At 42.9% G+C, this 105,790-nt stretch overlaps 1 protein-coding gene across 1 annotated transcript; it reads right to left on the bottom strand.

Annotated features, from left to right (window-relative positions):
* Positions 1–6,433: 6,433 nt before the first annotated feature.
* Positions 6,434–83,489, bottom strand: LOC308309957 (matrix metalloproteinase-17-like). Its single transcript, XM_080755963.1, has 11 exons — positions 83,191–83,489; positions 82,841–83,049; positions 43,172–43,304; positions 42,084–42,219; positions 28,765–29,051; positions 21,447–21,623; positions 16,448–16,553; positions 14,897–14,979; positions 12,952–13,104; positions 11,975–12,232; positions 6,434–8,768 (listed from the first exon to the last, which is right to left on the bottom strand). The coding sequence occupies exons 2-11, from the start codon at positions 83,003–83,005 to the stop codon at positions 8,440–8,442; spliced, it is 1,827 nt and encodes a 608-aa protein (XP_080612089.1). The 5' UTR covers positions 83,006–83,049; positions 83,191–83,489; the 3' UTR covers positions 6,434–8,439.
* Positions 83,490–105,790: the final 22,301 nt, after the last annotated feature.

Genomic DNA, 105,790 nt, shown 5'->3' with positions numbered 1-105,790 from the left:
GTATGCCGTACGGTAGGGGCTATAGCCCATGTTCAAAAATGATGAAAAATGAGGATAACATTTTTTTCAAAAATTAAAAAAACGATGGGCTATAACCCATGTTTTTTTTAATTTTGAATTTTCTTCAAATCCTCAAAAATGATGAAAAACGGCGTGCTATAGTATGCCGTACGGTAGGAGCTATAGCCCATGTTCAAAAATGATGAAAAATGAGGATAACATTTTTTTCAAAAATTCAAAGAACGATGGGCTATAACCCATGTTTTTTTAAATTTTGAATTTTCTTCAAATCCTCAAAAATGATGAAAAACGGCGTGCTATAGTATGCCGTACAGTAGGGGCTATAGCCCATGTTCAAAAATGATGAAAAATGAGGATAACATTTTTTTCAAAAATTAAAAAAACGATGGGCTATAACCCATGTTTTTTGAAATTTTGAAATTTCTTCAAATCCTCAAAAATGATGAAAAACGGCGTGCTGTAGTATGCCGTACGGTAGGGGCTATAGCCCATGTTCAAAAATGATGAAAAATGAGGATAACATTTTTTTAAAAAAATTAAAAAACGATGGGCTATAACCCATGTTTTTTGAAATTTTGAATTTTCTTCAAATCCTCAAAAATGATGAAAAACGGCGTGCTATAGTATGCCGTACGGTAGGGGCTATAGCCCATGTTCAAAAATGATGAAAAATGAGGATAACATTTTTTTCAAAAATTCAAAAAACGATGGGCTATAACCCATGTTTTTTGAAATTTTGAAATTTCTTCAAATCCTCAAAAATGATGAAAAACGGCGTGCTATAGTATGCCGTATGGTAGGGGCTATAGCCCATGTTCAAAAATGATGAAAAATGAGGATAACATTTTTTTCAAAAATTCAAAAAACAATGGGCTATAACCCATGTTTTTTGAAATTTTGAATTTTCTTCAAATCCTCAAAAATGATGAAAAACGGCGTGCTATAGTATGCCGTACGGTAGGGGCTATAGCCCATGTTCAAAAATGATGAAAAATGAGGATAACATTTTTTTCAAAAATTCAAAAAACGATGGGCTATAACCCATGTTTTTTGAAATTTTGAAATTTCTTCAAATCCTCAAAAATGATGAAAAACGGCGTGCTGTAGTATGCCGTACGGTAGGGGCTATAGCCCATGTTCAAAAATGATGAAAAATGAGGATAACATTTTTTTTAAAAATTAAAAAAACGATGGGCTATAACCCATGTTTTTTGAAATTTTGAAATTTCTTCAAATCCTCAAAAATGATGAAAAACGGCGTGCTGTAGTATGCCGTACGGTAGGGGCTATAGCCCATGTTCAAAAATGATGAAAAATGAGGATAACATTTTTTTCAAAAATTAAAAAAACGATGGGCTATAACCCATGTTTTTTGAAATTTTGAATTTTCTTCAAATCCTCAAAAATGATGAAAAACGGCGTGCTATAGTATGCCGTACGGTAGGGGCTATAGCCCATGTTCAAAAATGATGAAAAATGAGGATAACATTTTTTTCAAAAATTCAAAAAACGATGGGCTATAACCCATGTTTTTTGAAATTTTGAAATTTCTTCAAATCCTCAAAAATGATGAAAAACGGCGTGCTATAGTATGCCGTACGGTAGGGGCTATAGCCCATGTTCAAAAATGATGAAAAATGAGGATAACATTTTTTTCAAAAATTAAAAAAACGATGGGCTATAACCCATGTTTTTTTTTATTTTGAATTTTCTTCAAATCCTCAAAAATGATGAAAAACGGCGTGCTATAGTATGCCGTACGGTAGGAGCTATAGCCCATGTTCAAAAATGATGAAAAATGAGGATAACATTTTTTTCAAAAATTCAAAGAACGATGGGCTATAACCCATGTTTTTTTAAATTTTGAATTTTCTTCAAATCCTCAAAAATGATGAAAAACGGCGTGCTATAGTATGCCGTACAGTAGGGGCTATAGCCCATGTTCAAAAATGATGAAAAATGAGGATAACATTTTTTTCAAAAATTAAAAAAACGATGGGCTATAACCCATGTTTTTTGAAATTTTGAAATTTCTTCAAATCCTCAAAAATGATGAAAAACGGCGTGCTGTAGTATGCCGTACGGTAGGGGCTATAGCCCATGTTCAAAAATGATGAAAAATGAGGATAACATTTTTTTAAAAAAATTAAAAAACGATGGGCTATAACCCATGTTTTTTGAAATTTTGAATTTTCTTCAAATCCTCAAAAATGATGAAAAACGGCGTGCTATAGTATGCCGTACGGTAGGGGCTATAGCCCATGTTCAAAAATGATGAAAAATGAGGATAACATTTTTTTCAAAAATTCAAAAAACGATGGGCTATAACCCATGTTTTTTGAAATTTTGAAATTTCTTCAAATCCTCAAAAATGATGAAAAACGGCGTGCTATAGTATGCCGTACGGTAGGGGCTATAGCCCATGTTCAAAAATGATGAAAAATGAGGATAACATTTTTTTCAAAAATTAAAAAAACGATGGGCTATAACCCATGTTTTTTGAAATTTTGAATTTTCTTCAAATCCTCAAAAATGATGAAAAACGGCGTGCTATAGTATGCCGTACAGTAGGGGCTATAGCCCATGTTCAAAAATGATGAAAAATGAGGATAACATTTTTTTCAAAAATTCAAAAAACGATGGGCTATAACCCATGTTTTTTGAAATTTTAATTTTCTTCAAATCCTCAAAAATGATGAAAAACGGCGTGCTATAGTATGCCGTACGGTAGGGGCTTTAGCCCATGTTCAAAAATGATGAAAAATGAGGATAACATTTTTTTCAAAAATTCAAAAAACGATGGGCTATAACCCATGTTTTTTGAAATTTTGAAATTTCTTCAAATCCTCAAAAATGATGAAAAACGGCGTGCTATAGTATGCCGTACGGTAGGAGCTATAGCCCATGTTCAAAAATGATGAAAAATGAGGATAACATTTTTTTCAAAAAACGATGGGCTATAACCCATGTTTTTTGAAATTTTGAAATTTCTTCAAATCCTCAAAAATGATGAAAAACGGCGTGCTATAGTATGCCGTACGGTAGGGGCTATAGCCCATGTTCAAAAATGATGAAAAATGAGGATAACACTTTTTTTCAAAAATTCAAAAAACGATGGGCTATAACCCATGTTTTTTGAAATTTTGAATTTTCTTCAAATCCTCAAAAATGATGAAAAACGGCGTGCTATAGTATGCCGTACGGTAGGGGCTATAGCCCATGTTCAAAAATGATGAAAAATGAGGATAACATTTTTTTCAAAAATTCAAAAAACGATGGGCTATAACCCATGTTTTTTCTTATAAACGTTGTTGACCAGGTCCCACAGGGATAAAGAATTGCCAATCTACAAGGCTTATAATTTGGCTGAAGGTCACAACGTGTCAACAACAATCCACATCGCTTTCTAGTCTGGGTCTATAGTGGATTTGTTTGGAGGGTTTTTCTGGCCATGCTGTGAAAACAGTACACATCTTTTTATTTTATTTTGTGTTTACATGGCAGAGGTCAGTATATCATAGTTATTCTATACTTATTTACTGTGAGTCTGTGAAAAAAAGTTATCCTCGTTTCTCATCATTTTGGACATTATGTACTGCTTCTCCACGGCTCTGTCAGTGACTCCACTCGTATTGTGATCACTGCTGTGCCCTGTCTTTGATTTACTTTTTCTTAATACCGGTACTTATTATGATTCCTTCCATATCAGATTCGTTTCAGGTAAAAGTCAATCTAACAGGAAGATTTGGAGAAACCCCGACTAAATACTGTAGCCTATTTACCTTGTTATGTCATCAAATAATTGATTTACTTTGATCTGCTTGATTGTTGTTTAGGATGATGGTGGCTGGACGGCTGTGATGTGGGCTACAGAATACAAGCACCTGGACCAGGTGAAGCTGCTTCTGTCTAAAGAGGCTGACATCAGCATCAGGGACAAGGTGAGCGTGAGAGTCTATTATGAAATCATGGTGTCACGCCTTACATACACAGTACAATCCACAGTGTTACTTTAACTCCAAAGAAGTACAAATGTCATCAATACATTAAAGTCAATGCAAGCCGAGTGGTCAAGCTTATGAAACTAATACATTTTTAAATAATTGGTTCAGGAAAATAAAATAAGTCATTCTTATATCACACGTTGTTTTCTTATCCGTTTGTGAGGGGCACTAGCCCCTCCAACTTTGTGTTCCCTGGCTTTGTGTGTGATCCCCCCCCCCCCCCAACTTTTTACTATGACGTAGTGGGTGCCCCCCAAAGGCACCCCTCACTTCACACAAGTTCATGTGGTTATTATGTGGGATTGTTCTTGTCGCATCTTCAGGAGAACATTTGCCTTCACTGGGCAGCGTTCAGTGGCAGTGTTGACATCGCACAGTTGCTCCTGGATGCACATTGTGACCTTCTAGCTGTCAACGTCCACGGTGACTCCCCTCTTCACATCGCTGCACGTGAGAATAGGACGGAATGTGTCTTGTGAGTACTGGATATGGATATGGACACGCACGCATGCACACTCACACTCAACCAGACGGTGGTCCTTGTGGTTAGAGTGTCCGCCCTGAAACTGGGAGGTCGGGGTTCGATCCCCGGCCGGGTCATACCAAAGACTGTAAAAATGATGCTGCTTGGCACTCAGCATCAATGGGTTGGATTGGGGGGGTCAAATCTACTAATCAAATGATTCCCGAGCGCGGCATGGCTGCAGCTCACCGCTCCAAGAGATGGGTCAAATGCGGAGAACAAATTTCACTGCGGTAACGTGTGTGACTTTCACGCACTCGCACTCTCACGCATGCGTACACTATACAATGTGAGTGTTTTTACTGTGTACATCCAAATTATGTACTTAATAATGTTGAGCATTACGTAATGGCGTTACTATGGCATACTATAGCACGCCGTTTTTCATCATTTTTGACGATTTGACAAAAATGAAAAAAACGATGGGTTATAGCCCATGTTTTTTGAAATTTTGAAAAAAAAGTTATCCTCGTTTCTCATCATTTTGGACCATGGGCCTGTAAATGAACAACACAAAAACTAAGGCACTGGTGTCGGACTTCTGGTTTACCGGAACGGGGTTCAACTCCCTGCAGTGCCCTACTCAATGTGTTGTATTTACCGGAAAGGATGGGAAAAATTAGCAAATTGCGGAGGATGGGAAACATTAGCAAATTGCGGAGTGTTTAAAAAAAACGATGGGTTATAGCCCATGTTTTTTGAAAAATTGCGGAGTATTGCGGAGGAATTGCGGAGTGTTGCGGAAAAATTGCGGAAATTGCGGAGGAATTGCGGAAAAATTGCGGAAATTGCGTAGGAATTGCGGAAAAATTGCGGAAATTGAAAATTGCGGAATATTGCGGAGTATTGCGGAGGAATTGCGGAAAAATTGCGGAAATTGCGGAGTATTGCGGAGGAATTGCGGAAATTGCGGAAAATGTGGAAATTGAAAATTGCGGAAATTGGAAATTGTGGAAATTGCGGAAAGCCGAAATTGGAAATTGTGGAAATTGCGGAAATTGGAAATTGTGGAAATTGCGGAAAGCGGAAATTGTGGAAATTGCAGAAATTGCGGAAAAATTGCGGAAAATACAAAACATTGAGCACGGCACTGCAGGGAGTTGAACCCCGTTCCGGTAAACCAGAAGTACCAGTACCAGTGCCTTAGCTTTTGTGTATTCAACTATTTGGGTAACATGTGAGCTTTATCCTCTAATTCATGGGCCACCGAGTGGCGCGCTACGAGCTTGTAGGTCTGCTATTTTTGAAAGATCGAAGAACGACTGACATTTTTAGAATCTGATCTCAGGTCAGAATGGGTTAATCAGACCAGTGTGTGTCCAGTGGAAACCTCGTATGAATCTGATCTCAGGTCAGAATGGGTTAAGAAGCCATTGTATGCACACCGGGCTCTCACACAGAAACATCCTGTGTTCATTTAATTCTAATCTGCATCTTTACCCTTTATCACTAAACTTTTTTGATAAACATTTTAAAACAGTTCAACTAGCTGATCTATATCGAAACTTTGTGAGCTTGTAGATCGGCTATTTGAACCATTTTAAAATAGTAAAAACTTGCAAAGAAGTTTAGGGAAAAGAGGTAAGGGGTGGCGCAAGATTGTGCAAACAATGGACCGTATTAAGGCGTTTAAGGGACAGGTCCATTTGGGTCTATTGTCAAACAACAAGGATTATGTCTACTTACCTGTGTGTACTGTGAATAATAATACCCTTGTCTCAGCCCCAATAAGTGACTAAGACACATTCTGTCGATTTATTATTTTTGGCAAACAAGAGATTTTGATTCTTTATTCTCTACAAAAATATCTCACAATAGAAAACGTGGTTTGAAATGCTCACAATTCCATTTGCACCCCCCCCCCCCCCCCCCCCCCATAGCCGTAGAGCTTTTCAATTCAAATATATGTCTCTATTGTATGTAAACAAATCTTAACAATACGAATAAATCCATTTGCCAAGTTGTGAGGTCTACAAGCCGTCTAAAGGCCCGTTTATACATTTGTCGCTTTACCCATCATTTTTTGTTTTTCTTGGCTGAGTGAATCAGTTGAAAACACTATCTTCACTTGTTGGTCATGTGACAAAATATAAATGATCCTTATTGTTCTCTGGTATCCTGCTATACAGTATCCGTCCTGGGTCTCCTCTCACCAAAGTACTTGAACGAAGAAAGGAAAGTGTCCAGGTGTGATGAAGAGGGACCCATGGTTATGACGGTGTTGTTGGGGACATTATGAAATAAACAAAATGCCTGGTTCTCCCTCATCCACAGTCATAGACGTTCCATCTGTGCCTCTCAGCAAAAACAATAGTTATCCGTTGCTTCCATAACAGAGAATTAAGTTGATGATTCCATGGAGATACAGGGGCACACTTTCCAGAAAGGTGTTGGAGCCCTTCCGATCTCTCCAACCAACCATTCAATCCAAACATCCATGGGACTATATTCCCATGGTATCGAAGTGTCCCAACTTCCCAAGTGTCCACTCCAACGTTACCCACAGGAACATTCGTCCAGTGGGTAAGACATGCAGACATTACATGACCAAAGCTTTTTTTCAGACGCTGTTCTAAACAAACATGAAGTGACCCCTTGCATGTGTTGTACCGAGAGTATAAGCTAATGCCATCCGGTAGGAGATATAGAACTCCACGGTATGTGTATAATATATTTAAACACTCTTTTGTTCCCCTGTCAATCAAAATGCTCAATCAGAGATTGCCGAATGCACTTTGACTCAATCAGAGATTCAGGGATTGCCGAATGCGCTTTATTGACTAGTTGCACTTTATCAAGGGAATGTGTGCAATATCTCTGTTTTGTACAGTATGTTGGGTGTTTCATGGTGTTTTTCCTTTTCTTATGTTAACATGTCTGTTATTTGTATGCAGCTGTGACTCCCAAGGGAGACAAATGGCAAGTTAACCTTGAACCGTGACTGTGTATTTGTGGGTGGGTGCTTGACCCTGCATGTCAGTTTAACCGCTTAAGCCTGGGCCTCTATACCAAAACTCCCTTTTCCCTTCTACACTAAATCTCTTTTCAAGCTCACAATGCCTCACATTAGTCCCATTTTCAGCAAAGGTTCCCCTCAGAATACTGATGCCATGGTTACGTACTGTAAGTGTTAAGTACTAGTGGATTCTTGGATTCTTAGCACGTTGTCTAAGTGCACAGAAAATGACAACTGGGTTTGTGTAGCAATATTCCTGTCTATTTGCCTATTTACTATTCACGTTTCTGATCTCTACCGTGCTTCATTCTATAGTGCCATTAAACATTCTAGTTCTAGCCACATCTATTCACCTGTTTTCTCTGCCATGTCTCAGCCGTGGTTTCTGTAAACCTGCTCTGTCTGTATGGAGAAAATAATCACGGAGCACCTTTTCATTCATATTTCCTAAAGGGATCATATCGACACGTTTTCAAACCGACGTACAGTAAATGCCTTCTCATGAAAAGGAAACGACCGGAATCCAAAACGATTGATTTCGCTCAGAGAAACTTTGTGAAATGAATATGTGGTCCTACAGTATGTAACAACTCACTGTAGTGTGTACTGTATGACACTGGCACTGTCAAGGTAGCGAGTCTGACTACCAACTCGCGGTAATGCACGCACTCCTCATAAGGCGCTTCGGATGACTGTCCACTAAACGTAGAAATAAATAACAGAGAAATAATAACAAAATGCTACGAATATACTTATAAGTACAAGATCAAATTGGTCCAGTTGTGGTTTGGGTTGAGAGGACAATGACCCTCCATGAAGGAGTCTCTAGGCCATTGCCCGGCGGTGCTCAGCCAACTGGCTGGACGTACAGTACAGTACAGTACAGTACAGTACTTCCTGGTTCAGTTGTTTTGACCTCCCCCTTTCCTTTGACATCATAGCAGTGAGGACAGGAGGAGGGCCAGTGACAGCGTCCAGAGCGGTGTCGGGGTCCAGAGGGGGGAGGGGGAGCGATGGACCCCCAGGGGGGAGGCCGTGTCCGAGGTGCAGGAGCACACCTCGTAGCCGTTCTCGGCGTGGTCCGGGTGGTGCTGCCCGTTGACCCTCGTCACCGTGCCGTTGGACTCCGTGTCCGGGGAGTCCGACTGCATCTCCGTGCACACCAGCCAGTCCTTAGCAATGAGCCGGGGATAGCCCACCTCCACCTCCATGTCGCTGGCCAGCACACGCCAGTACTCCTTCCCCTTGAAGAAGTAGGAGGAGCCTGCAAGAAGATGGAAGGGGTAATGTTAGTGAACGTGTGCGTGTGTGCGTGCGTGCGTGCGTGCGTGTGTGTGTGTGTGTGTGTGCGTGCGTGCGTGCGAGAGAGGGAGGGAGCACCAACAGAACGCATTACATACAGTAGGCTACTTGCACATGTTTATTTTACCTCACTTATTTTACCACTGAGCTAATAGAGCCTGACTACTTGCTCAAGGGATCAATTGAATCTTGACCATCAGGTCAACATTGGTATCAGATCCTTTGTCTCGGGGAGACATGACTTTGATTGTTTGATTGAAATATGTATTAACAGTAAAATGACGAAATGACAAAAACGATGGGTTATAGCCCATGTTTTTTGAAATTTTGAAAAAAAAAGTTAGCCTCGTTTCTCATCATTTTGGACCGTGGGCTATAGCCCATATCGTACGGCATACTATAGCGCGCCGTTTTTCATCATTTTTGAAGATTTGAAAAAAATGACGAAATGACAAAAACGATGGGTTATAGCCCATGTTTTTTGAAATTTTGGAAAAAAAAGTTAGCCTTGTTTCTCATCATTTTGGACCGTGGGCTATAGCCCATTTCGTACGGCATACTATAGCGCGCCGTTTTTCATCATTTTTGAAGATTTGAAAAAATGACGAAATGACAAAAACGATGGGTTATAGCCCATGTTTTTTGAAATTTTGAAAAAAAAAGTTAGCCTCGTTTCTCATCATTTTGGACCGTGGGCTATAGCCCATATCGTACGGAATACTATGGCGCGCCGTTTTTCATCATTTTGGAAGATTTGAAAAAAATGACGAAATGACAAAAACGATGGGTTATAGCCCATGTTTTTTGAAATTTTGAAAAAAAAAGTTAGCCTTGTTTCTCATCATTTTGGACCGTGGGCTATAGCCCATATCGTACGGCATACTATAGCGCGCCGTTTTTCATCATTTTTGAAGATTTGAAAAAAATGACGAAATGACAAAAACGATGGGTTATAGCCCATGTTTTTTGAAATTTTGGAAAAAAAAGTTAGCCTCGTTTCTCATCATTTTGGACCGTGGGCTATAGCCCATATCGTACGGCATACTATAGCGCGCCGTTTTTCATCATTTTTGAAGATTTGAAAAAAATGACGAAATGACAAAAACGATGGGTTATAGCCCATGTTTTTTGAAATTTTGAAAAAAAAAGTTCGCCTCGTTTCTCATCATTTTGGACCGTGGGCTATAGCCCATATCGTACGGCATACTATAGCGCGCCGTTTTTCATCATTTTTGAAGATTTGAAAAAAATGACGAAATGACAAAAACAATGGGTTATAGCCCATGTTTTTTGAAATTTTGAAAAAAAAAGTTAGCCTCGTTTCTCATCATTTTGGACCGTGGGCTATAGCCCATATCGTACGGCATACTATAGCGCGCCGTTTTTCATCATTTTTGAAGATTTGAAAAAAATGACGAAATGACAAAAACGATGGGTTATAGCCCATGTTTTTTGAAATTTTGAAAAAAAAAGTTAGCCTCGTTTCTCATCATTTTGGACCGTGGGCTATAGCCCATATCGTACGGCATACTATAGCGCGCCGTTTTTCATCATTTTTGAAGATTTGAAAAAAATGACGAAATGACAAAAACGATGGGTTATAGCCCATGTTTTTTGAAATTTTGAAAAAAAAAGTTAGCCTCGTTTCTCATCATTTTGGACCGTGGGCTATAGCCCATATCGTACGGCATACTATAGCGCGCAGTTTTTCATCATTTTTGAAGATTTAAAAAAAATGACGAAATGACAAAAACGATGGGTTATAGCCCATGTTTTTTGAAATTTTGAAAAAAAGAAGTTAGCCTCGTTTCTCATCATTTTGGACCGTGGGCTATAGCCCATATCGTACGGCATACTATAGCGCGCAGTTTTTCATCATTTTTGAAGATTTGAAAAAAATGACGAAATGACAAAAACGATGGGTTATAGCCCATGTTTTTTGAAATTTTGAAAAAAAAAGTTAGCCTCGTTTCTCATCATTTTGGACCATGGGCTATAGCCCATATCGTACGGCATACTATAGCGCACCGTTTTTCATCATTTTTGAAGATTTGAAAAAAATGACGAAATGACAAAAACGATGGGTTATAGCCCATGTTTTTTGAAATTTTGAAAAAAAGAAGTTAGCCTCGTTTCTCATCATTTTGGACCGTGGGCTATAGCCCATATCGTACGGCATACTATAGCGCGCAGTTTTTCATCATTTTTGAAGATTTGAAAAAAATGACGAAATGACAAAAACGATGGGTTATAGCCCATGTTTTTTGAAATTTTGGAAAAAAAAGTTAGCCTCGTTTCTCATCATTTTGGACCGTGGGCTATAGCCCATATCGTACGGCATACTATAGAGCGCAGTTTTTCATCATTTTTGAAGATTTGAAAAAAATGACAAAATGACATAAACGATGGGTTATAGCCCATGTTTTTTGAAATTTTGAAAAAAAAAGTTATCCTCGTTTCTCATCATTTTGGACCATGGGCTATAGCCCATATCGTACGGCATACTATAGCGCGCCGTTTTTCATCATTTTTGAAGATTTGAAAAAAATGACGAAATGACAAAAACGATGGGTTATAGCCCATGTTTTTTGAAATTTTGAAAAAAAAAGTTAGCCTCGTTTCTCATCATTTTGGACCGTGGGCTATAGCCCATATCGTACGGCATACTATAGCGCGCAGTTTTTCATCATTTTTGAAGATTTAAAAAAAATGACGAAATGACAAAAACGATGGGTTATAGCCCATGTTTTTTGAAATTTTGAAAAAAAGAAGTTAGCCTCGTTTCTCATCATTTTGGACCGTGGGCTATAGCCCATATCGTACGGCATACTATAGCGCGCAGTTTTTCATCATTTTTGAAGATTTGAAAAAAATGACGAAATCCAAATCTCTAAGGCCCCTTTTTCCACCAAAATAACTTTGGTCCTAGAACTGCAGGTTCCGTTCTAGATTCTTGGAACCATGCATGGTGTTTTCACGGAACCAGCGGAATTTTTTTGGTTCCAGTTCCAAACCAGATGTTAGGGTTCTGAACCAATACATTTCAGTGGAAACACTGAATATTGAACTAGTTCAATATCAGGTGGGAAAAAATAAACGAAACGGTTCAATCCTGGTGGAAAAGGGGCATCTAAGACTACAGGGGTTTAAGTGGTTACGACCGCTCACCATCAGACCACCTCATGGCATCGTCCAGGTGCAGAGGCAGCCCCTTCCACAGCGTGGCGTCTTTGGGGTAGCCCGGGTCCATCCGTCTCAGGTGGTCGTCGTAGCGCCAGTAGTGATTGTCCTTGAAGAAATAGGTCTTTTCGTTGTGCAGCCAAACGAAGGCCGCGTCCACCCCCTCAACGGGTAGGCCGAAGTCGCTGATTGGACGGGGGTATCCCTCCTCCACGTTGTTGTCTTTAAAGACCCAGTATTTTAGACCTGAGTGTCGGTCAAGGGCAGAGAGAGAGAGAGAGAGAGAGAGAGAGCTTAATAACTGATGCTGACTATCTACCAGACATTTTCTAATAATTGATCATTTGAGAGAAAGCACGGAAATGCAGAATGCCCGCAACACCTATCTAAAGGTTTTTTTTTTGTACCATTCACCAGAGACAAATCATTCACAATGAGAACTGAACTGAAGTTTTTGAGGTCGGTCAGGTTATGTTTTCAAACGTGCACATTCCAAACATGTAAATTAGTAATAGAATCAACATATTGGCGTCATGTCACGTCACTTTTTATGCCTCTAGGCCATTATAAGTCCCTGATTGGCTAACCCAACCCTGATTGTCCGAATAACATTTGTGCTGCACAGCAGTATAAATGGAACGGCTTGCATTGTTCCCGAAAGCCATTTAAGAACCAGGAAATCTCTGTTTCAGAGCTTGGAACAGCTTGCTAGCGTGTCTGACACGTATAGGTTGACATAGGTCTAGACTAGGGGACTTTAGGACAATGCTGTGTTTTGCACTTACTAGAGCTGGGAAATCTCTGGATCAGCTTTGCACATCCGTCAATCTTACGTTGTCTTCTTTTCATATAATGTAATAGGACGATTTGCTGTCACCGAGGCGTCAGCTAATGGGGATCCATTTAATAAACAAATAAACGTGGCCTGCGATAAGCCGGCACCCGGAGGGGCGGTCCTATAGTACCTTTAAAGAAAACGATCTTGTGGTCTCCAGGTCTCTCGTATACGGCGTCCACACTGTCCAGGTTGACTGGCAGGCCTCTCCAGAAACGATGGATCTGAACGGGACGCAGAGACACCAAGTGTTTCTCTCTGGTCAGACGCCAGAAATACTTCCCTACGTGACAGAGAAGAATAGGGTGAAGTTAAAGGTGCTTTAAGCCATTATGACATGGGTTCGATTCTACGGGAAAAAAAGTACAAAGACATGCACAATCCAACCCAAACTTGGGCGCAGCCGAGCGAGGAGTAGTATACAAGGATAAGGAATGAAGACGCTCGCACACTAAAATTACCTTACCTTACCTGTGGGCTCTGATGCTAGTGATACGTGCCTTTATTTGCACAAATGAATGACTGTGACGTTTCGAGCACAATGCTCTTCCTCAGGTCTGAGGAGGAGCATTGTGCAAATAAAGCCACGCATCACTAGCATCGGAGCCCACAGTGTGCGAATGAATGGCTTCATTCCTTATCCATGGGTTCGGGTTACTACAAATGCCTTCCAAATCAGTCATACTTTCAAGAAAAAATCACACCCGTGTGAACCGAGTGGTGCAACTCCCCTCTCTCTCTCTCTCTCTCTCTCTCATATTAGCAGGCAACAGTGCAGCACTGTCTCTCTCTCTCTGTTTCTGGCAAACAGCGCCCCTACTGGTACTCATTATACTGGTGCTTATTAATGAACACATAGGTGGGTGAACACATAGGTGAACACACGGACGCACGGACACGGACATTGCTGTTCCTTGGAGTGGTTGTACCACTCAAAAAAAGAAAAGACAAAATGGAGATCTACAAGCTTGCAGCACGGCACAAAGTGACAGACAATTGGAAATACTACTTAATAAATGTACTTAGTTTCCACGGCACACCATTTGGGAACCACAGCTCCGTGGTCCTGTTGGACTGGAGTTTCTCAGTTGCATGACTTGGCTCATTCTAGCTGGATTGGTTGTGACAACTAAGCACAGTTTTACTCAACCACTCAATGTTCTGTTCATCTGGTCTGAGAGAGAGCAAGACCACAGTCTGAATTAATGATCTCTGTGCTCTTGGTAAATGGTTCATTTACAGTATATATATGTATATATATATATACACCGGTAGCACCATTATCCAAAGTGCTTTACAATGTCCATTACATTCACCCATTCACACAGTGACAGCGGAGGCAAGGTAACAGCTTTCTCATAGGGGGCTAAAGGACACCAAACCAGGAGGAGCGTGGGATTGAACCAGGAACTTTCAGGAGTCTGACGTTTTTTTCTTTTCGGTACCACAGCATTTTAATGACGTCACGTGCGGCGCATAGAGCTATGAACCTGCACGTGCACAGCACAGCTATAGTGTATGAGTCAACTCGTGACAAATTAATTAATTCAAACGACCATAAAACAACAGGTAACAAGTAACAACACATTCTATAGCACCATACTGTGTTGATAATCTACTGGTTCCGACGTGTCAACACACGGTAGCCTATGTGCCGATACAGATACAGACTAGCCTACAGTAGATCTATACTATATTCAGCATGCAGCCAAACATAAAATTACTTAGTCTTTTAGTTCTACTAAAATTTTTTAGTGGGATATTGTTTAGTAGTTTGGTAAAAGGTGCCAATTTATTTTCTCACCTCCGTCTTTCAGCAGCCCATTGACTGGGCTTCCCAACAGACGCTACGCTTCTGTTATGAGGATTGGGGACGCGTTCTAGTGTGCACGCACGTGCACCCTCCCGTTCCGTACCTGCGCGTGCACGTAAAATGTTTTGGGGGTACCAGTACACGCCGTGGTACTGTGTTCTACGAGCATGTCACCACTGGTCCTCTCTCATTCTCTGTTCAACGCTCATTTGGTTTCACCTCGCCACCCTCACTCATTTCATCTTTGGGTTTAATTCCGTACCTTTGAAGAAGAAAGCCTCGCCTCGTATCTGGGCCACTGCATCAAAGTGACTGGTGCATCTGTCTGGGGCATCTCGTGCCAGTCTGAGAGGACAAGAGTGGGAGGAGAAGAGATAAGGATGGAGGAAAAGGATTGGCAATAACAAAGTGCTAGATCACAGAAAGTGTAGACACACCATGAAACTAACCCAGGACCTTAAGCGACCTATAAACACTGAACCTTATCGTCCCCAATATAAACTATATGTCTGGAGATCACTCGGGTGAATGGTGCTGTGTGCAGTGCACAGTACATTATGTACACATGGTACAGTGTGCTTGTGTGAGCAGCACTGTGCAACCAAAACCTGCGCTTGGTGGGGTCGTTCTAATGAGGGGCGTGCTTTAATGTATCGGTGCGCGCTCACTGCGCTGCTAGACATAACGGGACCGAGTGTTTAAATAATACAGCATGTATTCTCTTATACTGTATCCCAATCCTGTGTCATGTCATCAGCGGGCCTGGTATAGAGCCCTGAGGGACTCCAGCTGTTCAACATCAAGTATACAGGGTTAGAGTGGTTAAACCTAATTCTAGCTAGCCAAATATCAGAGCATGACATCAGCTCCTCCAGTTCATTGGTCTATATGGGCTGTCTAGTGCTTTAAACCAGTGGCAACATGGCCAGACTGCCAATGATGAGGCCATCGCCACCACAGGGGCTCCCTGTGTGAGCAAGACGCCAGTCAGCCTATCAACAAAGATCTCCATTCAGCAGTGGTGGAAAGTAACTAAGTACTGTACTTAGTTACTTACTTACAATTTTGAGGTATTTTTTACTTGCGCGAGCAGAGCGCAAGTACTGTTTTCGGCTGCGTATGTTGGTGACTCCCTCAGCCAATCAGGGATTGTGTCTTTTGATGGCACGCTCGGCCAATAAGGAACCACCCTTTTTACATAAACATACATAGTTATGTCATCAGCCAATCCCTGACTGACCAAGGGGGCCACCAAAAATACACAATATCTATACATATGTGGATGACGTAACCAATTTGAGTATCAAACGGACCATAACTTGATTGAGGTAAGTTGCGTGCTCTAGTAGGCCATTCATGGCCAACTTGTGTGCAAAGCGCAAGTATTTCCAATTTGAGCACTGTGGATGGAGGTGGAGACTGGCGAGAATCCCACAAAAAATGTTAGGGAGGGACTAGTGGACAAGAGATCCAGTAGAATATAATATAATATGCTGAATATAGTAGATCTACAAGCTCACAACGTGTCGCAGCGCAACATGTTGTGATCTTGTAGATCAGCTATTTTCAGCACGTGACCAGCCATTATGACAACATCAAGGCCCACCAAAATACATTTTAGTGGACTAAATCAACTGCAGATTTAGTCGACTAAACTCTTATGATATTTAGTCGACTAAAACTAGACTAACACCAAAACATTTCAGATGACAAAAAATATGACTAAAACTCAATTAAGTTTAATTCAAAATACTACGATATGAAAATGTGCTGTCAAAATCAACAGTATAGACGTACATGGCGTTGGACTTACAGAACAGTAGACCTGTTTACGGGGAGGTCCAGCAGCACCGGTGGTTCGGCCGTGTGGGAGTGTTGCTGCTGCGTGCCGTTGGTGTGCGACACAGAGTCCCTGACCCCTGGGGAAGGACATGGGGGTCAAAGGTCAGAGCTCTAATGACACAGAGTCCCTGACCCCTGGGGAAGGACATGGGGGTCAAAGGTCAGAGCTCTAATGACACAGAGTCCCTGACCCCTGGGGAAGGACATGGGGGTCAAAGGTCAGAGCTCTAATGACACAGAGTCCCTGACCCCTGGGGAAGGACACGGGGGTCAAAGGTCAGAGCTCTAATGACACAGAGTCCCTGACCCCTGGGGAAGGACATGGGGGTCAAACGTCAGAGCTCTAATGACACAGAGTCCCTGACCCCTGGGGAAGGACATGGGGGTCAAACGTCAGAGCTCTAATGGCCTGACCCCTGACCCCTGGGAAAGGACATGGGGGTCAAACGTCAGAGCTCTAATGGCCTGACCCCTGACCCCTGGGAAAGGACATGGGGGTCAAACGTCAGAGCTCTAATGGCCGCACTTCATAATCCGTCAACGTGCAATGGTGTGGCGCACCGCCGTTCTATAAGTGCACTGAAAATGTAGGGCTGTCACAACTACACATTTAAGTCAATTGTCACGCAAATGATTGCGATTAACGATTTAATTGTGTTTTTTTGCATTGAACATTGGAACGTTACAGTTTGTATTTGCGTTTGCCTTTCAGGCTTTGTAATCATAAATCACACAGGGCAGATATGACAAATAACTTAAATATACAAATAAATCACTGACACATTTAATCATTTTTTATATTTTTTTCTTTCCCAAAAAAGAAACGTACAAAATAGCAAAAATAGTTGATCTACAAGCTTACAACATGTGTTGTAAGCTTCTAGATCTGCTATTTCCGCTTGTAGATCTGCTATTTGATCTGTTTTTTTCCCAAATGTTTGAAAATGTATGGAAAATGTTCAACGTGGAAACAATTGATGATTATGCAAACATAATTATGATTAACTCAAATAATTGCGATTGGGCGATTATGTAATAATTGTGAAATGCACAAAAATAACCAAACCACAAGCTCACAACGTGCTGTGAGTTGTAGATCTACTATTTCCGGCATGCAGCGAAGGTATGTTGACCTTATTCTAGGTCTTTTGACAACGTACTAGTTGTCAAATTGAATCACAGCTGCATTGATTATATCCATCCATGTATAATATGAATAGTACCTCCCAGATTACTTTCTTTTCCTCCGCCTTTCCCTCTCATTCATTAACCTCTAGTTCTCCATCTCCGCATGAAATCAACCCTCTCTCCGCTTAATACTTTATGTAACGTTGCTCTCTCGGAGTCGTCATCTATCATCACTGTGCTGTGCGATGAAAAAAATGTCTTTGCAAGACTTAATGAGAATCAGAATTATAGGAATGTTGCACTACGGTGAACACATTTTCAAACTTCACCAAAAAGTACCCATTTTGACCTGAGATCAGATTCTAAAAAGGTCTTCTACATAGTTCTTCGACGCTATGAGCTTGTATAGATCTGCTATTTTTCAATAGCTAAAGCAGAACATAATGCTAACACCAAAAGCGGTTCCCGCACAAAAAGGACCTTAAACAACTTGAGCCCTAAAATAGCATATGTTGTGAGCTTGTGTAGACTGACCAGTTTAGGGTATAGTAACGTTTTGCCTCCCCTAGAAACTATGAGAGGGTGGGACTGGGGAGGGATGACGAGAGGGAGGGCTGGTTAAATAATTGGGCAGCAAGGGTTTTATTTTTAGTATGTGTGTTTCTTACGCACCAATGGACCGACACGGAAGGATTCTGGCATACTTTGTATCATATGGATGACTGATTCCTCTGGGTCTCAACACCTAACCCCAATGGGAGGGTGTGTTTTTGTTTGGGATGTACAGTACAAAAAAGCAGAAAAGCCAAACAAAGATTTCCGCCGACAACAACATTGTATAATCCCCCAGTGTGCTATGTAATGTAAGTCTTTGAATAAAAAGGAAACAAAAGACAAATTAAATGATGTGGATCTCGGGACCCACGGCGTGTCTCCAGTGTGTGGAACTTGGACTTAATTGGCTACAATGTAAATGTCAGACTTCATGTGACCAGCTTGTGACGTCAGTCGTCTATGACGCATGACTCCAAATGTGGGCTACAGAGCGATCAAAGGCCCATTTACTTCTATGTACTATTATTAATTGAAAAAGCATCTCAGGCGGACACTGGACCCTGTCATAGACGGCTAGCCTCTTGCAGAGACATGCCGTAACAATTACAGTGGTGGAAAGTACTGTACTTATGTACAATTTTGAGGTATTTGTACTGTAAGTATTTTCAATTTCCAATACTTTAATTTCTACTCACATTAACCACTTCAACCCTATATACAATTCGACAATTTGAAAATAGCTGATCTACTGTACAAGCTGTATTGATACTTTTACAATCGAGTGATTTTTCCCACCACTGAACAATGAATCACACACGTCCTCAATAATATATGTAGATACGTGTAAAAGGTGCAAAACTATGGCAGATCAGAGAGAGAAAATATATGCCACAGGGAAGCATATGATTATTAAACTTGCCCTCCAGCCAGTCTCCAGTTGTCTTGCATGCTAAGTAAATCAATAAATACTTTTAATGAGTTGGGTTTCCTGTGAGGGGAGACCTTTGTATGCTCAATTTCACTGGTTCTCAATGTACAATATGGTCCAGGGACCACTAGGGGTCCAAATAGACCCTTATTATAGGTCTGTAACTCTGAGAGTGATTTTACAGGGAAGCAGGGGCGTGCAAAGATACACACCAAGTGGTGCTAAAGCACCTGCCCTTTTGCCCTCTGGACAGCAAAGTGCCCTTTCAAAAGTTAGTTTTTTCTGGATTAATAGCGTCTAATATATTATTTACGCCCCAAAATATTTAAATCTCACACACTATTAAGGCAGCTGGCGGTTCCACGCGCCCACAAGGTGCCCTTTTTCCACTTGAGCACCTGCCCCTCAAAATGTCTGTGCGCACGCCACTGCAGGGAAGATTGGGGTCCAGGAGATTCAAAAGAAAAGTTGTCAAATAGGGGTCCGTGGCCTAATGCATGTCAAACTGTGGGTCCTTGAAATTAAAAAGTTTGACAAGCACTGCTCCTCTCACCCACAGCAGGGATGGGATCCATCAGTGATGGAAAAAGCACTCAAATGTTTTACTTAAGTAAAAATATCAATACTGCAATGTAGAAATACTGTTCGGGAATTAAAAAAAATAAGTATTGGTATAAAAATCTACTTGAATTACCAAAAGTAAAAGTAAAATTATTTAGAAAAAAAACGTTGGAACTCCCCTTCAAATAAATGTACTTTCCACCACTGGGATCCAGCATGCTTGGAGACACTCATCATCACGGGTAATTACACTGCACAGTGAGCAGGGGGAAAGGGCTGTGTGTCTGTCTGTGTGTAATTACACTGCACAGTGAGCAGGGGGAAAGGGCTGTTCTGTCTGTCTGTGTGTCTGTCAGGGGTGTATGAACCACACTGGCAGCATGCCTGCCATTTGAAGGAAAGGAACTGAGAGATGGCCGAAGAAGACGAGGCGAAGGGTGGAAAGTATGAGGAGATGCATGTTGGGGAGGGAGTACAGTATACAGTATGTGGGGAGGGAGTACAGTATATGTGGGGAAGGGAGGAGAACGAGGATGAGTGGAATTAGCCCATTTAGTCTTCTGAAATATTATTTTTTCAAAGATTTGTGCCACATTTTCACGATTTTTCAAAAATAGCAAAATTATAACAATGTTTAAAACACCAAAAGGGGTTCCTGCCCAAAATGGATTAGAGATGCACGATATTGACATTTTTAGACTATATCAGATACCGATATACTGTAGATATGCAACATTATTATTCGTTGCTGTCGGGAGGAAACCACATGACTATATAATAATATATAATCATGTCACAACACCAACTTTGATGAGGCATTGCTTTGGTTTTCTTCATTCCCAGAAAAAAATATTGTTTTTCATTTTCTGAAATATGAACATTTTGGAGTTGTGGTTTCTTCCCGACAGCAGAGATATATTAGATTTATATTTAGCTCATTGCTGATTTTTTAGTTTGTTTTCATTTTCAAACCCATAACAGTCACATTATTATTGTCAATATCAGTGAAATATCGGTCATTATCGGTGAAAAAATGTCGGCCAATATCGGTGAATAAATATCAGAATAATTTTGATATTGGTTCAATAGCGATATTGCATTTTTAATTAAATATCAGATGCTACCAAGATGAACAAGCAGAACTGGTCCAGTATACAGATTGAAAAAATTATCACCTGGTCCTTCAACATTGAATGAGGATATCCAACCAACAAGGACCAGTATAGCCTGGCAAATGTAACTCCAGGCTCCATCAAGGGTCTGAGCTTGTACCACAAAACATGACGCAGCGCAGGTGGAATTCATAACACCACTTTTCCCATCGAAAATAACTTCACATCGGTATCTGGCATTCAAATATAAGAAGTAAAGAACCAATCAAAATGCAGGCATAGTTGTTGAGCGAATACTGAAGTTAATGGGGCGGCAGAGGCTCAGGACGTACACGGTGTCTCTTTGCTGTGTCAATGTGTAAATGATTGTAAAGCATGATTGAAGGCGCTATACAATTCCAGTCCACACTGCAATGATGTACAGAGACGTCATTATGCGTCTCTGTTTCTGTATTCGTATAGAAGACATCTGCCTGTGATTTATGCAGAAAGGCACATTAAATTGAGCAAATGTTGTATTTTGAAACCTAATATTCACCGGCAATGAAATGTGTGTGCTGTCGAAGCATCACTGATTTAATGTGTGTGTGTGTGTGTGTGTGTGTGTGCGCGCGCGCGTGCGTGCGTGCGTGCAGAGAAAGATGAGCTCCAGACTAGAGGTTATCATTGAGGTAGACTCTCCGTACCGTAAAGCTGCCAGACGCGGACCTTGTCTTCATAGGGTAAGTCGTACTTGAGGGGGTCGCCCACGGGCCCCTGGTAGTATGGTCTCATGATGGACTCCATGGCTGACGTGTGGGCCAAGCCAATGGCATGACCGAACTCATGGACAGCAACGGCAAACAGGTCCATCCCATGAGCATCTGAGAGAGAGAGAGAGAGAGAGAGAGAGAGAGAGAGAGAGAGAGAAATTAGCAATTTTAATAGATGAGTAAATTACAATTTATAATTAGAAATTAGGCATTCAGCAGAACCAATTAATTCAAATGTTTTAACTGCAAACTTTTCACTTTAGCGCGTGCTCGTCTCCAGAATCACTTAACGATTGCATTGCAAAGATCGGACCGAACCGTATGGAGTCCAGAATACGTGGTCAAGTAATTAGTGCTGAGAAAACTGTGCGGCACTAATGAAGGAATCTGCTCCTATCTCATCTCCTGCCAGTCAACCTTGCCGTTGCCGCTAGGCTTGTAATGCACTCGGACACAGCAGAGATCTTCACATCATTGCAGAAGTGTAACGGTACATCCACCGCCCACCACCCTCCGGTCTGCATTTAAACTCATCTTTTATGTAGTGGAAGTTAAGAGTCGCGGCAGCAGACAGCTTGGAGGCGCTAAATGCTTTCAGGCACACGGTACTGTGAGATAACTATGGTAATACTACCTGAGCCCCCGGGCTGTCAATCAAAATCTGAGTGTGGAACCACACACCTGAGGAGACACGTGGCTTATAAAAGCACCCCCACTCAGCGTTTACGAAATGAAAAGCCACCAAAACCCCTCTTGTCACGTTCTGCTACTTTCTACCTTTGGTACATTTTGATAGCAATACTTTTGTAGCCTACTTTTACTCAAGTACATTTTGATTTCAAGACATTTACTTCTATTGCAGTATTGATACTTTTACTTAAGTAAAGCATGAGAGTACTTTTTCCACCACTGGTCCAGAAGCGAAACCAAAAAGCTATTAATGTTTAATTTGTCTTGGATGTGTGCAGTGCACAGGTCCGAGTCTAGAGGCAGCATTCCCATTTGGCTTGGCTTTACGTGCTCAGAGAAAGACAAAGAACAATTAGCGAGATGCAGTCATGGTTACAGTACTGCTTGGGATGTTGAGATGTCACACGCTGACAGTTAATCCACAAGAACACGTGGTGAAGAGATAGCAAGAAAGACAAGAGGAGAGAGATTCAATGCAAAGTCAGTAATGTATTATCATATTTAGAGTCCAACCAACACCAGTGGCATGTCCCTCATCTCTGAGGTGACAGGATTGGACTTAGTGTCTCCGAACTAAGTCAGAGCTCAGAGATTTAGGCGTATGAGCCAAGTTCTCTTATAGGGAGACTGTGCTGGTGTAGATAGAGAGAGGGGGGGGGGGGGGGGGGGGGCAAAGAAAGAGGCAGGCAGGCAGCAGGCAGGCAGGCAGGCAGGCAGGCAGGCAGACAGACAGACAGACAGACAGACAGACAGACAGACAGACAGACAGACAGACAGACAGACAGACAGACAGACAGACAGACAGGCAGGCAGGCAGGCAGACAGACAGGCAGGCAGGCAGACAGACAGGCAGGCAGGCAGGCAGGCAGGCAGGCAGGCAGGCAGGCAGGCAGGCAGGCAGGCAGTATTATTTTCCGGTTGAAACAAAATCCCTTTTTGCCCCAAAAGTACCGTTTATATGTGTGGTGCTCCCACTAAGGAAAGTAGGTTTTCTAATGACACAACGCGCCTTTGTTTTGGTGAGTAGCTTTATTCTTATTTACGCTAAAGAGGAGAGGCTGGTCTGAGTTCCATGTGAGAAGCGAGAAAGTAGCATAGCCAATGCAGGGCAGAATCATAGAAGCATTAGGCTATGGACCAGAGCTATATCGCCCCCAGCACCTTCAGGTTAAAATTGAATTGGAATGCTGTGCACTTGTGCATGCACAAGCCCATGCACATATGCACGCACGCACATCAACACAGCAATATTGTGGAAGTCATAAAAAAACACCTGCCTAATGAGGCTTACTGTACGTCACAGTCAATGTTTTCAGTCTGCATTTTCAGAGCACCAGCAGAGAAACAATTAATAAAAGCAATCTGTTGCCTGTCGTAAGAAAGAGCAGCAATCCCAGGCCTTGCTTACCCGACCAAAATACTACCTCTCATGTATCCTAATGGATACCTCAACTACCAATCAACCAGCAGGGAAGCGCTTTATCACTAAAGGGGACATTTAGCATTTCACCAGTCTGCTGCTGTTCTCTAAATGCCCAGTTTCAATTAAGCAATAATTGTGCACATTTAATGATGACATTGGATGAACCTTTCTTGAGGTCCCGCTGAGCACAATGCACCAGGACTCAGGAGATGTTCCTGACCTAGACAGCAGACAAGGAGGGGTGGAGGAACTAAGAGCATTAGCAACATTAATTATTCAGAGACTTGGAAAGGGGAATGGAAGTGGTCATCTGATAAGGTCCACCCCTCTTAAGAAGATTATGCTGTTCCTCAATCTGCTGAAGTCTCAAAACATTCACTTTTTAACTTCAGAGCTGACCTAACAAGTTTGAATCCTCTCAATCCTCTTTGCTGCTGAACAAGCATGAATATGTTGAAGGCCACGGTGCAGTGGTGTGGTAATTCACGCATGTGCTGTTGCAGCTCAACCTGTGCCCTATGTGCCATTTCGGCCGTGCATGTGCCATTCGTCCATGAAATGTCTATTAGTGTTCTGATTTTGGTGCCGTATGCCCAGGGGCGGCCTTAAGGATCGGGAGGCCCCGTTCATGACGTCATCATTTTAATAATTAATCATTATTATTCTTTTCAGTGTCAGTGTGTATTATCGGACTTCAAAGCATGGACAGCATACACAGCCAAGTAGAAAAATACACAAAAGCTTGATTAAACAATTATTTACTTTAAGGTATAACTGGAAGGCAGCATAGGCTATACAATCGCAACTCTCAGCACTGCTAGTGCAGTGAGTGCACACACTGGGAAGTGGGAACAATTACAACCAAACAACACATAGACATGACAGGTCGAGTACCTGCAGTGATTATTAGCTGCTGCCAACTAGGTAAGTGGACGTACCGGATGAGACTGAATAATTGACAAGGCTGATTGGAAGCCTGCGATGCAATGCAATATTACTTCTACTACTACAACCTTACTACTAATACTACTACTATTTATTTTTACAGGGAGGCCCCTGGAGGCTTTCAATTGAAACAATTGAAACATATAAGGCCGCCACTGCGTATGCCTATGGCCATGGGACACTGAGAATAATAACTCAGGGATCTAATACCTACAGGGTAAGCTAAGGGAGGATTTAACCACATGCACCAGCAAACAATAGGAGATCTACAATAGATACACAGCGGCGATCCATTCTTGCCATTAAGTTAATGAAATGCTGGCTCACTTTTTCAATGGAAAATGCCAACATGGCCACTGCCCGCTGGTGATGGTCTATGCAGCGGGTTGTGAGCTTGTACAAAATTGGTGTAAAGATCGATGTTGAACATTTGTAGAGACTCTACTTGGTTTGTAACTTTGTATAGCTTGCTACATAGTAGCCTTGCCGAGCCATGAGCCTATCTCCTGTTTCTGTAGCGTGAGGCAGCTTGATGTACAAGTACACCCCCTGGACATGACGCTAGTATGTCGCAGGGACTTACCCCCAATCCAACCCTTGATGCTGAGTGTCAAGCAGGGAGGCACTGGGTCCCATTCTTACAGTCTTTGGTATGACACGGCCAGGTATTGAACCCCGACCTCCCAGTCACAGGGCGGACCACTGAGCTTGCTACATGGGCATGATATATTAATAATGTTGATAGTGATTGTGATTTCATTCTCACTGTATGGTGAAACCGGTTAAAACTTTCTGCCAACACATAAATTAGTTCTGGAACAAGCCAGTGTTCTACTAAAGTTTAACATTGGTTTAAAGCTTGCCGTTTTACAAGCAAGATTAAGCGTATACAATGTATGAATTAGACACAAGCCAGCAATGCCAGATGTATGCTCATCAATATGGACTCGACAGACTGTGACTCAAATTAAAGGAAGCATTTTTTAATTAAATTGCTTCTCTGTGCCTCAGTGCTTTCCCTCCCTGAACAGATAATGGACAGGCAAAACTGCAATAAACATACACTGCACTCTACTACTCCACCTTCAACCAACACAAACACTTAAATAAGGAACCTTGTGAGGGTTCAATGGAGGATTCTATAAAAGTGCTCTGAAATAATAATGTTTCACCCTCCCAGTGAGTGACTTTTTCTTGACCAAGTGACTGGAAAAATAAATAATTTAACCTCACCCAAAATAATTGGTTTGATTTCAGTCTCAGTTTGTTTGTTTACTTTTTAAGAGACTTTTTTCAGCAGAGAGAGACTGCAGTAATTGTCATTTTTTTAATGGGAAAGAGGGCGCTATTTTATCTTTATTTGCCGTTCTCAGATTGCTCTTCCACTGACTCTGCTCCCTCCTACCCTAAGCCCACGTCTACACAGCTGCTATCTGACGCACACGCACACACACACACACACACACACACACACACAGTCTTTTATTGTTCTGCATGGTTATGGGTTATGACCTGGCAGGAGGTCTAATTAGAACTGAGAATTGCTGTCCAGTAACATATGGTCCACAGTCTTCAAAATGGTAAAAACGGGATTGGGAGGTGAATCCCAGCTGCATCAGCTTAGTGGCCACGCTCCCACAACCTCCATCGTTCACGATTAAGATTCAAGATTTGTATTGTAGAAGAATTCTTGGGTCACCGCTTCTCAACATTGCAATAATAAAAAAGAATCACACCCGTGTGAAGTGAGTCGTGCAACTCAGTGTGGGGGTCCACGGGGGGTCCCCGGAAGTTCCAGACCCACAGGAAAGCACCCAGGGTCCCGTCGCCGGTTCTGGCGAACCACCCCGCGTCCGAAATGGTAGAGAAATGACAGAGTTTGGGGGACCTTAGGGGGTCCCTGTACTGTACTGTACTGTACTGTACTGTACTGTACTGTACTGTACTGTCACACCCGGAATCGTCATACAGTTAATGTGTGTGTGCAGACGCATAACTAGATGCCAGTGGGCCCCGACGCAGGCTGATCAGCAAGTCCCCCCCCCCCCCCCCCCCCCCCTCGCGCCGGCGAAAATATTAAAACGGACTGTTTTTGGCTTAGAAACAGCGCAGCGGGGCAATGTACAGCAGCCTGTAAAAACAAGTCCAAACTGTGTGTGGGTTTATAATCAGCGGGGCACTGTACAGTTGTAGTTGTGATTTGTGCACGTACCTGGCTGTCGGGACTCGAGAATGGGAACGCCCACTGCATGCACACTCGCCACAGACACTTCTGACTTCCTTCACGTTGTTAGCCTACAGCCCTACGCTCTAACAGAGCTGTTGGGGAGGCGGGGCACATTACACGTGTGCCTAATGCAATTATGGTATGGTGGCTTGTGGCTGTGTGTGCTATAGCAGCAGCCACCACCAGGCTCCGCCACACTTTGTTCAACTCAACTGTCATTGCATCTCTGTAGGCCTATGTGTTTATAATTTTATTTTACAGACGGCACGGGTGAGCGGCCGTGTGCCCCCCTTGCCTCTGGGCCCCCACGCAGCCGCGTTGTCTGCGTCACGGTAGTTACGCCGCTGTGTGTGTGTGTGTGTGTGTGTGTGTGTGTGTGTTTGTTTTAGGCTGCTGAAAAACAACCAAGCGAAATTTTCGTGCTCAGACAGACCCAGCCAGGGACGGACACAGCCAGCCACCCACGGCTGTCTGGCCTTGTTGAGGTTGCGGTACCTCTTGCCAGACTAGCAGCTGAAACAGTCCATGATTGGAGTGGCTGGGCAGGGGTCCTTGACCCTCCAGGCGTTAGTGACACATTGTTCGGTATATCCTTGATGGAGGGAAGCTGACATCTACTGATGCTTTGGGCTGTCCGTACTCCGTAGTCCGTACCACCCCCCAGCAGGGTTTTTCCATTGAGAGCCGTATACAGTAGTTCCCATGCCAGGTGATGAAGCATCTATAGTCAGGATGCTCTCAGCGATGCCTCGGTTGAAAGCCCGTAGGATCGATTCTGTTCTTTTAATCTTAACCCAGGGCTAAGTATGTGTCAGAGAGGATCATGTCCATGTGGCAGCCTGCCTGGTGGAACGTCCTCTCGAAGCAGTCGAATGGCTGTTTCGGCAAGAACAATGTGAGCATTGCTGGTGGTACATTCACGCAAGAATTAAACCGAAACAATGCACCCATCTACATATATGAGTATTATAAAATGGTCTAATTATTTTATTATCTTTTCTTAATTAAACTGGCTTTATTTAGAAACCTTAGTAATTCAATCCCAAAATGTGTCTTGTACTGTGAAAGTTGCAATTAGAAGCGCAATGCACCCTACAAATAATTGTATGCGAACGCACAGTGCATATTCAGGTTCTTTAATGTATCGTGTTTTCTGCAGTGAATGTACAGGTATGTAGAGAGCATGTATCACATCAGATTGGGAGTGTGCTGATGCTACAAACAATGACTCTCGCTGCCGGCTTGTATTTATTCTAAGCATGTCGTGCTTCACACTTCACAGTACCAATCTTTCAGCCTTCCGAGGAGTCTGTGAGAAATGTTTCGGTTAAATGTTCCCTCAGATCGTCCTGTGCCCTCGTTTCTCTGTGTGTCCCTTGTCTCCCGTGTCCAACTCTCCTTGCTCTCATTTTTCAATGTAGGGAGGTTGGGATGTCGATGCAGGAACGGAGGAGTATGGCCAAGGAAGCAGGAGGGCAAAGTTTGGTCAGTGATGGATGTGGCCATCTGTGTGATTAGACGGAACAGCTGTGAGACTAGACCTTCAACTGATTTGTTTATTTATTCATTTAGTTGTTGCTTTCTTCTTTGTGCGCTGGCCCAAAGTTTAGAGGAGCACGCTTGTTGCAGGTTCTATTCCCCAGACCACCAGGTCCATGAGCAATGCCTCCCTCAATGACTCCCTCCCAGACTGAGCTGCTCAGTGGCCAAGAGAACAACTGGGCTTGTGTGGGGGCAGCTCCCAGCTGGGCAGCTCACAGGCTGGCTACATAAAGTTACAGATCCACATCGAAGCCACACCATTGCCATGCAGATCCTGAGATTATCTCTGTTCTTCCAGTTCCGTTTTCTTTTTATTCCTTCTCATTTCCAGAGGCTGGTGGAGTGTCTGGGAAGTAACTGGATGTGTGAAACAGAGACATTCACGTATGGACAGGTGTACATACTCAAACATGCCTCGCTCTCACCTGGTGCCCTGAAGGTCCAGGCCTCGTCGTCGTCAAAGTGGGTGTCCCCGGCGGTGAAGCGCTCCCCGGGGAAGAAGGCGTGTGCCACGGTGCCCCCCGGGCCGTCGAAGGGGTACCCGTCGTTGTGGTCCGCCTTGGTGAAGTCTATCTGGATGTCGGCGTCGTTGCCCGCCACCTCGTGGAAGTTGAGCGGCGCGATGTCGCTCCAGACCTTCAGAGCGTAGTACATGAGAGCACGCACCGTGTCTCTCCCCAGCAGAGGTGACTCCTTGGGGAATGTTCTCACTCTGTGGGATGGGAAGAGAGGGAATATAATTAGAAAACACGTGAAGGAGGAGTCGAGACGAGAGGAGAGATAAAGAGAGAGAAAATGAGGAGAGGAACAAATAGGTGAGAAAAGGACAGTACAGCGTGACAAACAAAAGAAAGAGTGACTAAAAAGAACATGATAACAAGTTGAGCTATTAGGCGAGTTGGCTTGATCAGAGCACTTCAGAATTGACAAGCTACGAATGCCAGCTACAAAATGTTGCCCATTGGTAACAGAAAATATAAAAGACACCAGTATGGAGCTCTGAGGTACGTGTGGTTGCCTTGATCGCTAATATAGGCCGCTCCGACTAATTTGCTAGCCAATTACAATGTCACGTCACCCCTGTGACGGATTTATCCCCTAAAAATATATTTTTTGCAACAAACTGTTACTTTTTCACATTTTTGGCACCCTCTATAGATGAAAATTTAATTGATTTTGGCTCTGTGTTGATGCCAGCCGAACGATACGGAGTATCAGAATTCTGCCTGTGGTGTTTTAATCGGATCGGTCCAGAGATCATGTGTACCAATCAATTAAACTATACAACAGTTATCTTAGCAGAAAGCAAGCACACGATTCCAGATGAAGCCGGTCGATGTGACATTATGGCTCAAGTGCGTGGGACCGGCAAATGTACTCTAGAAATAAAGTGTTATAATTACTAATTAACACCACACAGACAATGCTGTGTGCTAATACACCGGATTTAGCAATAATGCAATTTTTTTGTATAGTCCCTATACAGAAAATTTTGCACAAAGGCTCTGCATAGACTGCACCTCAAAATCCCCTCACTTCTCCAACCCCGGCACTTGAATAAACCATAAACCATGGAAAGTTTTATAAACGGCACATGTCTGTTTAAAGAGCTTCCAGTTATCAAAGGTAAACCCCCCCCCCCCCAAAAAAAAAACGATATATTTAATGACAGCTACGGTTCCAGACTGATTTTGCTGTGATTTCATCACATATTTTATTTTATGGCTTTTATGTTGCCCCTGTTCCTCACTCTGACAAACATTTTGCAAGTACACAAGTATAATGTCAGTGTTCATTTACCTCCAGGTTAAACCTAAAGGATTTCACTGTGTACCTTGTGTGTGCATTATGCATTCCTCGGAACTGAACTCTGGCAAGAGATCACAAAAAATGAGCCTCTTCGGCTGTTGCCCCCTGCAGATGCCTTTCTTTTCCTTGATCCTTTCTCTCCATTGTACTACCCCCCCCCCCCCCTCTCTCTCTCTCCATCTCTCTGTCTCTCTGCACTCTCTCCACCTTTTCTGTCTGCCGCACTTTGAATTTTTCTCTCCCCCCGCCTCTCAACGGTTAAGAGGATTTGAATGGAAAGAGGTCCTGTCACGCTTCATGCTCACTCCTTCATCCATGCCTTCCGTCTTTCTGTTCCCAAATCTCTCTGGCTCACTCTTCTGATCACTGTCCACTCTGCTCCCTTCTCCTTCTATTTCTGTTCTCATCTTTTGCACACCACACCTCTCTCTCTCTACCTCTCTACCTCCATAGATTCTCACCTATGCAGAACCAAATGCCATTTGACCACTCCCATTAAAAGTGCTTTATAAGTGCCTTGCGTTCACCAATTCACAATCATGCTCATATTCACACTCCAACGGCGGAGGCAGCCAACCTGCTCGTTAGGAGCAGTTAGGCGTTCAGTGTCTTGCTCAAGGACAGTTCGTTGCCAGGGGGAGGCCAGAGATCAATCTCCTGAGCCACTCCCACTAGTTCTCCAGTCCGCAGAGTCGACCCAAAGGCTCTGTTGTTGAATGAACATGGCCCCTCCTACTCTCACCCGGGGCGGCAGTGGTAGAGTGACCAGATGGAAACCACCCATGGACAGATAAATATGGCAAAAAAAGTGTTTTAGCCCACTGTTTCTCAAACAGCTCAAAAATGTAATTTTCTTTACCCACATTTAAAAGTATATGGTCTTCTTTTTACTTTTGTTTTTTTAATTTAAAACATAAAAAATATAGATTTTTAAAACAAACAAACAAACAAACCAAGCAACACATCTAAGACATTTCATGAATATCTATAGATTTATTTTAACTATAACTAGTAAAATAAGTAGTGAAAATAGCCAATCTACAAACTCGCAACATGACGCGAAGCGACGTGTTGTGCGCTTGAAGGCATCATAAAGGCATCATGAAGCCTATGATCCACCGAGGGAAATGCCACTTCTAAACCCCACTTCTACCCGGTAACATCTGTAAGCACCCGTGGAAGGTAAAAATAAAAAGGCTATATTGCTATCGCTTTTTATCCATTTAATAGATCACTGCCACTATTACTTGTGAGAACGTCAGAAACTCTTAATACTTGTAGGAGTGCAGCAGCCAGCCCAGCCGAATCAGTGGTAGCAACAACAACTACAATGCACAGATATAGCCATGGTCACTAATATGTAGACGCTATCGGTGTCCTATACAGCCGTTGTAGGTATCTGTGGGCATGTAGGAGAGAGACATTAAGCGAAATGCTTATAGACAGAGTAGTGTGTGTGTGTGTGTGTGTGCGTGTGTGTGTGTGTGTGTGTGTGTGTGTGTGTGTGTGTGTGTTTGGTGTGTGGGGGGGGGGGGGGAGGCATCAAGGTCAGTTGGTTCCGCTGTACAAATAAAGTTCCACATGGCTGAGCAGACTGTCCATAATTACATTATTATAGTGAATGATTGCCTGACTATGTCATCAACATTACACACCAGCATTGTTTATCTCGCAAACCTTACGAAAAAGAGATTAACATTCAGATTCAATTTTAGCCCCTTGAGATGCAGCATCAACAGGATACATCAATAGGATATACAGTACAGATAATTGCGACTGTAGGTCACATTTACTATGAAAACCTGCATCTCCAGTCCGTTAGTCACGCCTCCATATATAAATAAATAGAAATAGAAATAAATAGAGAGAGAGAGAGAGAGAGAGAGAGAGAGAGAGAGAGAGAGAGAGAGAGAGAGAGAGAGAGAGAGAGAGAGAGGATGATTTGGTGGGAGGGTGGGTTAGAGAGCAAGTAATAATGGAATAATTTACGATTATACACCACATAATAAGATTTGGAGATTTTCTCATAATGTATTAATTGCCAATTCCCCTCCTTTGTACAGTGGTGTCACTGACCATGAGACATTGATTGAGCCGGTGTTTCATCACCTGGAGCGTAACACAGACCCCTCCCCCCCCTACAGTTCCCCTCCCTGCTGAAGAGGTCCCTATAGAAACCAGCAGGAGTCACTAGTGTCGTGTTGATTTAGGCAGCAAATGTTTTGAGGGGCGCTAGCCCCCGTCTCATTGTAGTCACCCAAAAAATGTTTTAGTGTTTAGTGTGCAGTTTTAGTCCACTAGACTAAAATGCATTTTGGCGGGCCTTGGTGGCATTGTAATGGCTAATTTTACACTTGGTTGCATGCTGAAAATAGCCGATCTACAACCTCACAATGCGTCGCAGCACAAGTTAGGATTACCCATTTGTTCACACAGTGTCAATTATCTAATGTAATGGGCTCTACACTCCCTCTGCCAACATGGGGAGAGCAACGGACTGACCTCATGCTTCCTTCAATGCATGGAGTCCAAGCTGCTTCTTTTCACCTGACGTAGCGCGTGGAAGGAACATGTTATTCCAACCAGTTCCTTTCCCCTCCATCAGGCGCCCCGGCTGGCTAGGGGGAGGCAGTTTAGAGACCAGGATTACTGCATTTTTTGTGAGGGTACCTACCCTAAGGGACACTGGGAGAACATGCATTGCAAACTCCACACAGAAGGGCCCTTTCGCCAAACCCATGGGCACTGATGACGCGGAGGAGAGAACACACCCCAGCGCCCACAGCATCTGGGCAGCTCTGAGGTGACAGCACTGCCAACTATGCCAGCCCCCCCCCCCCCCCCCACCACCACCACCATTGGGACCATTTTATTCTCCTCAAAGATAATGAATCATAGACACAGTGCACGGCTGCACGCACATAATATATTCCTCATCCCACCTCAGCAGTTTGACTTTTAATTTTGTAGACCTGTCATAATCCCTTTCACACACAGGCTCTCAGCCCGATGACTGGGGTGGAGAGAATTAGAGAAGGATGGAGAGAGAGAGAGCGTGAGGTGGGTGAGTGGTGGGGGGAGGAGATTGCAGAGCACTTAGATCAAACTCATTTCCCGTTCAGTCTCTCAGCAGATTTTCACCTCCAGTAGTTTTGCTGTCCCTGACGCGCGTGCACGCACACAGGCACGGGCGTGGACGCACGCACGCACAGTCGCACACACGCACTCACCCTGCACCCATGCATGCTGATGTGTATAGTACTCCCCTCATGCTGGTATGACATTGAGGCAGGGAAATTGCCACACTGAAATTCTAAAGGTCTCATCACTACTACTTACTGTAAGTAATTAAAAGAAAAGCTCAGATTAATTGGGCTGATATGGTGTGATGTAGTATACAGTATTATGTTGAGTTCAGCTGAATGTGCATCCATTCCTCCTGCATGTGTGCTCCTGTGTCTTCACTAACGTGAACACGAGAGAGAGAGAGAGAGAGAGAGAGAGAGAGAGAACCCTTATTCACACACACCACTGGCTACACCTACCATGGCTTGTCAATACTGTAAGTTCAGAGCCATATTAGCAACACACAGAGATACCCATCCGCAATTATAGCTGCAATCCATAAATGTTGTAATTTATACGGCATATCCTCTCCCGAGCGACGAGGTAATCGCAACTGCAACGCCCGCCTAGATTCAAACCCTGGTCTCCCGCGTTGGCGGTAAAGAATCCATCGGTCATGCGAGAGAGAATCCTCCCTTGGCCAGGGGAGGGAGACATTGGGCTCATTAGCACCAGGCGGACCACATTTTCAACCAGTATACTGTATACGTGTCCTACTGGTTTACGCCACTGCATAGTTATACGTTATATACATCATCCACACAATTGGCCATGTTCGCGGCAGAGACAAATTTCTTCCACTGCACCAGTGCAGCCATGGGAAAGTACCTGTCAGTGCTGGGTATTGAACTACGTTGTTCCTCCTCCACACGCGCTGCATTGATGTAACCAACAGCGTTACAAATGCATATGAACACCTAGGATTTCACTGTCTATCAAGATATTCCCTGATCCGTAACAGAACCATAAATCTGTCTCCCTTTGGAAGTAAGCAAACGGCAAATATCAGTGCTCAACAATTCCTCCATACATCCTGAACGTAATTTCCTTAATTATCATACAGTATGATATTATCATTATCATGATGATGATATCATTACATTTTTTTAATTGTACAATTACTTATACATGATGACTATGACTCAAACAAGGGAGAAACTAATGATCTGTAACACTGTACTGCTTTGGGAATAATCAATTTCTTATAGAGAAAAAAGACAGAAAGAAGTGTGTGTGTGTGTGTGTGTGTGTGTGTGTGTGTGTGTGTGTGTGTGTGTGTGTGCGCGCGTGCGTGTGTGCACAATATTGTAGATAAATGAATGCTGTACGAGTATAAATTGAAAGGTTAGAGTTGCCGTGACATTCCCGGCAAAACCACCCGTTCTTAGTTAACGATATGTCTGGTGACGTCTCAATTCAATGTAAGGGGCTACAACACTGGAGAAAATGTCCACTAACAAACTTACTCGTGGCACTTTGAAAACCAGAATACTGTCCCACTATGAAGGACTGCACCCAAGTCTTTGTATTGGTTCTGCAGTCAGGCTACACAAGACTAACAACAACATACAGTTTATTATTACATCCAAATGAAACTGTCTGGCACACTCCACCATATCCCCTTTTGTTATTTCTCAGATTATTTCTTAATTCAATTCCTTCAGTTGGGTCTGTTCCATTGCCTTGTCTCCCTTATTGAAATGAAAAAAGACCTAGGTCTGAGGAAGGGCTGTGGCCCGAAACGTTACCTGATTAAAAGTAAAGAAACTTGGGAGCCTGAATTGGTGTGCTGATTTTTTCATTTCTTATATGACTTCATTTTGATCCAGTGCCCAGCCTAAAGGTATAGATGTGCGTGTCCTTTTTAACTGTTTGTTCAGCCTCCTCTACTATCCCTTATTGTTACTGCCTCTGGGACTGCACTAAATAACTACAGACTTGAGTCTGAAGAAACAGTACACACCAACTTATATCTGAAAAGAAATCTTATTCTACCCCTCCATACGGCTCCTTTCTTGTTGTTGTGTAGGAATGAATAAGTAGGCTTGCCAGGAATACTGTACATGAAGTAGGTTCATGATGCAAGGCTGTGTAATGTTTTGTAAATAGAAGTGTACATCTAATGTACATCTTTTGTACAGGAAGCCAGCAGGAAGAGAGTTAACGCCTGATTTATACTTTGCCACACTTTGTAATTTCGCTCAGCGAAGATGACAAGATGTTGAAAAATATTATTTTCAGCTGAATGACTGCATCAGGAATAAAACAAATCTGTTTATCATCGATGTGTGGCACAGTCGTGTGAGGACGAAGTCGAAGTATGCTGTAAAATCCTGAGCATTAATTTACCCCCGAGAGTGTACAAATGCAACCATATGTAATATGTTTCTGCTGCACTATGTTTGCAGTATTCAGGATTCAGCGTTTTGAATAAATTAAATATTTTACTGTAAAGAATGTCATTGGAGCTGAGTGAAGGAGAGGGAAAAAAATTGTGATATTTTGAGAAATACGCTGTTTTGAATAAAGGGAAGGTTGGACTGAACATGCTGTCCAGACACTGATAGTAGTAGGGCTACGGAGAGAAGGCTGAGTCTGCTGAAGCTAAAAATGAACATTTGCGTCTGCATTGAGGGGAATATTCTGCAGTGCATCTGGCTTTGCCGGGCGCTCCAACAAGTGGGCGAGCTGGGCTGGGAGTGCGACCCTTGTCGCAGCACTAGCGACTTGGGTTTGTGTGTTCCTCCGCATGTGGTACGACTGTGGTGAAAACAATCGACCTTGACGCAGTCGGTATAGTGCTGTCGGCTCACAGCTAGAAGGTCCTGGGTTCGATTCCCGGCAGGGGCGCTGGGGGCGTGTTCTCTCCTCCACGTCATCAGTGCCCATACTTGGGGTTGGCAAAAGGGCCTTTCTGTCTGGAGTTTGCATGTTCTCCCCGTGTTTTGTGAGGTACCCTCACAAAAAAACATGCAGTAATCCTAGTCTCTATACTGCCTCCCCCTGGCCAGAAGTGGTTGGAAAAACGTGTGTGTGTGTGTGTGTGTGTGTGTGTGTGTGTGTGTGCCTTTCCTGTTGTCCTCTGGAAAAAGTAGAAGGACTGTTTATTTTGGAAATAGTCAATGGTAAGCACTAAGCAGTGAGGATTCGTTGTGTATGGTTATGGATTTTGGCAAGCAGCTTTCTTTGTTCCGTTTGACCTGGACTGATTATTGGGACTCACTGTTTGGAGCCGAATAAATATGCCTATTGGCTGCACATTTGAACTGTGCATGTGTCTGTGTGTTGTCCAGATACCTGAGAGAAACTTAAGTATTCATGAAGGTGAAGCTGACCTGTCCGGTTGCACCACCAACAAACACAATTTGTGGCTTCTACGTGATGTGTTCCCACTTCAAGCTCCTTGGAGAGCCTCTCTCTTCTTGGCTCAAGAAACACATTACATTACAAATTGGAACCTCCTGCAAGATGGTGGAGGGCAAATCAATTCACAGCCACGGTTGGAGGGCCGAGGAGGCAAGAAGGTGGAACATTTTATATTGGTATGGAAAGGGGGGATAAAACTAATGCAAGTTTTGAACAATAGTTTGATTGTGTGCTTGGTTCCGACAAATGCAATATTTTAAATGGGAATCACAACATTTTGGTCCGGAGAGAGACTATTCTCAGATTATAGACTAATGATTTCTGGTCAGAGTCCCCAAAAAAATAAATAAACTGTGTGAGAAGAGAAAGAACACACACACACCCTATAGTGTGTGTGTGTGTGTGTGTGTGTGTGTGTGTGTGTGTGTGTGTGTGTGTGTGTGTGTGTGTGTGTGAGTGTTCTGTAAACCCGGGCATTGTACCTCTGCGATGTTGTTAAATATAAGGTGGTTTCTCTGGACTGAGCAGACAGGCTTGTCTGTTTCACAGACAGCCTGTCTGTTTCACAGACAGCGAGGTGAGAGGCGAGAGAAGGAACAGGTATAGCAAGCTGTGTCTGGCATCGGTACACAAGTGAGACAACGACCGAAGAAGAAGAGAGAGGAAGACGCAGAAAGGGAAAATGACCAGGAAAACCAGGATTTACAAATGTGTGGAGGTATTTTTGTCACACACACACACACACACACACACACACACACACACACACACACACACACACACACACACACACACACACACACACACACACACACACACACACACACACACACACACACACACACACACACACACACACACACACACACACACACACACACACACACAATTTGGTGTTTTTACATTGACAGGGCCTAGTAAACCGGGTGAAAAAGCACTTTTGTATTGAAATGCCTCGATATATTTTTGTATTGTATCATGTCATTTCCATGTAATATATGCATGAATTGTAAACCCTGAATAACTTTCAATAAATTATATATAAAACGTGTGACAACTGAAATATAATCATCTATTCTCAACTTTCTTATTTTATTTCAAGGACACAGTTTAATATGCATTAGGCTACTGATCCCAATATATACTGCTAATTTAACTTGTGTACACTCAAGAGTTGCAGGGGACCCCCTGGAAGCCCCTCACAGACCCCTGGGCCCCAGGGGACCCCCTGGAAGCCCCTCACAGACCCCAGGGGACCCCCTGGAAGCCCCTCACAGACCCCTGGGCAGCCCTGGGCCCCAGGGGACCCCCTGGAAGCCCCTCACAGACCCCAGGGGACCCCCTGGAAGCCCCTCACAGACCCCTGGGCAGCCCTGGGCCCCAGGGGACCCCCTGGAAGCCCCTCACAGACCCCAGGGGACCCCCTGGAAGCCCCTCACAGACCCCTGGGCAGCCCTGGGCCCCACGTCCAGAAGGGCTTGTACAGTATTTAGTTTCTGTCTCAATCCCGATCTTTAGCCGCTGAAGACTCCACCGTAGCCCATAGCACTTGCCCTAGCCTTGAAGACCTTACAGGCTTATATGCAAAGGTTAAAATTGTAATTTTATTAAATAGCATGTCATGTACTGTAGAGTCTACAGTACATGACATGCCATTTAATAAAATTACAAATCTGTCTACAGTGTAGACAGATGTCAGGTTAATTTGTTGACCTGGCATCCTATAGTTTGTATAGTTTTATATTACTGTTTATACTGTTGATATGTCTTCGGTTTACCTATTATCCTAGATTATTATTTCTATGCATTTGATGTACAGTATTACCTCATGTTTACCTTGTTTACTGTAAATCACTCTGGATTAAGAGCGTCTGCTAAACGCCTAAATTGTAGACCAATTAGAGTGTCATCTCCCATTCCCTTTAAGAGCTAAATGTGCCTCCACCCAGCACATTGTTATTTAAATGACAGATTCGGTAAGTTGGAGGAGACATGAAAAATGTTCAGCCTAGGAAATGGATCTGCTTGTGCACTCCCATCTACAGAAGCACCATTAATAATGTTATATAATGAGGAGACAGGTGCAACAACAGCTCTCTGCTCACCTCCCAAATGGAGACGAGAGGTGGACCGCCCATAGAGGCTGTGTGGCTGCTGGCAGGCAGCTCAGAATGACTCTTCCTCCTGCAATGTCTCCTCATTTATGTCCAAGAGACATCTGTGATATATTGCCATATCAACGTAATAAATCACACGCTCATTCTCAGTTAGGTTCTGGATTTAAACCATCCGCATCAGAGCTCTGAAATGGATACTGGTGTAAGGTTAAAACTGTACGTTTAGCAGAGACAGATAAAGAAAGTCGTGAGGCTATGGGTTCACCACATGCTTACCCTGTGAGTGGTATCTGAACGTATCTTCTCAAAAATCAAATAGAAAGTATAGGCTACTCATTGAAATAAATCCCTCTCTTTTGCTCTCTTGCTCTCCCTCCTCAACGTTCCAAAGTCTGCACACACCAAAAAAACATTTTTTTGTTTCTCTTATCATGGCAAATTGGCTGGTGATAATGCAATAATATTGGATCAGCACAGCACCAGACAATTTGCCATGCTAGACATGACATGGTAGATGTCCATATATGGATATCTAATCTACCATGCTGAAGGTGTGTTGTGTTGCATTCAGATGAATGATCTAAGCAGTTTGCGCATGTTCCAAACCAATATACTCGCTCTAATAGAAGGGAAATACTGCGCTGGGGGAATGTGCTAAGCATTAGACCAGTTAGAACTTGTTTAAGGTGCAATCGACTTCTGATTTTTCTCACTCCACCGAGGATAGCAATGCACTACAATTGTGCCTATACCCACACCTCTTTTTAAGACCACCACACACCCATAGGCAGCGCACAGATAGGTTCACATCAATACACTTGCACAACGGGAGTGCTGGGTGTGAAAACGACAACTGCATCAGTTGTAAACCAGCAGTGACAATTGCGCTGCCCTCCACCAATTTGTGCGGGATGCAAGATAGGGCTCTTAAAGCCATTACACACTGACACGTGTCATCAAACGCACCCATTGTTCGTAACAAATGCACACGACAAATCCTTTTTGAAGCATTGATACTCGGCACAGATCACCAAAAGACAATGATAGGCTAGCCTGTTACAACAGGTTCAAGTTCAATAACGCAGTCGAAGTGCATGTGGAATGGAGAAAGAGAAGATGGCCCAAAACTTGTATTTATTTATATAATAACTACAGGTGCCACTGCCAATACTCACAGGCCCCTTTTCCACCGGCTGGGAACCGGTTCAGTTCTTTTTGGTTCTTAGTCCATGAGCCAGCTCCAAAATTGGAACGTTAATTGTAAATTGAGTGCGCAAAACCATACCATTAAAATACATATTAAATTGTTATCACCATGAAACTTCCCCAGTTGATTACTTACACAAAGACAATGTTACATATGCAAATATGCAAAAAACCGCCATGCGTTGCATTCACCAACGGCAACAATCACACTCCCAAGTCCAACTAATCAGTCTTCAGACACGAGACCAGAGTTACTAACGCTCATGTTAGTCTTATGTTTTATTATGCATTATTATGCTAAGTTACTAGGCATTATGGTCTATGTAAAACCACCTGTGTGCATGGTAAAGCTATTATCTTGATGATTCCCCTTTCTCGTCCACATATGTAAACGTAACAAACACTGACACACATGGACACACATTCACATTGGCCCAATACAATAGTGTCCTCCACCAGCAGCTCCCACTCCTCCTCACTCTCCTGTCTGCTGTGAAGTAGCCGGTTCAGGCCCATAATGTGTGTAAATCAGCATGGAGACCAGCATCTGTAAGCATCTCTAACCCTATCCTGGGGCTTACCTCTCTGTGACAGATGTTCCACGCTGCTGGGTTGATATGGACACATTAAAGACCAGCTGGCGAATCATTTCCCCTTCAGGAATAATGCATGCGCTTGATTTCTGACTAATTTCTTACCACAATGTTGAGTGCAGGGGAAATACTCTATACATGCTAATTTAGCCAATATTCTTGTATACGTTCAAAACCATCAAGCATCAACATCTCATCCACACTCAAGCGACGTTATATTTGTCCGTGAGCAGACAGAGGTAGCCGTGCGTCCCATGGAGAGTGGATAGACATTCTATTTGGATCAAATAGTAATCTCAGCAAGGCAGATGGCTTCTTGGTTAGAGTGGGTGACAATATTATCACACGAAAAGATGAAATTACCTACCTAGGTTCCATCCTGGAGGCAAATCTATCCGGTGATATAATGGCCACCAACGTAATCAAAAAGGTCAAACAAAGAACAAGATTCCTATTTCCTATACAGGATCTCCTCACTGGTCAACAAAAACACCTTGAAGACCCTAACAGGAGCCCTCGTACAAGGTTCCTTTGACTATGCTTGCACCTCCTGGTAGGTACCACAGCACCTCTAAGGTCCTTAAAACAAGGCTCCAGACTTCCCAAAACAAATTGGTCAGGCTACTACTTGGCCTCACTCCCCGAACCCACCTCACCCCTGCCCACTTTGACATGCTGGAATGGCTTAGGGTCAACGACAGAGTACAGCACCTTGCAATGCAGGGTCTGGTCCACAAGATTCACTACACCACCAAGATACCCATGTACCTGTCTAAATACTTCCTTAATGTCAACGAAGTCCACACCCACAACACCAGAGGGAGTTCAACAAACCATGTGCAACCCAGATTTGGCATAAACAAGGGACTAAATTATTTTCGCTCCTATGCCACCAAAATGTGGAACGCCCTACCAACAGTCATTAAGACATGCAAATCCCTTGATTCCTTCAAAACTGCTCCCAAAGGGCACCTACTGTACGGACGGCTGCAATTCGAAACTGGCCCCCGTAAAATCTGAATCCCCCCCCACCCCTATTCCCCCTCACTGTTTCTTTTCCCTTTTTACCTCCTATGGTGATTTCCTGTTTTGACTATATAGTTGTGTATATTTGTGCGTCTCTAAATGTTTTGATTAATTGAAAATGGTGGGCCCTATTGTAAACAAGTGTAATAGCCTTTATGGTGTCGTCCACTCACAGTTAACAGTTTTTGTTTTGAGTTGTGATTGAAATGTACTGTAATTCTGCAAACTGTTAATACATCAATCAATCAATCAATCAATCAATCAAGGGACCCTAGGATACTGACGTCCCAAATACAGAAAAGGTAACCGAGGATCCCGAAAGCGGCAGGGGTAAAATGTCTGCCCACAACCACAGAGACTAGCGGTTTGAATTCTCCATGCATTAGCCACTCCTACAGGTTGGTCAGGGTGCTGTTCAGCAAAGAGTTGAACTAAGAAGGACCTTGCTGTTACCAATGAAATATCGAACGGATGCCCGGGACCTTTCAATTGCATTCTTACCTCCAGGACAGGTGCCTCTTACTCCATTTGTTCTGAGGAGTCAGACTTCGCCGTCTGCGGCCTCTCATGGCCTCAGGCTCGGACACATCGGGCAGGGAACACCTGGGCGTCTTCATTAGACCCAGCGTAGCTTGGTCTGGAACGGAACGGAAATTAACAGATGTATCACTTTCAGCCACGCTCTCTGCACGATATAAACAAACAAACAGATGGAAATTATTCAAGTCAGTTAACTCACAAATACAGAATATGTTGAGCAGGAATGTACAAATCATACAGTACATACATCCAGTTGTAGTGCTGTACCACGGCATTAGTCAGTCTTGTGTAGTTATAGACAAGCAGAGACCTCTGCCTACTGATCTCATCTGGTCACTGACTTCTAAATTCAACACATGGACTACACTGGCTAAACAATACTAATACTAATACTAACAACTGCATTGCAGAACCAATGTGAAGGCTTCAGGGTGGTCCTTCATTATTGGAATTCTGATATTATTTTCAAGGCAGTGGACGTAGGTTTGCACACAGAATATAACTTCCTAATTTCTTATACTTCCGGGCCCCTTCCCTACTTCCTTCACAGGTGTTATTGATGATACTAATGAAGGCTCTGTTCCATTCTGGTTAAACAGAGTCAGGTGCTGCTATTGTGCATGTTGGCTCACTGGAAACACTCTGCTACACCACTGGGGTCTCAAAGTGTCCTTGAGTGGGTTACAAATGGCCCCATATGGGTGTACCCTAAGGGTCCATTTGGTTCCATTTGTACACTATCAGAGTTATGGGGGTCCTTGAAATTAAAAACTTTGAGAACCACTGTACACTAAATGGAACAGAGCCTGAATTAGTTAGCCTGGTTTCCAGCCCACGGACCCCGCCCACTCCACTGAGCGCACTGTTCAGAGTCTGACATTCAGGCTAGTGTCATCGTCGGTCACCAGACACATCAGTAGCCGGAGATGTCTGAGTGTCTGGCTATGCGAGACTATACTCCTGCCTGCATGCCCATGCCCCCCCCACACACACACACACACACACACACACACACACACACACACACGCACACACACACAGTGACATACCCAAGATGCCAGTCTCCTGCAGGCCTCCAAACCTCTGCATGGCTTTGATGGCCGTGGACAGAGCCTCCTTGGTCTGAAGCTGGCCATTCACTGGGTCAGACGGGGGGAGGTAACCAAACTTGCTCAGCCAATCCTGGAAGAGACACAGTTGACACAGGCGAGTGTTAAAACTGTCATTCCCAACATTCATTTCAAGGTATTCCAAGCCTCCCGGAGGAATGACACCTGCTGATGTGCTGAGTCTTTGTGGATCCTGTTCTGTGGTATTCAAAGTGGGGGCCGCCAAGTGGGTGCAATTGGAAATGAGGGGGAAACAAATGAACAAATAAGCACAAAACATAATACAATCATGCACATGTGCACGCGTGCGCACACACACACACACACACACACACACACACACACACACACACACTATAAATTTGATACAAATTTTCCAATTAAAAAGAGCAAAAATGTTGCAATGTGATGTGTTGTACGTGAGCTTGTGGATCAGCTATTTAAACTATTAGTTCGGGAGTTGGGAGGGACACACTCTGGATATTTGGCGGTCATAGCCTAGGCATGGAAAGGTTTGGGAAACCCTGCTGTACAGTAAGTGATCTTGAATGACTAACCTATTGAAGCTTGGGTCACTTTGCCTGGACACGGGGACAAACATGTATTACAGAACAGCTCTTTCTTAGGTAGGCTACATTATTGCGACATCATCAACTGTCGCCCGCCATGTATTTCTCAGAAAACGTTTGACTGTGAACTGCCCTCTAGTCACTAGAGAGAGGGCAGTTCAGGGTCAAAAGTTTTCTGAGAAAAATTGCCCATTGCCCAATATATCCACTAGTCTAGTGGACATATTGGGCAATTTCTCTCAGAAAACGTTTGACTCTGAACTGCCCTCTAGTGGACATATTGAGCAATGCCCATCCACAGGGCACAATGATGCTGTCAATGGATGCTTTGTTGAATATGACAATGATGTGAATCACAATGCTATGACCTCCAGAGTCGAGAGTCACCAGATCTCATCTCAATTAAACATCTACAGTATAGGAGATTTAGGAATGTCTCACTCCTTCTCCGCTCGCCCTATTGGCTCCCAGTTACTGCTCGCACATGCTGGCCTACAAAGCAACCAAAGGCAGGACACTTTATTTTTTTATTTTTTCATTTAATTTGTCACCCATCTTTGTGTGTGTGTCTGCTCCAGTATATTTCCCTGCTCTGCAGCGGGAGTCTAAAGCTGTCTGGAGGATATGTGTGTACGGCGCTAATCTCACAAACCACTGGACCGATCAGTGTCAAATATCTCGTGCACACTGCCAGTAGGCCACAACCTGACAGTGTGTCGCGGTTCCAATCCCCAACCTGACAACCTTTGCTGCATGTCACTCACTCCCCATCTCTCTTCCTATTTCCTGTCAGTCTATTATGTCTATAAAACCCGAAATCTTGCCCAAATTTGGAATCATAATGGATTTGTCATAGTCAACTATCATAACAGATGACTGACATGACATCACAGGCTGGTCACGTGAGGTCGGGATGAGGTCCACATTGTCATTGGAGCCACGCGTTGATTCCATTATTTCCGCTTTCTCTTTCTTCTCTCCCTCACTCCCTCAGACCGTTCCCCTCGCTCTCGCCGCTCCATTTGTTCATTTTCCCGCTCTTCCCTTATCAAACTGCTGCATCTCTTCTATTTCTGTCCGGATGCCCTCTCTCTCTCTAGCTTTGTTGTCCCCCTCTTCCTCCTTACCGGCCCATCCTCCTAGATCAAATGGCCGTTCAGTCGTGATTGGTTTTAAATGGGTTTCTGATCGTCACTGAGAGCTGAGTGACTCAGATCGATGGGAAGGATCTCCTCCTCTATGAACAACAATGGGACATTCCATTAGCTAAATAACCTTTGCTCTCACAAAGAACTCCATTCACTGATATGGCCTTGTCCACCCGTAGCACTGATGACCCTGCTTGGGGCTTGACGGGAAAAAAAAAAAAAAGGGTCAAAAAGGAATTGGAATCAACTAAATGAATGAGGGGACAAATCAATCTCCTGAGAAAAGCCTTTCCAAATGCGACACTGGGGATGGATCACAGGCAATCTGTAGGAAGTTACATTGAAGTTAAATTGAAATGCCATATCGAAAGTTTGTGGGATGGCTTTAAAGTGAGCCGTGAGAAAGGTTTGTATGGGTGTTGTAAATAAACAAATGGAAAAAAGAAAATCCAGATGTGGCACTTCTGGTGTCAGTGATAATTGTCCTGCCCCTGTCCGTTCATCTGTGTGTGCGTCTGTCTGTCATTCTGTATGTCTGTCTGACACACTGACACACTGTCTGGCTACGATTTCCATCCGAACCTTGCAGGAGGGGCCCGATTGCTGTGACAACTTTACACGCAGCATCACAGTAGGACAAGGATGAACCTCCATATGACCATCGGTCTCAAGGTGGCACTACAACAGCCCAATACACATTTGGACCAATAACTCTTGAATCATAGCGGTAGTGATACTATCAAATCTTTTTTTTCCTGGATTTTGTCCAAAACCCACACAAGTTTATTCATGTACTTGAATGAACTGCTCCACCTCTAGTGGAAACACAAATGTTAACAGTTCACATGAGCCTGGCTCAAAGACGTGGGCCTCGTTTGACCTCAGAACTATCATGGAAAGGAGCCTAAAATCTATGAGGCCAAGCACAAAAGTTCTTAAATACACCATATTTATGCTGCTCAATTTGTCCTGAAGCAGGTTTTCGATTCATTTTGAAACTGGTTTTGAATAAAGTTGACATTGGCACTGACCTACAGTAGCATGCATTACGCTTTAGGCCATAATGTTGAAATTTGTTTTCTTAAGTGTTTCTTGAATAAAAAACTGGTACACATTATCTGTGCAAAAAACTTTATTACGATTCACTATATTTCACGCACGCACGCACAGAGTAACAGGGGGGAAAAGTGGACATAAAGTGTCCGCTATGTGTAAGTATAGAATATTATGCAATAATGTCATCAAACCGGCTGATTCAGAGGTCTGACAACAACAGCAATATCAGCAGTTCATTCTGGTGTTGCTGATCGGACAAAGTAGGGTCAGAAGTTACCTCTGGAATTCTAGGCAGTGTATTGCTGAGATGGGAGTTCTGTGGATCTGGGAGAGCCTCAAGGCCCAGCAGTCATCACACAAGACCACAATGCCTTCCACTGACTTTTGGATAGAAATGAAACAGACTCCAGTGTGTGAATTACATCTGAATTATTTGTATTACTTCAACTCTTTCAGGTATGCATGAAAAAGGCTGCATATCATGACATAAAATGTCATTAAACTTGTCATAACTTTAAAGCCCAAACCACACCAATGGGTCACCATGCAACGAGACGCATGTACACTCATGTGGTTGCAAGCAACCATTGAATTGAACCAATTAAATCACTTGTGACCTTGTGACAAATAATAGTCAACTTAAAATTTGTAATCGTGACTCTTACTGTTACTATACTTCCTCCATAACCTCCAAAAAACTCAATCGCATCACAATCCGACAATTATCTGAACGTCTCGCAATTCACCAAACAGCACCTCCTCTTGTTACTCGGCCACCTCAATTCACCAAACAGCACCTCTTCTTGTTAAGGCTCATACATAGTCTGGATTTTCGGTGGTGGGGTGACCATCGAACTACAAGATGACGTCACGAGACGCGGTGAAGAGCAAACCACCGCCACCGCTCCAGCCCTTCTCTCTGTTTTTACTCACCACCGCTCAACGTTATTTCAGCTCCGGTGGTCAGCTCACCACCGGAGCGGTGGTCACCTCACCACCGAAGATCCAGACTATGAATAGGCCTTTCCTCGGCCACCTCAATTCACCAAACAGCACCTCCCCTTGTTACTCTGCCACCTCAATTCACCAAACAGCACCTCATCTTGTTACTCGGCCACCTCAATTGTGTCATGCATATCATATCCCAAGGTCGTTACTTCATCTCCAATGTCCTTTCTGCTCTGAATTCGTGCACCTTCAAATACATAATTCAACCTCAATCGACACCTCAATAATTTTCAGTTAGTCAATGCAACAGTCAATTCCGAATAATTCCCGTTTTCCATTTCAGCCCCACTATCTAGTCAACCATATCCAATCCAAAATGTATAAATACTAAATAGTCAATGAATAAACCATATCCAAAACAAGCACAACAAAGCAAGCTCTATAAAGTAACTAATGTTTTCAAATAATTGTAGTGGAGTAAAAGTACAATATTTGCCTCTGAGATGTAGTAGAGTAGAAGTAAAATAACTGAAAATAAGAGTTATTCCAGTAAAGTAAAAAATACCTCAAAAATGTACTTGAATAAACTGCTCCACCTCTAGTGGAAACACAAATGTAAACACCACCTGCGAGCAGTGAGTTGTTTACTAATTGATTGCTCCCATTAAAATAAAAGATTAAAACGTTAACATTATTAGCTACACAGTAGCAGAGTTGAACTAACAGTCACAGGATGTCCCTGTGCATTTTACCCACATGAAACCTAGCGTCCCTATTTTTGGCATGTAATGACAGAAGGACATTTGGTCGAAGTAGACGAACATTCGTGGTGCATTGCATTGCGTTGTGTCACGTTGTGAGGGATTTCGTGTGGTGAGAAAAACCGAAGGGACCAAGGACCAAGTCCCTGGGGGACTTCGGTAAACCAAGTATACACGGTGGGTTTTAGTGGGTGATGCGTGGGTCAGGTTTTTGTTATGAAAATGTCTAGACTTGGCTCAGCCTGCCCCACAGGTAACAGGATGGCCTGCGCATCACTAATATGTACCCACAGGAACCACCACTGTTGGATTGCTGATTTATCTACTATAAACTCCCTCCTCTCTTAATAATGTTGTAGCAGCACAGAGAAAGGCTGAAACACACAGAATATATTCTCTGCAAATACGGGCTGTATCATAAATATAGTTTTTATCTGTAGACTATGATAATCATCAACAATTACCTGAAATGTAGTCAGTGTTCCTTTAAGAATAAGGATTTCCTTTACTTCTTTTCTAATAGAACAAGGACAGGATGCTGTGAAAATAGAGGACAAATGGAACGTGAGCTGTTTGTAGGCACAAGAGAAACAAGCTAAGAATACCCATCTCCAAGGACCCCACAGGACTATAACCATTCCCTCAGTACTTCCAGGTCAAAGTTCAATATGTGATGAGTATGGGGAGAGTGGACATTGGAGAAGAATGATGTAATGATGGACATGCAACGGTCATGTTGTCAGAGGCAGGGGGAGATAGCCTCGCGTTGCGATACTAATATACCACTGCGCTCCGCCTCGGGGCAAGGGCACATGCATATGCAATAGGGGCGGGTGAAGTGTGGCTGCGCCAGGCTAAGGGGGAGACATAACCGGGGAAAGTGTTGATGATTAAACAGACATAGCTGTAGTGTCAGGGGTAATTCTGAGCGCTGTGATCTTTGTGCTTCGCTGTATGACTTGTCGCATGCCGAAAATAGCAAATCTACATGCTCCCAATGCATCGCATCTGTGACACGAGCTTGTAGAATATATCCGCTATTTTCTGCTTGCGACACCGTCACCGCAAACAAAGTATGAATTGGGCTTGAAGGGGTTTTGTCTTGGCTCAAATCGTTGGTCTGAGCAAGCCATTAGTTTGTCAGAAAGGATATTGTCAGATATACAGGGATGGATGTTGTTGGTGGTATGAATGTTTAGCTCAGTGTAGAATTCCCTGTCGAAGGCAGTTGGCAATGCATGGTGTGCACAGCATACAGGCCTGAGCCTCGACTGCATGCTGCATGCCTCTCACTGTCCCACTGAGAGACTGTAACAAACACACACACGCACTATCTGTCTCTATAATGCTTAAAGCTACGATCTGTACGTTTTTTAATGTCCTGTCCCGATGGAGAGAGGCAATTGCGATGATGTCCGAACTACAATTCAATCTACTTGGCCATCTGCTTCTGCTTATTGAAAGTCGTCAACCAGTAGGTGTTGTATACCCGACACCAGGGTCTGAATAGCAGAGTGGGAAGACCATCTCCAACCACTACAGATGTGATAGTGTTGTTTTAAAATGCCAGCATACATCAGGATGTTTTTTTAAGGTGAAAGCTTCCAGCCCTAAAAACAAGACAAATTGAAAGCTTCGACGCCGATTCACGAGTCAGTGATTCATGAATGGTGGAGCTCAAGCACATGGCTTTGAAGGGAGCAGATCTACAAGCTGCAATGCGTTGTGGGCTTGTAGATCAAGATCAGATTGATATAAAATAGCAAAGAAACAGATTTTTTTTAAATAAAAAGAAAAAATGCCATCGAACTAAGCTTTGAATATTCAAATTTTTAGTGTCAGCCCTACAATACTGTATTTGTTAAAATATAATATAATTAAAAGAAGCCCCTGATAATATCTTTAACGTGTGTAATCCTACGGTGCTGTCGACTGGAGCTGACAGGGAAAAAGGACTTCAAAATAGTCCATTAGTTGCAGTCCTACAAGAAACTAAAACAATATTCAGTTTCTCTGTCCCACCCCCTCCCACTTATTCCACAGCTGCACATCCATCCTGGATATACTTCATAATAGTGGAATTCTCTACTAGGAGAGCAAGATTTGTTTTCTTCTTTTTCCTTTGCTATTTTCGAGAAAGTATCTGACGCAGAGGGACGTACCCTCTGCGTCAGATTATAGTCAGTTCATATACATCATCACACACACAACAGGTCTTCTCAGAGGGAACTGACCCTCTTTCTGATTCAGTGTATCGTTGCGGTTGTATCTCCATATTTCAACTTAATTTATTTTTTAGTAACAGAAATCTACAAGCTCATAATGTGGCTCATAGTGACGGGTTGTGGATAGATATTCTATTTTTGAAAAAATGTTGAAAGCTAAAGTCATAAATTCTGTCTATGGATTTTATCAATATTTAACCAATGAAAAACAAGCTTGTGGATGCATTGGAACACAGGTTTTTTTTTTGCAATAGCAACAGCTACATAGATTTTATTTTTTGCAATAGCAACAGCTAGTCCAGAAGGAGAAGAAGTGAATGGCTGAGAAGAACAGATCCTCGGTTTACGAGGCTGCCATGATGATACAAGATATATATCACCCCAACACCGACCATATGGGTAACACTCCTGCCCTCAAAGGAACCCCCTGCTCACTATTGAAACGGCCAGGTGTTTGCATGCGCGGCACGTGCACATATGTACATGTATGCACGTTGTGCGCACAAAAATGCACGCATGTTCTCACTCGCACAAAGACGCACAGCGCCGACATTAAAGGTTGTCAGCTGTCGGCTGTCACCCTGCTATTTCCACGGCAACCTCTCTGCGAAGCCGAATGTGTTGTGCCCCCGTGCACATGATCCCCTCTGTCCCACAATGCCCCTCTCTGTGTCCCCCTGAAGACCAGCTGCTCAGAGTCCTTCATCTCCAGCCTTATTGACAGGAAATGAGTCATCAGGAGACATTTAACCCCTGTGAACTCCCTGTCTTTTCCAGAAAGCTATGAAGCACCGCAGACCACCGCGAGAGTCTCTGCACTGATCTAACATTCCACCCCACAGGGACAACAGTATGAACTCACTCGGCCCAAAAGAACAGCAGCACAAGCTAAAAGAGGGCAAGTTTCAATGTACAAGGATAATTCATAAGATAGTTGCATTGTAGCAATTGTCTTCCAAATCCCATCATTCTTAGTAAGAGTAATCATAATCAGGCAATGAAAATTGCCCAGTAAAACCAGGAATAAGCATCCGTATGCGAGCTTTCTTGTGCATCTGCTATTTTTGAACATTTTTGAAAAATAAAACAAACAATTACCTAATGAACAGATTACATATTTGGAAACCCTTTAAAGCCATTTTTAATCATTAATCAGTTTGATTCTTGGTGTAGTTACTGTATAAGTGCCTTGTAGAGCAGTACTTCCACCCCTCCTTTTTTCCCTCTATATCCAATCTCTTCACCGAAAATAGCTCACAACTTGACGCATTGTGAGTTGTAGATCTGCTATTTTCGCTGAATGTTCACAGCCGAACCTCTAGTACGACTTAAATCCTGTGCATTTCTTTTGGTTTCTGAAAGATTATTTGCTCTCAGCCAAGGACTTATTTTAAGACATGTAGGTAGGACAAAGAGGAGATAGGGTGAAAAACAGAGACAACCACAGCTTTGCTAGTTCAAGAGAGAACATCTGGGTGGTGTAGAGGTAAAATCATCATCCACAACCACAGACCCAACATATAAATGGATGAAGTGGTTAAAACGATTGTAATAGTATATTAACTAATTTAGCTGGGGAGCCCCTGGAACCCCTCCAAGGACAACACTTTGAGAACCACCGATGCGTCTAGTGACTCATACAGGTTGGTTGGGTGGTTGAGTGCCTGTTCGTCATGGAGGGGATCATGGTAATGGACAGGTAGTGTATTCATGCCCAAGGTGTTACAGGTGCTTTCATCATCAGAAACAAAACAACGAAATAAGACATGTTAGCCCTCCCAGGCCGACCGGGGAGGTTGGCAGCGACAAGGACCGCAGGAGTCATGAAGTCAAGTCATGAAGTCAAGAAGTGACTATGAAAAAACAAAACAAAAAACAATCGAGCCACAGTCAAGGAAGATGGAAATTGGGAGAAATTGACAACACCCAAAACCGGGAACCACCAAGGATGTAGAAGACATTTTTAGAATCTGATCTCAGGTCAAAATGGGTGCTAGATGAGGCAAGCTGGGTGCAATAGCGAACAAGGTGACATATTGTATTATATCTCCCATATAGTGGGAGAGCTGTTTGATGTGGTGCCGCATATACCAGCTCAGGGTTAACGAGGTGATAAATATGAGACTCTCCTCCTGAATCATCATCATGAAGATGCATTTAATGGAACACAAAACCGGGAGCTGGATCAGCAGGCAGTAATACACGGGAATAAATCGTGGTCTACGTATATCCAAACTGTCAGAGGTGATGTGTGTGATGCATATTACCTCACTTCTTGTCAGTGCTCAAAATGATTGATCAATGATTTGCTCTGTCTGCCCTTGTGAACGTCAACTTGCAACCACAACGTCATCATTGAATCATGAATGATGGTATTTGACCCATTTGGGTTTTTTCAAAGGCCAATGCCGATAATTACAGAGCAGGAACGATAGATGGCCGATAGATAATGCCAATAATATTATTGTTCAATGCTTTTTTGTCTGATAATATATCAAAAAATATGTACTACACACACAATGGCTGAACCATATCAATGAACATTTATTTAACAATAATGTCTGCTTTGTCTGTTTGCTTAGATCTGCACTCTGTATGTAGGGTACTTGCTTTGCGCGCTTGGCTTATTGAAGCACAGGCAGGCAGGCAGACAGGTAGGCAGGCAGGTAGGCAGACAGACAAATAGGCAGACGTGCAGAGGGAGAGAGACAAACATCTCCCTTAGGCCCATAATGTTTATTCTTAAAGCCAAGTGTCTGTCACACACACACACACACACACACACACACACACACACACACACACACACACACACACACACACACACACACACACACACACACACACACACACACACACACACACACACACACACACACACACACACACACACACACACACACACACACACACACACACACACACACACACACACACACACACACACACACACACACACACACACACACACACACACACACACACACACTTCTAAAGCTAATTGGGCGTATATGTTGCGTTCAAAGTTAAGCCTGCTTAAAAGGTTGTTACACAAACATTTTGCTATCCGAAGGAACAAGATGCCCTCTGCATGGCTTGTTAGTGCATGTGATACTGTACGTTGAATATGTAAATCCAACATACAGCGGTGCTGTGTATGCAGTATGCAAATACAGAAGCATACGTTAACCTGCGGGTCATGAATAATCCAAAATCGACACGCGTGCGCTCGTGCGTGCGCAGTTATACGTGACCACGCATACCTGAATATGCCATGATACCCGTGCTAATACACAGCAACAGGGATCCACATTTGAGAGTGCACAGTGCAATATTCGGTGTTAGCTTAACTCCTTCCTCACAGGTTTATTTGGTTCCATGTGTACACAGTACACTGTCAGACTTAAACTAAGACAGAGGATTTAACCATGTGTAAGCAGGAGAAATGAGGCAGGAGAAAGGAAACCCAGTGAGTGAGTAGCATCTGTATTCTTTCATGGATGGAGCTGAAGAGTGTTTGGTATAAAAAGTACTCAAATGTTTTACTTAAGTAAAAGTATCAATACTGCAATAGTAGTGCTCTGTTACTGCAATAGAGTCCGGAATTCCGGAATGTAGTTGAGTAAAAGTACAACAGTATAACTATTGACATAAAGAAAACCTACGTAAAGTACGAAAAGTAAAAGTACTCATTATGCAAAATGTCCCATTTCATATTTTCAAATGTATACAAATCTTTAGAAAATAGCAGATCTACACAAGCCCAAAATGCGTCACATTGAGAGGCATTGTGAGCTTGGAGATTGGTGTGACGCATTGTGAGCTTGTAGATCGGCTATTTCAGACAAGTTCAGAACATGGACAGTTCAAAGTTGATGTGGTTCAGAGGGTGGACAGAGCTCACCTGTCCAGCACTACTCATACTCAGCACCATGGACAGCTCCACTCTGCTCAAACCTACTGTATAGTATAGACTAGCACCGAAGTCTGACGTCAATATCGGTAGAGGGCGCAAATACACGGGTTCATGTACTTTTTAATTGCATTGTAATCCCCATAGGGGGATTTTAGATCGCCTCATATAAGAACTGTGTTTGAACAATAAACATGTCGCCCCGGGCCATTTCACTCATATGGATATGAAGAATCAACTGACTGAGAGAAAACACTATTGTTACCGCTACTGAATTAGTCACATTTTCGCTCGAAACAGACTGTATCATATATGAGTGACTGTCTGTCGCAAACGATACAGAGACACCTCCCTGACAATAACGCAGAGACAGCTTGTTTATTTTTGGACCACAATGCTTTTAATATGGAACGATTTTAAGATGACCCCATGTTATTCTACATAGAGAAATTACTTCCGTGAACCAGGGGATGAGCGAGTGACGTCAGGGCTTCGGCGCTCTATAGTGTGTATTGTGAATTATATTTTCATGGATTTGTCTAAAGACATAAGCTTCTGCTTAAAATGTAATTTCATCAAATAATTTTGTTTAGCCCATTACATTTGTTCTTATTGATTTTGTACGGCTGTTATAAATGGTATTAATCTTTTATTTAGAATTTCTATACGTTTATCATTTGGTGTGTGGTAGTTTGAAGTACACATCATTTGAACACACGAGTGCCACTGCATAAGGCCAAGACCACCACTACTCTGTCATCATAAAACTGTACTACAAATATATATGATGTGTTTATGATGAAGCAGCTGCTGCGGCTTTCTTTTCTTACTGATATAAAGGAAGTGATTATAGTAGACCTGATAAAACTAAGCTTTTGAGTCAAAAAGCCATTTCTTTCAGATCATTCTGATAGCTAAAGGCCCAAATTGCCCCCCTCTGTTGTTGGCCAGCTAGGGGACACAGCAGCAAGGGTCAGCAGTGATCCTTCAAAAAGGTTCCAATTGTCAGACCGAGTTCCCTCACGGCAACAACGGGCAGCCTCCTCATTTAACAACAACAAATGATTCGTAGCCTGCGAGCCACTTCAGGCGAATACTCTTGAGGTGTACACGACTACACGCATTGCTATGTGTGTGTGCGTGTGCGTGTGTGTGTGTGTTTGTGTGTGTGTGTGTATGTGACATGCGGATACACCTGTAAAGCATTTGGCCAATTTGGCGGTCTATTGAAGCTCACCTCGATCACTCGTTGTTTCTCTGGCGGTCAGTGTCACTGAAGGTTTTTTGTGTGCTATAGTTTGCTCCTCCGCCACCCCAGCGGCCTCTACTTCCTTACATGAAAGATGGAGTGCCATGACCCCCCCCCCCCACCCCATAATCATCAGGTACTACTACTATGATTATACTAGGAGGTTTTTCAAAAAAGTATACAGAAAGTATTAAAATGACGTTTTAAATAATGTGTCCACACTCCACTCCACACCCACCATGGTTTTCACCTTAGCACCACCCACCTGAAATTAAGCCTCGCTCACAGCTGTTGGTATGATAATGGGGGAGGAGTTAGGGTTATTATCATGACACTAAAGTGGTGTATTTCGATTGGGCTTTTGACTCAAAGGCTTTCGGATTTCAGGAAGAAACCAAGAATACACAGGGAAGACATATTTGAATATTATAACCATACAGTACCTGGGGGTCTATTAGAGTAATGTTAACTCCATAGACACATGCATACAAAACAGGAAAAACCCCGGCACTGCATCGTTAAGCGTTCCGTTCCCCCTGAGGGGGTTGTATATCCCCCTGCTCTTACATGTTTCCTACTAGTGTGCTGAGCAGGGAGTAATACTGTATATAGCAGACCCTGAACACCAAGATCAAATAAATATAATATTCACACTTTACATTTTTATAAATAAAACGTTTTCAATCTATTCATGGGTTATCTGACTGAACTGGATTATGAGTTCTCCATGTGGAAAATGCTGCTGCCACGAAAATACACACCGGCAGGCAGACTATATCCCTAATGCGAAGCACTGTGGCATGCAGTAAAGGCTTATATTGTTGCATGCAATCCAATGCCAGGTGATATTTTGTGTCATGCATTTCTATCATATCAAATTAATGTATAGGTCTATATACTATTATATACCCATCTGATGTTAAGAAATGAAGGCCTTTTTTTCTATTGGTGTCAGATTCAATTTAAACTGACAGCCATGAGTGAGAAAGAGACATAGCAGTGAGTTCCAGACCAGTAGACAGGTGCAGCACACACACCGTAGATGATGCACAAAGATTATGAAGTGATATATCCTCCTGTCTGTCTTTCTCTTTGTGCTCTATATCCATATGGCTCGTGGCAGAGCAAACAAAACAAGCACCGTTTGATCAATAATGCACCGTTTACGATTCAACACCAACCAACATTATGCAATACGCATTTCTGGAGGGTTCATCAGTCATCTCACAAACACTACCCAATTCCACGGTTGAGTAAACCCCCCCCCCCCCCCCCCCCCACACACACACACACACACACACACACCCACCCCGCCGCTCTGGGGCTCAGTTGGTAAAGCGGCTGCCTGGGAATCAGAAAGTCCCCGGTTTGATCCTTGGCTCTTCCAGGCTTCATCTCGAAGTACCCTTGGGCAAGCCGCTTAACCCCCATCTGCTCCGCCGTGTGCTCACAAGAGCAGCATACCATACTGGGTCAAATGCAGAAAAGTTAATTGCACTTGTGGGATCAGTAATCCTTGTGTGTACCTGCTTTAGGGATACATTAGAGGTATACTAAGCTACATATGTTTTTGTACACCACTACCGGCATGGAGTGCATGTAGGTCTGCTGAAGGTTATCGTTTAGTTTTTGGAGATCAAAATATGTTGAGAAATGTTTGTTGTACAAAATGTAGGGATGCTCCGATCAGGTATTTTGGGACTGATCACCGATTGTTTTTCTCATGATCGGCCGATACCGATAGGTCCGATACCTATCATATAATAATTGTTTTCCAAAAAATGTCAAAACCAACGTCAAAACTGTTTCTGTGTGTGGGGAGGAAAGGGAGAATGTTTAGGCCCGTCACAAAAATGCAAAATTATATTATACTCTATATCGGATTGACATTTATACCACTAAAATGGTGTAAAAGGTCAGTTTCTCCAGATAAATTGCAGATCACAGATAGGGTAAATGCTGATTACCGATCAGAGTGAATATCGGTCCATATGACTCAGCAATGGTCTAAAAGAGTTATCTTCTCATTTTAAATTCAAGAAGTTTCATTCAAACCATTTCACATTATCAAGACATCCAGAACATCAGCGATTCATCCAGATTTGTATTCATACCTCATGCATGAGTGAGTTCACTTTAAAGACAACGTTATCGTCTCCATCCAGGCCAAAGGCTTTGCCGGAAGTTATCACCACTGTCTGTCTGTCCGTCTGTCTGTGTACAGCTAATCTCTGGTACCGTTGGCCTGATTGGCATGGCACTGTGCATGCCCAATGGCCCCCTGGAGGGGCCATTGGCCTGTTATAGCGCCACCAGGAGGCTGATTTTTGCATTTTTATATTACTCCTACAGATTGTGTCCAAACATCACGCCAATCGGTACACAATATGTCTATAATTATGAGATGAAGAGGGATCTGTGCGATTTTCCATATTCCATCCTGATTGGCTGAGTTTGGCTTACAAAGTTTGCAGGATTGGACCGTTTTGAACAAAATCATGAATCATAAAGGCAGCATCCAATTGCTGCGAAACATTTCTGGCCCACGATAAGATACCTGCCCTGGCAGAGACCTGCTTTTAATGGAGTTGGAACAACTGAAGTTCAGGAGTGAAAACCACCCCCTGATTACAACCTCTCTCATTGAGTCCTCATGCCAATCAGTGAAGCATACCCAGCCATATCTTCCAATCAGTGTGCTCAGTATCTCACGCAATGAAAATTTTACCCTGCTACAGCTAACCACAACCCACCTGCACACATTTGACCCATTCATTCCTCGTGTTTTAAGCACAAATCTGTAACTACTGTACGTCCACAACTGAGCTCTTTATTACTCCATCCATGATCAAACTACTATTCCCAACCATATCTTTGGTAAGGTCCATTTCTACAGTGGAGGTCATAAATGTAAACTGCTGTTTGTATTATGAGTACAAGCACACAAAGCGCAATATTATAACAAGGTATAAGCGACAACTATTTCCCGAAACAAGATATTTTTTTCACCTCAAATAAAATCATCATCCTGTATGAATGACATCACCAAAATAAAAATTTAATAACCACGACCCAATTTCAAGTCGACGTTTACCTGGTAATATCCTGGTTTCTTTGAAGCACTAAATTGCTTTCTTTGTGCTCCATTTATGGGACCATTTACCTTTATTTTTATTATTATTATTATTATTTTTTTACTAGGACCTTGCCTAAGTCAAAGGCAGATAGTCGCCACAGAGCCTGGTTCTGCTCTAAGTTTCCTCCCATTAAAGGGACATTTTTCCTTGCCGCTGTTGCCAAATGCTTGCTCAAGGGGAGAAAATGTTGAGTCTCCACTCTGTGCTGTATACTGTATGGAAAAGGGTCTGACAACTTGTTGTGATTTGGCACTATAATAAAATTGAATTGTATGACAGACAGACAGACAGACAGACAGAGACACACACACACACACACACACACCCCTTTTAAGCGATCTGTGTCGAAGTGTCCCTGAGCAAGACGCTTAACCCCTAACTGCTCCCCAGGCACTGTAATGGCACTTTCCCACTGCTGCTAAAGGATGGGTAAAATACAGAGGACACATTTTACATACAGTATGTGCAAACGTACTGTGACAGAACATACCCCAAAGGGGTGGGGACCATATTATCACACACACATTGCTTCCATTATTCACATTTAATAAGCCCTGACTGAGACATTACATTCACCACTAAGAACTTCATACGAGCGAGACTACGTGAATTCATGTTCCCTTGAGTGGACGAGAGAGAAGACATGTACGTTTCCATGAGACCAGAGGCTATGTTTGGGGCATCTGAGCCGATCAATTATTGAAATGGAGGGGCATGCTGTCATATCTGGGACAAGATTTCAGATTTCCATCTACTGAATGGGTGTGGTGTGGGTGTGTGATGGGTCTGCACTCTTCTCTAGGTCTCCTCTGCCCCAGTGTTACTTTCTAAGGCACTTCTAGATGGACGTGTCCAAAAATCACACAAACCCGCTTTATGTATGTTTGACTTGTTTGTCAGTTCTAGGAACATTTCACACAAAAAAAAATAGATTGACGCAAACTGTATTCAGGAGCACTTGTGCGAACAACACTGAAGCATTAAACAACATGGCCCGCTGGACTAAGAGTGTTGTCCTGTTGTTAGCCCAACAGCTATTTCTCAAAGCTAAGCTAATCCCGCTCAGAGCTAAGGCACCTGACAGCAGAGAAAAATAAATGCTCCTTTGGCACGATTTACCCCATGTGGGTTAAGTTATTCTAACAAAAAAGCTTGTGTTCCCATTATTCATGGAATACGAATATATCACTGCACTGTTGTGATGAAAAGAGAGCTGAGCCAGAAGGCAAAGCTCTCTGTCTACCGAGCACATGAATGTGGGTCATGACCGAAAGAATAAGGTCGCAAATACAAGCGGACGAAATGAGTTTTCTTCGACGGGTGGCTGGCTCCCTTAGAGATAGGGTGAGACGTTCAGTCACGCGAGAGAGACTCGGAGTAGAGTCGCCACTTCTGAGCCAGCTTAGGTGGTTCGGGTATCTGGTTAGGATGCCTCTCGGGCGTCTCCCTAGGGAGGTCCTTGAGACACGTCCCACTGGGAGGAGACCCCGGGGCAGACCAATGGTGCAGTTGGAGGAATCACATGGCAACTCACTGGCCTTTGAACGCCTCGGGATCCCCCAGGAGGAAGTTACTAAGGTGGCTCTGGAGAGGGAAGTCTGGAGCTCTCTGGTGGAACTGTTGCCCCCGCGACACGACTACGGATAAGCGGTTGAAGATGGATGGATGGATGGATGGACGATTTTATCAAAGTTGGACACAGCCTTTCTCATCTCTCCCCACCCGGCACACAGTTGACTGCGCTTCAAGCCTGTTTCACAGAAATGGGGTTGTGTCTCAAACCTTCAGAGTGCATTATTATTTTAGGCCATGTACTGTATGATTTTTTTTTCAGAGGTTCTTGCATCCTTCCAAGCAATAAATCATTGAGAAAAGATTGCATTCTTGGATACTGCTACAGTATTAGACAGTTTTATCTGCTCATCTTTTAGGCTGGTTTTACAAGATGAAACTTTCACACTTAAGATTGCAGCTTGAATCGTATAGTTGAAACAAGTTACACATTGTGTACTCTGCAATGCACTTGAAACTTAAAGGTGTCCAGGAGTCAAAGTATCCCAAAGTAATCCAAGTAATCGAAGTATTCCGAACGCTGTAGATCCTCTCTTTGTTAAATAAAGTAGTCCAAAAAGTTATAAAACAAAAAGGCAATGCATTGCTCACTGGAAAAAAAGTATATCCTGCTTACCCAAACTTTAAGTCAGGAGTCCTCCGCTGGTTCCTCTGTTCACAAGTTCTGATTTGTTTGTTCAGAGCAGAAAGCCTCAGAAATGATTTGTTTGTTCAGAGCACCAAGCCTCAGGAATGTCCCACCAAACTTTTCTGATTCCCCTACCCAAAGCTCTTCGGTCAAACTACGTATCGGTTTGAGTTAAGTTCTGATATTGTTTTAGTATTGGCTTGAAAAGAGTGTGTTTGACAAACAAGTGACAACCATCACATGGCAAACACTCTTCTAACTGCCCCAAAATGGAACCCAGGCTCGGCGCCTCACTTCCTGTTCTTTTATAGCTTCCTGGCAGTTAACTTCCTGGAATCGGAACTATTCCTGGAACTATTGCTCACATTTTTCCCCCCCACAGCTCCCCCTACATGTGATCAATCTGGATGACCATGGTTCAACTACACAAAACACAATATATTCTCTGTACACTACATTGCAGGGTTAAATATTCAACCATAGTTTAACCAATATATTCCCTTGTTATCCCCCAGTATGTCTCATGATCTTTCAATACTCATACCAGGACAGGAAATACATTATTTCACAAATGTATGTGGCAGTGTCACACACTGACCGCTCTCTTCTCATTTTAAGATTAGTCAATACCAGAAGTAAGAATTGTACAATACCACATGTGAACTATCAACCAATGAGAAATAATAGATAAAAATACAAATACAAATGTAGCTCCGTGATCCAGATAGATCACATTAAGTAGTGAGAAAAGGATGTAAAAAAGTCTAGCATTAGAGGGGTATGTTTAATTTGTGTGTGTTGCATAAGACTGATAAGCCTTAAAACCCTTTTATGTAAGTCCTGCTAAATGTTGTGGGTAGGAAATGAGACACATTGGATGCATTTTGGCCTGATAGGCCTTCCTAAATGCTGAGAAAACCCTAAAAGTGTGACTTGTCTGTCATGTGAAAAGGACATTCATTGTGTGCTGGCTAAATAATAATACAAAACCTAGCGTCACCAGGCTTTCCTTCTCGGAGGAAAGCCTGTTCTACTAAATCGCTGTGTGAAAGCGGCGTAGTTTAGCTGATGACTACAACATGACGTAACAAATATCATCCGCTCCCGACCGGGTCATAAACCAGAATGAATGCTGCCCAGGCGACTACCTGACTTGTTCATTGTTTGACTTTAGCACTTTGCTGTATTGAACTTTTTCACCCTAGCCACCGACGCATGCAATCCAGTAGCCATACACTGTACCACTGGATGCTGTGTGTGCGTGTGCGTGTGTATGTGTGTGTGTGTGTGTGTGTGTGTGTGTGTGTGTGTGTGTGTGTGTGTGTGTGTGTGTGTGTGTGTGTGTGTGTGTGTGTGTATGACAGGCAAGATTAAAACGAGGCCGGTAAGTGAATCATTTAATCCCTGGCTTAGAGACAGATGGTTGTAAAGAGAGAACTGAGAGAATGTCTGCTCTACCCTGGGGAGAGAGAGAGAAAGAGAGCGTTTGGGGGGGGGGGGGGAGTGGAGAGTGGAGGGAGAGAGAGCGAAAGAGAGAGGGAGGAGACAGAGAGTTGTTGAGAGAGAAGAGGAGAGAAGGATGGAAAAGAGATGAAGAGAGAGAGATGGAGCAGGAGAGAGAGAGATGGAGAGAGAGATGGGTTAAGAAGAGGGAGAGGAAGAAGTGGATGGAAAAGAGAGAGAGAAGAGTGAGGTTGAGAGAGAGAGAGAGAGAGAGGGGGGGGGTAAAAGAGACATAGGAATAGACAGATTACAGGTACAGTGAGAAACTTAAACAGAGATCAGAGATGTAGCTCTTTTTACACATGAAAATTAAAGGAGCACTCAGGACATTAGAGAGAGAGTTAGGAGGCTCAAAGCAAAAGGTGTAAACTAGAAAAAGTGTGTGTGTGTGTGTGTGTGTGTGTGTGTGTGTGTGTGTGTGTGTGTGTGTGTGTGTGTGTGTGTGTGTGTGTGTGTGTGTGTGTGTGTGTGCGTGTGTGCATGTAGGCTTTCATGTCATGCCAAGAACTGGAATAGAACCAGTCTGATCCTTGCAGTCGTTACACTGGTGAAGAGGAAGTGTATATTTCGGGTGCATGCCTTCCAGTTCTGTCCTTGACCCCACCGCCTATAAATGTGTCAATCATTTATGTGTAATGGGCTTATGATTTAAAATGAGGCGTTTCAACTGACTAAAGGAGAGAGCGATAGATGTAGGCAGAGAATGTCAGCCGTTATGAGTAAAAGAACTCAACTCAAATTAAAACATAAACAAACCGGTAGCTGTGGCGCCTGTTTAGAAACACATCATGTACACAGTAAAATCCTCAATTTTGAGTTATGCATTTGTAAGTCTGAGAGGGTACAAATGCAACAAAATGGACCTGGAAGGGTCCGCTTGGTTACATTAGGCTCTCAAGAGTTAGAATCTGGATTATTTTATTTGCATATGATTTCTTAAACGATGTTTAATGTACAGTATGTGGCAGAAGAAGTGCCTCCACTGAGATAGAACTCAGCCAGACTTCCTTTGATGTTGCGTCTCTGTGTGGGTGACTGTGGGTGGTGTAACGTGGCGCCCTGCCAAAGGCCACAAACACAATTACTGAATCAAGCTCATGTGGCCACTGTCCCACCGTGAGATTCATTCCATATGTCACAAAGAAAAGAGAGATGAACGCAAACAAAAGAAACAACAACAGCACCACCACACACCCGCATGCACTAGACTTATTTAAACACAGACCTACTTCAGTAGTACAATCCACCCGGAGTCTTGCCAACCAGATTTGTTCTCTCTGCCAGGGATAATCATTAACTTGTGAGTGAACTGAGCGTGTGTGTGTGTGTGTGTGTGTGTGTGTGTGTGTGTGTGTGTGTGTGTGTGTACTTCTTTGTTAAAACAGAATGTGGAGGCTTTGAATGAAAAGAGCTTCTTGGTTGCCTTGGGTTGCATTATGTGAGATGGAATGAGAGATTGTATCATGCAGATGGCAAGAAGTAATACTCATTTCATGAGTATGCATGTGTGCATAATGGATATTTGTCCTTGACTGTAATTGATTCAACAGCTAAGATCATGGCATAGCTAGCTTGTGCTGCTATAGTGCACATTGTCACTCACTGCACAATGTGAAGTTGTATTTACTTGGGACCCTGAGTGACAACATGCATGAGTAATGGTGGAAACTGTCAGCCCCCTGAGCACGCACTAGTGCTGTCAAAATTGCTCAAATCGATTTTAGAACATTCCTTAAAAATAAAGAATAGAAAACACGTAGTTTCAATCGATACATTGTTACAATATATAAAAATACAATAACTATCCCACAAAAAGTGGTTGATGGTTATTATTATTATTGATAGTTGCAGACCTACAGGCTATAACATCTTGTCCGGACGAGATATTATCTTGTCCGGACGAGATCATTTATTTTTCTTACCTTGGCCACTCAGTACTATACTGTACAACCAAGCTTAACATTGTTTTTTGCTGCATTGTGTTTACTTTGTGTGGATTATCTTGTTCGAGGGGCATCAAACGAATCAATTTCATCGATTATAATATTATATATATATATATTTTAGATTAAAAAAAATCACATTTAAAAAATGCAGGAAAGAAGCGGATCTACAAGCTCACAACGCATTGCTATGCGACACATTGTGAGCTGTAGATTGGGTAGAATTTTGTGATACACTGTCATACAATGAAGAATCGAAAATCGATAATCAATAGTTGCGGCCCTATAGATCTTCTAATGAAAATGGTGAACCTCTTCCCACACAAGACACAAGCAAGGCTTTTAGTTTAGTTTCATGTTCTCGCACGCACACGTGCGTTACACCCTCAGGCGCTTATCAAACACAACATCACCTACCAGAGTGTACCTTTCCCAGAACAAGGTCGACAAGAGCAATGAATGAAGAACAAGAAAGAAAGCAAGTAATATGTTTTCACAGCCTCTCGGTTGTGAAAACAGCATGGCAACAGCAGGCGATGCTCTCCGACTGTGACATGAGCCAAGGGTCACACAGCAGTGGGTCCGGAGACCCCCAGGGGTCCTTGGGGGGGTTCCAAGGGGTCCCCAGCTAAATTTGTTATTAGTATAACACCCGGGATTCGAACCCGGGTCTCCCGTGTGGAAAGCCAACATCTAAAAGGGAATTCCCTATAGCTCGGTGGATATATTAGACTTTTAATTAAAACCCTATATACTTCAATGAACAGGGTCCCCCAGGGGTCTGTAGTTTGTCTTGGGGCCTCTCCTTTTTTCTCTCTACATGCACCAAATATCTTTGCCAATATTACCAACCTACAAGCTTACGACAAGCTAGCTAGGAGCTCTCTACATTGCACTGCGACAAGTTGTGAGTTCGGAGATTCTACTGTATGTTAGCCTATATTCGAATATTTGCCTATTATCACAAGTTGAAGACATTTCCAGGATAAGGACGCTAGTATTAACACCCAGGATGTTACTGTGTGTACAGATGTATTAGCAGGGCTAGAGAGTGGGTGAAGTGCCGAGGCTTGGGGCGATGCAAGAAGAGCAATGGTACTGAAGGTAGTGTTAACGCTCGTTCGCAGTTAGAATGACCTTCTCAGAGTGTGTTGCACCCCCTCGGAAAATGCAAAGTTGCAGAAGCTGTCATTAAACATTTTGTACTGTAATGTGATTGGTTGAAATGAGTGTATTGGAGGCCAGTGCCATGGAAATGCACGCAGTAGAGGCACATAAATCTACTGTATGGTGCGGCCATTTTGTTTGTGTAACGAGGACCCGAGTCAGCAGTATTTTTGTGACCTGGTGTCCTGCCTCACGGGCGATTTCACACAAGTTTACTGAAGTGGTTCATCATACCGTCAAGAAACAGGAATGATTGTATATTTGTACATTTTACTTGCAGAAAGGATTGGTTTACGGTTAAGTTTACAGTGCATTTTAATGATGCACATTAAAATCCTCAGTGTTAAGTGCTGAACCACACGTTCAATTAAAAAAAAAGAATATATAAAACGCCTTTAAAATTCAAGGATGAGAATGTTAATGGGTGTAATATATGTTGTGGAACAAATCATGAAACAATTTTAGGCTTATTTCATTCACAGATGTTCCCTACGGCAGTGCTTTTCAAAGTGGGGTCCTGGGACCTCCAGGGGGTCTCCAGCAATAATGAAGAATGATTTCACCGGCTAGGAGTTACCCCGATGTATGGACGACTATTCAGAGAATAGATTTCACTCTCCTCTCACTGTTATACTGCCGTAGAGTGCCGTATACCGTCTCACGTGGCCAGGCGACTACTGATATGTCTGGGGAAATCTAAATTCATTGAATGGGCCGCTTGGACGCCAGCAGTAACAAACATAAAACCACCGCTTTGAAAACCAATCGCAATGCCATCCCATATGAAGGAGCGTACCCCTGGAGTCTGTGAAGCTGTTTTTGTCTTTTCTAATAGTTTCCACCCAGTTCTAGCCCATTCATTGAATTCAGATGTCCGCAGATATGCAAGGCTATGCAAGACTACCTGCATAGACTACTGTCTACTCTACATACTGTATGTCCTATAATATAGACAGTTGTAGAATGCTGCACTAAATCTAATATACTGTAACAACAAACATCTTCTCTTATAGGGGTTTCTGGAAAGCTCACAACGTGTCACATTGTGGCGTCGCCGTTGTGAGCATGTACATTGCTATTTTCGCATTTCTTTTGCTGTTTCTTGACGATATGATGAACCACTTCACTAAACTTCACTAAACCATGAGGCACCATGTTACAGTACATTCTGAAACCGTCTACGACTTATACAGAACCTGGAACCAGGTATGGCCGTTATACTATAGGAAATTGACGTAATCTACGAGTATGGCTTGGCATCCAAAAGATTCACATGAAGATGAGGCTTTACCAAAAGCCAGAGACTGGAACCAGCACTTCTCAGTGAATAACCTTTCAAAACAAGTTGAAGTCGACCCCCTCTCTTCCTATGGAGAAAGCAAGGTGGCCAGGGAGACTGCACGCTTTGCTACCTGACACCGCTAGACTGGATTGTTGTTAGAAAGGGGGTCATAGTTCAACCTACAGCACTGCTTGGAGAAATCAAACAGACTCTGATAGTCTATAACAACGCTCTGCTGTGAGACAAGTAATGAGTACTGAGTAATTACAGTTCCACAGAGTGTGTCACTAAATTATGTATTGGCATGCAGTATGTGTGTCTTGAGTCTTCTATTAATTGTTTTCCGTCTGCGCCTGTGTGCATGCACATACACTGGCCGGGTATGCAGTCATGGTTAGTTCTTTACCATCTAACCCAGTGTGGATATAGCCTCCACAGTTGGCAGGAGATAATGTCTTGTATTTGATCACAAATTAATACTAATTAACCCTCCTTTGAAAGATACCCTGTGGACAAAGCTGTGAACTTAAGCCATACAGCCAGAAACTGCTTTCCTAGCCAAGCACATAGCATAGCAAATAGCTGCAGGGTCTGCTGTGAAACTGTATTCCCGGAGGACTACTCTTATGTGTAGTGAGATACAAGAGGAGCTCATGTTTAGATTTTTACCTTTCCTCCCATTCCAATTTCATGTGTTTTTCTCTCCCCTGCTGTTTGTAATGCGGGAGCTGGCGAAAACTTCTGAGAACTCAGATTACATTTTATTACCTGAATTCACACACTCATAAGTTTATATCAAGATCTATAATGGCAATCCAAATCATCACTGTGGTAAAGCTATATTAACTGGTTGTTTGCCAACTGCAGCATCATGTAATAAAGTATGGTACTGTATAATGGAACAACTGATGAAACAGCATGCAACTTAATGAATAACTAACTACTATAATGTGCTCCTCGGAGCACAGGGCTCCGCCAGGCCAGGTAGTAGAAGTCAATCTTCAATCAGGATGAAATAAAATAATCACACCCGTGTGAAGTGAGGGGTGCTAATATATTAAGTCTAACTCATGTTGATTAGGTGATGGCGATGTAAAACAAACAGTGCCAACACAAACATTAAACGCCATTAACAATAAAGAGACAATATGACGTAATGAGGCACATCATGACATACATTTTCCCTTCATTGACAATGGCGTTTACAAAACAAACATTGCACTAAAGACAAATATTAAACCTGTGTATAGGAGGGACTGGCGCCCCTCAAAACTAAGACAGGTCCGTCTTGATGACATGACTATAGAGATAATGTGTACTGATATGCGTGATGCTTGGGCGACATCTGCAGTCGTGCACTTCACAATAAAAGCATGACATTTGTCACACAGTCTGACACAGAGCATGCCACAAGGACCATATTATCATGAGCATTAGTGAGGACCAATTATATGAAGATACGTTGAATATGGGTGAAGCCGTACCAATGTCAACCTGGCGTACCTATTTTGGGCATGTCAGTCTAGGCAAAAACTTTCCACATGAATAAATTGCGGAATTAGCAGGTCGACAAGCTCACAGAATATTGTGAATTTGAAGATTTGTAGATACCATTGTCACTTATTTTGCGTGACGTCATACGATATAAAAATATACACTATATATTTCTGCCTGACAGCGATGATAATAATTTGATATACGCAAAGTATCTGTAGCAAAGACACATTTAGGAATTAATCTAGCCTTAGGTGGTGAGAAGGTAGAAGAGAAGTGCGATATCAAGAGCAAAAAAGGAGAATATGGGAGTGTTCGCACAGTCTGCCTGCCTGCTTAGAGCACTGGAAATGAAAGACACAACATCCTCCACCGCCGAAAGCGGTACAGGGAATATATATATCCAAATGCTCGGTCTGGACAAAGCTCATTTTACGGCTTACTGCAGGCTATTGCCAGGGACAATTTGAAGACCTGTTGCGGAGAGTTGGGCCGGCAATCTCGAGCTACAATTTCTTGTCATCGGTCTGCTGATAAAATGTGGCCCATGTCATGCACACTAATCCAAAAAGTGACACTACCCTCAACTTTTGAAAGCACTCCGATCGTCCAACCACTTTTTAAAGGTGGCCACGTTTTGTCATTGCCTTTCGGTAATTTTCTCATGTAAAAAGGCAGTACTTTTTTTTAAGGACAGTGTGAACATATAGCCAAAGTCAGGGAGGAGAGAAAGACAAAAATATGTTTGTGTATTAGTAGCAAGTATTCTACTGTGTATAACAGCATGGTACAGTTTTATAGAATATTGACTGCTGAGTGTGTGGAACTATACTTCAGACTCACATTTGGCGGTGAGTAAAAACGTAATTCTTCATGTTCTCTCAGCACACAATAGTATGGGATGATCTTCATTATTGTTGTCTGACACCAATGTACACCTCTGTGTATTTCAAACAGCTTATACATTTGAACTCAGTCTGTGTCATTTCACATCAAGTTCAAACCCTGTACAAGGTCTATTGTGTCTGAATTCCCTCAGTGCTGTTCACACATCAGCAGGCAGTGTAGATGGGCTAGTGCTGGGCAGAAAAGAAAGAAAAACTAATAAACGTGACAGTTCCCTGAGCAAGGACCACCTCTATTATCAATCTAGTTGATAATCATGTTGTTGAATCCAATCAAACACTGGTCACACCCAATTGTGCCTTCTGCCAGAGGGCTAAACCCCTCCTCTGTTGTGGATGATTGCTTCAGGAGAGATGTTATCATCATGGTGAAAAAAGTGACCTAAAATGTTTTGTGCGACATAGTTCAATATTAAGTGAAAAGAGACAGAAACCAACTGGAGAAAAAGATGTAGCTGTGGAGCAACAACAATGGCTGTACTTATTGATGGCCAAATTCACAAAATGTCACTCGAGTAGAGCAACACAGCTCCCACAATTAAAGCAAAAATGATTGTAGAGAACTAGAATTTCGTGCGCGCTACGCGCGCACTCATCCCAGAGCGACTTTGCCACGCACTATGGGAAGAAATAAATGGCGGGAGTTGACTCCACATGTAGTAACGAATGGGTTATTGGAAATGTACCATTGTTTTGTCCTGAATATTTCCACAGCCTAAGTACTAAAGGATTGTGACTGTGGGACAGACATACAGTCTGACATACAATAGGCTACACGTGTGCACAGTGAATAAACAATGACCTATATGCCCAGAGTTCTTAAATTAACATAGTTGGATTTTAACAGAAAGACAATGCCATAAATCAGTCAAAGTAAGTGACAGACTCAACAGTAGCACACAGCATGCAAGGCAGCGATGCATGCATGCAAACATGTTTGTCCAGCTGAGATTTAGTGTCTCCATCTCTCTGTGGAAGAGGTTGCACATGACCTGTACGGCCACACTGAGGCGCTCCAACACAAACACAGACACAAAACAACACCACGCTGTTTGTCCAGTTGACCCAAATCAACACCAATACCTAGCCTGTTTGTCCAAAACACAGTATCTGCTGGCCACGTGTCTACTTCGCCACAACCTAATGTTAGTAACAAATGTAGGGGAGAGCCGCCAAGGTTGTAACGCTTCACGGTTGTAACATGGACGTTATATCTTGATTGGTCAACGCCACCATGACGCCATCGCGTCAGTATGTGTACAGCAACGTACTCTACGTGGCCAGGAGTTTGAAGTTTGAAGTGTTTACCTTCAAAATGCGTCTAATTTTACACCTGGAGTATATGTGTGGTACAATTTTTGTCTTTGGTGTTGGTGAATAAAAATCCACATGGATGTGTTCATGCTTATGTTCTTCATTAGTTTGCATCGTGTTTAGACGGAATTCACGTTCATTCTGGTCTGTAAGCAACTGCAAAGAAAACTTGCAAAAGCGGGTCATTTGTAACATGTGTTACAAATGGTCCGCTTCCATTCAATGCCATTATATGTAATATTTACATATTTGACATATTGGCCAATATTATATGTTCTGAAATGGTATTGTATCGTGTAGTGTATTCTGAAATTAGTTTAGGGTTGTATAACGTTGTACAACTCAATCAATCAAACGTTTGTTTAATCAATGTATTGCCCCATTGAAAAAAAAGAAATGGCCAAACTGGTACTGGTACACCCGATACTATTTAATATTTCCCTTATGTTTGATACATTTTCTTATCACATCCATGGTATAAAAACAATGCTAAGGAGTTGCTTCAATGAAATGTAATTGCTTTAAGCTGAGAACGATATGTTTAATGGTGTTTTTTAGCGTTGTTACATTTATCATGCATGCCGTTACAATTGATCCGATATGCGCAGCAAATGTAACACTGAAACAGCGTCCACGTTCGGTTGAATAACTCCCGACCTGTTTTATCAAAAAAATAACTTGAAGTGGTTTATGGTAGCTGACATGTGTAGGTCCGTTGCCTGAAAATATTACATGTGTAGCTAAACGGATCTCTGAGTAAAAGAATGAAACGTGCAAAATGTTACATCCTTGGCGGCTCTCCCCTATTAGTTTACTCACAGCACAGCACCGTCACTCCTGTCAGTTATTTCGTCCTAATAACTTGAAGTGGTTTATGGTAGCTGACATGTGTAGGTCCGTTGCCTGGAAATATTACATGTGTAGCTAAAGGGATCTCTGAGTAAAAAAATGGAACGTGCAAAATATGTTCTAAAATTGTATTGTATTGTGTAGTGTATTCTAAAATTAGTTTAGGGTTGTATAACGTTGTACAACTCAATCAATCAAACGTTTGTTTAATCAATGTATTGCCCCATTGAAAAAAAAGAAATGGCCAAACTGGTACACCCGATCCTATTTAATATTTCCCTTATGTTTGATACATTATCTTATCACATCCATGGTATGAAAACAATGCTAAGGAGTTGCTTCAATGAAATGTAATAGCTTTAAGGTGAAAACGATATGTTTAATGGTGTTTTTTAGCGTTGTTACATTTATCATGCATGCCGTTACAATTATTCCGATATGCGCAGCAAATGTAACACTGAAACAGCGTCCACGTTCGGTTTAATAACTCCCGAGCTGTTGTGTGTATTGCGTGGTGAAAAGGCCGTGTGTTTGTGTTGTAAACAACTCATGTTATGTCTGCGCACACTGTATGTTGCTATGGCTGCTGACGTTAGCATGTGTGCTATCAGGCAAAAGCTGAGATAGATATGCAACTACTACTGGGGAAAATGCCATACAAAACACAACACCTAATTTCGGAATGTTATTGTGACCTATTGAGCACAATCAGACCATCATGATTTGCTTGCTGGACCTATAATTAATTTATTAGCATTAAATGTCCACTCGCCCATCCAAAAGAAAAGCAAGATGGCTGCGACAGATTGTGAGCGCGACGGACTACGGAGGCCAGGAGGAGCAGAGCTGGTGACGTAAGAGGCAGGCAGTGTTGCCAGGTTTGCGAATTGTAAGCGAGTTGCAGTGTATGCAAGTAGCGTGGTTAAATTCCTTGTTTCTCGGCGTGTTGTGGCACCCGTTTATCTGCTGGCTCGATCGTGATTTTCATAAAAGTAATATTTGCAGAGTAAATAAGAAACTTGAACGGCTAAAAAATAGGCTATGTCAGTTCGGGGAGGGTGGCGAATTTATTTTGCATATAGAGATGTGTGGTAAAAGTGTGGTTCGGTCGGAGATAGAGCATGAAGAATGAGTATGGGTACACCTTTTCACTTGTATATAAGATGGATCATATATACAGTATGAGACAGAGGCTTCAGTCTGTGCACTTCTATTCAGTGGAGCAACGGGGTTGTAGCTTCCCATTGGTGCATGGCCGCATTTAGACAGCCTGGAGTTCAAAGTTGGTGAACTTTGACCAGCCGTCAACCAAGAAAGCGCTGGTGGCCGACCCCACTCGGCAGGCATTTTGCTTGGAGTTTCCTTTCAGTGAGCCAACCACTCTAACGTAAGTCAAACAAACTACACGCCAGTAAGCTGGGATTCACAGCCCATAGCCCACAAGACAACATGGGAAATGGGATGCGTTTGAAGCCTCGCCGCTGACGTAGATGTGTGACTGTATCCATAGTCTGACCCTGAACTCAATCTAATGTGAATAAACCTTTTTAAACAGCAGTCTTATGCTAAATGGTCTGCATTTGGAAAATGGCCTGCATTTATTTCCAATGGATGCGTTACATATATTCCCAGACACACACATTCAGACACTCACAGTGGAGGCAGGCATGTAATGTAATACAAAAAAATCATCATGAGCAGCTAGCGGTTCAGTGTCTTGATCAAGGACACAAATCCAGGATCAAACCAATACAAGAACCTTCCAAGTGTCACTTGGACAGTCTTCAAAGGGACAACCTTTGTGTTTACCTGAGCAGAGCTGTGTGAGCAGGTCCTGAAACTGGCTCAAAGCCACCACCAATATAATCCTGTGTTGTTGTTCATGTATGTACATATGAGTATTGTAGTCAATTAAGTGCAGAACCTTATCATCAATGTTCTTGGCAAGAAAGAACACACAGTTGCACTCCGCGTGCTACAGTGACATAATGACCAATGGGCAGACAGGGACATTTATACTTGTGTGGCGGCGTTCTCGTGCATTTTTCTCCTTGGTGGATTGGCCAATGGATCTGAAATTGCAGGGACTGACAAAGCCCTTTCGCTTTTTCGCTTAATGTAAGCCACAGGATATGGGCTCTGTAGTTGCGATCCCGAGGTGCGTTCTTGCCAAGAATATTGATGAGAGGTTCTCCACTATATTGTCTAATGTCTACGCACACAAATGTAGCCCTACGCGTGAACAACAACACACGATTATACTGGTGGTGGCTGTAAGCTGTTCATCCTCTTCTTGAAAAGAGTGAGGTTCACTGTGGGAGCTTGGTCTCCAACAGGACAGCTCCTCAGTTAAACGTAAGGCTTAAAGGCGCAGTGAAATGAAAAATAAGTTTTTCACACTTTTAGACCATATCCGTGGTCATCATATGGGCATACCTAACAATGGATGCCAAAACAATGGGAAAATTCTCATTTCTGTGTGTTTTTATATCAAAGGTCCATAAAAACGATTGTATTATTTATTTATTAAAACGAAAACGTGCTGCGTGATGACGTGTAGAGGTACACATCGATAAAAGCCAATAAAAATGAAGCTCACATGTTTAATTCCCCATGTCTGCGCATCCATGCAACACAGCTGCTTCTGATTACAGATTTCTCCGTTTTTATTTCCATTCAAGATAACATTCAGACAGTGTATTACTCGGTTTCAACTTAATCATCACGCTAAAATATGTTTCTGAAAACATTATAGGGTAGAAATAAGCCACATAACAGTAAACTGGTTGTGCTGGGCGACCGTCTGATTTATAAACAAACAACACCACGCTGTTGCGCATAGCATTAGCCACCGTCCCTAGCTACCGTCCCATCGCCTGAAGGGATGCGACACTCTGATTGGTTCAGAAACTTCAGACCGGTGTTTCATGTGGAAACACCATTTTCATGTTGTTCACCATTTCCGTTTCACTGCGCCTTTAACTCTCTTTGAAGACAGCCCTTCTGGTGGCACTGCCACACTACAGTTGTCTGGGAACCTGAAAGTTGGTTTCATCCTGGATTGTCCTTGATAGTAATGTATCTGTTGTAACTTACAGTATATTTTTCAATCCGGGAGTTACCTCTGTGTCTCATAGTTGTTGCTGTACAAGTAGCATTTTTATAATAAGTCATATCTTTCTCTCTCACACACACACACACACACACACACACACACACACACACACACACACACACACTGTAGTGTAGTCACTGAGCTCTATGCTTCTCTTCAATTTCCCCTCCAGTGTATTTCTGATCACACAAACAACATGTTACCTGTACACATCCACCATTGTAGCATTTATGAATCAACATGTCCTACTCTCTCGCTCTCTCTCCCCCTCTCTCTCACACATGCACACTAGTGATGCACAGGTCCGGGTCTTTGTTTACCTGTACGGCATTTTAAACCACTAACATCCTACTTAGCTGACCTCCCAGGGGTCACCTTGACCCCCCCATCTACACCAAATATCTTCGCCAAAAACAGCTGACCTACAAGGTCACAACTTGTTACATTGTGACAAATAGAATAGAATAGGGACTCTACAATTTAAGTAATTTCAGTCACAATCGTCTGACCTGCATCAACTCAATCTATTTTCACACTATTGTCCCCCCTCCCTTATATGTACCCTAAATTAGGGTACCTCATGAGAATGGAACACATCATGTTGAAGTTGATCTCTTGGCATACATCAAACACATCTCTTCAAAACAGTCTCTGTTTTCTCATTATCCTATTTTATCTGCCTCTTCTCTCCTCCAACTTGTTAAGAACTGACTCAGGGCAACCAGCAAAGTGAGACAACAATACACATTCATAAAGCTGTGAAACATGCAGCCATCAGCCATTGATCTCAGAAATTAATTCAGTCCTAGGAAGTATACAGTAAGGCCTCTTCTTTCAATTATATCCATTAACAAAATCATTTCTAGTGCACTCACATAAATGGTAGGGCGCGCGCACGCACGCACGCACACACACACACACACACACACACACACACACACACACACACTACACACGCTCGCGCAGGCGTGCACACGTACAGGCAGTCAAACATACACCAACACAGTTATGCACAGCTTTCATTAAAAGTCTGACAATTTCTGGAAAGTGGAAACTGTTTAATATTTCACTCTGTTGTTGTTGCTTTGGGGTTTCCTTGATGGTGTTTTCAAAAGCAGCACAGTCTGCCTGGCCTCTGTGTTATTTTAAGCCTCCACATGTGAGCCAGCGCAAAAAAAAAGAAAACCCACAGTAATTACTAGATCTGCTCTGTCCTTTGGATAGCTACAGCCTACCGGGGCCTTGATCTATAGGACAGAGAGGGGGGACCCTCTGTTAAAATAGGACTGGGACGCCACATGGACTTGATTTGGGGTTTTCTATAAGGGGAGTCTTGGAATGGCCCCGCTTGCTCCTAAACCTCTGTTGTTAAGCATTGACATCAGCAGGAGCCAATGGAGAATGGAGGAGGATCGCGTGCAGCTCTCTTGTGGGGAGAAATAATTCCCACTCAGCCGCCCACACAGTTTGATCCATTACTACTGTAAAGTCATCAACTCTGGCTTTTGGTTTCTGGTGTTTTTCAGTACATGAAACAAATCGCTGCGTCTCATGACTGCAAAGGGAGCATTTAGGCCACTTCTGGACTTCAAACAGTCCAAACTGGCGTACAACTTATATATTAGGGAGTGAGCAGTGCTTGAGCTTAAAAGTTTGTGACAGAGGGTCTAAGTACAGCAAAGCTTCTGCCTGCTTTGACAAGCGATTTCATGAGTTTCATCACACAGTATAATGAGGAAGTTGTTTATTTGCTAGCATATATTGGCACCTCACCAGAGGGAAAATAGACAAGGAGAATCTAGGAGCTGCCCCCAAGGCATTGGCTCTATAGCCTACAGCCCTACACTACAGTAATAACCATAGTGTTATTTTAACTGTGTAATGTAAATGTAATCCTTATGGGCCCATTTGGTTTTATGGGTGTCCAGGGATGGCCTGGGACTATCCTCTGGCTCTGTCTGTGTCTGCCAGGGCGTGATGCATGTTTTTGTCTCGGTGTCTGGCCAAAGAGCCATCATGCAGTTTGATTCGGAACACCTGATTTCTCCACGGTCAAACGTTTAGTCAATTTGTGTCATTAACTGTGCGGAACAATAGAAACATGTTTGATTACACTGTACTCTATGGCAATACCAGCTGAAGAATGAAAACTCCGTACGTGGGGTGACAGAGCTTTCGCCTTTGCTGCCCCAACCCTGTGGAATGCCCTCCCTAAGGCACTCAGAGATGCCCCCCACCCTCCAAAAGGCTTGAGATTGTCAAGCTGTTATTGAGGCCACTGCCACACTGCAAATGTTGATGTCTGCATAACTACATCATCACATGCCGTGGACAGTTGGACACTGTCACTTTTGATTTGTTGCCCCTGTGATACAGGGAGCATAGAAGAACTTAGCACCATGTATTGATCATCACTCAATAAAGACATGGAGGTTGAAAAAGTATTCCTCTTTAATCCTGTTAAGCTCTGTGCAATTTTTTACATTTTTTTACCTATGACATTTGACCTTTAACCCTAATAAAAGTAAGTAAAATAATTGTAATATATGTTTTTTTGTTATCATTAGAATGTCTAGAACATGTTTTATTAATTATTGTGAAAGATATTCCCCAAATGTAAATTTGGGGGATAATTTATTATATTATATAATTATTATATACCGCTACATATATATTTTTTATCATAAATCCTAGTAGTACAAAGTAGTAGTAAGGTTGAAATCTCTTTTTTGCAAGTAGAAATATGTCCGGGTCTTACAGGGTTAAAGGCTGCCCTTCCGCTGGGGAAAGAGTGAAGCCCTTCTCCCCTATGTACCCATTTTCACCCAACACTCCAGCACAGAGAATCTCAACTAAATGCCAAGGAAATGGTGTACGGAATAATGGCAATGTGTGCTGTGTTGAATGCATTCAGATATGGACTTGTGAATATTCTATTAAATCAAGGTACGGCAAAATAAGACTTTTTTTATCTGCCTCTTCTAAATGGTGCATTTCCATAGCATCTTACTCGAAAGTGCTTTACAATGTGGATTACATGATTCACCCACACTTTTGGCAACCATGTTGCTAACCTACACATCGGGAGCAGTTTGGTGGCTGTATTGCTCAGACACTGCCACACGCAGCCAGGCAGAGCCTGAGGCGGCAATTGAGCCGCCAACCTGCCAATTCCACTCAACCTTCTGGGTCTCTACTGCCGAAGCTTCACTTATTCACTAACAATATTTCAAGAAATATTATCGGCGGGGCCTACTATATCAACAAGACTAGCCAAGCCTCATTCAGCAGCAGCCTTCCCGTCTGATATGTAATTTAATCTCTGTTCTGTTCTGATGCCTGCAGTACAACATTCTATAACCACATGAAACCTAGCGTCCCTATTATGGGCAGGTCATAACAGCAGAACGGTAAGTATATAGGGTTTAAGTGGTTAAAACATGAAACAGAGACATGTGAATGTTTGTATCTTGGTAATGTCAGCTAGTGAACTAACGAAGGATAGGTGATAATATCACGGATATAAGCTATAGCCTATAATCATGTTTATATCATTATAATATTATATGATAACATAATCATTATAATCATAATGTCTTCTCAGACAGGTGGCTGGCCTCTCCCTTAGAGATAGGGAGAAACATAGTAGAGCCGCTGACCCTTGGCTTCACTAGCCTGCTAAGGTGATTCGGGGCAACTAGCACACTAAGCACGCGGATGCTCCCTGAGCGTCTCCCTATGGAGGCCATCGGTGCATGTCACACTGGGAGGACACCCCATGCCCTGGTAGACCAAGTACCAGCTGGGGGGATTATATCTCCACACTGGCCTTGGAACACCTCAGGATCCCCTAGGATGAAGAAGCTAATGTTGCCTGGGAAAGGGAAGTCTGGAGAAGCTCTTTGTTAGAACTGTTGCCCCTGTGACCCGACTAGTACAGATAAGCAGTTGAAGATGGATGGGCTTGTACTATTGTGTATAACCGGTTGTTTACTATTACTTCATGAATACAGTAAATTTGTAGTTGCAGTATATTGCCCAGAAGGCACCTATTCTTATTGCATATCTGTTTGTCCTTGGCAGAATGAGGGCATAATACCAGGGGGTGTTGTTTGTTTACTTATGGTCCTGTAAAGACCTTAACTTGACTTAAAAACGCAACTTTTAATGATTTTATGTCCTTACATATTTCACCCCACTCACAGAGTAGAACAAAACTGATAATAACATTTTTTAAAGTGTTTCCTCTCCCGTCCGCAGGTGCAAATACTATATGTCCTCCGTTCATTAAGCAGAGGAAGCCCCCGTCCCAGGAGAAAATAACTATTGATTTCATGTTAGTCTGTTGTCTAGGAGCAAATTAAACTGTTGTTTTCTACTTGGTTTGCCCTTTCTCTCCCTAGCCATATCCTCATTTGAAACTGGTGGTAGCTCCTATATTCCCTTGACTGTCAGTCAGTCCAGCTTTCTCTTTGATCCCACCCTATCCATGGGGGCTTGTGAGCATAATTAGAAGATCAAGGAGGGCCAGTGAAGGAAAGCTTCCTAGTCCTACTGTATGTGGATTTCATGGAGAATAGCGCAAGGTGGGGGTGCATGAGCTTAACCCATTCTGACCTGAGATCAGATTCATACGAGGTTTCCACGGGACACACACTGGTCTGATTAACCCATTCTGACCTGAGATCAGATTCTAAAAATGTCAGTCGTTCTTCGAATTTTTCAAAAATAGCAGACCTACAAGCTCGTATCGCGCCACTCGGTGGCGCGATATGAGCTTGTAGATCTGCTATTTTTCAATAGCTAAAGCATAACATGATGCTAACACCAAAATGGGTGCCAGGTCAGAATGGGTTAAGCGGAGGGAATGTGACGCTTCCGGACACCATGTGCTATTTTGAGGCAAAGAAAGAGCTAATGATGAGAGTAGTGGTGGTGGAGACTAGAGACCATCCTTACTTAATATTTTGAAGTGTAGGGGGGAGAGAGGGGGTGAGTGAAGGATGAGTGAGGGGAGGAATTGAGTGCACCACTCCTCTTCTCATCTGTTCCGCCGCAGATGGAGCCAGATGGTGTTCTCATTAATGAAATTATAAAGCAAAATTGAGAGGCTGTTCTTTTAAGACACATACAGGTTGTCAGGGTGTGGCCCCAACTGTCCCGCCAATCCTCAAGAGGGGTACGAGAGCAACCTTCACTTCAAACGGCACTTACTGCACACTCTCTCAGATACCGGCACAACAAAAAGAATCATAACAGATATAAAGAGGGGGAATATAAAGGACCATATATATAAAGGAATATAAAGAACATAGGGAGTCTAGGGACAGTCCAAGTGTGAACAGTGTTGTCAACTCCAGAATATCACTTTATCTACAAGTTAACAGTGAAATCGCCAGTGTTCATTTAAAACAGAGTATTAATATAATTCTGAGAGTTAAATAAGGAAGAGAGAGTTCCGAGGCATGTATAAAGAATAGTTATTGCATTGTCTTTCTGTAAAAAGGGTTCTGGAGCTAAATTAATTATATGATGAACAGAAATCATGGCACAGATTTAATTGCAACAGTCAAATCCAGCTGCTACAATGTTGAGGAACAAAAACTTGAGAGATGAGAAGTAACTATAGGAGTATAGGGCATAGGAGTGGGCATGGTTTTCTACCACCACTGAAATATCTGCCATTCATTTTTCCCATAGAGATTTACAAAAGTATTTATATCAATTAATTTTAGCGTAGAATCAAGCCATCCAGGATCCTGGAGATTCATGACAATAAAACCTTTGATTCTGTGAATATTTAATTATATGATATACTACATTTAATAAATATGTTTTAACGTTTTATGGTCATGATTCACCAGGATCCTGGATGGCTTGATTCTTTATATAAATATGTTTGTGAATCTCTATGGGAAAAATGAATGGCAGTTTTTTCAGTGGTGCCAGAAAACCACACCCACTGCTATTCCCTATAAACCCCATGAATCCGGAATCCTCCGGGTTAGTTTATCCATTCGTAACTCTAATGTGGGACCATTTGGATACATCTACAGATATACACTCTCAGAGTTGAATGAACCCTAAGGATTTTACCGTGTGGTTTGATAAAGCACTGGATCATTTCGGTGCCTGAGACAGAAAGCCACTGGTCCAAGACTAAGTGGATGTCTTATTTATCATGTGCAATTCTATGCTCCTGCGAGCACGCACACACATACAGACGTGGTCGCACACGCACGCACACACACACACACACACACACACACACACACACACACAAACATACACACACACACACACACACACACACACACACACACAAATGCAGTGCAATCTCTCTCTCTGACATTATCTCGCCTGGAAAGCAGCAGTGCAAGCGATCGGGAACCTCTGTATGTTGGTGGATAAGTGTCTGTTTCGATGGACCACATTTGCAGTGTAATGGGAGTAATAGCCAGGTTCTGCTTTGATGGGATAGCCTCTCTAACCCTCACCGGAGCACAGAACGTCCAGCTGCTCCCCAGCGCTGACAGCAATTCCCCCTTGGTGAAAGTAGGCTTGCTTAAAAACAAATAGCAGGGATGTGAGAGTGGTGCTCGTCTGTCAGTCCGTCTGAGTCCCTCAGATGGACTTAAGAGCTGCTACACACCTGAGCCTGCCCAGTAGTGTGTCGCACACACGCACGCACGCACACAATGCAGCGAATAGCAACTAAACGCCGAAGATTTATGGTCTAGTGGTGTACGATATAAGGTCTGTGTGTTTCAATTTGTGCTGGATCAATCACAATGTGGACGCAGGGACTAATCAACGATTTGATAAAGGAAAGGTGAAGTAGGCTAACACGAGACAAAACTAAACAAGAAGGTTCACTTCTACCGTAATTCACTTCAAGAAACTTTAATTGTATATACAGGGCATTAAAGGACCACTTCGCTGCTTTTCAACCTACCTTCATATAATTGGTCCTCACTAATGTTCATGATGATAAAATGCCACAATTTTTGTTCTACTCTGTCTGTGTCTCATAGGAGGGCTGTGGGCAGTTCAGAAACCCGTCCACCAGTGACATCATCGATGGGGAATCCAAGCTAATAGAAACTGCAGGTTTTCTATTCCTGAAAAGTTGCAATGTGAAATGAAAGCTACCGTTCTCAGGATAATAAAAATCTAAATATTTAAAAAAAAAATCTTGTTTAAAAAACAATCTGCCTATGATGTCACTGGTGGACGGGTTTCTGAACTGCCCACAGCACTCCTATGAGACACAGAAAAAAAGTGGTATTTTATCATGAACATTAGTGAGGACCAATTATATGAAGAGATGTTGCAAAGTGGTGAAGTGGTCCTTTAAAGAAACAAAGTAAACCAACGCAACGAAGAGAGAGTGGGGGCAGAGTGAACTGTAGATTGAGACCGATGTGTGTGTGTGTGATTGATTTGTCTGTCTCCATTGTGTGTGTGTGTGTGTGTGTGTGTGTGTGTGTGTGTGTGTGTGTGTGTGTGTGCGTGTGTGTGTGTGTGTGTGCGTGCGTGTGCGTGCGTGCACGCATGTGTGCAGGCGTGTGTACTACTTCATGCTGTACTATAGTCTCTCGAGACAGACTGTTGACTCAGTCAAAATCAAAAGGAAAGGAGGGTGCCGTTTCTCCTTTATTTGCTATACTACAGCCTAACTTGGACTTTGTTTCTGTTGTCATTGGAGTAGTAGGCTATGAGGGAAATGGGAATACAATACATCCTAGACTATAGAGACTGTCTGTATAGCACACTATTATTGGCCTCATACAATATATATTATAGAATTTCCCAATCAGTGTTTCCCTTTCTCTGCTTCCCCAAGCAGCCCCCACAAATGATTCATCCGCTGGTTGTAGAAAAGAAACGTTGGCCTATTTAGCTACATAAACCCCCCTGGATAATACAATTTGGAGTACAGTAGCCTATTTATGTGGAGAAATATTAACCTAACATATTAACCCACTTTATGAACAATAGACATTTAATTTCAATGACAAAGCCCCACTTTCTGTCATCCCTCATACTGTTCACAATTCACATGCATCCCACATTGTATGCATGCACGCAATCTCACTGTTCCATCTAAAGAGGCATGGATTTGTTCATAATTATACTCTAGCACACAGCTGGTTCTCAATGCGGTCTGGGGACCCCCCAGCCAGGGGTCATTGTGACAGTCTCTCAGTGACAGTCTCAGAGTTCAGCTAATGAGCACTATATAAGGCTTTCGCAGTGTCGAATATGGGGTCCGTGGCGTACCCTACATAAATGCATATCAAACTGTGGGTCCTTGAAAAGAAGAATATGAGAATCAGTGCACTAGCACATCGTACACGCCATAGTTTGAATTTAATTGGCATAACAGATATCATGCTCTGACTGTGGCAGACCATTCCATTCATTCACATATGCGTGACTTGAGCCCCTACACAGGGTAAAAGACCTCTGTTTGGACAGCCCAGTGCTGTCCCAAGTCCCAGTTCTGTAATGCGCAGCGTTCACATCCATGTTGTGACACTGACAGTGTATAGGCTACGGCGTAAAGGCAAATTCACGTGACTAGTTGTATGTACTATGTAGGCCACTTGTTGAGTAAAGCCATTCTTGTGTATTCTGAAAAGCACTCGTGCACTCTTGCGTTTCCATAATTGTCGCCAAAGCCAGTCAGCCACACTCTTCACGTGTCAAAATCATTAAGTCAAAGCTTTCCCTTAATTGCGCCGGCCGGGTGTGCAACAAGACAACAAACCTGCACCAAACCATTTTAAAATGGAAAAAGACAAGGGGATATGTATAACAACACTTACCACCCCCATGTCCATCTGTTCGGTCGTGAGAGAGGGTGCCGCTTTTGCCAGAGGAACCAAACAAAACGTGGACAACAGCAGCAGCAGCATCTCCGGGTAAATAATCCACACGCGCCGCCGCGCACTCCCGCACTTCTGGAACATGAGAGGAGTCTTATCGTCCATACTAGGATAGGCAGCCCACCGCAGGCAGGCAGGATGCTCCTGTCCTGGTGGACCGAGAGAACACGTTCAACCGCCGCCTTCTCAAACCAGTCCAATTTGTTCTCATTTGCAGTTAATAAATAAATGAACAAACAAATAAATAATGATCAATTATTTAAAAAAGAAAAGAAAAAACTCTATCTCACCGTTGCATATTGGCAAAATCGTCAGATTTTGAGAGCAGTTCAGTTTCTTCTAAAAAGAAAGAAAATAAAGAAATGCGATCATTACTCATGCAAGGTCTGTAGCCTATAATCCGTCTTGAAGCACATTGCAGTCAGTGGAAACACTTATTACGCGCGTCTCCATCAAAGTAGCCGTGTGTAGTAGTAGTAGAGTAGTACCCCGCGAGTATAAATCCGAGCTTTGTATCTCGTGCCTAGCCTACATGGGTAAAAGGCTCAGTGTCGTCCACCCAGCAAGCAAGCAGCAAGAATACAGAGGAGATCACTGGCTGAACGCCGGTGAGAGAGAGGCAACTTCTCTTGTAGCTGGGAGGGAGGGAGGCAGGAGGAGGGATTTCAGAGCGTAAAATCCAGGAGCGTTTTTTCCCCCTGTGCGTAATGCCGAAATCCCCCGAAGAAATTATATATTTTAACTGTTTTTGTCATGACTCTCATGAGTAGCCTAATAAGTAAAGCCCTATAGCCTACTATACTACACATAACACAGTGCAATGAATGGTTATTTGGACATCAACCTGTAGCTAATGATTAATCATCAACTATAGGCTATGAATAGTTTTTTGAAGGGAAATAATTTAGTTTTCTTTTGGCGTGTAAACTTTGGCTAATTTGTCATTTATACTTATGATATGGTGTCACACACCAAAAAAAATGCAAATCTACAACATGCATTGGTCCAACATGTCACAAAAGGTGTAGGCCGGGGAACACTGGAGCTTAGTCAAATGTGTAAATTACACAATGTTTTGCACTGTTGTTTTGATGTGAAATACTGTAATCAGTGACTCCAGTGAGTATGTGTAAATAACTTTAACCACAATTTACTTAGTCTAATGGTGGTGCTGAAAATAGAAGATCTACAAGATCTGCAAATTCGGCAAGCAAATGCGACTGAGTAGCTAAATTGAGTATGATGTGCAGATTGTGGACATTCACACATCAAGGGCTATTTAGGGTTAAGACCAATGACCCCAAAGTTATTAAATCTGTCAGTCATTATGCTTATAGAAAATAAAATGTTCAGGCTCATTGGGCATTATTATAGATAATGGATTTCAACTGCATTCAATGCATAAAAGTGCACTTGCAGGGGTGTATTCTCGCCTACCATAGGCACATTTTCTGCCCACCCCGTGGAAGCATAATAGCTGAATGTACAAGTCAGGCACCTCACAGACTCAGTTTAACTGAAGGCGGATGCATTGCACAATGCACACCTTAAGTATTGTATCACTATCTTAACAACAGGTGCATAGGAGAATGGGAAAATCCAAATGTATAAAGAGAGTGATTCCAGATCATCCCACACACAAGTTCATGTGTGTGTAGGATCAATCTGTAGGGACCTCTGTCACGATACAAGGCAGGAGGTTTTCGGACCCAAGTGCAGGACAGAGGCAGAGAGGCAAAGTAGGTTTAGACAGAAGGTTTATTACCAAAATCCAGGTACAGGAACACGAGGAAAACAAGAACTGGGAATACTCTGGGAGTTCACTATATGATCAAACACAAGTGACATACAACAATGATCTGACAAGGAAAAGACAAAACCAGGGGAGTATAAATACACAGACACAGGTGAACTCAACATATAATTATCACAATGATTGGCTAAAAAGACTAACAAGACAGGGTGGAAACACTAGGGTAATCAGGGTACTGGTGAGACAACACAGGTAACATGAGCAACACAGGAAACACTAACAGACTGCAAAATAAAAGCACACAAGTGTAAAGTAAAACCAAAACTAAGAACAAGACACTAGCAAAACATAACACATGTCACGGACCGTGACAAATCTGTAGGGACCTCACAGTGACACATATAAGCTAACAGTGAGCACATGCCTCTGCAGAATCCCAATGAAAACAAGCCATAGTGCTTTCTTGGATTAAATCCTTTTAGCATAATTATGTGTATTAAACTGTAGGCCTACTCTTTTGTGCTTTTTTTTGCAAACTGTTAATATAGTATTAAATCAATCAATTAATCAAATTATTTAATAGTCAAACAATTTAATGAAACGGTTGAACTGCGTTGGATTTGGTAAAACATTTTGTTCAGAATCATCATTGATATGCTCCATTAAAATAAATCAAGACTAGGGGCCTTCAACCATCAGATTTGAAACCCAAGATCATAAACGAGGCTGCACAAATTTTGATACTCAACCCTTTCAATTTCAAGGACCCCCATTTTGATATTCATTAGGCCACAGCTGCCCACTCCATTAGATTGGGTATTCTCCAGCTGTATTCACTTGAACGGTGACCAATCGTTAGCTGCATTGGACCCCCTCAAGGACGCCCAGCTGGGTTTGCCCAAACACAGCGGATGGAAAGGATAAGAGTGTTGGCAATGTCAAGATGGAGGTATTACTGTATGCACAATGAAATCTAGAATGACAATAACGCTGGTCCATTTTCTAAGTTACAGTATGTGTAGAGCCATACAGTATGATTGTGCCAAGTCTGTAACAAAGTAATCTCTTCCAGAGCCATATAAGATCAATCAACATAATGCCAATGTTTTCTTTGGTGACCAGTTTGACATATTTTACATTACAATAACAATTGACTTTCGACATCCGCAACTGGAAATGTTGATACATGTTTTTTTTGTTCCAGAAATGTTAATAAACAAATCTGTGTTTTGTAGAACCTTACAAAGCCAACGTTTTTCTTTGGCGACTTTTGTGGGAGATTTGGTGGATTTTATTTATTTATTATTTATTGACTCCTGTAAAATAATTGGACACAACTTGCAAGGACAGGATACAAATTCAACACCTGTCATCTCCAATGTTAAGTTAACAACAGCCTAAAATATATACAAACTAAAAATAGTAAGTTACATGGTAAACAATGAAGTAATTGCCTTGGCATTTAGCAACAAACATTTTATGTTCTTATTTGGCATCTGTGTTGGTGAAATTATGTTGAGACTTGAGAACAAAAGTCTCTTTGCCTCTGTGACCTCATGAATCATTCTGTTAAATCTTGAAGCATAATACAGATGCACGCTCATGCACAGTTGCACACGTCCCCATATATATAGTATATATACACACCCACTCATTTCGCTGTGATTTCCACTACAAAAGAGCCACCGTTACGAGAAAGCACAAAACCATTTTGCTAAATTGCAGAGATAAACGCAATTACATGAAAATCTGAACATTATTAGGATGAGAGAGATACACAGTGAGATAATAATACACACTACGGTCAACAAAACCTTTGTCAAGAACCACCAAATCAATATGTATTTGTCTGCAGCAGATCCCCATCTGAAAGGGTTTTGTGCCAGGAACCCCATACGAGAAGATTTGGCTCAGATGACGTTAGGACTAGAACACAGACATGAGTGGATTCCAATGGAGAGTTCAGCCTCCACTTGGAGCAGGACAACACTGGAAATAAAATGGAGGCTCCAATAAAATGTATGTGCATTAGAAAATCACACCTGTGTGAAGTGAGCGGTGCAACTGTACTGTGTGGGGGTCCCCGGGTCGGGCAGTCCACACAACATCCAGACCCGCAGGAACAGGTACAGGCCTCAAACCCTAATCTAACCCTAACAGCACGCACGGGAGCAGTACATGTTCGACCGCATGTCCGACCGTTGTTTCCGCATGTCGGTCTGTTAGTGTGTCGAATTTGCATGTGCAATTGTGCATCCCCCAGGAATGCGCCCAGGGGGCCGGCCCGGTTCCGGAGATCTTTCCCACGTCCGAAACGGTAAAGAAATGACAGAGTTACCATGTGGGGGTCCCCGGAACATCCGGACCAGGGGGGCCGGGCCTGTTCCGGCGAGCCTTCCCGGGTCCGAAACAGTCGAGAAATGACAGTTATCGTGTTGCAGCTTTCCATGCTCATCCGTGCTGTAGACATATACATACATAGTGACACACAAATGGAGGCACCGCTCAAAAAGACGGTGTCAGACAACGTGACTTCATGTATTCCTCAGACTTCATATGCTTCATCATGACCCTAACTTATGATAAATGCCTTCCAGCCCTCTAAATATAAGTATAACTCATATATGTATCAATGAACCATTTAATATACTGTATCAATCAGCTCAGTAGGATACCCAATTGGTACACCAACCTCACAAGCAGTCACTCAGCATGCTCAGTTCAAATTGAACAGATTATACTTTTAATTATGCTACCGCCCCTCAACAATGTGACCATAGTGTCTGAGTCAGTTTGAACCGGTTACCTCAAACCTCAAACTAAAACATTTTTCAAAATAAAATCAGGCATCGTTTGTTCATCTGTCATGTGGATCTGGTCATAGCACTTTGTCCACATCACAGGCTATATTCTAGCTTGCGATCAGGTCTGGTCCACAAGATTCGATACACCACCAAGATACCCATGTACCTGTCTAAATACTTCCTTAATGTTAACGCAGTCCACACCCACCAGAGGGAGTGCAACAACAATGTACAACCCAGATTCGGCACAAACAAGGGACTAAATTATTTTCGCTCCTATGCCACCAAAATGTCGAACGCCCTACCAACAGTCATTAAGACATGTGAATCCCTTGACTCCTATGTTTCTTTTCCCTTTTTGCTTCCTTTATGATGAATTCCTGTTCTGTTCTTTGACTATATAGAAGTGTCTATTTGTACGTCTCTAAATGTTTTGATGAATTGAACATGGTGGCCCCTCTTGTAAACAAGTGTAATGCTTAATTGGGTCGTCCACTCACAGTTAACAGTCTTTGTATTGAGTTTGTGCTTGAAATGTACTGTAATTCTGCAAACTGTTAATAAATATTTCAATCAATCAATCAAAAATCGTCTTCAAGTCCATGCACGAAACAATAATCAATAAGCATGCAGACTTTTGTTTTTCTGCTATGATGATGTTGTGTATAGTCTCAGCCTGCACGCCAGAGGGAATGTTGTCAAGCCTGCTGCTGACGACGTCTGTCTTTCAATGTTGAGATGCAACGCATCAGTGGTTTTCATAAATATAATGTGCAATGGTAATATTTATTTTCAGGCTAGTCTAAACTCTAAAACGAAGTATAGGTCTGTGTTGTAAATGGCCATGGCGGTGGAGGATCCCATTCCTGTTCTTCTTACTTTTGTGACCCAGCCTCATACATGAAGATTAAATTCATGTGGGATTGCATCAGCATGCATCCATTTGCAATATGCAATTTCCATTGCGTGCACTGCTGAAGCATACATTACTCACATCCACATATCCATGCCACAGGACATTTACACTCCCAGAAATTCTTTCAAATGGTACTTGATAAGAGTATGTATGTGATGTTTTTTAATTAACCCTAGCGCAGTGGTTTTCAAAGTCAGGCCACCAGTGGAGAGTCGAAGGGGGCCCCTCTTGCAGGGTCCCCTCTTACCTAAAAAAACAGTTTTAAATTAAGAGCCCTTCAGAGCAGCTTTCCCTTTCAGATGAGAATCAGAATTCAATTTCCAATTAAATTTGGTTGAATTGATACATTTTATTTCGGTTTATAGAGGAGCACTTCACAACAATATACTGTACAATACAACGTGAGCCGGGAGGAGAGTAAGCGTCACAGACATTTACAACCTTTATACATCTTTTCTTCCATTTCACTCTTCCCTCTCGGTATAGTGTTTTATTAGTTGTCTCAAAGCACTTTACATACATATACAGCAGAGACCCGGCATTGTCTCACCCTGAGCAAGCACTTTCTAGGAAGAAACCTCATGCACTATAGCAGTGGTTTTCAAAATATTGTCCTTTGTGATCCGTGAACGTATCGTCGGCAGTGCTCGACACAAAGCCAACAACAAAACTCCCCCCCACACCCCCACCTTTGTCATGTTCAGGAAGATTTCTGGTACAACCAGAGGAGGTCCTGGGTACCACTAGTGGTACTAGTACCACAGGTTGAGAATCACTGCTCTATAGGGTGTTTGGTCATCTTCCTTAACCAGGGTGGGAGGGAGAGATATCAACAAAGGCTAGAGTACATGTCTGTCTTCGGGGACAGTGGGGCTGCCCTCACTCTGTCCTTCCAGCGTGTGATTGTTATAATTGTTTTCCAACTACAGAACAGGTCTCCCATCCTTGCCCTCTGTGGCTGGTTCGTGACCACCTTACAGCAGCCGAAGCAGCGGAGCGAGTCATAATTCCTGCTCTCATCTCCTTCTGTCGGTAACATTATTACAAAACGTGTTCCGCGTTGGGAACGTGTTCCTTTTTTTAAATATGCGGGACCACAGTGTGAGCCACTGTGCACAGTAAAAATCCTGGGTGATAATTCATCCATTTGTGACTCTGAAAGTGCACAAATCAACACTCTGTATTTTCCAGTTTGAGAGCCATCAATGATTTAGATCAACAGTCATCTTCTTCATCCCGGCATGAGCCGCAGGTGTTCTGTTAGTTCCATTCATCACAGAGAGGAGAACTGATAATGTACATTCACAGAGCATTATCAACTCTCCTCCAGCTGCAATGGGCAATATGTCTTGAAGTTTTATCTCCCTTACAGTGGCAGTATTTCCATTCCTTTGCCATAGATATTACTGTATGCGTTTGTTGGCAGCAAATACAGTATTAGCGCCAGCGTAACAGGGGAGGCAGTGGCTCAGGGGTAGAGTGGCTGGTAGAACAGCTGGATGGTAGGTTCCCAGTTCGAACCTGGGCTCCCCCAGAGTTAGTGTCGAAGTGTCCTTGAGCAAGACGCTGAACCCCTAATTGCTCCCAATGTGCAGGTTGTTGCCTTGCATGGTTTCCTCCGCCATTGGTGTAAGAATGTGTGTGTGGTATAATGCACAATCTATGTAAAGCCTTGGATAAAGGCTTTTTAATGTGGCTGGCTGCATAGCTTATGCTGGCTTTCCACTTCAATTAGTCTTGTCTTCATTAACTTTTACTGACCACTCTTACAATAACATTTCTGTGTGGATCTTGTGGATTGGTCTGCAGTGCTGAATCCGGTAATGTCTATATTGTAACTAGAGATGCCGTGATCCGATCATGTAATCAGTCTCCTGGTAGCCTAGTGCCCAGTGACTCCCCAGTGTCTGCCCAATGTCTGCCCAGTGCCCCCCCAGTGTCTACCCAGTGTCTGCCCAGTGCCTCCCCAGTGCCCCCCCAGTGTCCCCCCATTGCCACTGGAGACACACAGCTGCTGTATTGGGGCAAATTAGTTTCAAAACTGTAAATATTCAGAATGAATGCATATTGATTGATTGATTGAAGTACTTATTAACAATTTGGAGAATCATAGTACATTTCAAGTACAACTCAATACAAGACTTAACTGTTGATGACACCATAAAGCATTACTCTTGTTTACAATAGGGTCCACCATGTTCAATTCATCATAACATTTAGAGACGTACAAATAGCGTATAGCCTACTGATACATGTGTTAACACAAAAAACCTGATCAATGCATTATCCACATTTGAAGTGAGTAGGCTCAAGTTGGTAAAAAGTTAATGGGTCAGTTATTCTCATAACGTACTGTTGTGGAACTTGTTTGTTGACTATTAATCTGGGGAGTTTATGTTCTCTGTTTTGAGTAATATCACTTGATCAATCCTGATTATAACATTCCAGATTAGAAAATCAGTAATAAAAGGTAATCGATTCGGTTTTGATGATGGTTGATCGGTATCGGATCGGGAGTGGAAAAAGTGTGATCGAGGCATCCCTAATTGTAACTGTGTACACAATGACAGATTCATAAGGGGCTTGAGGCCATGTGCTATAGCCCTCCGTAAACAGAGGCGCATGCCACCAAACCATTCCCTCTTTCATTCTGCGTTTATTTAATGGGCTAATTTATTAAATTAGTTCTCCAAAGCTGATTTATAGTGTTTATAGATTACACATTACAGATTGCACTTAACGGAAATGAGCAGGAGGAGTTACAGATGCCCCCAACCCTCTTGCAATGATACCTTGACACAGGCCACATTTAATCATTTCATCCATGTGTCTCTCTATCTCTGATTTCATCCCAGATATATTATGCCAGGCCACCAAATGTTTTCCTGTTAGGAGTTATATCATTGTGACATGTAAAATGATCCCTGTCTTGTATGATTAAATGTGTGATTAAGACTGTGGCTGTAACCCAGCTCCAAACAGCTTGATAAAATCTGATATCCCCCGCTGAAAACGGGTTGAATGCAGACAGCAGCAGTATATCTGTTATAAAAAAAACAAAGAACATGGGTAGGTTTGTTTACTGCCCAGCACACACTGCCTGCCTTCCTCCTTCAAAACCGCCTACAGAAACAATATCCGGGATATTGAAAGAAGAGAAATGAAAAGGTTGCACTGTCTGTGGGCCATAGATATGGGCCTTTCATCTCATGTGTAATATCGTATCTAGAGATTCCCTGCATGGGCCCAGAGAATCTGTAAAGACAAGAGTATTCTCTTAGATTGGGAGCAGTGCTCTTAAGGCTGAGCGTGGGTCTTTCTGCAACCGTCAAGAGGTAACTTAATTTATTCCCAGCCTCTACAGCCACCTTATCATTCACAGTGGAAGTGCACGCACAGAATCAGACAAATACGAATGGATGAGGCAGAGATTGCTCTCTGATTCCATTTGAAATCTATCTGTTGCAGTTTGTGCACGGGGGCAGCTGACGACCTCTTTGTGTACGTATGTGAGTCGGTGTTGTGACCCTGACAGATAACAAACCACTGTGCCATAGGGGATGTGGGAAAGTAATGCATCATGGGAATTGATCTTCAAGTCATTCCGTCCTCCTTTCTCTCTCCACATCCCTCCCTCTTGTACGCCCAACACATTTACGCCTGAGTTATACTTTTTGCAGCCAGTGTTGCCCACTGAAAATAGACGATCTACAAGCTCACAACACATTAGAACATGGGCTTGTAGATCGTCTATTTCTGTTAAATAGTAAAACTTTGCAGAATACTATTGAAAAGGGCTCGAAAAGTGTCGCCCCAACAGCCATGTTCCTCATGAACGTTTGCTGTGCTGCTGAGCTTCCTTGTGGGGACAGACAATGAGAAATTAACTAAGCAGTCAAGGCAGCCTTTAACATCACGGTTTACCATGCGTATTAATTAATAGTCATTGCAAAACGAGTGTTAATTTAACAGTGAGAGTGTAAAGGCTTTACCGTAAGGGTCTGCTTAAGCTGGCTGACCTGCTGTGTACTGAATATGTATGTCTCATCATCACAAGTGGAAAAATAACGCTATTCCGCCACCTCTTTTTAATTTACAAACACAATCATCACTGTCAATACTCTTGGGTGTTCATTAAAAATAAAACAATTGAACCAGCCCATTCTTGACAGTTTCTCACACTGCTAAAATAAGATATTAAACTAACTAACTAAATAAATAAACCTTAAATAAATAAATGTCACTTCCAATGATGTATTAAGAATGAGTCAGTTGTTCTTTGGTACTATTTCTTGCCTTCTTTTAAACAAGCCAACAACGTCAAAACCGTCAAATACAAACAGTATAACAGTAATAAACAGTGATCAGATTCAGATTTCAGCGTGCTCACTTTCTTCTTTTTTTTAACCAATTTTCTCCTCCAAATTAGTAGCTATGTCAATTGATTCCTCCCCAGAGTCCCCATGACACACATCTCTGTGTTCTCATTTCACCGGGAGGACATGGAGCCCTTCGTCCTGCTCCTCCCGCCTAGCACTCCCTGCTGACAGTTGCTGCTCCAGCCCGTACGATTACCTGCAGTGCCCGTTATCATGCACCCTCCCCGCCTGGCTTCCTTCCGTCCCCTGAACGCAGACCAATTGAGTTTGTGTGTATAGACGCTCGACAATGCTGGATGAAACACACAATGCACGTTTGGAGTTGTCAGCTCATTCAATTTGTTCTGTGTTCTAATATAATTTGTGCTGTCCTTGGGGTGGAGACAGAACAGCCTTAAAGTCCGTCGTGGCCTTATCCTTAAACTAAAAGGACACTTCGACACATAGCCTGCAGGCTGGAGGGCAAACTGGTGACCTTCCCATTCCTAGACCACGTCTCTAACCACTAAGCTATTGGTGGAGAGCAAGGTAATTGGCAGTGGGACATGCATGAATTCGACAGGGTGCCCTAATGGCACAAGTGTGACAGACAAACAAACGCACAAGCAGACAGTTTCATAGTTGTCATACCATTACACAATTTCAAGGAACCAGATCCCATCATCTCATGATTCATTTGGAACAATGAAGGGGCCAGAATAGCAAAGAAACAGCTAGTGAAATGGTGGCTTCTGCCTCTCTCAATTTAAAATATATTATTGGGCTGCAAACGTGAAAGTTTTGTCCCTCTGGCACAAACACCTGACCAGCACTGTGATGGCTGCACACATCTCTTCCTGCGCTTCTGCAGAACAATCCTGCCACCATAAAAAAAAATCCATCACATAACCAGCCGTCCAGCCCTGTCCTTTAGACAGGTAGCATAGAAACTGTCATTCAATTTCAAAAGTAAATTCTCAATTTACCCAAAGTCTACAAGGATAGCCCTATATCTACAAAAACTATTATTTTCCTCCAGGTTTATAGGTGATTCAATATTTTCTGCCTGGAGAATAAGAACATAGTCATGATCAGAGTCAAACTTCAGGGGTGGGGTTCTAGTTTAAAGCATTACCTATTTCCAGACATCCATCAATTCACTTTTAAAATAACATTATTGAAACATGACTGAAAAGAAAAGAAAGGTTCCACAAAGTATCGATTTGAAGCAGCTATAAGTAATAATATACCAACATTTAAATTACACCTTTGTTTTTATTTATTTTCCTTTAGTATTCAGACAGCCAACAATGGGTTAAACGTTCCCCCAAAAAATGTAGTCTCTGTGACACCCCTAGGGCCACAGCTGCCCCCTGGGGGTCCACAACGCATAGCCAGGGGGTCTGCGAAATAATTCATGTTTTTTTTTGGTATCACCTCAGCTCACATAGCTTGGAAAGGTGTAATGGCATGCTGCATGATAAAAGATGATGAAATATGCATGATAAAAGATGTAATGGCATGCTGCATGATAAAAGTTTAACTAAACAAACCTCCCTTGCGCTTCTCATGAAAACACAATGGCTTTTTTCTGTTTATCCGACATAGGCTACCAGGAGCCAGATTCAAGAATACTACAATACTACATTAATTTGAGGATGAGGATTTATAATGGACTGGCAAAAACTCATTTTTACATTCCATTTAGTTCAGAATTAATGAATAGGCTACATTCCCAAGTTAATCCACATCTCTCATTCTTTGCCCCAATCGATTTCTCCTTTACGCCCTCGTCGCCCTGTAGTGATGATGCATTGTTTACCAGATGGTGTGTGCACGTGTGTGTGCACGTGTGTGTGCACGTGTGTGTGCGTGCGTGCGCTGTACGTGCGCGTACGTGCTCTGGGAAAAGATGCTGGGAAAAATACATTGATTGGCAGTTTCAAATTCAACAGGTTGTCATGGCTCATTGTATAACTAACACTTTCCACAAAAAGCTAAATCTATTAGTAAGTGTTGTTGTCCTCTGTTGGGCATCTGTAGACATCTGTTGAGTTAAAGATGTGCCACATGCTCTGGAAAAGAACATTTTACAGAAAGAAGATGCCCAGGAGCTCCAGCTGCCACGGTGAAACAAAGCAGCTGAAGTTCAAAGAAACATCTTTAGTTTAGTTTTGTTTTATTGTATTTATGTTGTATGCGATCAGTAGTATGCGATCAGCAGTATAAGTAAAGAACTATGTTTGCCTAATGGCGTCAAAGAAAGTTGGTTTTAATAAGGCTCTGCCTGAGGAGAATAGCACATAACTATACATGAGGGATGGGCCACAAGGTGGCATGACACTTAAATAAATAAAACCATTCATTAAAACCTCATCCATATGCATGAACACTGAACCAAATTACATATCACACATTTTTATTGAATGCCAATTCGACGAACGGCGTTGAGAAAGATCGCATTCACTAGAGGAGTGCATATTGCACTACAATCTGGCTTGAAATAAGGAGAAGAGCACAGTTGGACAGCCAACACTTGATGCACTTGGAAAGATAAATGTACCCTTCTGAAAGCATTGGCCTTTCAAAATATCAGGCCTCAGGGCTCAGACACATTTAATAAAGCATAACCCTGTGGTAATCTCTGTGGTTGTCCTTCATAAATCCAGCAAATTGTCCACACTTTTGATCTGTGGTTTCCACGTAAAGTAGTAAAGTACACATTAGTGCACTCGACTTCTCCGTCGATGCAATTAGATACCTGAATTTACTCTAACTCTAGCTCTAGAGTTCTGAGCAAGAGGAGAGGATACTCACTCTCTCACTCGCTCATCCCTCTCCTCCTCGGCACACCACCGAGCACCTTGCCCGGTCCTTAGCCATCACTTTGACCCCATATGACAACTTTAAAAGCTGCACTGTCTGTTACTGACTTTTGGCTGACTCCTGCACAAGGAGTGGACTACTCTCGTGCACAAGGAGTGGACTACTCTCGTGCACAATGAGTGGACTACTCTCGTGCACAAGGAGTGGACTACTCTCGTGCACAAGGAGTGGACGATGTTTGGAACGGCAGCGGTGCCAATGCCATGTACAGTACGTTTTGTAATAACAATCAAAATCTAGAAATAACTAGTAACGTTTTTAAATAATTGTAGTGGAGCAAAGGTCAGGTGCAATATTTGCTTCTGAGATGTACTGTAGTGGCGTAGAAGTATTGGAAATGTAAAATACTCAAGTAAAAGTACAAATACCTCAAAATTGTACTTAAGCACAGTACTTAAGAAAATGTACTTAGTTACTTTCCACCACTGCGTCCTAGTAGTCCATCCATGTGCACGAGAGTAGGCCACTCCTTGTGCACGAGAGTAGTCCACTCCTTGTGTACGAGAGTAGGCCACTCCTTGTGCACGAGAGTAGTCCACTCCTTGTGCACGAGAGTAGTCCACTCCTTGTGTACGAGAGAGTAGTCCACTCCTTGTGTACGAGAGTAGTCCACTCCTTGTGTACGAGAGTAGTCCACTCCTTGTGTACGAGAGAGTAGGCCACTCCTTGTGCACGAGAGTAGTCCACTCCTTGTGTACGAGAGTAGTCCACTCCTTGTGTACGAGAGTAGTCCACTCCTTGTGTACGAGAGAGTAGGCCACTCCTTGTGCACGAGAGTAGTCCACTCCTTGTGTACGAGAGTAGTCCACTCCTTGTGTACGAGAGTAGTCCACTCCTTGTGTACGAGAGAGTAGGCCACTCCTTGTGTACGAGAGAGTAGGCCACTCCTTGTGCACGAGAGTAGGCCACTCCTTGTGCACGAGAGTAGTCCACTCCTTGTGCACGAGAGTAGTCCACTCCTTGTGTACGAGAGTAGTCCACTCCTTGTGTACGAGAGTAGTCCACTCCTTGTGCACGAGAGTAGTCCACTCCTTGTGTACGAGAGAGTAGGCCACTCCTTGTGCACGAGAGTAGTCCACTCCTTGTGTACGAGAGTAGTCCACTCCTTGTGTACGAGAGTAGTCCACTCCTTGTGTACGAGAGAGTAGGCCACTCCTTGTGCACGAGAGTAGTCCACTCCTTGTGTACGAGAGTAGTCCACTCCTTGTGTACGAGAGTAGTCCACTCCTTGTGTACGAGAGAGTAGGCCACTCCTTGTGCACGAGAGTAGTCCACTCCTTGTGTACGAGAGTAGTCCACTCCTTGTGTACGAGAGTAGTCCACTCCTTGTGTACGAGAGAGTAGGCCACTCCTTGTGTACGAGAGAGTAGGCCACTCCTTGTGTACGAGAGAGTAGGCCACTCCTTGTGCACGAGAGTAGGCCACTCCTTGTGCACGAGAGTAGTCCACTCCTTGTGCACGAGAGTAGTCCACTCCTTGTGTACGAGAGTAGTCCACTCCTTGTGCACGAGAGTAGTCCACTCCTTGTGCACGAGAGTAGTCCACTCCTTGTGTACGAGAGAGTAGGCCACTCCTTGTGCACGAGAGTAGGCCACTCCTTGTGTACGAGAGAGTAGTCCACTCCTTGTGTACGAGAGAGTAGGCCACTCCTTGTGCACGAGAGTAGGCCACTCCTTGTGCACGAGAGTAGGCCACTCCTTGTGTACGAGAGTAGTCCACTCCTTGTGTACGAGAGAGTAGGCCACTCCTTGTGCACGAGAGTAGGCCACTCCTTGTGCACGAGAGTAGTCCACTCCTTGTGCACGAGAGTAGTCCACTCCTTGTGCACGAGAGTAGTCCACTCCTTGTGTACGAGAGTAGTCCACTCCTTGTGTACGAGAGTAGTCCACTCCTTGTGCACGAGAGTAGTCCACTCCTTGTGTACGAGAGAGTAGGCCACTCCTTGTGCACGAGAGTAGGCCACTCCTTGTGTACGAGAGAGTAGTCCACTCCTTGTGTACGAGAGAGTAGGCCACTCCTTGTGCACGAGAGTAGGCCACTCCTTGTGCACGAGAGTAGGCCACTCCTTGTGTACGAGAGTAGTCCACTCCTTGTGTACGAGAGAGTAGGCCACTCCTTGTGCACGAGAGTAGGCCACTCCTTGTGCACGAGAGTAGTCCACTCCTTGTGCACGAGAGTAGTCCACTCCTTGTGCACGAGAGTAGTCCACTCCTTGTGCACGAGAGTAGTCTTGTGATTGTGTCATTGTGTATATTCCTGCACTATACCTGCATTGAGTGACCTTGGTACAGTACATAGAATTTGATCTATTGAAGATTCTGACCTTCAAATGTACATCATTTCTGTTTTGATTGTATTGCTGTATTGTTGTATTGTTCTTTCTGCTTTGGCAATGTAAACGTATGTTTCCTCATGCCAATAAAGCCCTTTGAATTGAATTTAATTTAATTTAATTGAATTGAGTAGTGTACGAGAGTAGTCCACTCCTTGTGCACGAGAGTAGTCCACTCCTTGTGCACGAGAGTAGGCCACTCCTTGTGCACGAGAGTAGTCCACTCCTTGTGCACGAGAGTAGTCCACTCCTTGTGCAGGAGTCAGCCAAAAGTCAGTAACAGACAGTGCAGCTTTTAAAGTTGTCATATGGGGTCAAAGTGATGGCTAAGGACTGGCCAAGGTGCTCGGTGGTGTGCCGAGGAGGAGAGGGATGAGCGAGTGAGAGAGTGAGTATGTCCTCTCCTCTTGCTCAGAACTCTAGAGCTAGAGTTAGAGTAAATTCAGGTATCTAATTGCATCGACAGAGAAGTCGAGTTGAGCAGGGAAGTCCTTCATTAGTTCATGCAGTCGTTGGCAGTGTCAATATAAATGCATTGACATCGATCCATTTTTGAAGGAATGACACAGCTATAGCTTTCAGTTCACCACCAGTCCTACTGCTGCCGGAACAGAACAGAGATTAAATCACCAATCAGAGGGATGTCGGCCGGCTGCATATGGTGTCCTGCTGACCAAAGCATTCCTGGTCTACGTTTTTACTGAGATGTCTTGTACTGTCCGCGGTATAATGACCACAATTTCTCCTCGAATAAAATGTTATACGCTATCTTATCTTACCTTGTACACACACACACACACACACACACACACACACACACACACACACACACACACACACACACACACACACACACACACACACACACACACACACACACACACACACACACACACACACACACACACACACACACACACACACACACACACAATCCAGCCAAGCATGCACGAGAGAAGTTGGAATGGAAATCTAACCCGACAACTACTAAAACTACAGCATTAAGTGCCATGCCCAGAGCTGTCAGGGGCCATAAAATGTCTCCACTTTCATTAACCTTGAACTGAGCCTAAGGGACAGGCTGGGACGAATAGCGGGAATGCGGGATGCAATAATTTACTGTTGTTCTTTCAGGAAGTGTCCCAGGTCTAATTCAACTAAACGTCTGGTCTGGGATACGAGACACTTACTTGATAACCCCAATTAAATCTCAGCTGCCTGCCCTTCCCCCTCTATTTTTGCATAGCCCACACAGTAAACGTTGGACCCCCACAGGTCAATTCTTACACTCTCAATTGTTAAATTGACACTCAGGATTTTGCAGTTCACGGGTCAGCTGCACAGTAAGATACAATTATTAAAATGGACCCACATGTGTCAATCTGATTGCAAATAGTATTCTTGTTGACACAGGAACAGGCTATGAATGTCTCTACACTACAGTACACACTTGACTGTATAGTCCTACACAAGGGATAGTCACCGCAGAATAGATGGGACACAAATCTATTTTTGGCTTTGTAGGACATTCAGTAAAACTCTCTCCCCGTCCCTCTCTGTCCCGTCCTAGTTACTCCATTTATTCTTTCCATTAAGTCAAGTCAAATTTAAAGGTTGTACACAACGTGGGGAACTATTCATAGCCCAGGAGGGACTCTTCACACTAAAAGCCCTATAAAAACAGGCCCTATTTTGTCCCATCCTACATCATGACCAAATATTCAGTCAACATCTCAGTGGCAACCGAGGCTATTTCAGCAGGGCGGCATTGAGCACAGTGTTACTCCCAGTCAATGCTAATCATATAAAACTATCCATGTGCATGAATGTATAAAAGGATTAATAGGAGGATGAACAAGGATCCATTGACATTCCCATTCTTCAGTTTAACTGGATTATCATGGTCTTCTCTGGCTCCATGAAATTGCCTAAGCTGCCCAGTCTTCTGCCGTGCATTAGGGCCTTGGACAGTGATGTTGCCTTCGGTGAGGAATGGAGGCGAGCGGAGCTATTAACATCCCCGCACTCCCCCTAACCATCTCCTCCCCCTCACTCTACTTTTCATTCCCCCCTTTCTGTTAAAAGACATCGCAGACAGAAAGACAGGCAGGCAGTACAGGTGTGAAAACATTAAATCCTTGATATACTCCCTCTTCTCAGGCTCAGGATTTTGCACGTCAAAATCAAGCCCATGCTGTGCACTGTTCACCTAAGCAGAACAAGGCCTGTTAAGAAGCAAACATGCACTTGCGTGTGTGCGCACGCACACACACACACACACACACACACACACACACACACACACACACACACACACACACACACACACACACACGCGTACACTCATTTGAATGTATCTGCCTTTGGACTGTGTGTAGTCGCTGCAATGCCTGTTGTGGCAGCAATCTATCAGGACAAGGGGAGAAAAAAGAACGTTTGATTTATGTGTCCCCATAGATGGCTGCGTATAACCCTTTCAAAGCACTTCCCTAATTAGCAGCTGGATCAGAGTGAGTGGTAAGGCGGGGAGATGTGGAGGGAGGGGGTGGGTGGCTGGATCGGGGGGGAGGGGTGGTTGCTGCTGTTCCCCCAAGTATTTCATTAATCTGTTCAATTCTGTGCCTGAGAAGCCTCTGAGAACGGGGAACGAAGCAAAACGGCCGATGTATCTCCCTTCACAGGTTTCGTGTACAGAGGATATCTAGGCAGAGGATTACCCTATCTTGGAGTCTCTGGAATCTCTGGAGTGGTACTTTTACTTTACTATCTTTGAAGAGTGAAAATGGACCTAATGGAACATGGCTGCGTTTCCTGTTCCCAAGTCGAAAATATTATGAATGCAAAACCTCTTCTCTGTTAAACAGTACATACTGTACATAACTTTTTTCAACTGTCTTTCTGAAGCTGCAGCAGTGCAGTATAAATTATATTTTTCCAAGTTTGTGCCTGGCTCTAAACTAAGTAGTTATTTGTCATCAATATGCCTCTTGTGGTGCAGGAGATGCCTTGTGGTTCAAAACCAAGTGTAATCCAAGTTTGTATCTGGCTCTAATAGTAATAAGAAATTGCCTCAGTTGCACCATCAAAACTCACTCAGTTTTCAGAAAAGTTGGCATCCCTGGAAATGCATCACTGCTAATAATATGCATTAATATAAGTACACGTTTCGGCCTGTGCACACCGAAATGTTGGAGGAATAAAGGAAATGGTCAACTGAGCCAGTCAATTTTTGTGTGCCTCTTTTTTCCCTCTTTAATCCATGTGGTTTTCAAAGTCTCTTTGTCTTGCTGCTGACAAGCTCTGATCCTCACTGTAAGCTGGACTGAGATCATATCCATCACCATGTGATTAGTCTGTGTGATGCCTGTCTAATGAGCCTGCATGGAAACAGCTGCACACGTGCTTTTCTGAATTATACATGTAATATGGAAAAGGCTGCGGAGGATCCTACACTAGTACTACACCACACTTTGAACATGCATGGAACATGTTAGACAGTATTTGTAGTATAAATACGTATGACAACACACATACTGTAACTAACTTGATAGTGTTAGTTTAGACCTATACCTGTAAAACTATTTTTACACAGTCAAGAGTTAACATGTTTCACAGCAAAATGACCTAATAGAGAGGCTATTCGTATGCATAAAGTGAGTGGCAAATCGAGTGACAAAGTGAGTGGCAAAGTGAGTTTCACATCGTTTAACGTTGTTTAATGCAATAAGATCACATTTCTGTTTGGTTGTATGGATTGGGCTGTCAAGGACATAATGTATTTTTTGCCACTCAGTAGGCGTTCCTGCATTACTTTCGGGTACGATAATGATGTCACACGCATACCCTCTATATAGGCCTACTAATAGGTCCATTTATGTTTTGAAGTTAACATTTTCTGTGTACATGTAGCTGACTCCATGAACAGTAAAGTTCAAGACTGTGAACATAACTCTGAAGATGTAGAGATGGACCCTCCACGGTTTCGCAATGTGCTATTTGTCTCAGTTTCTATCACGTTCTGCGCATGATTAAACCCAAGGAGGATGTCATGTGCATCCGATCATTGGTTTCAAAGAACAACTTGTCATACACTGAAGGCGATTAATTTTCCACTTGAGAGAGGAGGAGATGAAGCTATTGTCGCTTCATGGTGCTCTCAGCTGCACCGTGGTCTTCATCAGCCCGGCACACATGGCAGATTTCATTGGCAACAATAAGAGAGATCCACTGAGGCCAATGATAGATCTGACGCCCACGCACGCACGCACGCACGCACGCACGCAGGCACGCACGCACACACGCACGTCAAAATAAATCTTTCATTAAACCCCTGACCCTATAACCCCAACTTTAACCCATGACCCTAAACCTGACCACTAAGCACTAAGCCTAACGCAAATGCTTAATCCTTACTTTGACCCCATCCTGAATCTTTTACTAATGTATGTAGCTCTGTTCTTAGTCAAGAAAATGACCATATAAGGTCCCTGCAGATCGACTTCCGCCAGAAAAAGGGCAGAAAGACGCTGCAAAAAAAAGATATGAAAAACGCACCAGTCTGCAAGGACCTTTACTCTCAAGTGGACCAGGAAAATGTCCCCATACATACTTTGTCACATTTGTCTGGTTTTTCCTATCCTTAAGAGGACATTCTGTCATCTGATTCTGAACCTGGTTCACTGGACACGGTGTCACATTCTTACCACGTCTACAACACATGTGTCCTGGTCAACATGTTTATCTGGGTAGTCAGGAGTACACAACGTGTCCTCGTATTATTCAGAGCTACTGAGCATCAGGCCGGAACTTCACAATGTATTAATGATTGCCTGTGATGCCATAAGCCATATACCGCTATCTGACGACATCCTACGACCAACAGTACCCAGACCACGCTTTGCATATGATGTGTACTTTCCCGTTGAAAGGATATCCATATCCTGCGTTCCTTTGAAAGCTCATTTACCCTCCAGGCTTTTCAAGGGAGTCCATGATCTTATGTCCCTGGCTTTTAGATGTACAGCACAGTGAGTCACTCAGTGACTACAAGCCCTCTGATCACCAAGCCCACGCCCACGCCGCGCTGCTTCAGAACCTGTGTCCTTGCTTAGCTTCACGAGTCACGAGAATCACGAATACATGGCAATTACTTATTGCTTTTTTACCACAAATGGACCCGGAAGCCACGTGAGCCCATACTTTGTTGCACGACGAATAGTGAAAACAGCCAAAGCTCACAACATGTCACGATGTAGCCTCGGTCCCAGGCTTACTTATCTGCCAAGAGAAGCTATCGGCGGACGCATCCTCCGGAATATCCGTCAGATGTATTTCCCCCGGATACGATATTTTCCCGACCAATCACAACACTTGTTTCATTCGCTGAGAATGTAAACTGATTTGTGAAGCATCAACGTAATTTCCTTTGGCAATACTTCTGCTAAAATCCCGCAACTTCCGCTGATAGTCTTTTCAGCGTAGGTCTTGCCCAGGGTGGTCACGATGTGAGCTTATACTGCAGAACTGAAGGTTTTCACCTACAGTGAACCGCCGGGGTTAATGTGGTTAAAGAATCACTGGATTGTGACAGTGATTATTATTATTATAGCCAAATGACCGTGAATGTCATCTGGCATCACTGCATGCATCAACAGACAGCAACACAAACCTCTTTAGCCCTCTAGGAATCACTTATGGCTGCATCCCAGCAATGTGATTTGCTAAGCTTTTCATGTGCAACGGTGTCCGTCTCAGTGGGGGGGTGATGTAATAAACGTAATAAAAGCAGCATGTGTTTCTGTTTAACGGCGGTAATCACAGGTGAACCTGAGCATGGCGGCCCAGCACCTCACCGGCTGCATTACTCCGTTTACAAAATGTCTCCAACCCTTGCATACACACATTTCACTTGGGGTGATTGCTGTCATTAATTCAAAATTACAATAAAATTACTTTTGAAAGTTTACTGCAAGGCTATGAGTCACTGGTGAGTAGATGACTCACCTCTCGAGCATTAATCTATGGGCTATAGTTACACGATCACATCAACACTTTTCAGTTGAAAATAAGTTCATTATTTGTGTTGAAGACGTGTAAATTAACCATACTAACCCTGGCATCTCTATTTTTGGAGAATATATGCGAAGATGTAAAACACATTTTCAAATGTGTTTTACTTTATGTTTTTGTTATCAAAAATATATTTACAAAGATAGTGTCTACACATACCTCCACAGAATCGTTACTCTCACTATTCGGCATACACAGAAGTACTGTGTGTGTGTGTCACACACACACACACACACACACACACACACACACACACACACACACACACACACACACACACACACACACGGCTTATTAAGAGGTAAAGCCAAGAACTACAGGAGGGAGTCACACTCTGAAGCTATACTACCTCCTCAATTAGAGCTCAGCTTGGACATCAATCAAGATCAGAGCGGAGGATTGGGCTCTTCTTCTCTCCAAGGAGATGCCACTGGGACTATGCATGCTATAGCCTCAGATAGTTGCTACAGTATATAGTCTAGTCAGTGGATAATAAGGTGATTCATCTAATCATCTTTCATCTTCATTGAGTTCATTCATCTTTGCAAAAAGGACAATCCCAAGACTGCCTTATCCATGAGTGTCCCTTCTCTCATCAAAAGACAACTGAAGATGGGTTCTTGTTGCAGCTATATAGCTTTCCCCTGCTCCTACTGAATGGTATGCTAAGATTCCATCTAGCCTGGATCTCTTCTTCACCAATGGGGAAAGTGCAACTGCTGCCTATATATTCTTTCAAATATAGTAGAATAGAATATAAATTAATCCTGTATTAAAATGGCCTTGTGGGTGTCAGAAATGCAAACATGCTGGTGGATGTGGATGGTAGGCATGTCACAAATGTAACATACTGTATGCCCATACTGTTATGAGTATTTCATGGCTTGCTATGTTGTATTTTAATTGATAACCTCAGACCTGCATTAAAACTCTCAAAATGAACATAAAAGAATGATGGAACAAGTGAGCATAGTTTAACTCCTTGGACCCCTCCTTTCTCTGTAAATATAGCCTACCCTATGATGCTATACTGGATTTTCTTTTTATTTTATTAATATGCATTAGCCCACTGATAAATTGAGTACAATGTACCACAATGGAAACAAGACCCCTGGGTCTTTGTGTGTTATGCTTTTAGTACCTCACCCCCATGTGTGCCGTCGTGAACATTAAATGTGACACCATAACCCAAATATACTGTGTACATAATGTCTTATTAAAGATGAGTTAAAATGATACAAAGGCTTTTTCCCCCCGTCCTACACTTCTAGAAACAACGTTCTTTGCACATGCTTTGCTACAATGTCTCCTTCTGAGCCCTGTATGCCTCAGACATGACACGAGGCACATTTCCAGCCACCGTCCGGGGCGGTTGGTTTTACAAGTGCTCATCATTATTTCATGGATGTCATCCAATTCAGTGGATCTCATGGTACGCTGGAGACATGCAACATTAGTTGGTCACTCGCTGCATTTCCCACTGCAGCTGCAACTATACTGTATGCGGCTGCCATTGCTGCTCAGATGTGCACAGAAATACAAAGCTTAAATGTATGAAATGATTGTTGTGCGCTGACTACAGTATACTGTCCACTGTAAGTCTTTGTTTACCTTCTACCTTGCACCATGTATTTATTCAAGTTGTTTTGACTGATATTTGGTACGTTTGTTTAAAAAAAGGTTTTAAATCAAAAGACATTGACATTTAACTTATAAGCAAACTAATAAACTCAAATTACTTTTTGTATGCAAAACTGAAACTGTACTAAAGT

Source organism: Protomyctophum bolini, assembly GCF_963924005.1.
Source record: "Protomyctophum bolini genome assembly, chromosome: 22".
Taxonomy (NCBI): Eukaryota; Metazoa; Chordata; class Actinopteri; order Myctophiformes; family Myctophidae; genus Protomyctophum; species Protomyctophum bolini.
This window is presented reverse-complemented; position numbering and strand designations above follow the sequence as displayed.

Excerpts from the sequence above, each read along its gene's own strand:
- LOC308309957 (XM_080755963.1), bottom strand. The coding sequence starts at position 83,005 with ATGGACGATAAGACTCCTCTCATGTTCCAGAAGTGCGGGAGTGCGCGG. Across the intron at positions 43,305-82,840 it reads AACAGATGGACATGGGGGTG|GATTGGCTGAGCAAGTTTGG; the intron begins GTAAGTGTTGTT and ends TGTCTCTTCCAG. Across the intron at positions 13,105-14,896 it reads CGAGGCTTTCTTCTTCAAAG|GGAAGTATTTCTGGCGTCTG; the intron begins GTACGGAATTAA and ends TCTGTCACGTAG.